Source organism: Myotis nattereri (genome assembly GCF_964212035.1).
Source record: "Myotis nattereri genome assembly, chromosome: 7".
NCBI lineage: Eukaryota > Metazoa > Chordata > Mammalia > Chiroptera > Vespertilionidae > Myotis > Myotis nattereri.
Window position 1 is genome coordinate 50981483 of NC_138082.1, and position 144179 is coordinate 51125661.

At 38.0% G+C, this 144179-nt stretch overlaps 1 protein-coding gene across 1 annotated transcript; it reads left to right on the top strand.

The window, feature by feature from the left end:
• Positions 1-4329: 4329 nt before the first annotated feature.
• On the top strand, positions 4330-114405 carry LOC308522727 (sodium channel protein type 3 subunit alpha-like; the record flags this gene model as incomplete). The annotated part of the gene is given in 29 exon segments (XM_081096285.1): positions 4330-4542; positions 23339-23513; positions 35385-35698; positions 40181-40300; positions 40302-40312; positions 42168-42248; positions 46811-46939; positions 47434-47525; positions 48827-49099; positions 49302-49365; positions 51360-51501; positions 52208-52414; positions 61415-61705; positions 68383-68679; positions 69738-69870; positions 71248-71486; positions 77272-77445; positions 78413-78769; positions 80769-81236; positions 91488-91608; positions 92964-93118; positions 94100-94273; positions 103253-103375; positions 105950-106222; positions 107086-107139; positions 109594-109735; positions 110763-110860; positions 112428-112698; positions 113210-114405. Coding segments are annotated over 27 exon segments (5949 nt in total). The 5' UTR covers positions 4330-4542; positions 23339-23513; positions 35385-35434.
• Between the last annotated feature and the right edge of the window lie 29774 nt (positions 114406-144179).

The following is a 144179-nucleotide window of genomic DNA, read 5'->3' on the forward strand; positions in this document are numbered from 1 at the left end:
CTGGAATATTCTAATGTAGCAGAGAGTGTGCCTCACTTGTCTGAAGTCCACAGAGCAGTGTGGAGTGCTTGTGACCTGGGACTTAGGTCAACAAATTACAGCCCAGAGTAGCCCTGGAAATGGGGTAGGCAGTTAGGCAGACATGGGCAGAGCAAGCATGAAGGTCTAGGTACAGAAGGTCACCAGAGCGGAAAACCCCGGTGCCTAGCAATGGACAATTAACTGTAGGGTGGGACCTTGTCCCCAGGGTGACCTTTCCTCCCCTAGCATATCATTGGTCAAGTGGTTTGGACTCCCCCCCCATCATCTTTCCTCCCTAGAGATAATCTGAAACGTGGGGTTCGGGGGGCAAACTTCTCTTCCCATGGGTTCTTGTCCTCACAAAGTTTGAAGAATAAACTCATGGACAAAAAGGCTTCCTTAATAAAAAATGTAGAAGTGTATTGGAAGCAGATACAAACTCCATCTGGGCAAGGGTGTCCCCAAAGGGTCCCCCAATGGGAAAAGCCTGCTCTCTCTCTCTCTAATGGGAAAATTTTAAAAATCCTACCTGGTGTCTCTTTGTCTCAAGTTTATACATGCTGCAGTTCTTTGCTTGAATCTGATCTTTTTTAAATTGGTCCCTTTCCTTAATTTGGGACCCCCCTCCCCCCGCCACCCTCCGCTTTCCTCATTGGTCATTCTGCTACATAAAATTAGTTTCAAAGCTCTAAGTCCACGTGGTGCCCCCCCCCCCCACCATTTTCTCTCCCCCTTATCTTGCTGGTTGGGGTCACTTTTGATTTATCTTATGGTTTTCTTCCAGTTTTGCTGGCAGAGAAAGCCCTATCTTATAGCTCTCCCAGCCACTCAGGTCAGGACTACTTTTGGTGTAACTTATGGTCACTTAAATTGCTCAGGCCAGAGATATCCCTGTCTGTCCTCAGTCTATGGATGTTTTAATTGCTTAGGCCAGAAACAGTTCCATCTGCCTGTGACATTGCTCTATCCTCTGTACAAGTAAGATAAACACCCTGGCATCTTCAAGTCTCCATCTATGTATTCCTCTCCCATGGACCCTCCTCATTCCCTAAACCTTCTTAAACCTGCCTATTTTGTCCCTAAAACTCATTTCAATAACATCTAGGCCTCAGTTGTATTTCGGCTCAGGCCCAAATAAGCAACAAAACCAGCCAACTCTGATGCCAGAACCAGCTGCATTGAATTATGACCCCTGCACTGCTGCCATCCAATAAATTAGTGGAGACCACAACCCTGAAAGGACACTGAATATTCTGTTAAGATCTTTCCCTGGGACTTCCCCTAAAACCCCTCCCCTTAAAACCCTCAGGAAGAGGATCCAGTATGCTCTCCCTCCTGGGAGCAAGTCCCGGCCTTTCCTTTTTCCTTTCCCTTCCGCACCCCTCCACCCCAGGCATGTTACCTTTGCTTCCTCACTCCCAAGCTCCAAAGGCCCTTTCTTCACCTCTATAGCTTGCTTCCTAAGGCCATTTCTTTTAGGAATTACTTCTTCCACCTCAGTGATTTACCAAATAAATGTTCTCTTTCAGTTTGGGTCTTGGCTCTGAATTCTTTCGTAGCCAGAACCCAAGTACCGAAGTTGCTGAACCCAGGTTTGGTCTGACCGCTTGGGGCCAGACACCTGGTACTGTTCCCGCCCCCTACAACAGAAAGATGCAACTTGTTTTTCCTTCCTACTCCCCCAAGGACAGGAACAGTAGTTACCTGCTGGGGTCCAACCCCAGCAGATCCAGGGGTCCCCAAAGGTGTGGACGGAGTTGGCGAAGAAGGAATGACACGGAGACAGTGTTCAGTTGGTCAGCAGCCTAGCCAGAATCTCCAGCCAGGATCTCCAGCCAAGTTCTGATCTGGATTTCCAGAGAGGTTCTGGTTAGGATCTCCAGCCAGGTTCTGTGTCCATGTTGTCTTGCTAGGTTCTCCAGCCAGGTACTCCAGGTTCTCCAGCCAGGTTCTGTAGCCATGTTCCCTCGCTAGGTTCTCCAGCCAGGTTCTGTCCAGGTTCTCCAGCCAGGTTCAGTCACCAGGTTCTAGTCAGGTTCTCTTGCCAATTTCTGTAGTCAGGTTTAGTCCAGGATCTTTTGCCATGTTCTCTCCAGCAAAGTTCTTCTGTCTCTAGAGAACGTTCTGTGTAGGTTCTGTGCCAATTTCTGTCTCTCTCTCTGTGTCTTGCTGTCTTGTTACATCTGTATTTATACCAGTTGATTCAATCCTATCAATCTCTATTACAAAGGTTAGGGCGTTTCTTATCTCCATTCCAGGGAGTAAAGATTATGTAGCTTAAGCATGATTGTTCGTAGTTAAAGTGATTAATTACCCGCCTGGCACTTAGTTGAGGGGTTTTATTCCCTCCCTAACTTCAGGGGAAAATCCCTACCTGGGGAAACAACCTTTCTCAGAGACCTTGGTTAAAACACATAGTGCCAAGAAGGTGAGCAAACATATTAAGAACAGTATGCCATATATGCCAGGTCCCTTGAAACAGCAAGCATGGACCGGCTCCCGGCAGTTACCTGAAAGAAAAAGCCAACAAAACCTGAGGTCATGAGGAGGACATACTGCCATGAAAAGCTAAATGGATGGGGTGTTTGGGGCTGAACAGGAATGTGGGCACACTGGCAGATGTTTGTGTGGAGGAATGATGATGCCTGAGATCACACAGGATTTTACACCTCATTGGACGCCCACATACAAAAGTCCGGCTATGTAAATGTTCCTGGACTTACCTGTAGATGAGTCCACATGAGAAGAGATGAAAGAGGAAAACCACGCATGAGTTTAAGTGTAAACCCAAAATCACGGGGAAAAGCCTCAAGCGACTCCATCTACCCAGAACTGACTACATTTATTTTTCTGCATTAGGCAAAATGGGGATGGGCATGGAAAACCAAGTAAGTAACACTCCTTGAGGACATGGCTTCAAAATAGCATTATATGTGTCTCTCTTCTTTATACAGCCCCTTGATGATAGGAACTGTGTGTTTTCATCTTTGTCTCTTTGAAGCTAATACAGTGCCTGACATCAATTAAGGTGCTCCATCAATATGAATGCATTTCATTAATCTATATATATAAAAGGCTAATATGCAAATTGTCCCTTCAAGAATTCAATCAGGAGACCAGGAGTTTGATCGCTCACTCTGACATGTGCTGACCACCAGGGGGCAGCGTGGAATGAAGAAAGGCTCTGGCCGGCAGCCGGAAGGCCCCGATAGGGCCTGATTGCCCACCAGGCCTAGGGAACCTACCTGTGCATGAATTTCATGCACCAGGCCTCTAGTTACCAATAAGCTAATAAATTATAGTTGTTTGCTAAGTAAATATGAAAAGTCAAATGAAAGGAAAGCACTTGATTAGCTGAGGAATGTCTTTTAATAAACTGACAAAAAATCATTTCCATTTTGCTTATGTATTGTGTGGTTCAATATTCTCATATTTTCTGAAGTATTTTAAAGTTAAAGATATATTACATAACTGCTGAGTAGTCTCATTTAACATAAATTTCAACTGTTCCTTGTATCAATATACACACCAAGGTAATCCACAGATCTAAAGCATCTAGGCCTCACTGAAGTTTACAACACTTTTCTACATTCAGATGTTGTTTCTTGTAAATGTTTTACTAAAAAGGAATTCAAAAAGACTACCAGTGAAAGTGCATGATACTGTTCTTTTTTTTTTTTTAATCCTCACTCAAGGATATGGTTTTATTGATTTTTAGAGAGAGGGGGGAACAGTGATGTGAGAAACATATGCGCCTTGACTGAGAATCGAACCCACAGCCTACATATGTGCCCTGACCAGGAATTGAACTCACAACCTTTTGGTGCACAGGACTATGCTTCAACCAACTGAGACACCTGGCCAGGGCTACGCTGTTCTTTATGGAGTCAGATTACTTACTTAGAATTCATTCTATGACAAGCAAAAGTTTTCAGGCCACAAGAGTCATGATTTTGCAAAACTTTACATGTAGAGTATATGGAAATCTAAAAAAACTAATTTTCAAACAGATATTTGTAGGGCCTTTTGTTATTGTTTATTGTGCTACTTTATAGCTAAATCAACTTTTTAAATTTATGAATATTTGAAAACATATTATGAGGTTCAAATAGTATGCAAAAGAGTCTCTTTGTACATACTCATATGTTGTTTCACTTTATGATAAAGAATAATGGGGTTGTTTTTCCTTTTATTCAATTCTATGTGTCTACCAGTAGATGGCGGTACCACGTTGGTTTCTGTCAGCCTTTTTTTTTTTTCCCTCAAAGCTGTTTTCTGATATATGTTGGGTACCATAGAGTGAATCTCAGAACAGGAAGCGGAGGCATAGCAGAGAGGATTCTGGAAAGGTCCCTTTGTGTCCTTGTCCACAGAGAGAGCAAAGAAAAAAAACATTGTAATTAATTTGTAAACCTCTGTGGCCAAAAATGTGAACAACTGCAGAAGAAGGCACACTGCACTCTAACCATCTTGGATGCGGGGCTTTGTTATGCTGTGATCCCTAAGGCTCTCTTCCATCAGGTAAGCTGGCAAAACCTTTCATTATCTACACCATAGCATCTGCTACCACATCATTTTTCTTATTTTAAAATCATCTTCATACTGCTATTTTACCCTAATGTTGTTTGAATGTACATTACAGAAACCAAAGACATCATTTGATGTGTAAACTGCTTACTATTCCTTTCTCTCTCAATAGAAACAGAGCCTCTGTCTAGAAATGGTGACTTATGGTACAGAGTAGGCATTACTGGTCCTATGGTTCAGAAACATGCAGATGTTTGATTCATTGTATTCAGAGACAGTATTTTTTATTACACGAAGCTAACCTAATGGATTTTCTGGCTGTACATCTCTGTTTAAATGTCCAGTGTGTCTAGTATTTTTAAACATAAGTGTACAGTGAAACTGGAACTATCACTGTGCCTTAGTCTTTCATTTAACAGCGTTAAAGGGGCCGTGAGTATAGGGAGTGACAATAAGATAGAGGTGTTTGGCTGTTTGAAACACATTCTCTTTTTTTCTAAAAATCTATTCTCACTGATGGAAGAAGATCACCAACGCTAACCGTTAAAAAAGATATTTAACTTTGTAATAATAAAATCATCTCTCTATGCTCCATAATGTGCCATTTCTTTTATATTTTGATATGTTCATTTCTATATTAAATAGTTACCTTTTAAATGTATTGACTTAACGGGTATTATATCTTCTTGATGCATTGTCTCATAAGCTTGAAACATTTCTGGGTTTTTTTCTTATAGACTTAATAATTGGTTATTATTATTACTACTACTACTACTACTGTTATTAATTACCAGGGAGAGCTGCATGAGCCAAAAAATAATTATTTACTTAATCTATATTTTTTTATAGTTTTCTCTAAAATATTGTATAGAGTAACTACAAATGCATCATTCAATTAGCTATCACATACTTAGAATAAGAAATTATTGGCAGAAAATCTATAGGAAGTAATTGAAAGAAGGGGTTTAGATATCAGAAAGTTGTTGTTTTTTAAAACAGCAGGTGGTATAGCGTAGCATATGAGGACAAAGATGAAACATAAGTGACTGTAGGGATTTGCATGGAAATATTTCATCACTGTCACTTGAGTAGTAAGTGCCCTGTGTGAAATAAAGACCTCTGATTTCAACCTGGCTTCCCAGTCAGTACTGGTCAAGAGGGCCTAAAAATAGAACTCAAGGCCTCTGCCCTAAAAGCGACGGTAATTTTTAATGATGTAGCAAAAACACTGATTTTTCACTTAGTGTTTTAAAATGAGTAACAATAATACTCCTCCCTAAAAAATTGCAAACTAGTGGATGCCTCTGAGAAAGGCCCGGGTCTTGTATATTTCAGAACTTCTACCACAGGGTATGAACAAAACTGCCCTACGAAAAGGCTTCCCAGAAACGGATGTGAATGGACTTGTGTGTACTGTACGTGCAGTGCCTCCCTACAGGTGACCAGATGTAACTTTGTTCTGTGTAAACACAAGCGCTGGTCTTGATGGAACTGTTTTACATTTATGAATGGGTGTTTACATTTGGCCCTGAATGTTAGCAGTTTGGGGGGTATAATTTCAATTATCTCTTAGTTATTTGTCAATCTATGAAGTCACAATGTAAAGAGGTGACGTAGACAAAGTTAATCACAAAATGTTTTGATTAAATGTATATCACATAAGCTTGTATATCTTATTCTTTAGAAAAAGCTAATAGTAAATGCATAATACTGTAATTTATTGACGCAGTAGAGAAAATAGGTTGAGTACTGAGATGGAAGTCTTAGGTTTTGGTTCAAGTTCTGCCACTAGGGAGGTTTGTCACCTCAGAAAATTTGACACCAAGTATCACTGAAGCATGTTTTTCTTGCCCGTAGAAGATGGGAATTTGAATCAAGGATATATAAGATATATAAGGACACTTTTCAGTTTTAAAATTCTATGATTCTAATTTATCTGGATTTTCACCAATTAATTTCTCAGCTTAACTGGCACATCTGTGACTCTTACTGTGTTGTATATTACCACTAATGGTGCGCTGAACATGGGGATAGAGAAGTCGAGGGAGAGAGATGTTTTAAAGGTCCTTGGCCTGTTCCTTCTGTGGTGCTAACAACTAGGAAGCAATGTGGAGAAGTGGGTAAGAGCTAGGGCTGGCAGATTGAATCCTAGCTCCACTATTACTTGACAAAGTATTTAAACTTTCTGAATCTTCATTACATCTTCTATCAAATAGGCATGACCATGCCTCTGATGCAGGAATGTGTAAATAAAATAATGTCTGTTCAGTGCTTATTCTGTATCCTGAGACATGATTAAGTGCCCACTCTCTTGCCATCCAACCCCCACCAAACAGAACAGGTTTTCTTGTTATTATCGGTGATGATGGTATAATATCTTCTACCACAACAGGAAGATATTATACCATCTGCCAAGGAATTCTGCAGTTGAAAAGTGAATAATTCTTATCTTGGAAGAATGCCCTTGCTAAAACAACAGCAAAATATGTTCCCTGTAATGATGTCAATTAGTGCTAACATTGTGGACATTTCCTGGAGAGTTTACAGAACTCTCATGCTATCTTCTAGAAGAATGTTTTTGCCCAATGGAATACATGGACTCCACTTAAAAGGGTTTATTTTTTCTTCTTTTTAACAAAATGGGGGCAAGGGACTTTATTTCACTTGTGCCTTAATAGTATAGACCGATTAGGCAAAAGTCTGAAGATTCACAAAGAAAATCTAGGTTTCACTAAGAATCACATCTAAATGCCAAATAGTTTCTACTATGATCATCAAATTATAGAGCCTAAATCCCCCAAATAAGTGCATGTGTTGGCTGTGCGATCAACTCACACGCTCTCTACTGCTTAAATCCTATTAATGGTAAAATAAAAGGTGGAAGGGCCCACTGTGCCTGATGAAATTGTTGACATATTGCAAATTCCTGTTTTCCTCCCAAGGTTTTCTCTGTGTGCAGCTTTGTGCTCTTGACAGCTGTGTGCTCCTGGGATCTTCGGGAGCTAGAGCTGGGATGTCCTCTTAGCACCCCAGGCCTCCCAGTTCTTCCCTTCAACCACCCTGGGCCTCTTTAAACTGACTCAAGTAATGGCGCTGTCAGTTTCATCTTCATGGCAGCCACGATGACTTAATGTGCTCATGATTAGACAGATCTGAGGTGGAGGAAAGTTTGGAAGGCTTAAAGAATGAGGGTGAGGTTTCTCAATTAGACAGTGCTTTGCTTGGAATTTGTTGCTAGTTCATTTTTCCTGATACTAGGTCACTCCTAGCCCTTGTGATTCCTTAATTTTAGGGTTGCAGTTAACGGAAAGCACTCATAACTATAAGCATATTAAGACAAATGTGTTTTTTCCCCACCAAAGAAGGAACATGTGACAAGATGGTGAAATTTCTTTGCATGGGTAACTGGGGTTACTTTTTTCTCACTACCATTCATGTATAGAAACATTGTGAACTACCTGAAGGTTGGAAAGTAATGTTTCATTTGTCATCTAAAAATATATTATTCAGTCTACCTAATATTGATGGATGTTTCACCAGTTTTTCCAAATGATGAGAATGAATTACCCACCTACTCCTGAAATATAATTCAGGATATTAACGGTATACTTCTGTACTTTAAAGACCTAGTTTTTAAAGTTAGATTCATTTTAATTGTAAATCATCTTTGCTTCCACTTGAACTTTGCCCGTTAACAATTTTAATGGCAATCGTTATAGAACATGTATCTGAACTTCTACTTTGTGAGGTAGATTGTTCTTGGGAATAGTTATAAAATTTGGGAAGGATAAAAGCCAAATCTATTGTTGCTTTGGGTTGCAAGTTCACACATTTATCTTTGATTGGAAAACTGCTTTTTAGTTCGACTTTACCTAATATTTTTCTCTCTGGGATAAAGTTAACCCATTCTTTGGATACATTGTAATAGGACATATCAAGTGCACTAGTAGATACACATTTCAGAGCAGAATATTATTAGTTGTGGTTTACTTGATAAAACAGTAATAAATAAAATCTTGCTCTCTTGCTAAGTAAGCAAAGACATGCATTGTCCTCTCAACTGCCTGAGTGGCACCAGCTCTTTAGGATCTGAAATCTGAATCTACACCCAGACACATAACTCTTTACAATTTATATAAATACCTACTCAACTGGCTACCACGTGTTTTAATGTGCAAGTGATTGATTTTTTTATAGTCTACCTCTTTTCTCCAGAATGTCAAGCGATAAAAGATCGATGGAAAGTATTTTAGAGAAGTTTCTGCCCAAGATAATATGAACAGAGAACAACTGCAAAGTAACTTATAAGCAGTTCACATAAACATATGCGAGGTGGTGGTTGTATAAGGGAATTCTCAGGGGTTGTTTTAGTTCAGAGGAATCTTTTGAAAGTCTGGAGTTATTTCTGTAATAAGTGAATTAGGTTTTCATCCTTTGGAGACTGCCTGTAGGGAGCTCTGCATGTGATTAAGCTCTGTGCCGGAGCAAAGTGAAGGAAGTGACGGGCCTTGAATTATTAAGCAGCGGTTTAATATTGTTTTATTCAATGGGTGAATTTAAAGATGGGAAGTCACTCTTTAAATAACTCTGGCCATTTTCTGCCAAGAAGCTCACTTTTGGGAATTTTAATATCCTGATATTCAGAATATACTTCATTCTTACTTGAGTTGTACAGAACACTTTGTCCGTTTCCTTTCCCAAGGATTCAGGCTGGAATAATTCACTGGCTCCCAGTTCTCATTGCTAAGTGGCATTGTGCTTCTGCGCAAGAACCTCACATATCCTTGCATAGGGTTAATGAGACACATTAAGGGTTTAAGCCTGTATTTGAGAACCTGTCACCTGTTGGCTAGTTTCTCGGTCTCCTTGGTGTGTTTGCTTGTGACATTTATTTTTGTTCTCTTTGTAAGTTATTTTTGTTCTACAAAGTATTCTGGGCATTTTCTTTTCAAGGAACTTACTATATTGTGATTGGAAATGACCCTAAGAATAAATTTTCCATGAAAACAACTCAAATTTCTACATGAGCAGAGAAAATAGAAAAAAATAAGTGAAGCCAGTCAAGGTGGGACTAAGGAACTCAACAGTCCTTGCTAAAGAGGAGGAGCTCCTTAGGGCCAGAGAGATGTCAAATCAAACCCTTTCTCCGAAGAAGCTTAAACTTCAGATTTTCATTAGGAATCTCCCTCTTGTTAAATGTTGTCATCTATTTCAAATTACTTACAACACTGGATAAATCCAACATTTCCAATCCAACCAGTACTTTTACCAATGAGGAAAAATAAACCTCATGAAGAGGAAATGGCTAAACAATTTTTAGAGGCATAGCCACTGGGACTCAAGATCTTTTTTCTATTACTCCAGGCTCACCCAGCTGCCCACCATTTGTCCATCTCTTTCATTTCAAATCCTTGAATATTCTACATACTTTTCCCCCCACACACACTTATATTTACATCTCCAAACTTCAGGGGATGTTCCCTAAAGGTATAGTTCCCCAAGCCTTTGATTGCTTTTAATGCTTCCCTTGCTGTGGGTATCTTGTTACTGATATGTTAGTTGGTGCAGTATATAATATTCTCACTTCTGCCCTATTCTGAAACCATTGAAAAATTTGTCTTTAAAGCTTAAAATTTAGAGCAAAAACATATGTCCTTTAGCTGTGAAATGGTATAACTTTTACTAATAGGATATTTATATGTCCTTGAGTCCCACAGGGTTTCCAAGTCCTAAAATATCTTTAATCATAGCCAATGATGATTACAACTCAAGTAAATCCATTCTTAAATATTAGTTTTCAACAACTGTATTGGGCTTTACTATCAATCTTTATATATTTATGGCAGTAACTGAATTATATTATTACATTAGCATTGGAAGAACAGACAAAAGTATAATTCACAATCACATTGCATTCTATTTCTTTTTTTAAATTCTATCTTCATTATTGAAAGTTTTACAGATGTCCTCTTTTACCCCGTATTAACCCCTCCAGTTTGCCCATGCCCCCTCCCCACCACCACCGCCCCTCCCGCCCCCCCGCCCCGGGCAAGGCCTTCATCGCACTATCATCTGTGCCCATGGGTTGTGTGTATATGCATATAAGTTCTTTGGTTAATATGTGCCCCCTCCACCTTTCCTCTGAGACTCCTGTCTGTTCCACGCTTCTATGCCTCTCTGCATTTTCTTTCATTGTATAAAAAATTGGTAGTATTAGATAAAATTATATATCAAATACATATATCTGCAATGAGAAATTCTTGAATAGTAAATGGAAAAACAATAAAAAGCAAAATGAGAATTGAAAAAAATTAGATTTTTAAAACCTCAATAAAAGTGACAGGAGGAACAAATAGACATGTAAACATTTGAGAGAAGAAGAAAGAGGTAAAACATAATAAGTTTATTCAGTGAGCGGCCCACAGCTCTGGCTGCATGCTGCTCTTGCCTGCAAAGCTAAAAAAGAGCAATGCTTGGCTCCACCTTTCACCAATTGAATTAGATCCTCTGGGCTGGTTTGTGTATCAGTGTTTGTTTAAAAGCTCTGCAAGTATAGTTCAAACATGCAGCCAGGTTTGAGAACCAATTGACTAGAGCAGTGGTTCTCAACCTGTGGGTCGCGACCCCTTTGGAGATCAAACGACCCTTTCACAGGGGTCGCCTAAGACCATCGGAAAACGCATTTATAATTACATATTGTTTTTGTGATTAATCACTATGCTTTAATTATGTTCAATTTGTAACAATGAAAATACATCCTGCATATTAGATATTTACATTATGATTCATAACAGTAGGAAAATTACAGTTATGAAGTAGCAACAAAAATAATTTTATGGTTGGAGGTCACCACAACATGAGGAATTGTATCAAAGGGTCGCGGCATTAGGAAGGTTGAGAACCACTGGACTAGAGGAAGGCAGAGAAAAATAAGAGAACCTAATGGGAGCTTATCTAGAGAAGTGAAAAGTAGCTGAGAAATGATGTCCAAAGTAATTGCTTTAAATGCTAATGAGTGAGCCCATGTTAACTAAAGAGACTATGCAAACACTTAAGAAAATAAAAAAATACATTCATGTCCATTTCTTTCTTGTTTGAACAAGCTGGTATTTATTCCATATTGTGTGAGCAGTTTTATATTTCAAATTGTTAATTCCCTACCCTTAAGTCTATCTGAAAGTTGATTCAGCTGCTTATGATATATTTTGCAAACTAACAGTACAAACAATAGTGCACACTTGGAAATAAGCATCCACAAACTTCAATTTGTAAAATCAGAGATACGCCCTTTTTTCATTCTGTGCCTTATGAATTGCTTCTTTGAAACTTGTTCTCAATAATAAAATAAGAGTGTCTATTGAAAAATAATCTTTGGCTGTCCAGGTCAGCCAGCTGGAAACAAAACATTGATTTCTAATTTTTGAAACTGCAATTGTGGAATATTCAGAGAAAAGGCAGCTCTGTAAACCAACACATTTGAAAAAGCCAAAATGCATTTAAAATGTATTTTCAGAAAGTGGTATTTCTCAAAAAAAAATAAAATAAAATGAATTAATCTAGAGGAATTAATAATTAATTTCATTTATTAAAAGGAATTCCTTTACCAAGGTGACTCAGCTTTTTCAACTCTTTAAGGAGACATTCACTGGGTTAACACCCCAGTTGTTTCCATGTTGGTTTCCCCACAGTCCTTCCCACAGCTGAGGATGACACAGTGGTAACCTTTAATAAAATAATCTTCTTTGTCCTTCAGAGCAGATTATATCCTAAAGTCTTTCCTCTAGAGAAATATCCTTCAATATTTCTACTTAACTATCCTTTCTTCATGACCTCTACCATTCTGTCCACCTGGTCAGTAAATGATCACTGTGTAAAAAGATCTATTAAATCTCAGGATGAGAATATCCACGTTCTGAAGCAGGAGGCTGGCACATCTGTGGTAAACATTAGCAATCCAATGGTATGTCTGAGGCTAGATTCATGATGGATGTCTGTGAAGCAGTGCTTGGATTCTCAAAGTGGGATTGCATTATTTACTTACATCTTACTTTTTTACACACAGCCCTTAGGTAGTCTGCAATGAGAATATAAGTAACAAACCAGTAAAATATTAATAAGAATGCTTTCTGACATTCTTCTGACAGAGAAGGTATGCTTTTTTGAAGAAGGGTCACCTTAAATTATTCAGTCAATGTAGAACAAAAATTTATTGTGCTATAACCATTCCCTCCACTAACATGGTGACAACTGTGAGAACTGACTTGATTCTTTGGGGAAAAGCATTCCAACTTGTTAGTCAAAGCATTTAGTACATTTGGAAAAGGAAAAGAGTGATGCCTGGGAGTAAATAAAAAGTGGCAGAGCACATCCGAACCATGATGCAGCTCTCTATGCAAATTAACACGAGAGTTAAGATGCACCACCAAAGCCACAATAATGACCTCTCTCTTAGACATTTGTTAGACATGTTGTTTACTTGGTGCCTTAAAATTACCCTGAGTCACTGTAAGACACATTTCTTTAAAATACCCATCAAATGCAGTCTAGTGGTGCCATGTGTCAGACAACAGTCTGTGAGATCAAATGAATCACAAAATAATACATGTTTTTCCCACCAATCCATATCCCTCAGAAAAGCTAAATTTAAGGAATTTTATGCATGACAACATACTTTCTACTTATTTACTTAATTTCTTCCTAAGTAAAAAATTTGAAGACTAAGTATTGAAGACAAAAAAGAGAACTTGATGTGGGAACTATTTGTACTTTCCAATTTAATTTTAGTTTTTGTAAGCCCAGAACTGCTCTAAAAAGAAAGTCTATTATTTGTATTTAAAGATGGGACACTTAGTCATAAAAACTTAACACACTTGTCAAATGGTACCAGGAATGTGAACAGAGCCAGCTTGCCCTGAGGAGACCCAACAGGGACAAGTCCAATACATCTTTGTCAATCCAGGCCTCGGCTTGAAGACCACCATTTGCAGAGCTCAACTCTGCATGAGGGTATGCTTGCTAATGCCAAACGAATGCAAGGCAGCCACTCCTGAGGGATTAGAGATGCTTTCAATCTTGGGATCTGCCCCAAAGCCTATACCTCACACCCATTTTTTTCTTTTTTTAGAGCACACCTATAAAAAGAGATCTCATTGAGTGCATAAAATTGCATACCAGAACCCTATCCATATGGACAAGAACATTTCTAGTAGAAAAAGGATAAACCAAAGCAACCAAAATAAATACATACATACATACATACATACATACATACATACATACATACATAGATACGTACATAAATAAGGGACACTTAAAGAATGAGTGGATCGAATGCCCTCGTGTTGGACAGGCAATTTTACCAAAATCCTGAGTTATCCATGTCCCTGAGGAGATAGTTGAGGTGGCACACCTGGAACACTGTAGGAACGTCAGAAGTTCCAGTTCCGTTTTCTGTAGCATCTCCTCCCTTCAGCTCTTCTTATGCTTCTCCTCATGACTGTGTCCTCCCCAGCAGGGTCTTACTTGCTAGTCCTCAGTCCTGGGAAGCACGGGAAAGACAAGCGCAGGTCTTGGCTCTCATTAGCAGTTTGGTTGCTGCCATCCCTGTCTGGGGGGAAATTACATCATGTAATTTCCTTTAACCTGTAGCATCCGGCCCTCCTTTAGCCTTCCAAGAACTGATCTCTGAACAGGGTCCCTCCTGCCTTTACATGCGGAAACCTCCCACCTTATATTCCTGCTGCAGTGAGTGTCATGCCGGGCGCCTAGATCAGGGCAATGCACACAGAGCCTTGCTCCAATGTTGGTGCCAATGACGTGCTCAGCCGCTAAAGGAAAACACAGACCCTCTGGGTACAGAATTCCAGTCACAGAAATAGATATTTTCATCTATTCTTTCCTTTAAAAGGTCCTATTTTGGGGGGGAATTAACCAACTGACTTGTCATCTTTCACTGAAAACGAGACAAAGTTTTGTCAGTGTTTTTGTTTTTAACTGCCATTTGGATAGAATTTCCCAGGTGAGAAGGTTTCTGATACTATAATTTCATGCAGAAATCGTGTATCAGACTTGAATATCTAGAGTTAGAAAGAATTCGAGGAATCGTTCTTTTCAGTAACCAACTTTCCAGCTTTGCTCTATTCAAGGCATTCCTATTGACTCATCATAAACACGGTTTACATTTAAAACTAGCAAGTCCCTAGTGCAGTAGAGGATTCTGCAGAGGAAGACAGCCTCTGGTAGGTATAGCACAGCCTGGCTCAGTCACATGATTAGTCAGCATTCAAGTACCCTTGTTGTTCAGAGCATGAGGTTATTGCCCTGCCTCAGGTAATTCCCATAAGGGATCAATGTTGGAGTCTACCTCATACAGAGAGCTAGAGCCTGGGCACTGGGCTCGAGTTTGAGAGATAAAGGACACACTACAAAAGAACTAGTCCATTTCCCTCCTCACTGTCTTTTACAAATGCAGACACTGATCATCAGAGGTGCTGAGTGTTCAATATGTCACAGCAAGTGTTGGCAAAGACAAGTCTAACATACATTTTACCTGAAGTGCAAGTCTCATTCCTTTTCTTCTGTTTTCCTTCCTTTCTTCCCTATATTTTCACTGAAACTTGTTTCTAAAAAAATGGGGCAGGGGATGTTACACTGTCACCGCCTCACAGTGATCCGATTCCCCAGCCCTATAACCATCTCTTGTGGGGCATGCTCGGTGGAGAAGGCCCCTCAGGGGCTGGGTTCTGGCTGGTGAAGAATCATGTGAGGGCTGAACATCTGCCCCACCTGAAGCCGGTGCGTTTACCACTAGCACTGATGTGAAGGCAGTGATTACAGCCACTCAACTCCGGGCTAGATCACACTCAATCCTTTGTATTTTAATCCCCAGAGGAGTGCAGGAAACTTGTCAAGTAAGCACCACCATCTTGAAGTAGCAAGTTTTACCTTAAGATCCCCATTCTCGAGTTCCTCAGGTTGCCAAGTGAAAAAGGCAATCGACTCAACACTCGGTTGTGTAAACAGTGCGCTGTCATTTTGATTACAGTCAGTAAACAGTCTGTGGTTGCCTGGAAAGAAATTGCCTAAAGCACAAGCACCAGCAAGCAGTAGGAGAAACATGGCCCAGGGCAACTCAGAGGGCTATTATGGCTGAAGCAAAACGGATGTGAGGGTAGGAATGCGGATCAAGGATTGATTATTGGGCTGCGAATGCTGTTTGCTTTCTATTTGTCATGATGCCAACTTATTTCAAAATAGAAAGCTTCCTATAAGTCTGTTGTATTCTAGTTTAAATGCCCTTTCTGCTCCACATGCTCATGCATTCACACACACAGATGTTTGCTCATGGACAAAGTAGCATTTTCACTGTAGTGTTTCTTTGTCCAAAATCCTATTACTTATGGACAAGAACAACAATCTGACCAAATAATACCGAGAATTAATCAATCTAGAGAGAGCTGCAGTGCTTTCTAGAGCATTTCAGACTAGGGGCTCACCTCCTTCCTTAATTCATGAATTTGTTTATGGGTTTGATCCCTTGGAGGAGGGTGAAGGAGTAGGAGAAAGGTGTAGAGTAGACCAGCACTCTTCAATAGAAATATGAGGCCAACATAGGTACTTAAAATTTCTAGATGCCAACTTGAAAAAAAGACAAAAGAAACGACATGCCCAAAACATTATCATTTCAAAATTTGGCACTAGCAAAATTTCAAGCCTTCAGCTACTGCACATGACGGTGGCTGCCAGGTTGAACTGCGCTGTTGTAGAATTAATTTTAAATAGTTGTATTCAACAGATACTTAATAATGCCTGTTTACTTCTAGGCTTATAGTCTACCCAGGAGAGACAGAAAATGAATAATCAACATAAATAAGCAAATTATCCTATATAATAAAGAGCTAATATGAAAGTGGCTGTCACACCCTTACTCCGTCAGGATGAAATGGATCAGACACTCAACACCAGGGAGAAAGGAATGGGGACCAGCCAGGCATAAATGAGCTTTCAAGAGAGGAACGGGGACCAGCCAGGCTGCGGCCTGGGGAGGGACAAGTCGCCCGCCCTGTGGTCCCGGGCGCCAGCGGCTGTGCCTACGCCTGCCACCCAGGAGAGGGACAAGCCACCCACCTCATGGTCCTGGGTGCCTGCAGCTGTGGCCCAGGCGAAGCCGCCCACCCACTGTCCCTTGTGGCTGCAGCTGTGGCCAGCCCACGTGAAGCCGGCCTGGGTCCTGGGTACCTGTGGCCAGCCTGAGGGAGGGAAGCCTGGGTCCCGGGTGTGGGGCGAGGCAGAGGCAGTTAGGGGCAATCAGGACAGCAGGGGAGCAGTTAGGGGCGATCTGGCAGGCAGGCAGGGAGTGGTTAGGAGCCAGTGGTCCTGGATTGCGAGAGGGAGTTGGACATCCTCCGAGAGGTTCTGGATCGGAGAGGGTGCAGGCCGGGCTGAGGGACCACCCCCCCCCCCCCCCGCACAAGTTTTGTGCACTTGGCCTCTAGTATACTACTTAATAAGGTGATAAGTGCTTTGGAAGCAATAGAGTGGGGTAAAAAGCTGAAAAAAAAGCACAGCAGGTGTCTTTTGAGAAGATAAACTCTTGCCAAGACTTGAAGGAGGTCAGGGAGTTAGGCATTCAGCTGTCTAGAAGAAGAGTGTTCCTGAGAGGTGGAACAGTGTATGTGTGCTTGGCTGGTGCAGAGTACAGCCAGAAGCCAACTGGGCTAGAGAGGAGTGAGAGAGGCAGGGAGCAGGAAGAGATGAATTTAGCTAGGGAACTGGAAGGCTGTATCATAAAGCCTTATAGGCAATTGGAAGGAGTTTGGCCTTTTCACTGGGTAGCCTCTGGGCTTCTGAGCAAGCAGCAAAAGAACATGATTTGATTTCTGTTTTCCCCAAATCACTCTGACTACTGGGTGAAATGAGGCTATATGGGAGTCAGGCTGGAAGGGAGACAGTGACGAAGCTGTCGCATGCTTCTGTGAAATCCTGCCATAAATCATTCCAAAGTTCCAGGTTTGGAGGAATTATACTACAGGACATTAAATGAATGAACAAATGAGGCAGGAGAAGCTATGATTGTCATCTTTGAGAATTCATAAAAATGAGAGCAATATACCCAGCTGGTGTGGCTGGGTGGTTGAGCCTCAGTCTCTGACCAAGAAGCTGAGGTTCAATTCCCAGTTGGGGCACAAGATGAGGCTGAGGGCTTGATCCTGAGTTGGGGTCATGTAGGAGGCAGCTGGTCAATGTTTCTATCTCCCTCTGCCTCCTCTCTGAAATCAATAAAATTATATATACACTAGAAGCCTGGTGCATGAAAATTCATGCACTGGAGGTGGGGGTCCCTCAGCCCGGCCTGCCCCCTCTCACACTCTGGGAGCCCTCAGAGGCAGGAAGCAACCTGGTGATCAAGAGAAGGTGATGCCCCCATTACACCTCTGCTGTTGCCAATGCCGGCAGTGCAAGCCTCGGCCGGCCCTGGTTACCTGAGCCTTGGGTGGCCCAGGGTGGCTGGGCAGCCACCATACAAGGTTTGCCTGTGCCTCAGTCCGGCCCTGGGCAGCTGGGGGGCTGAGGGGACTAGGGGACTCCGGAGGCAGGTGCTAAGGGGACTGGGCGCCGCCAACTGGTGGCTGTGGGTGCCACTATCTTTGAGGGCATGGCAGTCAATTAGCATATTCCCTCCTTATTGGCTGTGGGCGCCACCATCTTTGCAGTGGCGTGAGGGTCAATTAGCATATTCTCTCTTTATTAGATAGGAGATATATATATATATATGTATATATATATATACACACATATATATATATATATATATATATATATATATATATATATTTAAAACAAGAACAATATTACTAGCACATATGTTTCTAACTTCAGAAAACCTTTAATTCTGAACTCAATAAGCCAGTCATTGTCACAGTGTGGTCCTGGGCCAGTGGCAACAGCAGTATCTGTGTGCTTGTAGAAATGCAGAATTTGGGACCTCTCCCATATCTGCAGAATCAGCAACTCTGGGGTGAGACCTGACAAGCAGTGTTTTAACAAAAAGTCCTCCAGGTGATTCTGATGTTCAATTTTAGGGACCACTGCTTAAAAATGCGAATGGTGAAACTAGATGACCTGAAAGATTCATTTCAATGTTAAAACACTGGGCTTTCAAGTTCAAATTTTAACATTTATATTCTTTATAGCATTAAGTATAGGAGAAAAATGATTATGTATAAGAAGCATAGACTCATGCTTAAGAACAAATAAAATCTTTTAAATCACATATTTAGAGAAATTTGATTTTTAGTCATTATATCCCACCTTTTTATATAAAAAACTAGAGGCTCAGTGCACAAAATTCATGCACAGGTAGGGTCCCTAGTGGCTGCTGGCTGGGACCTTCCTTTATTCCACGCTGCCCCCTGGTAGTCAGCAGACATCATAGCAAGTGATCAAACTCCTGTTCGGTCGAACTCCTGAGGGGACACTTTGCATATTGGGCTTTTATATATATAGATCATATAAAGTGGTGCATTATTTAAAAAAAAAATTAATGCACAGTAGGAAGTTGAAGACAAAGAAAATGTAGAAAAGTGTAGATGATAACCCTTTAAAGACTGTGGGTTCATGAAGTTACTCTTCTAGAACGTACATTTTGCTCTGAGCCTCCTGGGTGCAACATTTTTAGAGTGAAGGCAGGAATGAATTTTATACAATGCAAAGAAAGGAATCTCAGATTTCCAGTTAACATGACCACCATGAAGCCTTTGATGCAAACTGATTTAGGAGAACATCTGGAGCACCCAGAGCAGTGGACAGATGGTTTGCTTCCTAGACAAACTTTCAGTATTCCACTGCATAACATCTTGGTGGTTTAGCCATTTGAAGTTATCTCCTTAATAAGGGCCTCAACCCAGATGAGCAGCTGGTAAGGTAAGACTATTTCAGACATTGCGACACCAACCGGCATTCCCACCCAGATGGAAGGCTGCCCCTTCCCCAGGGGCAACGCTGCGGGAACCTGCTGGGAAAGTCTGGGAGTTCCTCGGCCACAGCTGTGCGTCTGCTGCAGGCCTTGCACAGAGCCGAGTCCCCGGGGTTTTACAGCCGAGTGCATGACAGGATGGTTTTGAACTGGAAAATTCTGAAGCAGGTGCATCATGCTGTCAGCATAAAAGAAGATAAAATGGAATGAAAGGGCAAGAAAATAGCATAAATGGCCCCAAATAGTTAAAGGATAAATTAGAAAGACAAAATGATGGTTAAAAACAATGGAGCTGGAGTAAGACAAAAATGTAAGACCCTCTAGGGCAGTGGTTCTCAATCTCCTGGCCCTTTAAATACAATTCCTCATATTGTGACCAATCCATAAAATTATTTTCGTTGCAACTTAATAACTGTAATGTTGCTACTGTTATGAATCGTAATGTAAATATCTGATATGCAGGATGGTCTTAGGTGACCCCCGTGAAAGGGTCGTTCGACCCCCAAAGGGGTCGCGACCCACAGGTTGAGAACCTCTGGAACATTTGAAAGGATAAACTGTCAGGATAAAATAAAGTAACACAAAATAAACAGTTACATTCATCTCTTAAAAATTCAATTGTTGATATTAGTATTACAGTTAGCAGCATCAATAGTAAAAATAAAAATGGGTAAAGAAAAATAAAGTTAAAACATTTTGTCCAAGGTTCTCTAGTGACACCCACCCTTTTCAGAGTGGCCTCTGTCATGCTCTTTGAGCTGTCACTTCCTCACTTGTGGCATGAACTTCCCCTTGATTTCCGAATGCTGAAATTCCATGAAGGTAATTTCAGAGGCACCCTCTCCATTTGGGGAAATTCTCTAGTTCCAAAACTTGTATTAGATAATCTGAAAGTAAAGTTTCTGAACCATTTTATCTCACCACTTTTTAAATGGGATTGACTGAGTTTGATTTTAACCATCAGGAGAAGATTTATTAGATTAAACCTTGTATGGTCTTTTTTTTTTTTTTTTTTTTTTTTTTGGTAAAATCAAATTTAAGACATCTGTTAAGCAATGTTATGTAGTGTCCCTAATGCTATGTCCTAAGCAAAATTTCTTGCTTCAGTTTAGTTCTCAGAGAAAGTTTGTCTTTTTATATACAGCCTTTAGGAATTGTTTGTTTGTTTTAATTGTGATGCTTTTAAAAAACATGTTTTTATTGATTTTTAGAGAGAGAGGAAGAGAAAGGGATAGAGATATGGAAACATCAATGAGAGAATATGATCATTGCTTGGCTGCCTCCTGCATGCCCCTACTGGGGATTGAGCCCCCAACCCAGGCATGTGCCCTGACCAGGAATGGAACCTGTGGCTTCTTGGTTCCTGGGTCGCTGCTTAACCACTGAGCCACATAAGCAGGGCAGGAATTGTTTTTGTTTTGTTTTTCTAAAATAGAAAAGAAAATATAATAAAAATAAAAGCCTTGTGATCTGGCGCGCTTCCACTTGTTCTTACTGGGAACATTAGAGCTGAATCCCAGCCTCGACTGTGTAAAGCACCCATCTCATATTTCCAGGAACCTCTACTCTTTTCTTTCAGAGCAGTCTTCTCAAATTGTAACCCATGTGCCACCTGCACCAGATTCAATGAGGAAGTTTGTTTAAAATGCAAATTCTTGGGTCTTGTCCCACACCAACTTTCTCGGAGTCTCCAGAGATTGAACCCAAAAATCTGATTCTTTAACAAATAGCCCAAGTGTAGCTCAGAACTGCTTTTAAGAATCCCGATTGTTAACTCAAGACATGCAGTTTTATATGATGGTTAATCTGTAAGCCATGGGCTGCTTTTAAAGAGCTAGAAATCTTACTGAGACATATGCAACTTGAAATAAGAGGCCTAAAGTAGATCATGAGGCCATCCGCAGAACTCAGCTATTTCCCATGGATTCTTGGAATTGGAAAAAAAAATCTCTCCCATTTGGAGCCCAGGCCATAAGCTATATTTTTCTGATCTGCGAATCACTGATTTTCAATGAGCTCACCGATGCTCAGTTTTAGGGACCACCGCTTGAAAACGCGAATGGTGAAACCTGATGACCTGAAAGATTCATTTCAATGTCGAAACACTGGGCTTCCAAGTGTTTTCATCGTCGGAATAAGCACGAGGACACGGGCAGAGGAGAACCTTTGGGGATGCTTTCTCCAACTGTACTCTCCTGCTCTCCCTTCTCTCAGTCCCTCTTTGATGTTCAGCCTTCCTTACCTCCTCCCCCTCCATGTCCCCATACTTTGGTTATTTAGCATTATGCTCATTACATATGTCAGGCTGGAGACCAAGCTATGTAAAACCCAGTTACGGGTGTGCTGTGAAGAGAAGGGAAGTAACATTTACTAACCTGTGGCTGTGAAGGAGAGGGAACTAACATTTATTAAAAGGCTATACATTTATTTAATAATGTAATGCTTTATACTCTAATGCATGGGTCTGTTTGATGGGTATTATTAGAATTATTATCATTTTATAGAAAATGATAACTATAATACTGTTGTTACTATTATTTTCACCTCCAATACTATTAAAACCTCCAGCTTTTATGGAAAACCTACTTTATACCAGGTACTGTGCAAGTGTCTTTACATATGCGTGTATAATCTCATTTAATTCTAACACCAGCCCTATTTTTCTGGGTATTAAAATCCCCATTAACAGATGGGAAACTAAAAAGTAGATTGGTTAGGCAACATGTTCAGTGTCACACAGCTAGTGAATGGCAGAGCCAGGTCTGTGTTACTACAAAGTGAAAGGTAAGGGAGGAGAGGCAGGCCCAGATCATAAAGGCACTTGCACACTTTGTTACACTGACTATAAATCACTGATGGACAGATTTTTAATAGTGGTAGGATACATGTTTTAGAAAAATCACTCTGATGACAGATTCAAGAAATGATTGGTGGCTTAGGAGTGAGTTCTCATCAGGAGTCAAAGATTTTTTTTAAAAATATGTATAAAATAAAAAAAGTGAGATTTAATATTTTTTTGTCATAGTAAATTATAAAAGAAAATTTATTGGTGAGAATCCATAACCAGTTAGGGTTATGGGCATTGTATAAGTGAATTAAATAAATATTGTTTTACACATCAATTGCTGATTTTAAAATTACTTATATTCTCCTTTGAAATAGTCACCAGTTTAACTGGGCTAAGCCATTCCCAATGGTTATATCTGATAGGAATATAACATCAGATGGTTATACTGAAATGGATATTATGCCTCGGTTTAGTATGCTGGTTTTTTCACCTTTGCTTGTACAAAGCTTACTCTTAGAAGTCACTGAATATAGTTTATCGGTCTTACCTTACTCATATTATCATATAGGGTTTTAGGTAGAGAGGAAGAGGCGTTGAAAAGGAACTAAAACACTGTAACCGCATACTTCACTGGTCTGCTTCTTTGGTCTTTCTGGCATTTGAAGAAAAGAAACAAAGGGGAAGTAAAGAGGGGAGATGGGGGGGGGGGGGAGTAGGAGGTGACGAACAGGAGGATACTCTGGACTCCAGCGTGCCTTCAGGAAGAGTTCCTGCATCGGGGCCAGCGGAGGAAGGCGAGCCCACCCGACCCAGGACTCCGGCCTGGTCCCTGGCCCCAGCCCTCCTTGAGCAGCCCAGGGCGCACTGCTTACAAGCCTCAAGCAACCTGCTTGGCCTCAGTCCTACTTTCTCCATCTAGGGCTCTGCGTAAACCAAGTATGAAAACCCAGAGCCAGAGCCGGAGCACGCAGTCCAGTCAAATACCCAAGATGCTGGACTAACCTCACCTGTGCTCCCTTTCTACACAGATCCTGGAACAAGGAAGCTGACACCAAGCCTCATCAGCGTTCCTCGGAGACAAGATACCTGTCAAGGAGGACTGGCAGAGTGGCTTACTGGGGTACAAACACAGAATCTCTTCTAGGGATAGTGTACGACAAATGAGATAATTCCCAGAAGTGGCCTGGAGCTCTCCGGAAAAAGGTACTGTGAAGGTGCTTAAACTACTAGTGGGCATAGATTTGTGTTTGTGGAAAGCAAACTAAAGTCTCTATTAGCTAACAAGGACAGTCAGAGCAGAACAAAAAGGCAAGCGTAGCGAGGGACATGGCAGAGATGATCTCAGGGAATGGAACGAAGCCAAAGGCTCCTGATGGGAGAAAGAGACGAATCCAACTTTTTATTTTGTTTTCTTTTTAAGAAAGACATCATCCTGTATACTTAGTAAATAACCCAGGATTGTACTTGCATTTTATTATCTTTATTTGGCAACTGGATCCATAGCTCACCATTTTGCATGGAGTGAAAGATATCCAAATATGCGGTTAGTATTTGGTTGTAAGCTGGCTTCTGAACTGGCCAAGTTTTTGAACCAACAAGGAGTATTATTTGTTTGGTGTATCAGCTGTTGCTCACTCGAAAAGCTGTCTAAAATGGTCTTAGTCAAGAAGAATGTTTATTGAATGTAACAAGCAGTGCAGAGGTGGTTTGGGTCCAAGAGCTGAGTGTCCATCCAGAGCCCATGGGTAGAGCTGTCTCTGTGATCTGCCGCCCTCAGTGTGTCAGCTTTGCCCTCAGAATGTCATCCCTTCTGATTGTAAGTTGGAGTAATGCCACATATCATATCCCAGAGGATTCCGTCTCCATGGTCTCTTTCTTAGCAGTGAAGAAGCCTTTCACAGACACCCACATGGTGGACTTCTCACCTCTTGTTGGCCAGAATTGGACCACATGCCTATTCTTAACCAATGATTAGCACGGAGCTTGGAGGAGGTATCTGAAGTGGAATGAATATTGGGGAGTTGAACAGACAATTTCATTTTGCAAACATACAGGAGAAAAAAATCAGAACAAATAGTTCTGACTTGTCTATAATTATGTTGGCCTAATAGTTGCTATTAGTTAGCAGTTGTCTCTCTAAGCTTATAAGAACAAAGTCACAGGGAACTTCATCTCCTGGAAGCTAATTATTTCCGAGGTAAAAATTGAAGATGGAGATGAGTTCATGCTTTCATACAGCTATTTCTTTCCAGGGGCATGACACTGAGTCCAGGTAGAGAAAAGCAGATATAGATTCCCTTATTAAACACTGCTGCCACAGCTGCTCCCATGAGCTGCCAGCACCGGCCCTGCTCGCACCCGCTGCTGACCTGGAGCGACTGGGGCCAGCGCTGTCAGTGGGTAGGAGCAGTGGCTGATGCCCCAATCGCCCCTCAGGAGCAAGGGCAGGTGGAGAAGTCCTCAGGGGCGATCATAGTCAGCAGCTTCTGCTCGCAATGACAGCTCTGAGTGATCAGGACCTGCGTTGGGCGCCAGCAGTGGGAGCGAGTGCCAAGTGGGACCGCAACCCATGGGAGCAAAGAACTTTCAGTAAGCACCAGAGGCTCATTCCATGACAGCAACTGGCACCCTGCCTTGGTCTGGCGCCCCTGCTCACTTGCTCCATCATGCTGCTGCAGCCAATGCCCACCATGTTCCGTGCTCTGCCGCCCGCTGCTGACGCCCGCCATGTTCTGTGCATGTCCCCTAGTGGTCAGTGCACATCATAGCGACTGGTTGTTCGGTTGTTCTGTCATTCAGTCTATTTGCATATTAGGGTTTTATATAGAGAGATTAGCAAGTCAATAAATAATATTTATGTCTGGACAGTCATATGTTTAGCTAATAGGAAAGGAACAAGGGTAGTGAAAGTCTAGATTGAATTTGAATTTGGCCATGGAATTGTGCTTTCTTTGCTATACTTACTTTCTCAATAGTTTATTCAGACTAGGAGGAATGCTGAATTCTTTGACACCACACTGACAACAAGAGGTACATTATATAGGAGAAAGTGGCCTAGGCTTTTAATTTACTTCTAGACAACTCCAATGTGCTGAACATACATATGAACATGAATATATTAGAAGTGGATTTTATTTTTGTTATTAATTCATTCATGTTTGTTTTATCTTCTATATTAAAACAAAGGTGAGGATTATATTGCTATATTTCTTAGGTTGCACCACCCCATTCATAACATGGGGCTCTATACATAGCAACCACCCAATATAGCAGCTGACTTATCCTAATTCAATTTCAGAAAAGATAAACTAAACATATCATTTTGTAGGCTATTTCCTGAACCAACTGGGTTTAAATCCTGGCTCCTTGACTTATTACTTTTGTAACATTGATAAGTTATCTAACCTACCTGCATCTTAATTTTTTGATCTGTAAAATGAGAATAATAATACCAACCTCATAAGTTAATAAGGGTGATTAAGTAAGTTAATATTCATAAATTATATAACAGAATGTCTGATACATAGTAATTATTCAATGGTTTTTATATATTATTATTTAATCTTCAAAGCCACCTAGTTAGCTAGGTACACCAACCTGGCATTACTTCAAAACTTTTGAAATATTAAAAATAATATTAAATTTTGCTTTGGAAGAATGATCAATGGTTATCATAATGTGCTGAGTGCTCTCGGTATGCCTGCAATAATATATGATGCTCTTGGTCACATGCTTCCTGAGAACATATGCTAAATACTAATACCTGATAATCATAAACCAAAATGAAAATTCCTTTTGAAAAAATTAATAACTTTTTTCTATAGGAGGGTGATTAATTAGTTCATCCTTTTAGATTATGTCCTTCTTATAATAGTCTCTTTTGTTGATACCAAGAAAACACAGCATTCTTGCCCCAGTAATTGACCCAGACTTTTCCTGAAAACTCACCCTCTCTCCATCAAGAACACTAGATATTTTTCCCTAATCTTTCAAGTTGTATGACACAGAGCAACTTTCCATTCTTGAAGATGGCAAATTTACAGCCTGTGACATAAATTTGTTTCCATGGTAACAGACCAGAACTAATTGATTTTGTCTGTAACAAAATCATCAAAACTGAGAGAGAGAGAGAGAGAGAGAGAGAGAGAGAGAGAGAGAGAGAGAGAGACTGTTGATACTATCAGGTTATAGAATAATACAATTCATCAAACTGACATTATAGAAAATTCAACAAGATGTGAACTCATGGTCTATATAACCAATAATAAAAAATAAATAAACTTTCATTTTTGCCCCAGTAATGCCACAGCATATCCAAATGTTTACTGTGCCATTTTGTTTTGTTTTCCAGATTCTGATTCATTAACAAATATGACTTCATATAGTTTCAGAAGCTTATGTTAGCGTCATAGCATACAGATGTGTGAGCCTAGAAAACAGAATTGAACTATATATAACTATTTTTTCTGCAGTTATTTATATACAGCTTAGATCTTTACAATCAAATCACACAATTGTAAGATTCAAGAAAAAAGTGTCAAGTATAATAGGAAAAGTCAGTTAAGAATAGAACGTGTGGAAAATGTTTTGCCTCAGAGCAATAATTTTTATTTGTCAGTAGACATTTCAGTGAAGATGACTTAGCTTCTCTGTGCCTGCATCTCATTTACTTTAAAGTCAGGGAGTTGGACTAACTGTCAAATCCGATGTATGCCTCTTCATTAGCATCTTGGAAATTCCTCCTTTGGCATCCATATAACTGCTCTGACTTCTTTGTCTAATATCTTGGGTTCCCTCTCCTTAAAAATTGGTAGTCACAGGAGTCCTGCCTCTTCATCTTTCCAATTTTTATCCTAGACAATGTAATGCGTACTCTTAGCTTCAGTTTCAACCATTGATTCTTAATATTTTCCCAGCCCAGATGGCTTTCCTGAGTCTCAGACCCCTATTTTAATTAGACACCCAGTTGTCTCACAGGCATCTCAAGTTAAATAAATCCCAAACAGAATTTATTATCATGCCCTACAAACCTCCACTTCTCTGTTGGGTTAATGACAATCTGGGAATGAGCTTGTAGTTCTTCCTTCTCCCTCTCTCAGATCAAGTCATCACAAAATCTCAATAGTTTTCTCTCTCCTTCTTGTGCCTTGAAAACAGTTCCCTGGCTGTGGTTTGTTTTCTCTCTGACTTATTGATGACCTACTATCTTCTAGGCACCGTGCTCACCCTCTAGGTGCATTTTGTCAGTTATATACATTAACTCTAAAGTATGTGCTGTTAATATCTCCAGATAATGCAGATAGTGTGCAGACAGGTAACCTAAAGAGTAAAGGATAAAAACAGTTGCCTGAGACCACACCGCTAAAGCGCAGCAGAACCAGGGCTTGAATACCTTTCTGGTCGCCAAGGCTCTGTCCTTAGAGATTTGGTCAAAATTTCTTGCCCTATTCTTTAGACTACTGGTGTCCATCGACTTCCTTCCTGGGCAGCTGTTCTCAAAAGGTGGTTTGCAGGCAACTGGGGTGGGGGTGAGGGATGGTTCCTGAATCCCTTTTGGGGGGACTATGAGGTCCAAATTATTTTCTTAATAATACCAAGATGGCATGTGCCTTTTCCCACTGTTTTGGTATTTGCACTGATACTGCCAAAGTCCTGGTGTAAAACTGCTAAAGGCTTAGCAAGAATCAAGGCAGCAGCATTGAACTGAAGTAGTCCAGGTGCCAGTTCATGTAAGAACATCTTTGATGAAGCAGTATTACTAATTTTATTAATAATATCAAGCCTAAAGAACACATAGTTTTAATATTCTGTATAATGAAATGGGAAGAATACAGAAAGCATTTCTGCTGCATACAGAAGCACATGATTGCCTCAAGGAAAAGCACTTGTCTGATTGTGAGTCAGGAGCTGAATGAGCCACTCCTATCTTTTCATGGAACACCATTTTCCCTGAAAGAAGAGCTGACAAACTATGGTTATTCAGACTCAGGTATGAGGCAGCTATTTTCTCAGAAAGTGAACAAAGGATAAGCCTTTCACTTCAGGACAAGCAAATGACAGCATTTGTTGACAGTGAAAACTGGAACTTTCAAGTGGAAATTGGAATTTTGGAAAACTTTTACCTGCCCCCACGAGCTTGACAGCCTCCCGATGCGTTATCACTTTTCTCATGAGTTCAGTGATGATATTAACAAATGTGAGTTTTTGAATGTTATATAATGAAATTTGTCAAAATATAGAACATATGCATAATAATGTGCCAATATTTTCTAAATTACTCATGCATGATGGGATGAAATCCCTGCAAAGGGCAAGATCAATTAAAATTCATTAATATAGTTTCAGGTTCCATTTTTTATTAATTGTATTTTTTGTATTTTTTTCTTTAAGGTATTACATATGTGCCCTTATCCCCCTATTGCCCTCCACCCCACCCGCCCCCGCTTGTGCCCTCACCCCCGCCCCCTAGTGTCTGTGTCCTTTGGTTAGGCTTATATGAATGCATACAAGTCCTTTGGTTGATCTCTCCCCCTCCCCACCACCCTCCACTGCTTTACCTATGAGGTTTGATGGTCTGATCGATGCTTTTCTGTCTCTGGATCTGTTTTTGCTCATCAGTTTCTGTTGTTCATTATAGTCCACAAGTGAGTGATATTTACCTTTCTCCAACTGACTTATTTTGTTTAGCATAATGCTCTCCAGTTCCATCCATGCTGTTGCAGATGGTAGGAATTCCTTCTTTTTTTCACAGCAGCATAGTGTTCCATTGTGTAGATGTACCACTGTTTTTTAATCCATTCATCTGCTGATGGGCATTAGGCTGTTTCCAAATCTTAGCTATTGCAAATTGTGCTACTATGAACATAGGGATGCATATATCTTTTCTGACTGGTATTTCTAGTTTCTTGGGATATATTCCTAGAAGTGGGATCACTGGGTCAAATGGGAGTTCCATTTTTAGTTTTTTGAGGAAACTCCATACTGTCTTCCATAGTGGCTGCACCAGTCTGCATTCCCACCAGCAGTGCAGGAGTGTTCCTTTTTCTCCGCATCCTCTCCAGCACTTGTCATTTGCTGATTTGTTGATGATAGCCATTCTTACAGGTGTGAGATGGTACCTCATTGTCATTTTAATTTGCATCTCTCGGATGATTAGTGACTTTGAGCATGTTTTCATATGTCTCTTGGCCTTCCTTCTGTCCTCTTTCGAAAAGTATCTATTCAGGTCCGTTGCCCATTTTTTGATTGGATTGTTTATCTTCCTTTTGTTAAGTTGTATGAGTTCCCTGTAAATGTTGGAGATTAAACCCTTATTGGAGATAACATTGGCAAATATTTTCTCCCATGCAGTGGGCTTTCTTGTTTTGTTGATGGTTTCTTTTACTGTGCAGAAGCTTTTTAATATGATGTAGTCCCATGTATTTATCTTCTCTTTAGTTTCTATTGCCCTAGGAGCTGTATCGGTGAAGAAATTGCTTCGGCATATGTCTGAGATTTTGCTGCCTGTGGAATCCTCTAAGATTTTTATGGTTTCCCATCTTACATTTAAGTCCTTTATCCATTTTGAGTTTACTTTTGTATATGGTGTAAGTTGGTGGTCTAGTTTCATTTTTTTTTGCATGTATCTGTCCAGGTTTCATTTTGAAACTAATTTTTTTTTTTAAAAAAACCCTGCCATTTGTAGTTTTAGTGTTTATCCAAGAAGAATATCACAATTTTCTGAAAAGGCAATTAACTTAAAATTCTTAAAATTCTGATTTTTCCAGCCACGAATTTTCTTAATTTGCTTTGATAAAAACAGCATACCTCAACAGATTGAAGTCAGAAACAGATATAAGAATCCCAGGTTCCATTCCGGTCAAGGGCACATGCCTGGGCTGCAGGCTGGATCCCTAGTGCAGGGCCTGCAGGAGGCAGCTGATAAATGATCCTGTCTCATCACTGATGTTTCCATCTCTCTCTGCCTTCCTCTCTGAAATAAATAAGAATATATATTTTTTTAAAAAAAGAATCTAGCTGTATTTCATTAAGCCAGACAATGAGGAGATTTACCCAAATATAAAACAAATTCATTCTCACTCAATTCTTTTCATTTGGGTTAATATAGTTATTGTCACTAAACATTTGTTTTACTAGTATATGTAAACATACAATAGTTTACTATTAAGTTAATTAATAAAAGTTGTAACATTTTTCTTTTAATTTTGAATATGGTAAACATGGGGAGACAAGCCCCCCATAAACAAAAGCTCTTTGAGGTCACTGATGATTTTAAGAGTATAAAGGGATTCTGAAACCAAACTTTTGAAACCCGATGTTCTAAGGTTACTTCCTACTTGTCTACACTTCAAACTGCCACCATCTTTCTAATCTTTAAATTGATCATGTCACTCCCCACCCCTGGCTTACCTTAGTGTTCTGTACAAGACCTTTAGTAATCTATATCCTGCCTAACTTTCTAGTCCTTCCTCTTTCTACTCCCTTTTGGGCAGGTTAGTCTCCATGCATAATAAATTCCTTAGAGTACCGCCCAGACTCTCCATGCTCTTTGTTATTTCTAGATCCATGTACATGCTGTCTCCCTGCTTAGATGTCTCTACAAATAGGTCTTTCTACTAGCCCTCCCCCAAATACCACCACCACCACATCTATTTGGTCAAATCCCAAGTAGTCTACAAAACCTACCTCAGAGAAACTTGCATGAACCACACCCCTCCCTCCCTTCCCTCCCTTGGCAGAAGAAATTGTTCCCTTTTATGGAGGGCAGACAATAGCCAGCTACATATAATTGCATTAATGTCATTTGCATAAATATCTGTCTCTCCCAAGAGATGGCCAGCTCCCTAAAGGCAGGGACCACAGGTGTGTACTCCAAGAACAGTACTGATGCATGATAGTCTCCCAGTAAGTATTTCCTGAATTATCCTAATTCCCTTCCAGGTTTGAAATTCTGTGGTCCATCCCTATAACAGGATAATTTGAACCACAATCTTTTTATTGATTAATAGAGGGATGCTTTTGCTTGACTCACACACATTCACACATAGAGACACTAGTGTTAATCTAAGAGATCATCTCAGATCTTTTTTATTCTTATCTTTTTTTGTCCTTGCAAGGACAGTTCTGGAGAAAATTTGGCATATTAAATTTGATGTATTTTAATAAATTATAATGCACATATATTCATTAATAATATATATTCCACGCCAAGACATCGGCAGGAATTAATTTTTAAAAGTCTGCTCTATTAGAAATATAACATTATGTAAGAGTTTTGTATAATAAGATCACAAGGAACCAAAGAGAAGAAAAATTTTAAAGTAGAATTCAAATTAAAATAGAACTTCCAAAGAACTAGGAGAGGTTTCTAAACAGCAAAGCTGCAGGTGGGGCCACCGGAAACTCTACTCCTTGTAATCTTTAATGTCTCAGCCTATCCAAATAGTTCCCCTTGCAGAGGAAAAGCAGAGTTGGGGACTGGCCTGGCTTCTCAGGATGTAAGAGATAAGAGGATAGGAATTTTAAAAAGACTTCTTTACTATCTTTCGACCAAGACTCAGACTCTTTATTCTAGTCTTGATAAGTGAACATGAGGTATAGAACTATTTATTTTTAAATCAATATTCATGATTTTGTGATGGTCCTTGTTCTATGATATTTCAAAGAAATCAGGATCATCTCCAAAGATTATTGAAAGATTTCCACATTAAATGCTTTTAGCCTAATTTCATTTTAAAACTTAGCAACCAGGAGAGTCCAATTAAATGAGTATAATTAATTATTTCTTTGTGGCAAAGTGCTGCCACATATATGATAAGGCACTTCAATGGCACTGAGGTTGAGGAAGGTTAAATGACACAGGCAAACGGTTAGTGATAGACTCAGTGCTAACCCAGATCTCCCATTCTGATTGCTACATGTTTACCATTCCATTGTCAATAAAGAAACCAAAATCATTGCTCAAATACAAAAGCAACCTTTCTTTTCCCCTAAGAAAGCAACCATGTTTCATAGAAACTTCTTAAGACAGGTTTGCCATGCTGTTCCATTTTCATTGAACACTTGAGAAGAAACTTACCCACTCAGTTCATGACAGGCGATGAGAGAATCACGCATCTCTGGGTATTTAAGACTTGTAGTTAAGGGCAAACTCCTTCCATACTTGAAAGTATACAGGCTGTGATTATTCCACACAGCCTCGAGCTGGATCAATTATGTGCCCATCAAAACTGACATGATATAGAAGAAAACATTGATTCTGCTGTAAATTAATAGTTGACTGTTTTTGAGTAAAACAGAATAACTATTCTCAAACCTTCTGATTTACATTCACATCCCACTTAATGAAGTACAAAAAAAAAAAAAAAGCCTTACCGCGCCTCAAATCAGAAGGTCTTTTTCAGAACTAGTGGGGAAAATGACACAATTTTTTGTATAAAAATCTAATATTTTATAACTTATTTAGTATGCAGGGGATATAATAATGTCATATTATAAAAACAAATTCCATGAAAAAAAACTATTAAAATCATTTTTTGTCATTAGAACAGACTAGGGAACCAGTAATCCAGATTTAAACTCAAAAAATGATATAAACCTATACAACTTTTCTTACGTTACTATAAGATCCAGCGTTTCTCACTGTCTATAAGTTCAGTATGTGCAACAAACTGCTAAGAATTAGAAAGCCACTGAGGGATAAACGACTATGGAGACTGGACTAGTGCGGAGGCCAGGGCTGGGTGGGCGGATGGGGACAGGGAAAATGTGACAGACGACTTTGATGACTACTTTGAGGCCGTGGTTTTAGATCATTCTACAAGACGACTGATGCACTCATATTTTGTTATTGTTTCTGTTTTCTATCTTGACTGTTAAAATGTGATTTTTTTGGCACAATGCAAAATAACTATTAACTTACTTTTCAAAATTTATGTCGCTGATTTCCTGTATTTTGAACAGTTGTGTCACATTTCCAGCAGACACAATGCTTCCCCCTTCCCCAGGAAACTGAGCAAGGCGACTCCACATGTCTGCCTTCTCTCCTTTCCTCTCGCAGCCAGGTGGCAGGCATGTGTGAATGCACCCCCTCCACCCCGTGCTCTTCACTTTCCAGCCCATTCCTGGAGCTCTGTGGTCAGCTGTGGTTCCAGCAAATCAAGACCTTACTTAAACAAGAGTGACTTGAATCGTAAAAATGCTTGAAACCGCAACAGGAGTAATGGCTGGAGAGACTGGGGATAATTAGATTATGATCGCTGACACTAAAATAGTGTTTACTAATTCCAGAAACTATTCTAAACACTTCATGTAAATTCATTCATTTATTCCTTATAATAACCTGGGAGGTCAGTTCTCTTATTCCTTTTTATGGATGAAGGCTGATGCACTGAGGGGTTACATTTTACAAAGTCATGTAGCTCACAAGTGGTAGAGCCAGGATTTAGAACAAAAGGTTCTAGCTCCATATTCCATGCTTTTTAATTTTTTTTAATTTTTTAAATTGGTTTCAGAGAGGAAGGGAGAGGGAGAGAGAGGTGGAAACATCAATTATGAGAGAGAATCATTGATCGACTGCCTCCTGCATGCTCCACACTGGGGATCAAGCCCACAACCGAGCATGTGTCCAGACAGGGAATCAAATCATGACCTCCTGGTTCATAGGTCGATGCTCAACCATTGAGCCATGCCAGCCAGGCCATATTCCATGCTTTTAACCACTATACCAAATGAAAGATTCAGGAAGCATCTGAAAATTGTCTTAGAATAGTTAAAGAGCAGCAGATTAGAAAATGAAATAAACATGCAGGGTTGGACAAAAGTAGGATCACAGTTCTGAGTATGCAAAACGCAGTGTTATTAGTTATTAATTAGAGGCTCGGTGTACAAAAATTTGTGCACTCGGGGGGAGGAGCGGGGAGGAAGGGAGGTTGTCCCTCAGTCTGGCCTGTGTCCTCTTGCAGCCCAGGAGCCCTTGGGAGATGTCCACTTGCAAGCTTAGGCCTGTTCCCTGGAGGATAGGGCCTAAGCTGGCAGTCAGAAACCTTAGCGCTGCTGAGAAGGTGGGAGAGGCTCCTGCCACACTGCTGTGTTTGCAGCCTTCAGCCTGGCTTGTGGCTGAGCAGAGCTCCCCCTGTGGGAGCACACTGACCACCAGGGGGCAGCTCCTGCGTTGAGCATCTGCCCCCTGGTGGTCGTTCCAGGTTGTGCTGCCGTTAGGGTCAATTTGCATGTTACCCTTTTATTATATAGTATTACTAGAGGCCCAATGTATGAAATTTGTGCACTTAGGGGGGTCCCTCAACCCAGCCTGCACCCTCTTGCAGTCTGAGACCCCTCGGGGGATGTCTGCCTGCTGGCTTAGGTCTGATTCCCCCCAAGGCGCAGCTCCTGTGTTGAGCATCTGCCCCCTGATGGTCACATCATAGCGACCAGTCGTTCCACCGTTTGGTCAATTTGCATATTAGGGTTTTATTACATAGGATTGTATTCTTTTCCATAAGAACAACTGTAAACCTACCTTCCCCCCTTCTCCTGCCGTATTCTGCATTGCCTCAGAACATGCCCCAGAAGGATCCAAAAGGAAAAGCTAAAAGGAAACAAAGTCTTGACTTCCCTGTACTTGCTGCTGGTCAGACCTCCCCTGGAGAACCAGTGATGAAGGATGCTGATGACTAGAACAGGGGTTGGGTTACGCAAAACTTCTTTCCTATCCTGAGATTCTATGAGTCAACCTATAATATTGTCTTTTCTTCAATATGTCTTTATTTGGAGAGTAAGATGTGATAAAAGGAGAGGTGAGAGAAATATGAGTCCTTAAGCATTTTATTAACAAGCATTACTCTTTTTACCAAAAGTACACTATATTTTGGCTCAGAACAGAGTTTCGATAGACTTCTAAAGTTGGCTTATTAAAAATTTTAGATTGAATTATGATGTGTCCGAGTTAAAATTTGTAGTGCGGTACTTTTAAAAAATTACTAGAAGGAACATTAAATAACATCTTGGATGATTTTCTTAATCCCTCTCATTCATTTGCTTTCCTAACTCTCATTCATTTTTGTTTGTTTACAGGCAATTCTTATGCAAGAAGCTACACGTGATTAAATGTGCAGGATGAAAAGATGGCACAGGCACTGCTGGTACCCCCGGGACCTGAGAGCTTCCGCCTTTTCACTAGAGATTCCCTTGCTGCTATCGAAAAACGTGCTGCAGAAGAGAAAGCCAAGAACCCCAAGAGAGAACAAGACAATGATGATGAGAACAAACCAAAGCCAAATGGTGACTTGGAAGCTGGGAAAAACCTTCCATTTATTTATGGAGACATCCCTCCTGGGATGGTGTCAGAGCCCCTGGAGGACCTGGACCCGTACTACATCAGTAAGAAAGTGAGTGCTGATTCTGTGCTTCTGAAAGTTCAGTTATGCTTCCAAAGTTAAGTCTTTTATTAAACACTCAACATTAATGGGCTTTTCTCAGGCTCATATACATGCTGCACCACATACTGTTCAAATTTGATTCTGTAAGAAGCAGAAATGCTCATAAGAAATGAAGTCAAGATTTGGCTCCAGTGGAGAGAAGTGAAGAGATGGACCATGTCTGCAATGTCCCAGCAATTGAGATAGAATTAAACTGGCATTAGCAAAGCAAAGTATCTGTTATTGTCGACATACTTAAGCAGATGGCACACTAGCACCTATCACCCGAGGATCTTGTTAAATACAGATTCTGATTCTGTAGACCAGGGGTGGGGCCAGAGATCCCGCATTTCTAAGGTGCCACCGAGTGAGACTCATGCGGCTCGTACATGGGACACACTTTGAGCAGCAAGTTTTAGAATGCTTTATTTAAAGCCACCACACAAAATTAAATGCTTAAACAATTCTTTTCTTCTGCCTTTTAAACTAGTTTCATAGAAGGTGGCAATGAGAATATATTCCTAGATTCCTAAAAGTAATTTATTCCAGCACATTTCTATAAAAATTTTGAAATTTAGTTGCTGGATTATTACACACGATGATGAGAGTGAGACATCCCCCAAGGAACCAGAAGACAGTTCTCCTATGAAAAGAATATATTTGCAAAGATACCTTCAAGAGACGGGGTATCACTTACTTTGACATGATTCAATGCATTTGCAACTTAAAGACAGGAAGTATCTTTAAGCAAGGGAAATGGTAAGATTAATAAGGGAGGGGGGAGAATGCTAGAGATTAATATTAGCATTTTCTAAGGGAGACATATTTAGTAGTATCCTGAAGGCATTTTTCTCCTCAAATGAAGGCCATTTCAGTGGGCTACCTAACAGAGAGGTTAAGCATTCTGAATCATTTGATTAAGAAGGTTTTTTAAGGCTCCAACCTCAGCAAAAAAAACCTTCTTATAATTTGTCTTCCCATAGATCTGCTTAAAAGGAAAGATTGTGCTAGCTATGCTACTGCAATTATTTCAGTCCATGTGAAAGTAATAATCTCATTGTAAATAAATGGGTTGGCATTATGATTTCGTATAGTAGGCTTTAAAACATGGTCAATGTGAGTCTGCCGCTTGGAAACTGAATTGTTCTCTGTGTGCTAACAAAGTCAGCTTTATTGCCGCCTGTCTGAGAACCAGATTTGGACCTTGATTTGTTCATAGTGGCCATGACCCATCTTGAGAAACATCTAGACTGTTTTCTCATCACTGTTGGCTGCACTGCTTTCCTTTTGAAATATCTATAAAGATGAAGTTTGAGATGCTATTGAAGAAAAAGTAGTTTATGATCTCTTAAGGTGCAAGTAATGTAAGAAGTTAATGGAGAAGTTCTGGAATTTTAAGATATGCTATGAAACTTACGTTAATTAGGAAATAATGCAGGTGAAAGGCTTTTTAAAGTTGTAAAACATTATGTAACTTTGCTGCCATTAAAGACACATTTACACACCTAATCTAATCAGGTGAGCAACATCACAATGTCTTTTAATGGCATTTAAGTTGACCAGGGAATGACTTAAGGACAGTGACAGTGATAATAATAAAAGCTAACATTTGTTCTGCACATACTTTGTCAGGCACTGTGAGCAGAACTCAAACGTAACTCATTTGATATTGAAAGAGCCAGTGGGGTAGGTCCTACGTTAGTGTCATTTTACAGATGAAAAGAGAAGCGCAGAGCAGTTAAGTAGCTTACCCAAGATCTCACATTGTAAGTAGTGAATTCAAGATTTGAGCCCAGGCAGTGAGGCTCCAGGCCTGGAGCTCTTAACCATTAAGTAGAACTCTACATGGTGTTTATTAATGTAACACAAGAAAATGTTTGAAAATTGGTTGTGTAATTTTTTTAATTCCTTGATTGATGTGAACCTTCCTACTCAGATGTAAAGCTTATTCTTGTGCCAAGTAGCCAAAATGTTAGTAAAGCTACATAACATGTGTGTTTACCTGGAAAAAAAGAAGCAGGCAGCATTCCAGAGTGGACAAGGACCAGTTTAACATATGTCCACTTATAACAATCATCACCTAGTAGGAATGGGCTATTATTGTATCTTTAAAGTCACCTCATTGCCTATCATTACTTGAAGACCAGCTTTTGGAATTGACACTATTTACTCCTCCTCCAATTATCTGTCACCTTCTCAAGTCTTCTCAGTTTTCACATCTTTCAATAACATCGGGGCCCACATTTTAAATGTCTTTCTTGTCTCCTATACAGGATGTTAGTATCTCACTTCTCAGAAATCAAGGTTTATTTTGTGTTAGGTGTTGTTTTGCAGAAATAAACGGGCCTTTTTTACACATACTTTTTGTTCTAAAGGCCTGCTCTGTTCTAGAACCTGCAAATTCAGTGAAGACGCCCTTGGCATGTCTGCTTTAATCCCATTAGTGCCACTCAAGTTAATCTCGCAGGAGGAGTGTAGGAGTCCATGTGTAAATGAACAGTTTGCTTTCATTCGCTTTGCCTTTGGATATTTTTTCAAAATAAAATCTTCTAATGTTACAAGTGGCAATTGCTTTTCAGGGAAATTGTTTCAAAAAAGCGTAATCAAATGCATCTTGAATTATGGTGAACTTTATATGTTATTGCTGTCATCAACTGCTTAAATGGATCCAGACTGTTTGACTATAATATTAGATGATCTAATCCTGTGAATTCAAGAAAATCTTTTAATGCATTTGTGCTTCAAGGGCAGTCTTCCCATGTCCACAGTTCCTTCTGGATAATCTCAATGCTAATACAGAACAACTTACCTGCTCTCTTCATAGAATTGTTCACATTTATAGAATGCCGTTCAGAAAAAAAAAAAAAAATGGTTGGTTAGGTAATGGTTGGCTCCATGGTCTTAAATACAAAAGGGCAATGTATAGAGACATGGTGTTCTCTGCCCTTTATACTCACAATATGTTCCTGACTACCTATTCAAACAGGGCATGTTGTCAGTAACCATGACTATATAGGATATAGATGTTGGTTAAAGGGTAAAAACATATTATTAAGTAAATGCGTATATAGAGGTCTTAAGGGTAAACGGCATCTTAAAGGTACACCCACATTTAATTAAACAAGTATTTATTTACAAATAGCACTATTAAATACTGTGAAAATTGTGGAGGAAAAGAAGATTGCATACTCTTTATGCTTAGTGCTTTATAACTTCTGACCTAGCCTTCAGTGGAATGAACCCTACATGTAAATTACTACTTAACTATAATTACAAGCAACATGCCAAAGTGTGCATATTAACATGCAAAGACTTCACTGGTGAAGAAAACAATTAGGGAGTGATCAGAAGACATCACAATTTATTTGGAAAGACATGCTGGAAGAGGTGACTTTGATAACTGAGGACATTCCCAGAGATTTTCAACCCTGGCTGAATTTTAGAATCATCTGAGGAAATTTTTAAACATACCATGTCTGTGCCCATCCTTCAGAATATTGGCAATTTTAAAGTCACCCCAGGAGATTCTAATATGAGACAAGACTAAGAACTTTGATATAATAGTGGGGCATCGTAGGGATCTTATTGTCAAGTCTGCTATGGACATGAAATGGGAGGGAGTTTGCAGAGATGACGTCGCAGGGTCCTCTTTCCTCTAGGATCCTGTGACACCCTTTTTCAGAGCCAGAGGGAGAAGCTGACAGGTTGTGAGTGGGACTGACAAGTGAGTTGAATTGGCTGAAGCAGAGTTGCCTTGAAGGAAAAAAATAAAAGATGATCTTAGCGGTTCTCAACCTGTGGGTCGCCAGAGAGATGTGGTAGGTAATCTCTGGTAGCGTAGCTTCAATGCTAAATTGATGATTAGAGGTTTCAGATTATAGGCTTTTAGCTATAAAATTCCCTTCAAAATGATGTACGTCACCCTAATTTTCAATGTAGTTGTCTCTTCTGTTACCAGCAGATCTATAGAATCATCAAAACCAGGTTTTGACATTTTAAAGTAGGACAACTACCACAGGGAAAATAAAGAGTCCTCATAAACATTGGAGGTAGATGACTTGATGTAATTAAAATATTTATAAAAGATTATTTTAATAGCAACATGTACAGAATAAACTGAAAAGTTCCCAAAGCTGTGACAGATGGTAAGCTTTAAATAGAACTTGAGTCTGCTAAGTTACCTTATAACTTGGTAAACATTTTGTGTTGGATATTAATTTGTATCATAAAGTTAGAACCTTAGACACAGATTAGATAATGTTAAGTCATATTTTTATTTGTAGCTGTAAGTTATTTTAGGGGACAGACATTTACCATGTTTTTTTGTTATGCTATACCAACTGGTTTAAACAAGTTTGAACAAGAAATCAGGTAAAAAGTTCTCATGTGTGTAAGCTCTTCAAATAAGCCACATGTCTAATCTATTAATTTTTCTCACATTTTCTTTTTCAGACTTTTATAGTATTGAATAAAGGGAAGGCAATTTTCCGATTCAGTGCCACCTCTGCCTTGTATATTTTAACTCCACTAAATCCTGTTAGAAAAATTGCTATTAAGATTTTGGTACATTCATATCCTTTTCATGTGAATTGTCTAAATGATACTTCTAGTGGTTGATTTTTTACATTGTTCTTTAATCTGTTGTTCTCATTAATTTTCTGCTACTTAAAAAAGTATAGAATGACTGTTCTATTTATAGAATATTATATTATAGAATGACTACTGTATTGTATAATGATTATTGTATTATAGATGACTATTCTATTTATAGAATATTATATTATAGAATGACTAGTGGATTATAGAATGATAATAGAGATAAAATTGCAACTATCATAGCGAATGTGTAAATGAATTACATTGTGCAGTAGAAACAACAGCAAAACTTCTTCACACTTTTATTAACCTCAATTAGACCATATATAACCATTGCTAAAGAAACACAGTCTATTGTATTATAACCTATATTACTAAATGTTCAAACTTCTTTTGCCTTAATTGGCTCTGTATCTTTACCATCTGGGTCTGGCTGTTCCTTGCTCCTTCCTTTTTTTTAAAAAAATATATGTTTTGTATGGATTTTAGAGAGAGAGGGACAGAGAGAGGGGAAACATCGATGAGAGAGAAACATCTATCGGCTACCTCCTGCAAGCCCCCTACTGGGGATTGAGCCTGAAACCTGGAATATGCCCTGACCAGGAATTGAACCGGGGACAACACTGGTTTGGCTTACCTTCCCCTCCCCATCCCCTCCCCTCCCCTCCCCTCCCTTCCCCTTCCTTTCCCTTCCCTTCTGATTGATACATATTTTTAAATCATTGAACTTAGTTACAATGATAGTCAAAAAGTATGTGTAGCCCTAGCTGGTTTGGCTCAGGGGATAGAGCATCGGCCTGTGGATTGAGGGGTCCCAGGTTCGATTCCAGTCAAGGGCACATGCTGGGTTGTGGGCTCGATCCCCAGTGTAGGGGGCATGCAGGGGGCAGCCAATCAATGATTTTCTCTCATCATTGATGTTTCTATCTCTCTCTCCCTCTCCCTTCTTCTCTGAAATCAATAAAAATATATTTTTAAAAAAGTATGTGTAAAATGACAGAAAAGTGTGGATTTCAATAAAATTTTCAAACAAGTAATGATAAAATAGAAATGTGCTCTTCTGAGGCAGTTTCAAGAATAGGCATTTCATATAGGCAGATTCAAAGTAGATTTATATAAAATCAAAGAGACAAAAGACTGGCTACCCTAGAGATAGGACAAATAGAACTGATAACCTTTTGAGGTACATTTAAATCCTCTCATTCTATGATAAATATTGGAAAGTATTTATATTAAAAAATAAAAGATTCGCTTAAAAATAATCATAAGCTTCCTTAGAATAAAATCTGGATTGATATCTTAAGAGAAATTATCACACTAATTCCCAGGAAGCTCTCAAAATAGTGTTTATCTGTTTAGTCCCTATAAGACTACCAGAATATCTCATTACAGTAGAATTCTCAGTCAATGTAATCCTTGACTGTACTGGCCTATCCATTTTTAGGGTTTTTATATTGTATTTATTAACATTTTGTCTGTTGGTGGATATTTTTAATTATATCTGAACTACAACTTTTACACTTGTGTTATACTGTAAACTCACTAAATAACAGTCATTTCCTCTTACAGTGCAATTGCACATAACTGACTGGAATGCAGATTTCCCACTTACTTCAAATGGAGTTCTCTTTCTATAAAATTCAGTTTTGTGAGGAAATGATATAAAATTTACAAAAGGGTGGACCAAGTTTCTTATTATTTTTTTAATTGTTTTAAAACTAATAATAAGTAAGTTTAATTTCACAGGTAACTTGTGTTTGTGATAGTTGCGTGATTTGGATCATTTGTAAAGGCTCATGATAATATACTAGCATTGACTCCTTAACTGACCTACTTTATTCAGCATGCTTATCATGTGCACTATTTTGACCAACTGTGTATTTATGACCTTGAGTAACCCTCCAGACTGGACAAAGAATGTAGAGTAAGTAGGAATAACTTCTTGCAATTAGACATGCACACTCACATCCTCTAGCAATCTCCTTATGGTTATGGTCTGACTTATGGAAGTCAGGCTAAACACTTCTGAGAAAAAAAATTATTTCTGTAATATGAAAGAAGATAAGGGATGTTTTGGGGGGAGTTTTTCTTCAATTAGGTATTTTTTTCCAACAAACGAAGATAGTATCTGTTTAAGAAAGATTATAAATAGCATATAATAGCTAGTGAACAAAACCAATCATTTCATATAAGTTAATATTCAATCATATTTATGTATTTTAGATAAAATACAATGACCATTTGAAAGATTCGAGGGATAAAATAATTACATCCTAGTCTATTACTATAGGTGTTTAGCTCTATATTATTATATTGGGCATTTTGATTATCCTATCTAATAATAGACAAACATGGTAATTGACCATACCTTCACTACGCCTCCCATTGGCTAATCAGTGAGATATGCAAATTAAAAGCCAACAAAGATGGTGGCTAATTTGCATACTGCAGGCAGGGTGGGTCAGTGCCATCCCGCCTGCCCCACCACCATCCAGGTCTGCTATTTGCCACCCAGGGCAGTGGGGCGGGACACCGCCATCCTGCCTGCCCTGCCGCCATCTGGCCCTGCTATCTGTGACCTGGGACGGCGGGCATCCCATTTGCAACCTGACCCAGGGTGGCCGGGCGGGGCAGCAGCTATTGGCCAGCCCACCCAGGCATCCCATGTGCGACCCGACCCAGGGTGGTGGAGCTGGACAGTGTGGCACCTCTGTCACCCAGCTTCCTCATCACAGCTCCCTTGGGGGCCTAAGCCTTTTGTCAGACATCCCCCAAGGGCTCCCTGGCTGCCAAAAGGATGTCTGACTGCAAGCTTAGGCCTGATCCCCCGGGGAGTGGGCCTAAGTCGGCAGGTGGACATCCCCCAAGGAGTCCTGGACTGCAAATGGGCGCAGGCCGGAATGAGGGACCACCCCCGAGTGCACAGATTTTTGTGCACCGGGCCTCTAGTATGGTATATTTAGGAAAAATACATTTAGATAACTAAGTTACTTAGATATTCAGATATATTGTTTACTTTAGCATGTGTGCTAAAACATCAGAGATGTGTTTCATAAAAGAAATAAAATGCCTCTACAAAAGTATGCTCAAAAAATAAAAGGGCTTAAGGGGAAAAGATGATAAAGGAAAGGTTACTCAGACTTATGAAACTGTAATTATTACACTAATGAAAACAGTAACAATCCCAATGAAAAGATACTGGCCCAGTTAACTCTCTATGTACCTAAAATCACAGCCAGCAACTACTTTTCAGACTCAGACCTTGGTTCCCGTCCTTTTTCCCTTGAGATGGAGACCCTGGGGACATTTGAAAGATATTATCAAAATAAAACATTTGATTCAATATTGTAGGAGGCACGGTAGCTCTTGGGCATGTTAAATGAGACCCTGCTTGCACTAAATAAGGCGCTTCTGACAATTTTCCGCTTTAGTATTAAGTTCTTTCATTGCTCAGGATGTTCTATTTAAAGTGTGGGGAAAAGATGCCCCTGATTGTTTCAAAACATCAATAGGCTAGGGAACATTGTGCATTAAATAACACAATTTCTGCACTGGAACAACATTATCTCCACAGGCGAGGTTATAAATCACATATGAGGTTATTCATGATAAAGAAACATGTTTTGTTTTTCAGTGATGCATAAGGTGTTTAGGTTATATAAGCTATTTATGTATGGTGTAATACAATAATTAGGTATTTGGTTTAGTAAAGAAAAATTAGTATAATATTTTTATTGTTATAGTTTTTAAAATAATTTTCAATAGGAGATGGGTTACTATGATGAAAACTGTAGTTTTATTTCTAACCATTTTTATAGATTTCCATGAAGATTTATTGTACCATCCCAAGCCATCATTTGCCAGTGGCTTAACACATTAAAGATTTTTTGTAGTAGCTTGGAAATGCTCCCTAGAAATTATTTTAGTAAGTAGAAAATCCAGTTTTTATATTTGAAGCAAGCCATTTAACAACATTCTCAGTTATCACTTGTGATCTGGAGATTAACAAATGAACATATATCTATACAACTATTCTGTATGTACTTTTTCCACCAGAAGTTATTCAAGCATTTAAACATGCTTACATGACACCTGAATATTATCACCTGAATATGCAGGTCTCTCTTTTAAAGTCATTTTTAGAGTTGACTATATCCATTATGAAAATAAACTTAGCCTTACAATTGTTTTTGAATTACATCTTTCATTTGGAAAAGTTTACACAGGTTTCCTGATCAATTATCTCTAGCAAAAAAAAAAAAAAAAGCAAAATATTAGCGGTTAGAGAAAAAAACCACCTCCAAACCCCAGAATCCAATGAAAAGAGAAGACAACTCAGTTCTGACATGAAAACAGAAGTCTTCAGAGCAGAAACAGTCCCTGTACAAAGAGGACAAAGAGTTGGCATGCACAGATATGGCCTGAGGACCACACTGTATAGTGAGGGTCATATGATGTAAGACAAGGCACTTTTATAGACATATAGACATAATTACTGGGGGAGGGGGGCAGAGGGGGAAGCAACCTGGACAGAATCAACAGGATGAGTAGGAGCCTAGTGGGCACACAGCCAAGAAAGATCAAGGTTTCCTTGATTCTCACTTACCTGTTCAATCTACTCTGGTAATAGGTACTTCTCAACACCTGTTCTGTGCAATCTGTCTCCTATGTTAAGCTCTAGGACTCTTCCTTCCATAGCTATCAGCACTCACCATATACTCCAAGTATCCCAACAAAATTTTTACTTAACTATTCTCTTTTTAAAATATGTTTTTATTGATTTCAGAGAGGAAGGGAGAGGGAGAGAAACATCAATGATGAGAGAGAATCATTGATTGGCTGCCTCCTGAACGCCCCACACTGGGGATGCGCCCTGACTGGGAATTAAACTGTGACCTCCTGGTTCATAGGTCAATGCTCAACCACTAAGCCATGCCAGTTGGGCAAAATTTTTTACTTAAAAAAAAAAAAAGGAATAGAAGTAGGGAATTTAATCTTACTCCTAGTAACTGTAGATTACTCAGAATTGTGTAAGCATAGACCATAAGGCACTAACCATTAGTATGATAAATAGAACATACACGTGAACTGTCTCTTACGGCCTTTTACAAGGCCGGCTTTCTCTCCAAACAGTAATTAATATCTTGATGATTATGTGTAATACATAAATAATCAAACTAAAACACAAGTAAACATAATCTTGACATTGCAAATTATATCTCTTCCTAATAAAGTCAGCTACTTCATAATAAGTAAAGGTAGCAATTAAATATATTCCTTTCAAATCAACTGAATTGGCTAAAAAAGGAGGAAAAATTTTAGATGTGGAGATTTCTGCACACATTTTCTTCTGATCTCTTTGTTTCTCATATAAGAAAATTTCAAGAGGAAACAGTGTAAAATAACGCTCATTTTTTCACATATAAAATTCTAGTAGGCTTGAAAATATAATGATTTTTAATAAGAGTAAATCAAATATTTGTGGCTTGGGTGAAATAATCTGAGGAATAAACTTAAATTGCACTTTAAAAAAGAACACAATGTTGACAAGCAAGCATTTCAATTATTTTTGGAAGAAATAGAAATAAGTTATATTGTCAACACTCAAAGAGGAGAGGGCTAGACATTCACTATGTAAACAGGAAATGGAAAAGTATTTCACCATTTTAGGAGCTGAAATTTGAATCTGAGCATGTTTACGTGATTTGGACCAATTGCATAGAGATAGTAGCTGGTGCAAGGTTAGATTCAGGAATTTTATCTCTGAAATTTGGTAATTGTATACACTTACATACTAATGAATTAAAAAGTTTCTTATGATAATATTTCTACAAAACATATGTGAAGAGAGAGGGAAGCAGTTGTATAACTCTATGCCTGACTCTTAAGTCTATTTTTTAGATTCAAGATGTAAAATATTCCCCAAAATAATTCTAATCATTATGAAATTTGAATGAAATATTTTATTATAAATATACCAACCCAAGAAATATTACCTCTAGAGCTGCCCAATGAGGGAAACACCGGCATCTGAGGCCATTGAAACTTGAAATTTGGCTAGTCTTAATGATTAAAATGATAATAATTTAGGTGTATTGGTTTAAATAAAATATAATATAAAAATTAGACTCACTGGTTCCTTCTTTATTATTTGGCTACAAGAAAATTGGAAACTACAGATATAGCTTATTTTATATTTTAATCAGATAATGTTGCTTGAATCAAGTTTGATTATTCATAACACAGGAAACTTATTCTAAAACTTAAGTAGTAAATAAGATAATATTCTTTGGGGAAAATATTATCTCTTCAGTTTAACCCTTTACTCAAAGATTAATTAAACTAGATTTTTTTTTGGTAAGTGAAAATAGGAACAAAATTTTAGTCAATTAAAACCCAAAGAAGGAAAAGATTTGCTATATTTGAAAACATCTATTTCAACAGTTCAAACAAAATTGTTAATTTTTATTTGGATGGTTTTCCTAGGTACACATTCACTGGGATCTACACCTTTGAGTCTCTAATAAAAATCTTGGCAAGAGGATTTTGCCTAGAAAATTTTACATTCCTTCGTGATCCATGGAACTGGTTGGATTTCAGTGTCATTGTGATGGCGTGAGTATTTCTGAAAAATTGATAAACTCAAAGGAATGAAAATAGTTGCAGCATAAATCATGTTGTAGCATATTTTAAATATAGAGTATGCTTATTAATCAAATTAACTATATGCTCCATATATTTTGAGAATACATATTAGAATACATATTACAAGGTATATTTATCTGGTAAATGAGCTAAAAATGGTATTACTTTCATATCATACAGTCTTCCACTTCATCAAAATGAAGTTATTCATTGACTATAATTTAATACCACCAACTGTACTTTGATTCATTTTGCAAACATCTTTGTTTACATTAGTGAAAATTATACTGAAATAAAGCAACACAATTTTAATCCATAGAAGCAGCTTTTATCATATAGCACCTTGAACTCTATAACAATTCTACTTGTTTAACTCAAGGACTTAATATGTCAAACCTAGCTTGCATTCTTTATTTAATATAAACTTTGCCAAAACTATCAGTAACTCGGATTTTATTCTACAGGTATATAACAGAATTTGTAAACCTAGGCAATGTTTCAGCTCTTCGAACTTTCAGAGTCTTGAGAGCTTTGAAAACGATTTCTGTAATTCCAGGTAAGAAGAAACTGGTGTATGGTGATAGGACCCTTATATCTTCAACTATTCTTGTGCATTGCTGTGTTTTGTGTGAACTCCCTATTGCAGATATGTGACAGAGCTTGTGGACCTGGGTAATGTCTCAGCGTTGAGAACATTCAGATTTCTCCAAGTGTTAAAAACAATTTCAGTCATTCCAGGTGAGAGCTGGGTTAAACACTGAGGCTGTCTGAATATACGGTAATAATAGTGAAGTTGAAATCACACTTATAGCATTAGCCCAGTTGCTTATTATTCTTGTTACCTCTGAGAATGCTAACTGATTTTTCAATGCATCCCAGTTCCGAGAATTTTAAAAATCATATGCTTATTTATGAAATCAGCCTTTGAGTTTAATAGAAAATTGCACGAGATGTCTATTAAAATACTACTTTTGCTCTCTGCCTTTATTTTTTTCTTTGCATTTATAATGTAAAGTTTTCTCTTTTACAGTCTTTAAATAGCTTTGCTACCATGGCTTTACTAACTGATTTGGATTTTACCATTCACTGCAGATCTATTTCAATAAGATATCTTTTTTAAGAGAAATATTATTAAACAGTGTGCACATGGCTGTTTTTATCATTTTAAAATTCTTTTCCCCTCTAAATCATTACTACTTGGAAGCTAGTATAAAGATTGGCTTGGAGGGAAATAGCCTCATGAAACACAAAATGAGAAATGAAAAATAATTGGACCTTTGTCTTTTCATGTTGGTGGCAGCATGTAAAGACACAGACACACACACACACACACACAGACACAGACACACACAGAGACACACACACAGACACACACACAGACACACACATACACACACAGAGAGAGACACACAGACACACACACACAGACACACACACACACAGAGAGAGACACACAGACACACACACACACAGACACACAGACACACACACAGAGACACACACACAGACACAGACACACACACACACAGACACACACACAGAGACACACACATACACACACAGAGAGAGACACACAGACACACATACACACACAGACACACACAGACACACACAGAGAGAGACACACAGACACACACACACACACACACACACACACACGCAACTTCCTGCCTAGACATTTACACTTTCATTTTTAACCTCCAGAAAGTACATTGTTCCCAAATGAAATCTGCTCGTCATCCATTTCTCAAACCATCTGGCTGTCCACAAAGCTGGGATTGAGAATGTGTGTGACTATTAAGGGGACATGTGGGTATGGCACTCTTCCTCAGGTGACCTAGCACTCTCTCTTCTCAGGCCTGAAGACCATCGTGGGGGCCCTGATCCAGTCGGTGAAGAAGCTCTCTGATGTCATGATCCTGACTGTCTTCTGTCTGAGCGTGTTTGCGCTGATCGGGCTGCAGCTGTTCATGGGCAACCTGCGGAATAAATGCTTGCAGTGGCCCCCAAGCGATTCTGCTTTTGAAAGCAACACCACTTCCTTCTTTAATGGCACGATGGATTCAAACGGGACATTTGTTAATGTAACAATGAGCACATTTAACTGGAAGGATTACATTGAAGATGACAGTAAGAAACTGCTACGTTGCTAACCTTTGCTCTTGCTGAACGAATTTTCAATAAATAGTTGAGGCTGTGGGTGTGAAGCTATCTTTGTAAATATACTTTATCGGTGTCCATTTTGGAAATAACTGAGCTAGTCAAACTCTCATTTTTCTTAATGTCAATAGGACTGACATGAACTAAACTAGTTTATTTTTCATATTAACAGGTCACTTTTATGTTTTGGATGAACATGAAGATCCTTTACTCTGTGGAAATGGCTCAGATGCAGGGTAAGGAACAATATTTTTTAAAGATATAGAGCACTTGGGGAAAAAGCAGGTAAGAAAAAACATAAGGATAGCATCACATGCATACAATAAAGGGTAGCGCTGCCTACCCAGGAAGTACCTTCTCTGTCTTACTGGATTGCTATCAGTTCTAAACTCATAGGCACTAACGCCATCCCTTTGGGCGAAGATCTCTGCAAAGTTTCACAATTAAGATGCACTTGTACTATTGCTCCAAAGTGCGAATGTCCATAGTCTGTCCTTCTTGTAAATGCTTCAGAGCCATTTAGGAAATACAGGGAAGGAAACACAAGATGGGAGGCTGTGGGTGAAGATGTGCAGTTGGATAAGTTTTGATGTGGCAGGAAAGGATCCAGAATAGAGCATGGTCTTCAGGGTGCAAGCCCAGTTGGGAAACAGCTTTGAGAGAATTCATAATCTTGAAATAACATGAAGCCCTGTGTGTAATGAAGCCAAGAGGCAGATGAACGTCAAGGGCATGTTCAAGTCTGTTTGTATATTAACAGTTCTTTTTGGTCACATTCTACATAACAGATGCTGCAATACCTTAGCCATCCTGCTAGTCTCTCACACCCAACATATTTTTGAAAGAATATTGTAAATTAATTTTAAATCAGGATAGAGAGTAAATTTTTTAGAATCCAAGAGATAGCAATAGTAAGTGACTCTTAGATCACAGAACTTACAGAACATATTTTGAGTCATCCTAGAAAACTGAAAACTGGTTTAGCCATGAAAGTCTAAGTGAGCTAGTAAAAACATATACCAATCTTAGAGATGGAGTTTAGGGGAGATTTTTTTTTCCTGATAGTTTTCCCAACCTTTGCTGTTAGACTGTAGTAAATAAGAGCATAACTTCTACAGTTCATATATGCCTACATTCAAATTCTAACTCCACCATTTATAAACTCTTTGCCCTTGAAAAAGTGTCCTAAGCTCTTTCTAGCTGAGTTTACTTATTTCTAAAATGGGGAGAGTGATATAACCTCTCTCTTATGATGGTTATGGTGATTAATTACTAGCATCTGGTCCATCATAAGCATTTATTGCATGTTACCTATTATTTTTTATTATTATTTTTAATGTAAAAGATTAGATAAGTGTTTGGATAAGGTTGGTTAATGCCTACTTTATTGTTATTAAATAATAGCAATCACTTCCTTTTATTGAGTACATACTATGGGTTGGTTCATTTATTTACTAAAATTAATAACTGCTATATTGTTAAATGTCAAAATTCTTAATGAAGTATGGACTTTGGTTAATAATAATGTATCAATATTTATTGAAATGTACCAGAAGATGTTAATAATATGCCAAAGCTGGGTATGGGACATATGGGAAGTTTCTTACACTCTGCAAATTTTCTATAAATCTAAAATTGTTCTAAAATATAAATGTTATCTTAGAAAATTCTACCAAAGTGGTTGACAAATAAGCTCATTAAGTTGAGCTTAATTAACCTTTGGTTGTTTTCTGACTTTTTATTGTTTTATTATTTATTTATTTAAAAATATTTTTATTGATTTCAGAGAGGAAGTGAGAGGGAGAGAGAGATAAAAACATCAATGATGACAGAGAAGCATTGATTGGCTGCCTCCTGCACACCCCCTACTGGGATTGAGCCCACAACCAGGGCATGTTCCTGACCTGAAATTGAACCATGACCTTCTGGTTCATAGGTCAATGCTCAACCACTGTGACCCTTCTCACTTTGTAAAGAGCAGGATATTGATGGTGACAGAGACAAAAGTGTGTGATTGTTGCCCCTCTGCCATTCTGTCTATAAACCTGACTTTTTGAACCTAAATTTTCTATTGGTTTCCCTAATAAATTTCATCTGATAAGAGTTTCACTGTGAGCAATTATCTGAAAGGTTCTAGAAATGAAAGGCAAGAAAATTAATCACAGACAACAATGTTGATTGAGATTGCAGTAATTGCCATGCTGACCTTAGTGCCATTTCTCTCTTACAGCCAGTGCCCAGAGGGATACATCTGTGTGAAGGCTGGTCGAAACCCCAACTATGGCTACACAAGCTTTGATACCTTTAGCTGGGCTTTCCTGTCTCTATTTCGACTGATGACTCAAGATTACTGGGAAAACCTTTACCAATTGGTAAGTGTTTTCGTCCGTTTGGCCTGTCATAACAAAATACCACACCTGGGTAGCTTACAAATAATAGAAATTTATTGCTTACAGTTCTAGAGTCTAGGAAGTGCAAAATCAAGACACCAGCATGGTCTCACCTTGGCCAGAGCCTTCTTTCTGGTTCAGAACTTATCACCTTATCACTGTGTCATCACCTGGTGTAAGGAGCGAGGGAGCTCTCTGGAAGCTCTTTTTATAAGGCACTAATCTCATTCATGAGGGCTCCAACTCAGGATCTAAGCACCTCCCAAATGTCCCACCTTCTAATACCATCATATTGGGCATTAGGATTTCAACATATGAATTCTGGGGGCATTTAGGCCATCACAGTGATGTTAAATTAACATGCCTAGAATTTAATTTTATGAACATACATGAAATGAAAAATATGGATACTTATTTATAACACTCTGGAATACAGAGGAAGGTCCTGTTTAAAGTCAGGGTGTTGAGGACCTCAATTGTTCATTCAGTTAGTACATATATATTGCGAGTTTCTTGCATGAAAGGCATTAAGGGTGACTTTCATGGAGGGTGCCTTTCAGATGTGGTTAAAATACATTGGATGCTAAAAAGCATTCACCTTCTGGTTATCTAAGTATGGTAATCAGGTATTTATTGACATGATATGAAATACTCATGAAATTATTCCTCCCCCTTCCCCCCTTCTTAGACATTACGTGCTGCTGGAAAAACATATATGATATTTTTTGTCCTGGTGATTTTTCTGGGCTCTTTTTACTTGGTGAATTTGATCCTGGCTGTGGTGGCCATGGCCTATGAAGAACAGAATCAGGCCACCTTGGAAGAAGCAGAGCAGAAAGAGGCTGAATTTCAGCAGATGCTCGAACAGCTTAAAAAGCAACAGGAAGAAGCTCAGGTACTGAGGGATGAACAAAGCTTTATTATTATTATTAAAATTTTAAGTAGAAATATTTCTGCCAAATGGGAACTGGGTTTTCATTTGGTATACAGGCATTCTCATTCGAAAAGAGAAATACAAAATTGTTGCTGAAGTTGGGAAGTGAAAGAAACTTTTTAGATATATATAAGAAAATTAGCTAGTGGTAGAAAATACATTTGGGATGAGGTTAACTACTATACAATTGTCTCAAGAAAGCCGAGAGGGAATCTGTCAGTTTAATATGAAAAAGAGACATCACTGATATTTCCAATCACTGTATTTTACTACTTATCATATTTGAGGTTTTATTCTGAAGTTAAGTCGTCTAAAATGTTAAGAAGAAAACTTTAGGTATACCTACTCCTAACCATTCTTTTGGGTTTCTGTAGCACAAAAGGTGTTTCCTGCGGCTCCTCTCATGATATCAGCAAGGCATCTTCTATTAGATTCTAACTTTAAATTCTCATTAATATTATGGCCTATTTGGGCTAGAGGCATGTTAAATGGGCACTTAAGTCTTGAGGAGAAGAGAAAGGATAACAGCGTTTTATTAAAAGGAAAATGTTAGTTGAAAGGTAAATATCATGGAAAGCTATAGTGAGATCTAATTCATGTCAGTTAGAGTGCCTCAAATACATCTGCCAACATTGGGTATGGTAAGGCTTATTATCCATTATATGAAGTATCTCATTGCTGTTTTGTTTTGCATTTTCTTAATGACTAATGATGTTGAGTGTCTTTTCATGTCCTAGCTCTCTATATGTACAGCTTCTATTGAGAAATGGATGTTCAGATCTTTTGCCATTATATTAACTGAGCGGTTTGTTTTCTTATTAAGTTTCGAGTAGTTTTTATATATTCTAGGAATAAGTCAGTCCTTTATAACATGTATGCTTTGCAAATATTTTTCCCAGTCTGTAACTTGTCTTTTCATTCTCCTAATAGTATTTATTTAAATAAAAGTTTTTAATTTTTATAAATTAATTTATCAAACTTTTTTGTTTGTGCTTTTGGTGTTAAATCTAATTCGTGGGGTTTTTTTTGGTCAAACTAGCATTACGAAGATTTTCTCCTATTTTTTTCTTCTACAAGTTTTATATTTAGATCAATGTTATTTTTTGTGTGTGTAAAATGTGTTTTATTGGTTGATATTGTTTTATATATAGACTAGAGGCCCAGTGGATGATTCATGTGCCAGTGGGGTCCCTCGGCCTGGCCTGCACCCTCTTGCAATCCAGGACCCCTTGAGGAATGTGGACTGCTGGTTTTGATTGGATCAAAACCAGCAGTCCGACATCCCTTGAGGGATGTAGTAGTGAGAGAAGTAGCAGGCAGTCAGGGAGAAGCCGAACTTGGGTCGAGCACTGCACTGCTCTTGCTCATCCTGGCCCTGCTACGCCTGCCACAGCCACTCGGTAATGCTGCCATAGAGGCTTGCGCCGCTGAAGCTGCGCTTGCCAGGTGAGCCCTGAGTCTGGTGTCTGTTGGTCAGCTGAGCAGTGCTCCTGCTGTGGAATTGCACTGACCATCAGGGGGCAGCTCCTGCATTGAGCGCCTTCCCCCTGGTGGTCAGTGCAGGTCATAGCTACTGGCCAGTCCTCCGGTTGCTTAGGCTTTTATATATATACTAGAGGCCTGGTGCACAAAAATTTGTGCACTTGGGGGGAAGGGAGGGTCTCTCAGCCCAGCCTGTGCCCTCTCGCAGTCTGGGACCCCTCGGGAGATAACGACCTGCTGGCTTAGGCCCGCTCCCGGGTGGCAGAGGGCAGGCCCAATCCCTAGGTGCAGCCCCTGGTCGGGCTCAGAGCAAGGCTGATTGGAGAGTTGGGGCGCTGCCCCCTGTCATGCACAGAGCAGGGTGGATTGGGAGGTTGCGATGCCACCCTCAGTCACGCTCAGGGTAGGGCCGATAAGGGGATTGGGGCACCGCCCCCTGTCACACTTAAGGCAGGGTCAATGGGCAGGTTGCGGCGCCACCCCCTGTCACGCACAGAGCAGGGCCAATCAGGGGGTTGGAGAGCTCCCCCCTGTCACTCACAGAGCAGGACCCATCAGGGGGGTTGGGGCTCCATACCCTGTCACTCACAGAGCAGGGCTCATCAGGGGGTTGCGGAGCTCCCCCCTTTCACGCACAGAGCAGGGCTGATCAGGGGGTTGGGGAGCTCCCCCCCTGTCACTCACAGAGTAGGGCCGATAGGGGTGTTGAGGCACTGCCCCCTATCACACTCAAGGCAGGGCCGATGGGGAGGTTATGGCTCTACCCTGTCACACACAGAGCAGGACCCGTTGGGGGGGGGGGGGAGTTGGGGTGCCGCACCCTGTCACACACAGAGCAGGGCCAATCAGGGGGTTGGGGCACCGCAGCCTGTCACACACAGAGCCGCAGGGCAATCAGGGGGTTGGGGAGCTCCCCCCTATCAGGCACAGAGCAGGGCTGATCAGGGGGTTGGGGCGCCTTCCCCTGTCATGAACAGAGCAGGGCCGATAGGGAGTTTGTGGCCCCGCCCCCTGTCACACACAGAGCCGCAGGGCAATCAGGGGGTTTGGGCGCTGCCCCCTGTCATGCTGATTCTGGTGCCGGGAGGCCTCGCGGCTCCGCTGATCCTGGTGCTGGGAGGCATATTACCCTTTTACTATATAGGACAGAGGTCTGGTGCATGGGTGGGGGCTGGCTGGTTTGCCCTGAAGGGTGTCCTGGATCAGGGTGGGGGTTCCCACTGGGGTGCCTGGCCAGTCTGGGTGAGGGGCTGAGGTCTGTTTTCAGGCTGGTGGGTGACTGAAGCTCCCAACTGCTCCTTTTTATCTTTTTCTTTTTTTAATTCTGGGCCAGCTTTAGCTCTGGCTCCAGCTCTGAGGCCTCTGCTGCTGAAAGCAGGTATCTGGTTTGTTTGAGTTCTATAATTGAGACACTATATCAACTCCAGCTCTGAGATCCCGGCCGGCCGGCTGAAAGCGGGTTTCTGGGGTTTTGTTTAGCTTCTATATTTGTAACAATGTTTCAAACTGCAAGCTCAGAGGCCGGCAAGGCAGGCGGGGAATGTTGGAGTCCTCCGTCACTGAAGCAAGCAAGCCTCATGTTTGCTTCAAGCTGCCTGGCTGCTGGTTGCCATCTTGGCTGGCAGTTAATTTGCATATCGCCCTGATTAGCCAATGGGAAGGGTAGCGGAGGTATGGCTAATTACCATGTTTCTCTTTTATTAGATAGGACTAGGAGCCCGGTGCACGAAATTCGTGCACTGGGGGGGGGAGGGGGAAAGGGGCCCCTCAGTCTGGCCTTCACCCTCTCCAATCTGAGACCCCACAGGGAATGTCCAACTACCTGTTTGTGACCACACTTTTAACAGATAACAGCTCCATTGTTGTTTCTTTCTTATGCTTAAAACCATTGGAATTAGTAGGTATTCAAAGTGTGTATACATTTTGGGGGGACACCTTGTATATCTCTAGTCAGCGGTGAAAGAAACCAACAGCATATTTGGAACCCCCAGACAAGGAACCTTGCTCACTCCCCACATGTCTCCCCACCTCACTTTCCACCTTTGTGGGCAGCAAGAGAATCAACGTTTTCTCTCATCAATTTGGAAAAGCACGTCCTGTCACCCGCTGGCCGGCAGGAGTGCACTAGGCCCCAAGCAAGCGAGGCTAGGTCAGGGCAGCCTTCACTCATGGGTGCTGGCACCCAAAGTGCACATTCCTCCTCTACAGTTGCCCCGACTATCCCACTGTTTCACTGAGAGGACAGAATTCCTCTCCGCCTCTGGGTTCTTGATCTTGAACGCTGACAGGAAGCACCTCAGAGAGGGCCACCTGCGCCCACCAGGTGTGTCTGCCTGCACCTGCTCCTGCCTCAGCACCTACATTAACCCTCCAGAGGTGATCTCATAGCTGCACTGGCCTCCGTGGGAACAGGGCATCAAAACTCCGCCCTCTCACTGTCATCTCACAGGCGCCCACCCTCAGCACTCAGAACACCCAGACACTCTCCAAAGGACATGAGCGCATCAGAGGGGATGTGTGCACATCCTGTGGGGGTGTTAGCCATGCTGGGTTGATGGAAGTGCGGTGGAGAGGCGGGGGGAACTTGTGCACGCCTTGGTTTGCAACTGTTGCAGGCGCGGGAGTGTGACAGTGTGCTGGGGGATGTTCGCATGCCAGGGGGGGATGTGCACACCAGAGTCCTCTAGCTTTGCAGATTCACAAACCCCCGTGGTGCGGCCAGGAGGATGTCAGTCTGGCCTGCCACAGTGGCTGTCCCTGCAATCCTGTACCTTCTGGGCCAGGAGGCCGATCTTGCACAGCCACTGCTGCGCGCTGATGGCCTGCAGGCGCTACTTGCCTGCTGCAGCCCACCTTCAGTATGCAAATTAGCTGCCATCTTGTTGCTTCAGGGTGGGGGTCCCCACTGGGGTGCCTTGCCAGCCTGGATGAGGGGCTGAGGGCCGTTTTCAGGCTGGCGGGCGACTGAAGCTCCCCTCTCCTTTTTTACTTTTTTTTTTATTCTGGGATTTATTTACCTTCTATGGCTGTCACTGGAGCCGAGAGCCAACTGTAGCTCTTAGGCTCAGCTCCAGCTTGAGGCCTCAGCTGCTGAAAAGCAGGAATCTAGAGTTTGTTTGGGTTCTATAATTGCAACATTGTTTCAGTCCTGCTTGCTCCAGCTGTGACGGCTGAAAGCAGGTTTCTGGGGTTTGTTTAGGTTCTATAATTGCAACATAGTTGCTTAGAGTGCAGTTCAGAGGCCCGCAGCGGCAGGCGGGGAACCTTGCCTTCCTCCTTCACTGGAGCAAGGAAGCCTCTTGTTTGCTTCAGCTGCCTGGCTGCCGGCCGCCATCTTGGTTGGCAGTTAATTTGCATATTGCCCTGATTAGCCAATGGGAAGCGTTTTGGAGGTACGGTTAATTACCATGTTTGTCTATTATTAGATAGGATAGATATCTAATTATTCCAGCACTATTTACTGAACAAAATATTCTTCCTCCTCTAATTGCCTTTGAACCTTTGTCAAAAATCAGTTCTCCATATGTGAGTGAGTCTATTTCTGAATTCTATTCTGTTAAATTGATTTATTTGTCTGTCTTTGCACCAATACCACACTATTAATTACTGTAGCTGGTTAATAAGTCTTACAATCAGATAGAGATAATTCTCCAACTTTATTTTTATCTTTTTCAAAGCTGTTTTGACTATTCTAGGTCCTTTGTAGTTTCATTTGAGCTTTAGAATCATCTTGTTTATTTTGGCTTGGATAGTTTCTATTGCTATGTCTTGATCATCTTTTCCCCTTCAGTATCATGTCTTCTATTAATCCCATTCAGGGTATTTTCCATCTCAGACATTACAGTTTTCATCTCTGAAAACTCAATCTGCATCTCTTTTATGTCTCCCTTGTTTCTAATATTTTGAACATATATAATACAGTTGTAATAACTGTTTAAAGTCCTTATCTAGTAATTCTAACATCTATGACGTATATGGTTTTAATTAATCATTTTCTTCATGAATGGCCATTTACTCCTGTGCGTGTTTTGTTTTGTTGGTTGTTGTTTTTTGTGTGTTTTTTTACGTTGCCGAAAATCTTCAGTTGAATTACAGGCACTGTTCATTTTACCTTTTTCTTGCTCAATATTTTTGTATTTCTATAAAAATTATTGATCCTTTTTGGGAGTCGTAGTTACATTACTTATAAACAATTTGATCCTTTTACATCTTCAAAACTTTGAGATTCGTTAGGTAGAATTAGGGCAGCACTTAGTTTAGGGTTAATTATTCCCTACTGTTAATTATTCCCTACTGTTTAGTGAAAATCCTTCTGAATACTCTACCCAATGTCTCATTCATTCAGTCTTCAAAACCATTATTACATGTATTCTGTCCATTTTATTGATTATTTCAGGAAGGAGAGTAAATCTGATCCCTGTTACTATTTCTTGGACAGAAATAGAAGTGCAAAAAATCTTTTGTACAGTGACTTTTTGATATATAGGGATTCTTTTTTTTTTTTTTTTTCAGATAGATGGCTCCAGATATTTGAAACTTTATTTGACAGTATATCCTTGGAATTTGTAGTTTCAAAATTGAAGTTTTTAATAATACTTAGTTACTTTGAAGATGCACAGCATATAATATTAGGTCTTTATTTTAGGCTTTGTGTGTGTGTGTGTGAGAGAGAGAGAGAGAGAGAGAGAGAGAGAGAGAGAGAGAGAGAGATGGGGATTTAACAATGAATTGGTTAGTTTGTTACCCAGTTCAACCATATATTTAGAACTTGCTGATCATGGGGATCAAGCCCACAACCTGGGCATGTGCCCTGACCAGGAATCAAACCGGCGACTTCTTGATGCATGGGACAACGCTCGGCCAACTGAGCACACTGGCCAGGACGGTGTCCTGTAGTTTTGAGAAGGGTTTTAAAACTGGATTTTATGTTTAAAATGCAGTATAATCACTGGCAGTCATGTGGTTTTATATTTTAAAGACACAGATACTGAGTTACAGAGCCTATTCTGAATCACACAGATATTTTAAAAGAAGAAAACGTTACACTCTTGTAATTATTAAGGACTTATTAATTATTTGCTATAAGAGAAATTCAGCAAGCCATTTTCAAATAAACAGGACATTGGCCATGTCACAGAGCTAGGTATAAACAGGTACACAGACATGAGAGGTGACAGGAAACATCTGCCTTTGAGGGATCATCAAATCACTGGAAGTGGAACAAATGACAGATTTGAGTTGGTGAGTGACACAGAAAATGTGTTGTGTCGGGAGGTTACCATTGTTGCCTTAGAAATCTGTTTTGGTTTTGAGTTATTTGCCAACTGTTACCCAGAATAGGTAGGGAAATCATGTCTTATGCAAAACAAATTACGGAAGTGATTTAAATGAACACGAGTTTCAGGATTATGGCAAAGGAATATTACCACCACTTCCTTTGTTTCTAACAACAAGTGAGACAATAAGTGATTAGCACTGTGTGTTGCATGTTTCTGTCTATTCAAAGTGGAAAGGTGCATTAAGGACTTTATTTGGATAAAGAGGAATACATGTATATTCTATTCTTTCAATGGTATGTATTATGTATATTCTGCGTATCAGGCATAATCAACTATATTTAACTTGCTACAGAAATGTGCTCCTTTTTTTCATTTATTTTACAAATATTTATATTTAACATATTCCTATTTTAAAATATCTCATAATATTTCTCATCTTTCATCATTGATGATGTTAGAAGTAATACTGATGACCAAGAATTCAATAAAAGTCCGGCTATCTGACTATATGCAATTCTATAAATACCCAAATTCTGAATTAATGTTTCATCTGAATGCTAGGCATTGTCTTATACCAAATTTTAGACCTGGGTTTCCATAATAATATAGTATTCAATATTAACAAATATCTGTCTTACATTTTATCTGTTGCTTAGCTCAACACAAGTATTTAGTACCATACATAGTACCAGGGATTCCAACACTGGAATCATGTTAGTCCTAGAGAATTTGTGTTTCTCTATATATGGTATATTTTAAGTTGAGATGAGACTCAGAATGGAAGCTACTTTGGAGAGTTTGTTTCTCCCTGGGAAGGAGGAAACATAAAGCACAACATGATGTCAAAGCATTATAACTTTTATCTTCATTCTTTCCTAAAATACATTTCTGTTATACATTCTGACAGTCTTCTATGAGATCTGGAAAAGTCAAAGCTAAGTATGCCTTATTCTTCTCCCAACCCCACATCAGTGTCCAAAAAAAACTGACAACATTATGCCTTTTTTCATCTTTATTTACTAAGTAGTAACTGAGCCCCCGTTTTTTTATGTCAGGTGACATACTAGGCAATGCACACCAAAACATGGGAAAAGTCCTGTCTAACTTATAGTCTAGTGGAAAAGATAGAACAAAATGGTAGATAAGTTAGAGATATTTATACTTAGGAATGACATATGTACAGAGTTGAACCAGTATCCTCATAATGTAATCATTTCCACTTCCTTGATGATGTTTAAAAACAGGAATATACTTAATGAGAACTCAGCTTTGATATGCACTATATTGCTGTTTCATATCCTCTCTAGTCATGTTTATATCACTTCCAGTCTAAAAATACTATTCATATAAATAAAATTACAAAATGTTTGCCATACTTTATCTCAGAGCTGGCTGTGTTTCTTTAGCATGTACAGAAATTTGAAATGCTTAACTATGTACTTAGTGCTAAAATATGGAAAAATACTGAAAAATTATCATAAACCCTTGAATGATAATTTTAGGTGCTTATTGACTGATATGTTAGCATGTGTTATTATTCATTATAATAATTTATAACACTGAAGAATTTAAAATTAAAAGTGCTATGCAGTAAATTAATCATTGATCTCTGGGATTAACATGACCCTAAAGATGTGAACTATAGTAATAAATGTAATTCAAATGAAGTAAGAGGATAAACTAGCCAATACATTCCCACAACTTCTATCCAGAAGTAAATAGTAAACACTTTAAATGCTTTGAGTTCACACAAACACACAAATATTTTGTCCTAGATTCAGAAAGAAAAAAAAAACTGCCACGCAATTGTTTACAATCACATGTTTCAGAAGAAACACGCTTATGAATGGAGTTGGAATAGTAACCAGACCAGCAATCAGGAAAAGAAACATTTGCTTTTAAAATGTAGAAGATATTTTTTAAGAGAATAACTGTCTCCTGAAATGAAGCTCATCTCCACCAAGTTGCCACATCTTTTCAGGAGATGTGCCAAACAGGACTTTTCTTGCCCTAATGCATATTGCTTTATGGTATGTAAAACTGTGTCATTAGTAATGGAACTCTTGTAGTGAAAGCCAATGAAATGACCAGAAGACATCATGTTCACATATAGTTAATAGCCATAAGTGGCAACATTTGTACCACTGAACTGTTTTCAAAGTCGTATGTTCTAACCAGTGCCTCGCTCCGTTTTAAACAGGCAGTTGCAGCAGCATCAGCTGCTTCAAGAGATTTTAGTGGAATAGGTGGCCTGGGAGAGCTCTTGGAAAGTTCCTCAGAAGCCTCAAAGTTAAGCTCCAAAAGTGCTAAGGAGTGGAGGAACAGAAGGAAGAAGAGAAGACAGAGGGAGCGTCTTGAAGGAAACAACAAAGGCGAGGGAGACAGGTTTCCCAAATCTGAATCTGAAGACAGTGTCAAGAGAAGAAGCTTCCTTTATTCCATGGACGGAAACCGCCTGACTAGTGACAAGAAATTCTACTCCCCTCATCAGGTATGGCTTGGCTTTCTACCAAGTGCTCCAATTTACTTTGTCATTGCGGTTGCTTGTTAATTGCTGTGTTTTGTTTTGTATATCTGATTTAAATGAAAGGCGGGTCACTAGTATTTACTATAGTTATTTATATTTGTATTATAAATTACTTTTAAACAAGACTTTTATTAAACCACTAGTGGCCCAGTGCATGAATTAGAAGAAATATTTTAATATTGGTATTCGCCCTTTCCCTATAATGATAGATCAAAACACATGCGTGCGATTGGCGCCAGTGAGAGCTTTATATGTATTGTGCCTGCGTGAGTCAACGTAGCCTTTTATAGATATAGAATGAACTTGCTTAATTAGACCTGCTTTCTGATTTAGCTAAACTTTTTCCAGCCCAGTGAAGCACCCCAACTTCTCTTTCAGGTAATTGTCAGCAACACAGCAGTAAATATCAACATGAAGCAGATTATTATAGATCACGCAGGGAGAACAAAGGGTAAAATATTTAATTGTAGCAGTGTTTGACTATATTCTGTGCAGTGAGAAAACCTGAAGTTGTTTTCAAGGTCCACCATTTCTTACTTCTTTTCAATTGGATCAAGTTTCTAAACTTTCTAAATCTCTGTTTTCCGGCTAATGAAAAGAAAATAGGATTCTACTGAGTCTCTTATTTACCTGCTCCAGGACTTCTGTGAGGATCAAATGAGATGAGGCATGGGAAAACATTCGGTTACAGTGTGAAATGTTGCCACCTAGCTATGAAGCAAGTCATGTTCCTGGGCTGAAGAAACTGTAAGGAGGCTAGTCACTAGGGAGAGGAAGCTGGGCATTACTATGTGATGTCATTATCCAGTGCCCACAGACACCGTTTCTGGGCTGGGCTGGGCTGTGGGCCGCATTTTGCACCATGGGGTCTTGGCAGTGTCAGCTGCGGTTTGGTGGGCTGTCGCTCTGGGGTGGTGGCAGGACCTGTGTCTTACTTGGGGGAAGCCGAGTGTTGCTTTGTGGGCACCAGGTCCACGGTGCCATTTCTCTATAAATAGCAAGTGCATATCATGGCAGCTCCTGTGTTGAGCATCTGCCACCTGGTGGTCAGTGTGCATCATAGCGACTGGTCAGACAGTGGGAGGGACACTTCACACATTAGCCTTTTATATAGATTAACTTTTAACTTAAGGTAATCAGCTTTAAATGTTGCATTATTTTGAGACCATGTTTCTTCATCTGCTTTTTTTTTTGAGGGGAGTTGCTGTGGGGAATAAAACCTCTCTATCATACTTTTCAGGGAGATAGTTTTGCAATCCTTTGCTTACCTTTTCCTTTCTGAGACCTCAGATGAATTTATCTTCTTTACATCTGGGTTTCTGCCTTTATTATCTGTGGTTCTGATTGCAACATATGTTATGAATCTTGAAAAAAAATGTCTCTGGACTTGGCCTTTATCTTCTGACTAGAGGCCCAGTACATAAAAATTCATGCACTGGAGGGGGTGTCCCTCAGCCCGGCCTGCCCCCTCTCACAGACTGGGAGCCCTCAGGGGTGGGAGGTGACCCGGCGATCAGGGGAAGGCGATGCCCCCATCACACCTTTGCTGCTGCCACTGCTGGCAGCGCAAGCCTCAGCCGGCCCTCATTACCTGAGCCTTGGGCGGCCCTGGGAGGCTGGGCATCTGACAACCGAGGCTTGCCTGTGCCTCAGGCTGGCCCTGGGCAGCTGGGCTGCAGCCATCTAAGGCTTGCCTGTGCCTTGGGCCGACCCTGTGAAGCTGGGGGGCTGAGGGAACTGGGGGACTCCAAAGGCAGGTGTGTGGCAAGGCCGGGCCCCAGCGGGGCTAAGGGGACTGGGCACCACCATCTTGTGGCTGTGGACTCTGCCATCTTTGAGTGGCACCCACAGCCAATAAGGAGGGAATATGCTAATTGAATTCAATTAGCATATTCCCTCCTTATTGGCTGTGGGTGCCACTCTCTTTGTAATAGCATGAGGGTCAATTAGCATATTTCCTCTTTATAAGATAGGATAGGAGAACTGTACTGCTGTGAGTCTCCATTATCCTGATCTGGTGTCATGCTATAATTCATTAGAATGAAATTATGACCTAATTGCTCTTGAAGAGAACTAAATTGAAGATGGTCTATTTTTGTTCTGATTTAATGCCATCTAATCAATTCTTTAGCATATGTCAAGTCAGAGAGAAAAATCGTTTTAACTTTCTGTCAATAAGTTTTATCTGTTACATAATGTAAAGAGTAAATAGTTATGAAATTGGTGATTAAGTACTTATGACTTTGAACACTGGTTCCATTAAATGCTCATGTACAATGAATTATTAACTCTTCTAATCATATTAATCTGGGTCATAATTATACCCTAAAGGTAATATTTTGAGGAACACTCTACATAATTAAAATTAAGTTAGAGCAAAATATATATATATATATATCAACTGAGGGCTATATGTCCTTCTTATAAAGAACAAACTTCTTATAAAACTTCTTTAAAAAGTGGAATAAGTACAAAATTCATTGTTTAGTTATTGGTTGGGAGCAAAAGGCATATACAAGTTATCAATGGGTATTTAATTTATAATTTACATTTAATGTGTAAATGAAAATTAACTCTGTTAATAATTTATAGCTTGACTTTTCATATTCGGACAAAATAGTTATGTACACAGAAAAAGTTATAAGATGAACACTGTTTCCTACAGATAATGCTGGTATCAAGAGATCCAACAACTATCTGGCATAATACAAATATAAAGTATGACAGTACATCAGTATAACACTTTTGAGTTTAACTTGAACCTCTATAGAACCAAATTCTTTTTTGGCTTAAACTATCATCTCTGATATAGTTTAGCATTATTAAGATTAGTAGAAATTGTTAGGATTAGTATTATTTGACACCACAGCTTAATGATTGATGTTACAAAGCCTGTGTTCATATTTCAACTCCAAATTAGTTCTGTGACCATGGTCGAGTCACTTTTACTTTGTAAAATGGGGTGATAATGTCTACCTTAAACAGTTGTGTGGAATTAAACAATATGGAATACCTATGTGACAAATAGTAAAGCTCTTATTAAGTTAAAATAGGTAAAATGAATTCTAAATGAGAAACTAGAAATTTGAGTATAGCAACATTTACATGAACATATCTATGTGTTTTTGAAAATCAGCATTTGTCCACCATTGTTTCATCGTGGTGCTCAAAAAAAACTTGTGGATTAGTTCATTTGTCCAATCAACAAATATTTATTAATAACCTACTGTGTGGCAGAAACACTTCTAGATGCTGAAAATATCTCACTGAACAAAAGCAATACAATTTGCTGACCTCAGGGAACTTTATATTAAAGGAAGAGACAGACAATAAGTCTTAGAAGGTGTATAGGAATAAATAAAGTTGAAAAGAGGAATCAGGATCACTAACTGGAGATAAACATTTTAAATAGGGTTGGTCTGGAAAACCTCACTGTAAAAGAGACACTTAGCAAACATTTAGAGATGCCAAGCGAAGAAGCTACCTCACGGAAGAGCAAGTGTAAGTCGGCTCTTCCAGAAAGTGTAAGTCGGTCCCCGGTGCAGTAGTGTGCCTGGGATGCCCAACAGGCAGCCGGGAGGCCCGTGCTGAGGAGCCATGGAGGGGCCTAGCAGAGGGAAATTAGCTGACAGCCAGAGGTAAATTCCCTGCATCGTCTTCCACCTTGACTTTTACAAAACCACTTGAGTCCAGCCCTGCATTGTGTTTTACAGACCTGACTTCTTCTATTCTCCCTTCTGTTGTTGAAAATTAAGAAAAAGAGTTCAGATTTACCTTCTGGGCCAAGGTAACATAAAACCCTGGGATGGACGTGTGGGCATGCCTGAGGCAAAGAAAGAGGATCTTTCGCTCCTAGAGCACAAAAGCTTGTTTTCCCTGGAGAAAGGCCTGGCGCAGCTGTGGGCATTCCCTGCACTCTGCTGCATCTTTTAGTGTGTTATTTTTGGTTCCTTTTCTCTGAATACTATTTTTGTCATCGCCTTTTTCAGTCTCCATTGCCTTGAAAGCTGTGCTCACACCCATTATTATACTTTCTGAAGAGTGAATAGAAGTTTCAAATAAACTCAAAGATCTGGACCGCCTTTGAAAACACCCTGACATGAAAACATGCAAATTAAAGGCATGTACAGGATACATTATGAATGTTCCACATACTCCCAACCTTTGCATACAGAATTTCAGTTTCCAAAGATAGCCTCTGAACAGGAGTATATGAAGATGATTACACTGACCCGTGCTAGGGATTAATGTAAGAGTGTAGAGTGAGGACCCCCTGCACAGAACCACCTGGTGAATATTCAGATTCCAGAGTCTGACCCTCTCTCACTGAATCCAAATTCCAGAAGGCAAGGACCTAAAAATCCACACTAAAGTTTCAAAAACCAGTCTGGACATCACCAAGGTACTGATCATTTAAATTGAATCTGAGGAGATTTAAAACATTAACATTCTTTATAATGAGGGGCTCAATTACTTTCTCCTTAATGTCTAATTTCTTGATCAGTTTGAAGAGTGGAAATCCGCCTAAGTGCTGTCCATAGTGAGTAGACAAACCTGCTGCACAAACGTGTGTCATGCAGGCACAGCCGCAGGTTGGACAAATAGGCAGTCAGTATTTCCTGTGGCGATCCTAACCAAATCCAAAGCAACGGCACCTTTTTTATTTTATTTATCTTATTTTAATATATTTCTATTTATTCAGAGAGGAAGGGAGAGGGAGAGAGAAATAGAAACATCACTGATGAGAGAGAACCATTGATTGGATGCCTCCTGCACTCTCACACTTGGGACTGAGCTCGCAACCCGGGCACGTGCCCTGACCAGGAATTGAACTGTGACCTCTTGGTTCAACAATCGATGCTCAATCACTGATCTATGCCGGCCGGGCCAATGGCATCTTTTTAAATGCATAGTATCTTCTCAGAGCATCCCCGCTATAAAGGGCAACAAAGATTATCCTAGTGCTTTGTAGTCTGGGAAAAGTCATAAAAATAAAGCTATGAATGAGGCCTAAGAAAATCAGCATTACCTAATTAGGCAGAGGGACCAAAATAAATTTGATGGAGTTTGCCTTTCCAATGTTTTTCCCCACTAAAATTTTATTTGGTTTTACACTGAAGCTTGGGGAAAGAAAGGGAGGATCCGGGCATATTTATGCTGACATATGACTATGTATGCACATGTGTCTGTATGCACAAATACATTATTACCCTGGCTATGCAGAGAGATAGGAGAGGTCATGAGAGATGAACTGGAGAGTCGGGGGAGGGGGAGCAACAGGGAGTGTCACAGTCAGTGAGAAAGGGAGTAAACCAAGGTTCTGCAGACTGAATAAAGATGTCTTTGAAAACTACCATCAAGGCTAGAATAAACGTAGAAGTATTCGGTGCTGCGAGTTTAAAATCTATCCAAAAAGTGAAAGAAGAGACTTCATACTAAATCCTCATTTTCCTGTACCAGGAACTATTAACTTGATTTATTTGCGAACATCTGTAATGTTCAAAATGGTTTTGAATCATCCAGTTCCTTTTAATAAAATTAAAGTGAGATCAGAAGGATAAGCTGTGTTTTATATCACCCTCTTTAGCAAAGTCAAGTATATATATCTTGCTTTTTAAAGCACTTAGTGTTAAATGTTAAATAAGAAAATGATTTATAAAGCAGTTTAGAAATACTCTCTGTTGTCATTACTCTGATATATATTCTCCCAAATAGCGTGAATCATGATTAGCCATTTGGGAAACTGCTAGCAAATTTGGCAGACAGCGTCATAGATTAACTTGATGACTTTCATTCCCAGGGGGATAGAGACAAACAGGTCTGGAAAAAGAATAATTTCCTGTCAGAATCCAAAAGAAGTGAATGAAGAGAAAATAGTTTTGTTTTTTAAACCATTATATCCAGAAGTAAAATATTTTCTACAAATATTTGAAATCTGAGCCAACAGTCTCACTTGAGCCATAACTTATTTTCCAAGTTGTAGGTCCTTTCAGATCATAGTATTTGGCAGAGAAAGCAACCTACTACTTGTTTAACTATCACTCCCACCAAAACAGACAAAAAACCCACTTGTCCTCTTCAACATGAAGTTCCAGCCTTATAACATTGTGAGTAAAAAATACACCTCACGCCGAAACCGGTTTGGCTCAGTGGATAGAGGGTCAGCCTGCGGACTGAGAGGTCCCGGGTTCGATTCCGGTCAAGGACATGTACCTGGGTTGCGGGCACATCCCCAGTGGGGGATGTGCAAGAGGCAGCTGATCGATGTTTCTCTCTCATCGATGTTTCTAACTCTCTCTATCTCTCTCCCTTCCTCTCTGTGAAAAATCAATAAAATATATTAAAAAAAAAATACACCTCACAGTACTAGATGAAGATTAAATGAAATGGTCGTGGACTTAATAACTTGCAAATCAAGATTCTCAGTAAAGAAATGAACACTTTATACTTAAATTTGCATTGTGATCTATCATAAAAATATCAAAACATGTGTGTTCTCCATAAATTTGATTACCTGTGTTTAAGAGCGAGACTATTCTACACCCAAAAGAAAATAGATTGTGCAATATTAGGACTTTTATTAAATAATTGTGTGTGTGCCCCCCCCCCCCCCATCCCTTTCTTCCTTGCTCTCTCCTCAGTCTCTGCTAAGTATCCGTGGCTCCCTGTTTTCCCCACGACGCAACAGCAAAACAAGTATTTTCAGCTTCAGAGGTCGGGCCAAGGATGTCGGTTCTGAAAATGACTTTGCTGATGATGAGCACAGTACATTTGAAGACAGCGAGAGCAGGAGAGACTCACTGTTTGTGCCCCACAGACATGGAGAGCGACGCAACAGTAACGTTAGTCAGGCCAGTATGTCATCCAGGATGGTGCCAGGGCTTCCAGCAAATGGGAAGATGCACAGCACTGTGGATTGCAATGGTGTGGTTTCCTTGGTGGGTGGACCATCAGCTTTAACCTCACCTACTGGACAACTGCCAGAGGTGATAATAGATAATAAGTTAGCTCCTACTGACATTATATACCAATTTGAAATAGTCAAGGCCTAGTAATGAAATAATACATTATTTTTATGGACTGCCATTTTGGAAGCAGTCCTTAAATATTATGTATTATTCACTGAATGCAAAACAACAAACTTTTTAGAATCAGTTGAATTGTATGGGACCATAGCTTTCAAATGCTTGAAGTTAAAAGAGACCAGTTTTTAGAATCTGGGATGAAATAATATCTGCAAATTCAGTAGACCTGCCAACACAAAATAATGTGCACTTTAACAACCAAATCATTATTATAGATATATGATCACCCAGAATTTTTCATATTCTGGAAATTTCATATATTTAAAATTAAATATTATAGTGAGCAATATAGATAATGGGCAGTTTTTACACAACTGTCAATATCACAGTGACTCAAATATTTTTGAATCTATTAAAATGGCTCTAAAATATTATTTCTTATAAAATGGCATATAGAAATAATTAAGAAAATCTCAGGAAAGCACACACATTTCATTGTACATCTGTGTTTGTGCATGAAAAAATTGGCCCATATATGTCAATATTGTCAATATAGCCTCAAGTAAAATAACTTACCCTTGGGACTATCTAATCCTATTATTTATTGGGAGGGAAGATTGATCTGATTATAAGTTATTGAAATAAGCAGAAAAACAATTTGAATGTGAACAAGATGAAACAATATTTGACATTAGCATGCTTATGAAAATTTCCCTGAAAAATCCAGCAGGTTCTGCAATATAATTGCCCTATACAATTGCATTCTAACTGGTGAATTCTTGGTAAAGGCTACCACCTAAGGTAATTTTTAAAAAAACTGTTTATAACTTAAGAACAAATTTAATATTTTATTACTTGAAAATTGTGACTTGGAAAAATTGCATGTAGCACGGTTTTCCAAAAAAAATACTATGTGGTGTTGTATTAGTCATTGAAAAGGGTGGTTTGAGCCATCAGTATTTGGTTTGCAGGGCACCACCACCGAAACAGAAGTCAGAAAGAGAAGGCTAAGTTCTTACCAGATTTCGATGGAAATGCTAGAGGATTCCTCTGGAAGGCAGAGAGCCATGAGCATAGCCAGCATCCTGACCAACACAATGGAGGGTAAGAAGCAGGCCATGAGGCAGGCCGCTTTCTATAATCAGATGCTTTGTGGAACCCAGGTCTTCTCTTTAAATTACCACAGTTAATTACCCAGGATCAGAACTACATATTAGACCTAAGTAGATGATATATGAACATATTACGTTCTCATTGGTTATAGAAACTAATACTGTTCTTATTTCTTTTTTACTTTGGTCCTTAACATCTCTGCAGAGTGGCATTTCCCCACTTGATACTATATCAGTGATTATTTACCCTGATATTACATTATCCTTAAGCAATTAGAGTAAACCCTTCCCCTTTTAAGTGTTGGTATGAAGAAGCACAAAGAAACGTCTCTTTCAACCTTTAACCTGTTTTCCAGGCAAGGAGGTGGTAATGGGGTTCAGAGAAGCATATGAGTGAGTTGAACAAATCAAAACGTGTGCTCCACTTCAGCAAGGGCCCTAAAGATCTCCCCCATCTTCCACATTCCCAGAAACCATTACATCCTCTCAAAGGAGAGCTGACACAATGCTTACTAATTTTGACACAGGGGAATGGGCAGTAATTATTAATCCTTTATTCATTCATTAAATGAGTCATCACTTCTTGAAGTTTAGAAGGCTATTTAATTAGCACTGCAGTGTATGTTGTTACATAAGTCATACCTAACATATGTTCTTTAGAAAGCATCAGTTACATTTTGTATCTTCTTCTACTAGTGTATTGGATATCTAAGCAGTCACATCATTATTTTTTAACAGGCTTCACCCATTAAAATTACTAGTAATTTTTATATAGGAGGCTAAACTTCTGAAACATATAAAGAAATATGAATAACAGAAGTAGATTTGGGTTTCAATCTATACTAAATATATATATATATATATACTATATTCTCATTGTGTGCAAGATCAGTGCTGTTGTGGAAATAATCAGAGGAAAGAATAAGTCACATGTATTGATAAAGATCCCATCTTTAAACGGTGTTTTTAAAAAGGTACTTTTAAATTAAACAATAATTCTTTGATACATTTAATATACCTACAAAGCTGATACAAAAACTTGTTTTGATGAGAGAATAGAGCAATTTAATCAACTATTACCTAAGTTATTAGGTAATGAAGTTAGTTTGAAGCAAAATATTAAATTCAAAGTGTTTATTTTTTTGTATTTAATTAAAGGATAAATAAAGTCTATTTCATGACATTCTTAATGAACATTTTATGAAAATATTTAATGGGATTGTCTTCTCAAGTATGTTAAGCTGTTGTATCAACTTCTATTCCCCAAGTAGAAATGTCCATTTTATAAAATAATGTATAATCTAGAGCAGCAATTCATTTTCAATGTTTTTTTTTTTTTTTTACTAACTCTTCTTTATTCTTCTTCTAGAACTTGAAGAATCTAGGCAGAAATGTCCACCTTGCTGGTATAGATTTGCCAATGTGTTTTTGATCTGGGACTGCTGTGATGTATGGTTAAAAGTGAAGCATCTTGTGAATTTAATTGTGATGGACCCATTTGTTGATCTTGCCATCACTATTTGCATTGTCTTAAACACCCTCTTTATGGCCATGGAGCACTATCCAATGACTGGTCAATTCAGTAGTGTGTTGACTATAGGAAACCTGGTAAGTTTATTTGAAGTTTACTTAATTCCTTGGGCAGGAGTGGGGGATATAGATCAAAAAAGAAACCCATTTGTGCTGCATTGAAACAAAAAATATAGTCTTTTTTTCCACAGGAAAAAAACCTAAAGAAATATTATAAAGACTCTCAGTGATAAGGTCTAAAATTCAACTACTTTGACTACTGATTGTTTATCAGGGGTGAGCAAACTTTTTGACTCGAGGGCCACAATGGGTTCTTAAACTGGACCGGAGGGCCGGAACAAAAGCATGAATGGAGTGTTTGTGTGAACTAAAATAAATTCAAAGTAAACATCATTCCATAAAAGGGTACGGTCTTTTTTTTTTTTTTTTAGTTTTATTCATTTCAAACGGGCCGGATCCAGCCCGCTGGCCGTAGTTTGCCCATAGCTGGTTTAGATCAACGTCAGTCTGGTAGATAATGGTCTCACCAGTTGTAAACTTGTTAAAATTTTTACTGTCATTCTTGTTGAAGATATCGGTCTAGCGAAACCATCAGATCTAAATCTAGCTCCATAAGCATGAATTTTAGCACATATAGCCTCTTAAGAAATCATGTCCAATTAAAGGAACACACAGGTTAATTTCTGTATAATAGAGGGCATAGTTATTTCAAATTGAATTACCTAAAACAGCAATTTTCAACCCTTTTCATCTCATGACACACAAACTAATTACAAAAATTCTGTGGCACACCAAAAAAATTATTTTTGATGATCTGACAAGAAAATAAGTGTAATTTTGATTCATTCACACTGATGGCTATTGTTGAGTTGGCTCCTGATATTTTTTAATTTGGCAATCTAAGGAAAAAGGGGCAGTATCCTGACTAAATAGTCAGGTATTGCATGTTTACAAAATTCTTGCCACACACCAGTGTGCTTCTGGCAGAACACCAGTTGAAAATTGCTGATCTAATGAAATGTTTCAGTAGTATTCACAAAGAGAAGAAATAGTTGGTAAAATGCATTTGTAATTTAGCCAGTTTTGATTCAAATTACTAGAGCAGTCACCTATGTATGTGTGTTGACACGTACGTTTCCTCCTAAATTACATAAAGAAATTGGAATGAATAAACAAGTAAGAAAAGTATTTTATTTAGTTTGTTAATCAAGATCTTCCTTTTGGCACAAAACAGAAAAAAACCCTCAAACTAGCTTAAAGTGGGAAGGGGGATGACTTGTGGAATGGAAAGGAAAGATAGACTACCAAACCACAGAAAGGGTAATTTTGTAGTTGGGCTCCAAGAAATTGCTTTAACCAAGGACTTTGATGTAGCCCAAATAATCATTGCATCTTTTATCTCTAGTTCAGGAAATATGCTTATCATAGATCACTGGTTTGACCTCTTGTAACCTCTGCACTGAGAAAAGACTGGCTCTCTTTTCAGTTTCAGTCCAAATACTCTCATGACAGGGGAACTCTGGCATAGCATGGGTTAGATGCTCACTTCTGGTTTAATCAGCCTGGCAGAGGGTGGAGCCGTATGAAAACATGGCAGACTAATATAATCACACACGTAGAGGGGCAATCTCTAACAGAAGGTAGAAAGTACTGGGCAGTTACATAAAATTGCATAAACATCTATCCCCCAAAGTGGTTTCAATTTCACTGCCTTATTTGTTTCAATAGACCCCCACCAGATTCTTGGGCAATTCTCCATCTTTGGCACCTGTAATATTGATTTTTTTCTCTGATTGTTCTTTGATTTTTCTAATCAGTCCAACCCTACTTCTTTGCTTATGCTTATTACGGCTATGTCTTTCACTCAAGATTTGTATATACTCAATAACTCTAGTAATTATTTACTCTTGTAATATAAGCTGTGTTCAAGTAAGTGCTATATTTCCAACTGCTACAGACCATTGGTCAAGGACAACTTTAAATATAATAGATGACAGCTGAAAAATAATCTTTCTCTCAGTTTATTGAGAGTCCTAACAATATCACTTCACTTTTGTGTTACCTCTAGTAGTGGCCAACCTCAAAGATAGGAATCTTATAGCCATTCTAACTTCCTTTCCCCTATTTCTTAGTTGAAATGAAGACCCATTTCTTCTTCATTCAAGGTATGTCTTTTTTAATCTTATAACTATTATTAAAATAACATTTTTAGTACTCGGTACTCAAGTGCTATTACCTTGCTAAAGTATCTATTATCTGTAGTTGTGGGCCAACGCTCTTTTCTGGTTTTTAAGACTCCCCCAATCCCACTGAGCCCATCCTTCCTATACCATCTTGTTCTGCAGTGTTTCCTGATCAATCACCATCAGTCCCATCAGTATAGCCTTTCCACTCTACCACACAAACACCACACACATTTTTATACAGTGACATAGAGGAAAATATCTCACTGCTGTCTACATTCACATTTAGAGTATTCTGACTCAAATCACCTCATCTTAATTCTGCATATTTTTTAATGTTCAATTCCAGTCTTATCTCCTCTAATGATACTCAGGGCAATTAAACACTCTTTTCTTAACTCCAAATGCATTTGCAAATAAAACATGGTTGAATATTAAACACTTTCTTGCGGTATCATAATTCTTGATTTTCAAACCTATTATAAATTAGCTCAATGGCTAAAGTCATGCTCCACTTTTCTTTTGTATCTCCAACAGTGTTTACATGATTGTTGCTCAATAAACAACCAACTCATTGTTTCCTATCCAAAAGTGCTGATTCACATAGCTAGTTTTTGTGGAATAATGTGGGCTTAACAGTCTGGTGGAACTGGGTTTGACCTCATTGCCAGTGCTTACTAATAATGTAGCATCTGGACACACATGATAAAACATCTGAGTTTTTGTTTTCTATTATTGAAACGGATATAATACCCATCTTCCAGAGCTGTTGTGAAGGTCAAGTGAGGTACTGTGAAAACATTTAGCACTATGCCTGGCATCTAGCATATGCTCAATAAACAATTTCCTTCCTCTAATATCTGCTATTAACCTTTCTTTGAAATACTGATGGAAATTAGCTCTTGTATTTTCCCCAGGATATCGGGATGTTAGGGAAATTGAACAAATGAAGGAAGAAATTTGTCAGAGTGAGGCAGGAAGTTGAGATTTTATAGAATTCCAATGTTGAAGCAATTGAATATGGAAGCAAATGATAAGAGAGGCTTTATTACAGTATTAGCAAATGGGAAAGCACTAGACTAAAGCACCAAATCTGAGTCCAAGTCCAAGTGGTCATGCTAAATATCTGGGAGTTCCTGGAAAAGTTGCGTAGATCTTTGGGCCTATTTTTCTCATGAGTACAATGTTTTGGCTAGATAACTGTTCGTGCCCCACTTAGTTCTAAATTCTATGACTTTAGGAGTAACAATGAGGATAATGAGGCAGGGAAGTGAGGCAGAAGACTGATGACTGGTAAAACCATTGATAAGCTGATGTTAATGATGGGGAAACAAGGCTCATCAAGATGGAGAGTGCGGATGACAGGAAACAGACCTGAATTAACTATTCAAGAACAGGGGAATGTGTAAACTGACAGTTTCTTCTGGTTGGTAGTTCCTTATTATTATTAATAACATATACTATTCATAAAGAAGTTTATAGTTTAATTCCTCATATATCTTATTTTATTCCAAGAATTTTATACTAAATTTTTATATATGAAAACTACTATGTATTTCACACACATATGTAATATAAATATATATTTAATATGTAAGTAGATAAATAAAATATTTCTTATATCATTGGTGCTTAGCTGGCTTTTGATGACATTATATAGCTTGGATGGTTGCATTTCACATTTTGTGGGGTTTATAGTTTGCTCATTAAAATAAATTTAGAATTCCTATGGACTAGTTTATTACTGTTCAAATGACTGCACACTGCCTTTTAAATAACAGCATAGAAGTTTAGGTTGAATTGGTTAACACAAGAATGTCTCATAAAATAACTGTACAACTTTCAGTCTTTACTTAGAAAGTAAGTAAAGTTTACTTAGAAAGTAAAGTTTTTTCATCCTATTTTTGGAGCATATAAAAATTATATCATTTCTCTGCTGGTTGGGTTGATTAGATTTGAGTATCAAGAGACCTCAAGTTTCTATTGAGTTTCTCTAGGATGTTCTATTTTGGTTTTGGTTTTTATTGTGTTTTGATCATTACTCTAAGAAATCCTCCAATCATTCATAGTAGGTTAGACAACCTCTTCATCACACAAACATTTCCAACTAACTTGTAACTATTTTTTTCCAGGGAATATAGACAAAGTTTTGTAGTTCCTAAGATTTCCAACTAACTTGTAACTATTTTCCCATGGAATAGAGGCAAAGATTTGTAGTTCCTAAAGATTTGTGATTACTTTTCTTGCTATAACTCTCATTGTAACCCGTGATTAAGGGTCTATGATATATCCTTATTCTGCTAAACCCGGAAGGGAATTCAGATCATGGCACTTGCTCTAAGGATTTCACAGGTTGTTTAAAAATATAAAAGCCTAAAGAAACACAATTAGCTAAAAAGATCCCCTTATGATTTCCTGTAGGTAGAGATATTTGTAGTTCATTTACCTGGATAGCTTCTAACTCTTTCCTGGGTAGTTCAATATATTTCTATTAGTAAGCTGCCTATTTCAAATAGTAGCTGCGTCTGAAGCTTTACATAAGAAATGCTATATGTATAAATCAGAACTTATTTTAGATTCACCAGGGGGAAAATAATCATGGTGAGTCATTCCATAAAATGAAAAAATAATCACATTTCAATGGACACTCCACAATGTATCTGAATTTTCATGTACCAAGCTTGCTTGAAATACATTTGAGTGAATAAATGATGAAATGGAGATTTTTTTTTTCTGGATGGGTATTTTCTTTAGGTCATACTGTGACTGGGAAAATGTGATATTTGCTCCACTGACATATTAGTAAGAGTAGATAAAGATTTTTAATTAATATGATGTTTTAGGAAATAATTTTAGGAAATAATTAATATGATGTTTTAGGAAATAATTATGACTACTATTTTGACAGAGTTTCTCCAAGGTAAAGGCTGACTTACCTTGGTAAATAGTAAGTTTTACTTTGAAGTCCTAAAATACAGCTTTTACTTATAGTTGTTTAAGAGAATTGCCTTAAAAGGTTTCTTATTTTACAAGAGAAATTTCATAACTCTTTGTGTCCTTGGGCCTCTTTGCCTATGGTTTTGAGTTAAGAAACAAATTTTGAGTTTGTTTTATTGTTTTTCTTTCTATTGTCAAATAGACATTCATGCAACCACTCAGATAATTTATTAATCTTAATTATGGATGTGTGCATACTGAGGATGTTCTCCTACTGCTTTAATGAAATCTGCAGTTCCTTGTTCTATGAATCATTAACCTCAATTCTGAGGCATGCACCCAGAGATCCTTATTATAAAACATTTGTGGCACACTCTTTCAGGAATTTTTATAAAATCATAGAAATAAGACATTGTCTCTTAAAAAACAAAAATCATGAACAAGTTACTGTTTTTACTAAATTTAAGATATTTATGTGTAACTTCCAATAACATATAGATTTTTTCTTAATGTAAAAATACTAAAAAAAAAATTGTGATTTTAGAAGCATAGTGTACTAAAAATAGCGACAACTCCATAGCTGTTATTTAGTATCAAATTTAAAATGTGAACGATGAAATGTTTTAAAATCAGCATTTTCCTGAAAATCTATCAGATTTGTTAAATAAAACAAATCTACTTAAAATACTCCCCTGAAATAAAATGCTAAGCTTGTATCAAGTTGTCACATTTCTTTACTCTAGGTCTTCACTGGGATCTTCACAGCAGAAATGGTTCTCAAGATCATTGCCATGGATCCCTATTATTATTTCCAGGAGGGCTGGAATATCTTCGATGGCATTATTGTCAGCCTCAGTTTGATGGAGCTTGGCCTGTCCAATGTGGAGGGATTGTCTGTACTGAGATCATTCAGACTGGTATCTGCACATAGACTGTTTATATTTTCTTTTTCATTAACAGAACATTTCTTCTGCAAGTGAATCAAAATGTATTTATAAAATATTTACTTTGAATTTTAAATTTATACCAATATGTGTGGTAGTCTATGAAAATATATAAATGTTCTCTTTAAAATTAAGTGTGACTGTTTTCTAAGAATGATAAAAATGGTTGAAACACTTCATAATGATTAACTATGTAGGGCACATTTGAAAACATTTATGTGCTTCTAAAATTATGTTTTAAATTCCTTAACTTGTTTTTGCTTTAAAGTCTATACATAAATGCAAATAAAAACTCCAGGTCCCAATTAATCTTTGCTTTTTATCAACCTTATATGAGTGGGAGCTACATTAAAGGTACATGTAGGAAAATATTTGATAGCATCAGCACTTTAAACAATAGTAAAGCAAACTTTCTGAGGTCAGCTAACATTTTTTTGAAAAATATGTAAAATTTTGTTGGAAAATAAGTAAAATGTGTATTTTTTTCAAATGGAAAGAGAGCTTTCTATAAGTTTTTTTATCAAAGTAGTTTATTTTACTTTTACTTTATAAATGTGCAATAAGATATGTATTTCTTTTTACTCTCAGAAATATAGTATGAGGATGACATTAATTTGCTAAATTCATGTCTCTAATCAAAATATTAATTTGTTTTCATAGATGTATCTGTTGATGAATCAGAAATGTTTTATTTATCACATCTGAAATATTATATCTTTTTTTACTTTTGCATTTAAATAATATTATGATTTGATTTGCAATTCCAATATTATTAACACCTTTTTCTGGATTTGAATTTGTTTCGTATGTTTTGAGATTTTTATATCCAAATTTGTATCCCACAGAGTTGGTCTACAATATAGTACACTAATTAAATGATGTTTAACTTCAAAATCTATATTGTGATTGCTGCTAAGAGTAGCTTTTCACTTGATTGCAGCTTCGAGTTTTCAAGTTGGCAAAATCCTGGCCCACCCTGAACATGCTCATTAAGATCATTGGCAATTCAGTGGGGGCTCTGGGTAACCTCACCTTGGTGTTGGCCATCATCGTCTTCATTTTTGCCGTAGTCGGCATGCAGCTCTTTGGTAAGAGCTACAAAGAATGTGTCTGCAAGATCTCCAGTGACTGTAAGCTCCCACGCTGGCACATGAATGACTTCTTCCACTCCTTCCTGATTGTGTTCCGCGTGCTGTGTGGAGAGTGGATAGAGACCATGTGGGACTGCATGGAGGTCGCTGGCCAAACCATGTGCCTTATTGTTTTCATGTTGGTCATGGTCATTGGAAACCTCGTGGTACGTATACATTGCAAATATTCATAATAAGAACAGACCAGCTGGTGTGGCTCAGTGGTTGAGCATCAACCTATGAACCAGGAGATCATGATTCGATTCCCAGTCAGGGCACATACCTGGGTTGCAGGCTCAAACCCCAGTGTGGAGCATGCAGGAGGCAGCCAATCACTGATTCTTTTCTCATCATTGATGTTTCTATCTCTCTCTCCCTCACCCTTCCTCTCTGAAATCAATAAAAATATATTATTTTTTTAAAAAGAACAAGATCAGACAGTAGCTAGGAAGGTAGGCTGACACAATAGACAGATCTTTGGTTTTTCATCAATGACTTAGACTCAGATCCCAGTGCTGACACTCTAAGCATGGGCCAGTTACTTAAATTCTCAAGTTTCCAAACCATGAAACTGGAATAACAAAACTGAAATATTGTGGTTGCTATGATGATGAGATCTATCTGAAGTTTTTTTGGGGGGGAAATATTAGTGTTTTTCTTCAAGTAAATGTTTTTATAATCAAGATTAACTTTATCATAATATTTTATAACCTGAATTATTTTTATCCTAATATTATTTTGATAAAATAATAATCTCCAATATATCTTAAAATACAACTATCTACTCTATATTGAAATCACTCTTTATAAGTTCAGAGTTCATATTGTTCACTTACTCAAGGGCGTAAGTTACACAGTACCAAATTTTGAAGACAAATTTCAATGAAATAGAGCATTATACTAGTATTTTTAGCTATGTATTGTAATTATCCAAATGGCTTGGAAGGAACTAAATATATTCTTCCCTGTATATGCTTTCTAAAAGGAAAATAAAATTATTATAGTTTAAGTTACTCATACGACTGGACATTGACTAGATATAAAAGACCTACTTTTGGCTCTGGCTTAAAAGTATGGATGTGAAAACACAATTTGTATATTTAGTTTTAATGATTAAATTTCTCAATCATGTGTAGACAAAGCATTTCTTCATACTATCATACTGGACTATGCCTTGAGAGGTACATTTCAAATGAGAATGCTTAAAATAATGTTGTGGAATACCTTTGAATAAGCAATTTTTTCAGAATAATAAATTAAGAAGCTCTATATTCTGAACAAAATTTGATAAAGAAATAAGGAAACAAACTGGGATTTTTTATTTTCATGTGTTTTCCTACCATGTAACTTTTTTTTAACTCAGTAACTACATTTCAAGCTAAAAATATTCCTATAAATAAATTTCCTTTTGCATCAGTTATAATTAATTATTCTGTATTAGTCATATTTTATCTGATAATTAGATAATTTTCTCCATGTATCCCAGAGATACCCTCAGAGATAAGATTTCCTCATATTTTCTGTACAAAAAGAGGAAAGAGAAAAGTAATTTATGGGTCTAGCCTATGCCTTGGGATAATTTTAGATTTTTCTCCATCTGTTGAACTATTTGGACACAAATTTCAAAGCATATTTATGGGAAATGTATTATATAATTTGCAATTAGAAATTTCTGCTGTTATAAAAGTTTGTGGCTATTGGACAAAGGAATGTACATTTCAAGTATATTGTTTTAACATGTTGCTAGGCTATTAAACAAATAAATTCATTATTTAAACACAAAACTAGACATTCCCTATACAAACTGATAACATGAAGTAAAAATGACTAAGATGAAAATATCTACTTTTTTCTCATAGAGCTAAAACATAAAAATGGGATTTATTTTTCATTGACCACTCTGAGTAGACACAATTTAAATCTTAGAAGCTCTGCTTCCCCATTGTCCTCAGTAGGAAATAGATGGAGTTTGTTTTCCCATTCTGCCCTTACAGCAGACAGATGTCAGGTTCTTTTAAGTAGTATGTAATTAAGACATGGTGTCTAAAATACAGTAAGCAATGTAGAAGCAATCGATGAATTAATTTTAGCAAAGATCTATGAGTGTCTTAAGTTATTATAATAATGCATATTTCAATATTAATGTAACAATTTTTTTTCTTTTAGGTTCTGAACCTCTTTCTGGCCTTATTGTTGAGTTCATTTAGCTCTGACAACCTTGCTGCTACTGATGATGATAACGAAATGAACAATCTCCAGATTGCAGTAGGAAGGATGCAAAAGGGAATTGATTATGTGAAAAGTAAGATACGGGACTGTTTCCGAAAAACCTTTATTAGAAGGCCAAAAGTCCTAGAAATCCAGGAAGGCAACAAAATAGACAGCTGCATATCCAATAATACTGGAATTGAAATAAGCAAAGAGCTTAATTATCTAAAAGATGGGAATGGAACCACCAGTGGTGTAGGTACTGGAAGCAGTGTTGAAAAATATGTAATCGATGAAAATGATATGTCCTTCATCAACAACCCCAGCCTCACTGTGACAGTGCCAATTGCTGTTGGAGAGTCTGACTTTGAAAACTTAAATACTGAAGAGTTCAGCAGTGAGTCTGAACTAGAAGAAAGCAAAGAGGTAAGAATGCTTTTAAACTTTGTGTTGTATTTCTTTGAATAACCAGGCAATAAGATTACTTAGTATTCTTATGTGTTTATGTTATTTAAAAGTATATTGGACATTATCTATGGTAATATTCAAAAAGTATAAAATATTCTTGATTGGGAAATTCAATCATAGGAATTCCAACTTTCTATAGAACATGTTCATTTTGAATAATTAATATTCATTTTCCTGATAGTTTGAAAGTCTAATTTAAAAATATGGCCTTCCAAAAAAGAGATGTTAACTAATACTTTCTATTCTGTACTAATTATGCTCTTTAGAAAAATCAAGGAACCATATTTTATTGATCATTGTGAAAGTGTCATCTCCTTACTTTCTATAATATATTAGGGTTTGCTACAGTTTGTTTTAATGTGAAAGTTTATGTAGTTTTTCTTCACCTCTGAAAGTTTTATTGCCTATGATACTGTGTTATTCATTTATGAAAGGTTGTACATATTAGAAAGCTACATATAGCACTGATTATATTTTGCCCAGTCGGTGATGAGCAAATCTTCCAGATGAACTTGAAAATACTAAGAACTACTTACAAAAGCTCTACTTGAAGATTACAGTTAAATTATAGATTCAAAAGCTACTTTTATTGTCATAGACTAGTTATTTAAAAGAAAAGAAAGTAGGGAATTTTTCCCACTTTATGATAAGAATTCAAAGGATACCATATTAGTAGCTTAATGGTATTAATTCTGCAATATTGTGTTGTGGAGAACAGTATTAAAATTTTTACTATTACTTATTTGTGAACTTCTAATATACCAGTAAGAAATAAGTCTACCATGGAGTTATAAAAGAAAGTTTTAGTTTGAGGGCATAATATTGACGCCCCAGGAATCAGATCAGTGTTGTCTGATTTTGTGAGCATATTTTTTAACTTTCTTTTTTAAATAACAGTAGCAACAGAATTTGTATAAGTAATAAGTAGTTGACAATATTACAAGTGAGAGCTTTTTAATCTTTTTTAGGCATTTCATAACTGCTGATATATAATAGTAAGTTTGAAAATATTTTGGAAAGAGTAAAAATAGACATTAAATGATGCATAAGATTTTTTTCTCTGAATTCCACTCAAAGTCTACTTAGTGAATTCAATCCTAATCTACATGTTGCTCATTCTAGTAAAATAAGAAGTTAATTCTAATTTTTCATCTGTTATTGATTTATTTAAGAGGAGACGCCAATTAATTAACAAACATTTATTGAATACTTTGATCAACTTAGCATTCTGCTGGATACCAAGAGTAAGAAAGAATTAAAAGAGCGCTCCATAACATAACCCCCTTCAGGGAAACCTCAACATCTTTGAGGAAGCTAACACTAACTCACAAAATAATCAAAGACATTAAAAAGATTAATCCTATAGCATTGAATAGAAGGGTGTGGGTATTAAGAACAGCAAGAACATAGTAAGTTGCTAAATGGAAGAGATAAAATTAAAACAGACCTCAAAGTCTGGGTCAAATATACAAAGAGAAAGCAAAAAAGCAAAAACCTACTAAACTAAAGACAGAATTGAGAGTGAGCTTAATATTAAGGTGAGCCAGTGAAACAATCACCATGAATAAAGAATTGGTTGAGAAGATAGTGGGAAATATTTTGAATGAGTTAGTTTCAGATTGCTCAGTCTTTGAAGTAAGTTGATGAGTTTGGAATTGGTTGCATAGTCAATAAGAAGCTGTCTATATTGAAGCAGGGGAAAACCAACAGAAAAATGATGTTTTAGGAAATTTTATTTTGTATCAATGAGTTAAACAGTTTAGAGTGAGGGATACGTGGGGTTGTGGTGGGGAATGTAGTAGCAATCATTTGATAGCAATGAGGTGAGGAAATCCTGGAGTAAGGGAGTAAGTGTGAGGGTTTGATAAACCCAATAAAAAATCTGGGAAATTGGAAAAATGGTAATGCCAATGTCTAAAAATCTTTGTAGAAAAGATCACCAGGCTTATATGGGAAGAGAAGGAATTTCATTATGATATGCTGAAGCAGAAGTGACAATGTTTGGAACCAGAGACTGGGTGAAAGGTCAGGCTTTAAAAATAGCTTCAAAAATGCAGATTCATAATTATCTGATCCCTTGAAATTACAGGAGCTTACCGAAGAGGTAAGTACAAAGAAAAAATGAGGGAAGACAGGGACCAGACGAGGTTGGGTCCAAAAAGAGCTAGAAAAGCCAAAGAGCTGGAGAAATGTTTGCTACATTAATATCACAGGTTTCATCACCTTGGCACCGTGAAAACTAAATATCTTGAAACAGTTGCTTTCCATAATACTTCCAAAAACTCTGTAATGTCTGTAGATATCTCAAATGATTGCTTTGTAGAATACTACCTCACTGTCATGTCTTTTTAGTGGCTAAAAAATCATAAATTTGGAATAATGGGATACAATGTCTTCATTATCAAGTCCTAGAAAACATTTTGTTATCAGAACAAAAATTCCTTTATTGGGTGACTTTTTCAATAAGCATTCTCTCTTCTTTCAAGCTAATTTTGGATACATGGAATCTACTTACAGAATGTAATGAAATTGTTTAAAGTGTACAGAAAATAAGGTGGGAAAATGAATCAAAGTAAATATACAATTAAATACTTTTACAAAGTTAGGATAAAATGGCAAAGTATTTTGTGCAGTAAAATTAAATTCAACAGTAAATTTTATGTCAATGATTTTTAAAACTAGTACCAAAAAAATCCCTGGAAAGGTAACAGGGCAATCAATTTTCATATATGCTCACACAAAAATTAAAAGTACACTTTTTAAAAACAAAAATCAGCATGTTCTAACATTATAGAGAAGATTTAAATAAATTTCAGCAAAGTTCAGTTTTGATTTTCTGAAAACTGCTGACATTGAACATATTTCAGGAGCACATTAATGTTAGCTGTGTTCTTTTTTTAGTAATTATTGTGCACATGCATGCAAGCATGTGTGCATGCGTGCACACACACACACATATTCTTAAAGTGACATTTTGGCTCAAGTTTCTTAGTTATTGTTGTTGTTGTTGTTTTTTACCACAAGTAGCAAAAAAACATTGAGCTGTGCTTTGGAGAGCACAGTATCGTATCTCTTTGCCGACAAAGTGAGAAAACAAGCTAAACCCAGCAGAGTGATACATTTATCACAGGAAAAAAAAAAAGGAAGAGAAAAAATTTTGCATTTCATTTCTGCTTTAGGAAGAGGCAGTAAATTAATCATTAATGTAGATGGTGTATAAAACCTATCTAATCAACTCCTTTTATTGATTTTCATAATAAAATCTATCCAGCTGTAACACAGTTGGGGAGAAATTTTTAGATAAAAGTTTTTAGAGATAAAAAATGAATTGCTGTTATTATATAGTATATGATATATGATATATATGGACCACTAACAAACAGTCTGGTATGAAAATAAATATAAAGCTTTGCATGAAAAAAAATGTAAGAAAATTTAAGGTACAGATTTCAAAATAGCGATCTTTTTCTTTTTGAATAGTCTGGAATTACACAAATATTGTGACAAGATATAACATATAATTCTGTTCATTTTTATCTTTTTTAAAGTTTCCGTAAGCATGATTTCTTTGAATTTTTTTATAATTATCAATTTTGACAATTTAGTCCTTAAAAGGTTTCATTGTCTTCTTAGGTAAAGGATATAGAATAAATGCTCTTAAGAATCATATTTGAAGTTGAATTCCAAAGCACAATCTAGCATTATCCTGCTGTGACCTTCACTGCTTACCATTCTTACTTCTCACAGGGGTAAAATCGAGCGGGAGCCATCAAGAATGCAGCTCTGGGGGTTTTTAACCAGCCAGAAACTCGTGCCACCACTTTTACCCAGGTTACCCAAGCAAGTGTACAAGTACAATTACTTACTAAATGAATCTTGACTGGCCTGCATGCTACTCAGCTATGTTCCTTCCCCTGCCGTGGCAAGGAACTGCTAGACATGCTCAGCTGCTCTCTGCTGAATCGTGTGACACATCACAGCATGGTCAGCTACACGGGCAGCCCCAACATCATATCTGGTTCTGCTAATGAATTTTCCAGTTTAGTCCCTGTACACTTTTAAAAGCAATAATTGCATGATCATAGGATTTATATCTATTTTAAAACATGATAGGAATGTTTAAAGTTCAAGATAGTCAAGAACTTGAGGGCATGCATTTTTATTTATTTATCTGCTTTTATTTCGTTAAAGTAAGACCACAACTTTTTGTTGTTGATTCAGCCCTTATAAGTCAATTGTATTACCAAAATGAGACTCACATAGATGTTTAATTAGTGCTTCCATATTCAGATCTGTAAATATAATTTTCAATCCATCCAACCCATGTGCTCCAAATGGAAATGTTTGTTTTCATGTGTTTTGGGATAAGCTCTTTTAAAAGAAGAGTAGGGTGATCATAAATTTTTGGATATGAAGGGCCATAGTCTGTATGCATTTGGGCACTACATATCTTGGATTTCATGTAGTTTAGAAAAGTTGTTAAATCATATGTCTGCAAAACCCTAAGTGATCACTGTAAAGTAATTAAAAGGAGGAAAGCATCATTATATGGGGAAGAAAAAGTTCCTTGTGTCTTGATCATTAAGTAATTGGTCCAGTGTACCCATTTTTTAAAAATTTCCCTGATCTACATTAATTTCTCCCTAAAATGTTCTACCCAAAACTGAGCAGGCAAAAAAAAGAGTTGGAAAATTTCCTACTTTTGAATATTAATTATAGTTTTATGAAGAGTAAAGGGCATCTCCCAAAATTACTGTAGGTTTGTGGATTAACTAAATGTCTAGCTTATTCTCTTGACTCAACTTTTTCCTGTTAATATCATTGCTTATTGGAGCCTGAGTGAGGGTTTTGGGAAAGAAATTATAAAGCAAAAGTGAGAGGTTTATGAATATTGGCAATTTTCAAGGCTCTTGGTGAAAAATGATATTTAAGTAGAGTTTAGAGTTGTTTCTAGGTTTAATTTATAAATACTTTCTTATTCTTTAGAGATAACTGATAATTAGCTGTAGACTGGAACAAATTCAGAAATAAGATTATTAGTGAAAAATAGGAAAAAAAAATGCAGTCCCAGGTGATTTATGCATTTTTTTAATTTAAAATGACCGAATGTGAGGTGTCTCTTACAGAAGCACAGATGGGTGTGTGAATAGCCATTTTAGAGAACTGTTCTGGTGCTTTAGTATATTTCTGCTGAAATTACTCAATGAAGACTGGTTTAGATGACAATTTTTTGTGGATCTTCTCAAGATAAACCAGCCTTTTCTTCTGCCCTCTTGATGCCCCTTTACTTTATCCTTCAATTACCACATAATTATTTTTAGTTTCATATATTCTGTCCTTATTAAGTCTACTTTAAAAGGAGTATAGGGGGGATTGCACATTTTAAATGTTGAGGCCAAACCAAATACAGGTGATTTATATTTTTAACCATTCAAAAAGTGGTCCATCAAAGAGAACTATTGGTTCTAGTTGTGTACTTCCTGCCTTGGATAAGCAACCCAGTGGTCTCAACTATGTGACTACCTGTTCGTCAAGTGAAATGTCTTCATTCAAGATATGGATATGCATATCCAAAAGATCAGACTAAGGCCCGATAGTATGTCTGACCAAAAAATTTTCCTCTTCTACTTACAAGACAAAACCCAAAGGGGTTTTGAGGTCAATGGCTAGATTTTAAAGGCAATCTGTAATGGCTGAATCTTTTATTTTCGCCTCTTGATTCATACAGCAGTTTGTGAGAGTCAAACATTTGATAGCTGATTGAAAACAAACGAAATGTGAGCGCATTTCAGTGGAAGTAGGCCAGTTGCTAACATTCTCTTCTATCTCTGAAAGTTAAATTTCATTATTTAATTGGATAAAAATCAAGAGGAACATTCATCATAAGGGGAGGATTTCTATATAAGTTCATGCTCTCAAGGGAAAACATGGTCTCATGGCTTTCCTGGGCGCTGATTCTGGTATTTCTGATGAGTGGTACTTGTAATTAATCTTCTTGAAAACTTCATGTTCAGGTACCATGTCTTTGAGCGCATGGTTCTTGGATCAGCGTGCAGCTTCCACAGCATTGCGCCAGGCTTCTGCTACAGCCAGGCATGTGTTCTGCGGCTGAATTAGGCCTGGAGAATGTTGCATCTTAAAACCTGCTTTCCAGTGTGCATTTGTACAGCATAAGCCATCATCCCTCTGTAGACTCAGTAATTTCTACAAGGGATGGGAGAGTCTAATCTTAAGTGCCATACAATTTGGGAGGAGCAGGAAGAAAATAGTACAAGAAAACAAGTCTCGGCTTGTACTATGTGGCTTTATATGAAAGCATAAGCATTGCATCGTTATGCCTATAGAGCTAATCATGTTTTTCAAACTACTTCAGAACAAATATTAATTTTAGTTATTTAGTACAGTCATTAAGCTCCTTAATATGAAAAAAATTCATTTCAGGTTTTCTTTGCTTTTTTTTATATCGTTGTAGTATCACAGCTATGGCAATATAGAGAAAGTAAGTTCTTTTTTGTATTTATCACCATTCACTTGCTTTTAAATCAGTTACATGTGTTTAAATAGCCATCCTAGAAGTCATTTGGGTTTGGCCAAGATAAAATGTATTACAAACTACCCTCTACCAGAGTATGAATGTCAAAGTGTTGAACTTAGAAAATGTTTAGATTATGTAGATAGTATTTTCTCAATGTATAGAATTTTAAATGCTTAACTAGTTACCTGGGGTATAAAATCATGATTTAAAACCACAGCAATAAAATTCTTTATGGATCCAGTGAATAGAGCCTATAAGGAAGTACCTCATAATCGGTAAGTTGTTATAATGTAATGACAGTCTAAGCTTTAATTATAAATGCAGGTAAATTTACAACTTTTATGTAGTTGATCTAATATTTTGATAACTTTCCTATGAAAAATTTTGGCCTATGAAGATTATAATATGAAAAAGCCTGATTCTTTAATTTAAGAAGAATTAATCTTATATCAACCTCAATAGGGAAAGGAGCTTCCCACAGAACACTTTTTAGTGAAACGAACACTAACCTACCAACTATGTTTGAAGCTTTGGTGCAGGAGGGTCTACAGATCTCTGAACATTCCTTAAGGAGCTTTAAAGATTGTAAGTTTAAAGAACTTATCCTTAGAATCAGCAAATTCCTGGATAACAGTGAAGCGATTCTCATTGTAAAATAGGTTTGAGAAGAGAAGGCATGTAGAATTTTTTCCTTTTCTGTTTTCAAAAAACATGTTATGTCTCACAATACCAAGTGGATAGAGGTGAACTAACTCACTACTGAACCTCTTTACATTATGATTTTGAATGCATAGTCTCTAGAGCCATTTAGAAAATTAAAATTATGTGTATCCAAATATGTTAATCACATTCACCAACGTTTATAATCCAAAGACAGTACCATAACAAAAATATGTATTGAGGTCAAAACTTAGTAAACAGTAGATCCAGTTGTCATTCAGATTAGCAGTTACTATTACTGGTGCTGTGAAGAGTTTGCTTTAAATAAGTATTTGTATTTAAATATAAGACATAATATAGAGCAGACAAATATTATGAAAAACAATAAACATCTTAGAGTCATATGAACAGTGCTAAAATGAGAAGTGAAGGGTGAGTATATTTTCAAAAGTTTTCAAATAGGAAAGTACACGTGTATTTATGTGGGTATATACATATATACTATTAATTTCTTCTCTCAGATTTATTTATTGAGTGATTGAGTGTTTGCCAATATTTTAGAGAAACATTTTTGAAATATGTTTTTATCACTAAATATTAATTAAATAATTCCTATTTATGCAGAAAAATGTGTTTCCTAATACAATTAAATAAGCTCTGTTAAGACAATAATTACTTATCAAAATGGAGAGATGAAATTATCTAAATACTATAATTCTGTCTGTAAGAGAAACACAGCCCAGCTGGTGCCGCTCAGTGGTTGAGTGTTAAACTGTGATCCAGGAGGTCACAGTTTGGTTCCTAATCAGGTCACATGCCCAATTGTGGGCTTGATCCCTAGTAATGGGTGTGCAGGGGGCAGCCAATTGATGATTCTCTCTCATCACTGTTGTTTCTATCTCTCTCTCTCTCCCTTCCTCTCTGAAATCAATAAAAATATATTTCCAAAAAAAAAAGAGTAACATAGAAATATAATTATTCATTTATTCACTCTTCATAAACTCAACAACGGTATTGTCTATTTTGTGCTTGGATTGTCTGGTATGTGTGTGTGTGTACATTTTGGTATATATGTTTTTGTATATGTACATAAATTATGATTTTATCTGTGGTAATTTAGATATATAGATATATAGATATATAGGTATCTATATCTATATCTATATCTATATGAACATATTTGGTGAAAACAAACAAGTAAAATGGACTAAGCATTCTATGAAATTTAGTGTGGAGAAATAATGCAAGAAATAAAGGCTTCATGGGAGATGGACCATGACCAGGCTCAAAATAAATCATTGAGCTTGGACTGGCCAAGAGGAAGAAGCATGAAATTTTTTATAAGTAAACTCAAAAAATATTTGTTTTTTTACTGGTTTTTGTATGCAGTTGTGATGTTATCATATTATGCAACTATGATATTCTTGCTAACACTCATTAAACATTATAGTGTCCAACCCATAAAACAGTGAAATTAGAAGGGGAGAGTTGTTGCCAAGTCTAAATAATTATCCAGCATTTTCTTCATAATACCAGAATCGGCTACAATTCTATCCAGCAATAGCTTTCCTGGGATTTTCTTAAAAAGAATAATGATATTAAAAGAAAAGAAAAGTCCTCGAAGAAAATATGTCCACCTCTCCAAAAAATAGAGAATTTTAATGGTAAAATTCTTGTACTATAATGATCCTATGAACCATCAGCCCAAAAGGATGGCTTCGCTTCTCTTTGTAGCATAATCCAGGATAGGAGGTATTTCATTATAGAATTATATTTTGACTTAATTTTCATAATCTATTTAGTTGCACCTGGTTAACTTCACCCTCAAAGTAACATCACAAGAAGTATCATCTGGATACTACTCTTCAGTTAGGTCGCATTATAACATATCAAACTATATTTGCATTATGATTTCAGTAAATCAAGAATTTTGAATCAAATTTTCTCCTGCGCTTAGGAAGACATTTAGGCATATTTTAGTAACACATTAACTCTTTCAGAAGGCTAGGGCAGAGTGACCCTTCCATTCAGCTGCTAAAGCTAATGGAGGCTTTGAAACCATTAAGATGACCATGCACCGTTCTTTCATTCTGAAAGCTTTACATTGCCTAGGTTTTGATGTATGTCATGTCTTTGCATCAGTTTTCATAAAATGTTGCACATCCATAATGTCTTCCTAAGTGACCTCAGAGTACTTATTAGATATTTATTATTGTAACCTTAAAGTGGTTCTTGCTAGCCACGTAGCATGTCACAGTGATTTATTTAATGGAAAGATCCATAGCCTGATCACATGTTGAACTAAGAATGTGCTCCTAATAAGTCAAAACAAATTCTGAACAATGTCATTGATGAAGAAATTCCCATTTAGAAATCTTTAGCAAATATTAAACAGGAGAGAGAGAAAGAGAGATCATTTTTCTGCTAGTAAAGAAGTAAAGTAAGAAGAAGATTATGTAAGTCAGAGAAAAATATAGCTCGAAATTGAAGTATAATGACTTTGACTAATGTTAATGAGCCATTCTTCCTTTCTAAAATTACAGAAACATGGACAGTAGTACAGGCAACTGGTAATGTTCTTTGCCCTCTGAAAATTTCCATTGGAAGAGGTGGAAATTAGAATTTGACTTGATACATTTTAATTAATATAATCAGTAGTGGATGCCAGCATGCCAAACTTATATCAAACTATTCTTGAGTTGGCCTGAGTATTGATGAATTAAATGCTTTTCATGTGGCATTCATATGTAGAGATCATAAAACTAGTTAACCGGTATAACCCATCTTTCCCAGTCACCCACATTGAATGCTGTCTAAACTTTATTTTCTCTGAAGTAAGTCAGTAGTTACATTGCTTTGAATAGGACTTTAATTATGTTAAATTATTAGTACATAATCATCAGTAATGTTAATGGAGTCAAATACCATTTTTTTCACACTATGACAGAGCATTTCCAAATTAACTAATAAAAGGGGAGAGAAATCACATCTTTGCAATGGGGTTTTGTTTCCAGAAATTAAATGGAACCAGCTCCTCTGAAGGAAGCACTGTTGATGTTGCTCCTCCCCGAGAAGGTGAACAAGCTGAGGTTGAACCTGAAGAAGACCTTAAACCAGAAGCTTGTTTTACTGAAGGTAAACTAGCTCTAATGCGATTAAATGTAATCTCCCTTCTTTCCTTACAGAGACCAAATATACCTCATTTGACAGAAATATTTCAAAGAAATGAAGGCATGTTTATCCTTGCTTTCCTCTTTTCTTCCAAAAAGTTAATTTATCTATATTTCCGGATTGTATTATAGCAGTGGCCACGCCTGTGCAATTAAGATGATTTGACATGTCTTTTTTTTTCTTCCCTCCAGAATATGGAAAAGTTAACCTTATGAGATAAATGGCATTCTGGAATGTCATCTCACTGATACAGCAATGCCTTCAGACTCCATTGTTAGTGTGGTGATTTGATTTATAGCTGCTGTAATTACACCCCATTCCGCCCTGGCCGGGTTGCTCAGTGGATAGAGCAACCCTGGTTTGATTCCAGTCAAGGGCATGTATCTTGGTTGCAGGCTCCTCCCCGGCCTGGGCCCTGGTAGGGGCTCATGCAAGAGGCAACCAATTGATGTGTTTCTCTCACATCGATGTTTCCCTCTCTCTCCCACTCTCCCTAAAAATCAATGGAAAAATGTCCTTGGGTGAGGATTAACAAAAGAAAGAAAGAAATTTAATTACACCCCATCCCTTACAGTTTCAAATGTGCTTAATTTGTGCTGTGACCAGAGCTGTTAGGGGCTGTAGCTGTGTTGTAGAGCTTTGTCAGGAAGAAGAGCAGTTGTTCTCACAGCAACCACTACAGCATCTTGCTTATAAATCCATAGAGATTTGCTGATTCAGTGTGATTGCATTAAATCTGATGAGGGGAAGCCCAGAGAGTTAGAGCAGAAGAGTAGATGGAAGTTAGAAATACAGTAACATGAAAGCAAAGAGGGGGAAGACAAAGGAATAGAGATACTGACTGACGAGATGAGTCATAGGTGTGACTAAGAAAAGCAGTGAGGCTGGAATAAATTAGCTTGGAGAAACTGACAGTGGCCAATACTGGGGAACACACAGGGATTCTCTGTGCATGAAAAAATGGGAAATGAAAATCCAGGATCGCATCAAAAAAGGAATAAGCAATTTGAACATGTAGTTTTTCCCTAATCCTGACAAGTGCTATTTTCATCAATGGCCTTGAGGCAGAGAGATCCTAACTAGCGTTAAAGAACGAACCCATTTATATTTACGCAACTTTTGGTAAAGTAATTCCTTGAATTCTAGAAATTGATGATTCATTATACTGGAGGGGTGCTGAAGATAACTAGGTAGTGAAGTAACCAGTTACCCTATAAAATGATGATTTAAGACTGAGATGGGAGTAACAAAATTTATTTTTTCCTAATTAAGAGTAAAATTTATTTTCCTAACTTATTTCATTTACTCTTATCTTTTAGGATGTATTAAAAAGTTTCCATTCTGTCAAGTAAGTACAGAAGAAGGCAAAGGAAAGGTCTGGTGGAATCTTCGGAAAACCTGCTACAGCATTGTTGAACACAACTGGTTTGAGACTTTCATTGTCTTCATGATCCTCCTTAGTAGTGGTGCTTTGGTAAGTCAAATGCATGTTGACAAGAATCAGGTCTTAGTAAAATAGCTTATTCTCCGAAAATACCAAAAGCATACACTGAGTTTAAAAAACAAATGAGCCCTAGCCGGAGTGGCTCAATGATTGAGAGTCTACCAATGAACCAGGAAGTCACTATTCAATTCCTTATCAGGGCACGTGACTGGGTTACGAACTCAGTCCCCCAATGGGGGGCATGCAGGAGGTAGTCAATCTATGCTTCTCTCTCATCATTGATGTTTCTATCTCTCTCTCCCTCTCCCTTTCTCTCTGAAGTCAATAAAAATTTTAAAAATTTTTCAAAAAGCAAGTGAGATATACCTGTGCCTTGCAGAGCTTGGCATCTAGGGTTTAACTCTGCAAAATTCAGTACAGAATAAATCAGGACCATGACGAGCCAGATGGACTTTCTCATCTGGTGTTTATCTAACAGATGTTCTCCTCACTGAGAAAACCATTTCCAGAGACATTCTGTAACTATGCTACCTTCCATATCAAATACCATCCACTTGTCCCTAAAAATCATATTAACACTTAGGGAATAAAAAATGTATCTTGATTTATTTATGTCTAGTCAATTTATTCTTTCAAAATAAACCAGGTCCTTCAGGGAAACATTCAAGGTCATGTTGGAATAAGTCAAGTCTTCCCTTCATTAACAAAACTTCTAATTATTTTTCTCAGTGTATATTACTTCTCTAAAAGCATGTCTTTGTAGCAGTAATTGAAATAGAGATTTGGTATGAAATCAAGGAAGAAAGCACATACTAAATCAGTAAAAATACTGACATTTATTTGACTACATTTTCCATTAGTTTTAGTTTTTAAATTTTGCCTGATATCCAATGTTTGTCTGATATTAGCTAATACTTATCAAATTATTGCTGTGTGACCAGTATTATACTAAGTGATTTTATCAAATATATGGGGAAGGCAAGCCATTCAAATAAAATTCTTCATTCACAGGCTTTTGAGGATATATACATTGAACAACGAAAGACTATCAAAACCATGCTCGAATATGCTGACAAAGTCTTCACTTATATATTCATCCTGGAGATGCTTCTCAAATGGGTAGCTTATGGATTTCAAACATATTTCACAAATGCCTGGTGCTGGCTAGATTTCTTAATTGTTGATGTAAGTATACTGATTAATTTTTAGAAAATGATTTCTTAAATAGCAAGTTTGACATTTCATATATATCTATAACTAAAACCTTGACTTTTGAGAACTTAGTTTCACTAATCCTGACACAATTATGCCGTTACCTTTTAAAATATGTATAATAGATACAAAAATTAGAAAAGTCTCATGGAAAACAGAAGTCCTAGAAATGTGGACAGTGGTAACAGAAAATACAGAAATATGTTCCATGCCACAAGAAGACAGCTCTTCTTTTTCTGAAAGGTTAGGACCTCAAATTCAGGAATAGCTAAAAAAATTTCTGCTAATTGACAGATCTAAGCATTTATCTTATTAACAGTTAAATTAAAGTAAGTTCAAGAAAGTAAAATCAAGACAAGCTTTGGGCCCAGGCATTGTGAGAACTACCTCTTACACTTACTAGGGAACATGTTATTAAATAATGTTAAAATAAATTATACTGTATTCATTCAGTCACATACCCACAGAGACAGTGAAATGCATTTCTAGTCTTAAACCAGTAGTTATATAGCCCAGTAGTAATCAAATATTTAGCACGCAAAGAGTTAGGTGTAGGAGTACTGCTCTAAACTGATTGTCCTGGGGTGAGTAGTCATAGGAATGTTGGCAGTAGTGGAATCTGTTTAACTTGCAGTCTATTTTTTTTTATTATTATTATTTTAAGCAATGTAGTGGCACTGGGACAAAACGATAGTTACCTGGTGTTTTGTAGTCTGTGATATTCCATTGCACAAGGCTTCACAGCCTCCCAGCAAGTACCTCTAGCTGTTTCATAGCAATCATAAAGCACTTTATTTTTAGCTCTAACACTTGGCACTATAAATCAATGATTGTCATATGTGTGCATTCATTCTTTTTATCATTTTTGACAAGTATGGGCTTATCTAAATTCTACTTTCCTTTCTCTCACACATACATACTCATAATTCTATAACCAAAATGTGTTTAACCCTTTGAGTTGAAAAGAAATCTGCTGCTGAGTCACTTTTAATAGACCAGAAATAACTTCCAATTTCCATGGCTGGTCTTTAATGATTAATAGAGATGAGTCTCAATACTGTCCTGAAAAGTTATCCATCAAAGTTAAGTTTAATATTCTCATATTCCGCAGCTGGAATGGACCTTAAAGAATATCCAGCCTTTATTCTAGATAGTTTTCTGAAGAGTTTATTCTAAACTGAAGCCTCAGTTTAAAGAATTTTTCTAAAATAACACAACTTAGTAACAAAGTTGAGATTAGTGTCCAAATTTCCTAATTCTAAATTCAGTGTTCCTTACCCATCCCCACTCCCAGATTTCATATCTAACTGGTACAAATGTAATATTTTTTTCAGACTGGGCTTGGGATTTAGCATCTATAATCTCTAGCTTCTCCCTGAAATGATGAAACACTAAATATATTTAAGAATCTTCTCTGGTTTGAAAAGATTTTGCCATGTATTAAGAAAATCCACAAATGTGATAGAACTCCAGAAAACTCTGAAGTTTACTGAATATTTACATTTACTGAAAAAAATGTACATTCACTGAAATACTTATTACATTGCATTTTTAGTATTTCCATGTATTTTCCTCATGCAGAAGACATGAATACCATGCAAAAATCTCACAAGAGCAGGGATATTGTACCATCTTAGTATCCTTAACCACTTTATGTAAATGGTTATTCAGGTCTCTATTAAATAATGTCAAAAATGAATAAATTAATGAAAAAGAATGGTTCCCAAAAAATTACTTTCCTTTTGGTGGGACTGAATTAGTAGATTAGAACTGGGTACTTAAAGCCTTCTGTCGCTGGGTAAATTATATTATCTTAAATGGGTCTATTTTCTTCTTTCGCCTAAAGCAGGAACTGAAATATATGAATTACTGTAATCTCAGATAACTATTTTTTCTCAGACCACTAGGCTAATGTAAATGTAGAGTTAAAACAGTTTTTGAAAGTATAAGTAAAATATATGTAAAAGGGGTTCACAATCCATCGGGTATTTTTGCAGTAACAAAACTAAACAGCTATAGAATTGTTTTTAAAAAAAATCTGAGGTATAAATGAAGTATGTCATACCTGAAGGAATATACTTTCAAATGTTGAAAAATTTACTTATGTAAAAAATGTACTCTATTTTATTCCTTACCTAAAAGTAAATTTTAGTGAGCTACCTGTCCAGCCTCAAAACATTCATTCAAATATTCTGAGCACTTTGTTATTGTAGATAAGGGAGAGATAAATAAGACAGATTAAACTTGAGCTTTCACTCTGATATCTTTTTTGCTGATCTGACAGGTGTAATTTTGATTCATTCATAATGGATGGCTATTGTTGTGTTGGCTGTTGTCATTATTTTGACAACTTGTGGGAAAAGAGGTCAGTGCCCATAAATAGTCAGGTATTGTTTTTAAAAAATTCTTGTGGCATCTTGGTTGAAAGTCACTGTTCTATGGGAGTATAGAACAGGTAGTAGAGCTATAAACAAATAAACTCTAAAAATAAGTTAATAGATTGTGATTGCCGCTATTAAATAACGCAGGATAATAGGATAGAGAATTACTACAAAGTGAGGAACAGGAGGAGAGTATTAGCTAGACTGCCTAGGGAAGGTGTCTTTGCAAAGGTAAATGATGAGGTAGGGTATCTTAGGCCACTTGGGCTGCTGTAACAGAATGCGATAGGCTAAGTGACTTATGAACAACATAAACTTCTCAGTCCCAGATCCAGGCACTGGCAGATTCAGTCACTGGGGTGAGTCTGCTTCATGGCTCCTAGAAGGCTTTCTTCTTGCTGTGACCTCACATGGCTGAAGGAACAAAGGAGATCTCTGAGGTCTTCTTTGTACGGGCACTAATCCCCTTCATGAGGGCTCTGCCCTTACGACCTGATCACTTTCCAAGGGTTCCCACCTCCAAATTTTATTATTAGGTTTCAACATATCAATTTGGGAGTAGACACAAACATTCAGTCTGTAATAACGGGCCAGTCATTCACAGGCCAATCTGAAGGTCCTGGAATGAGTGTGAGCAGAGGACACTCAAGAAACAGAAAGAAAACTACTGTGCTTGTGTGTGAGGGAACATGGGTAAGAATGATAGAAACTGACTTAAGGAAGGTACCTAAAGGCCATGCAGGAAGTTGTGTGTTTTTATTGTAATTTATTATATATTGTGTATATTAAGTAATTTCATATGTATTAGTTATAGTTACAATAGGAAGCTCAGGGAGGGGTGTGTGCAGGGATCTGACCTATAGTTTCAAAATGATCATATCTTTTTTTTTTCACTTTTTATTTTGTCACATTTTTTATTTTTTATTTTATTTATTTATTTATTTTTTAAATTTATTGCTTAAGGTATTACAAAGGGTATTACATATGTGTCCATTTTATCCCCCTGCCCTAGACAGTCCCCTAGCCTCCCCTATCCCCCAATGTCTTATGTCCACTGGTTATGCTTATATGCATGCATACAAGTCCTTTAGTTGATCTCTTACCCGCCTCCCTCCTGCCCCCCAACCCTCCCCGGCCTTCCCGCTGCAGTTTGACAATCTGTTTGAGGCAGCTCTGCCTCTGTATCTATTATTGTTCAAAAGTTTATAATGGTCTCTATTATCCATGAATGAGTGAGATCATGTGGTATTTTTCCTTCATTGACTGGCTTATTTCACTTAGCATAATGCTCTCCAGTTCCATCCATGACGTTGCAGATGGTAAGAGTTCCTTCCTTTTTAGAGCAGCATAGTATTCCATCGTGTAGATGTACCACAGTTTTCTAATCCATTCAAAATGATCATATCTTGATGGGGAAAGAATGGCAGAGTCAAAACAGGGAGACCAACTAGAGAATTGTATTGATAATCTAGGAAAGAGAAGATTGTGTCAGACTGAGGTGATGAGACTGAATGATGGACTAGATGTGTGGTGTGAAGAAAAGGGAGGCTTCCACAAGTAGATTTTCTTTCAACCCGGGGTTGAACAAACGGGTAGAAAATGAAGCCATTAACTGGAATGGGGAAGATCAAAACACATTTGACCAGGCAAGCAGATAGTAGGTGGCAGAGGAATGTACTAAGTTTGAGATGCCAATTAGACATTTAAGAATATATGTGGGCTTTTCTATAAGTCTTGAACTCTAGAGAGAAGCCAGGACCTGGTTATGAATGTAGGAGTCATTAGGTTATAAATGGTATTTGAAGCCCTGAACCTGGATTAGACAGAGAATGTACTAATTAAGAGCCTTTCCTAATAGTAATTAAAACTAATAACCCCAATTTAATGTTTACTGTGTACAGTTGCTACTAAAAGCACTATATATATATATATATACTCATTTAATCTTAAACACTGTATGAGTTAGAAACCATAATCACTCTCGTTTTGCAGATGGGGAAACGGAGACAAAGAAAAGTTGTTACTTGCCTAAGTAAATATAGCTAATAAGAGGCTAAGATGAATTGTGTACTCAAACAGTCTGACTGTGCTCCCAACCCCTACATTATAAAACTTATTATCAGTATCTCTTGAGTTATAAATTATTTGTTAATCCTCTTAACATTCATGCGATGTAAGCCTTATTATCACTATTTTGCTACTGAGAAAATGAGGTTTGGAGAGGTCATACATCCAGTAAGTGGCAGAGCAACCTCTCTCTAGCACTGTGCTCTTTGCCCCATATTTGCCGTAGAGCACACACCTATTTGAAATGTTGTGTTGCGCTAGTCCAAGAGTTCCTACACTGAACTCCATGGTGGAATGGCAACAATTGCTAATATGAACACACCTGCCTTGTTCAGCTGGGGCTTTTGTGACGAGAATTACGTTAAATTAAAAGAACTTCCAAAGGAACTGAATAACATAAGTTATTGTCATTTCATGTCAATTTCTGATCTCTCTGCAGACATACTTTCATGTAAACAGTTTAGTATGTGCTTTAGCTTTTGCTATAAATGTCTCCTAGTAGGGATGATTCGCTTTGTTCCTTTTTGGGGAAGGATGCAATTCTCTTTTAGCATCATCGATTTGTTAATAAGAAAACTTTCTCACTGCCCATGGTTAATCAATTATCCTATTAACAGTATAAAATTCTGTATTTCATTCTTTAAAATGTCATGACTTTTAGCACAAAGAGAGTTTAAGTCTTTAATTCTAGTCTTTCCTGAAACCACAACACACCTTTCTAAATGCTTCCTAGATAATACCTACTTTTACTCCTTCTGTATGAGTACATTCATTTTCTTTTCCCTCTATTCATGCATTTCTTCCTGACTTCCATGTGTAGTCTGATGGTGGTATATCTATAAAACCATACCCAATGTCATCTTCAACCTACCCTTCCCTATCACTCCTCACAGCCAGACGATCAGCAAATTTTTCACGTTACCAAATAAAAAGTAAATTGGGGGCCTGGGTCCCCCCCTTTAGCACTAACACCATATGACTGACTGGACCAAGAAATGGCTTACTAAATGTTTTCTGAACCTCCAGTCATAACCTCATAAAGTCTCTCTCCTAGAAAGGTCCCTCTTTCTAAGGGATATGATATCAGCTCATCATCTAGGATTCTAAATAGTGGCAGGAAAGGCAGATAAAGGTTCCCTTATATAATATTAATAACAGCTAATCTTTGCCATAATTCATTTAATCTTCACAACAACCACTGAGGCAGCTACTGTTATGATCCCAATTTTGTAGATGAGGAAAATCATTATGTAAAATGTCAAAAACAATTCCTATTTTCCCAGAAAAAAAAGGATTAAACCCAAGGATAGATAGTTACATACCCCATAAACAGAAGTATTTTTCCAGTATTGTACTGATTAAGGATAATGTATCCGTAAATAAAAATACTGTGATTTATCTTTCAGCATGAATACAGTATTATTTTGCTTTAACCATCTTGAAATTATTGAATTATAGAATTTCAGACAAGGAAGTAAACTTAGAAATGACCTGGTTCAAGGTGCTTGTTTTCTTTGTGTTTTTTTTTTTTTTAAAGGTGTTAGTAATATTTGAATGAAATCCCCGTGGAACCCATGGGTCTGTGTGCCATACAGCAGCCTATAGTAAAGCACCACCAGAATTTGCTCATCTGTTCCCCAGGCATGAACACTTACAGATTAACTCCAGCTTCCCACCGCCAAAAAAAAAAAAATTGTAATTAAAAATAAATGGTATAATGACCAAAATATTTGCTTTTTATAGCTTGTGAGCATTGTGGATTTTCTAATCATGTACAAAGTTAAAGACAAATAAATAAACTGTAAAATCCTAAGATAGAAGTAGAGGGATGTCAAAGGCAAAGAGGCAACTCCTGGCTTATAAACTCCCCTTACATAAGAATGAGCTCTCATTCCTGACTGATATTGCATAGGAACTTGTGCTTTACTTCTCACAGACACTGGATATCCTTCCCCCCATTCCTGCCGTAAACCTTACCCATCCCCGTTGATCAAACCCCACCAGCTCCAGCATCCCTCACCTCCCTTCTTCATCAACAACCCTTTGCCAGCACCCCCATGGCAGCTTTGCACCTGGCCCTCACCAGTATCTGAGCCCCGTTTCAGCAGCTGCCTAGCATAAAGGACAAAATGACTGTCCTGGGGCGGAAGAGAGGAGGTGTACACTAAGTGTCCTGAAGCTCCAGGTGCCCTTGCTGTAAGAAACATTGATTCAGTCCGCATGCAAGTTGAGCCCGATGGCGCTATTCATGAAAAACCCTCCATTTCATGATGTGGTAAAGAGGCCTTTTGTGGTCTCACGGGTCTCACAGTGTAGATTATTGTTTCTATGTTCTGACTTCTACTGCAGATACAGACTTTACTCTGTAAATTGTGAAGGTGCATTATCCCCGTCTGTTCTCCTGCAGAGCTGTAGAGAGGTGGATGAAGGGACTCGCTTTCCTGTGGAGACTTTCAACCAGTTCTGTTTTCAGCGCCATCCATTACCTCCCTATTTGAGAGGAACTTGGTGCCTCCAGGTTCAGCTCCTTTTGAGAGGCCATTGAAACAACTTGACTTCTGCAGGCACTTGGGTTTCTGCCTGGCTGAGAAAGTAATCATTCTTGTGCTCTCCAGAGTCCAGAATTTATTTGTATTGTATTAAATTTATTGTGGTGACATTGGTTAATAAGATTATATAGGTTTCAAGTGCAAATATCTATGATACATAATCTGTATATTGCATTGTGTGCCCACCATCCAGAGTCACATCTTCTGTCACCATATATTTGGTCCCCTTTGCCCTTTATTACTTCCCCAGCCCCCTTCCCTCTGTTAACCACTATTTTGGTGTCTGTGTCTGAGTTTCAGTTTTATATCCCACATATGAGTGAAATCATATGGTTCTTAGCTTTTTCTGAATGACTTACTTAGCATGATATTCTCAAGGTCCATCGATGTTGCAAATGGCAGTACTTCGTTTTTTTCTTATCCAATTATTTATTGATGGATATATATTAAAATTGTATAGTTCAAGCCCGGCTGGTGTGGCTCAGTGGTTGAGCATTGACCTATGAACCAGGAGGTCACAGTTGAATTACCAGTCAGGACACATGCCTGGGATGTCGGCTCCATCTCCAGTAGGGGGCATGCAGGGGGCAGCCGATTGGTGATTCTCTCTCATCATTGATGTTTTTATCTCTCTCTCCCTCTCCCTTCCTCTCTGAAATCAATCAAAATTACATACACTTTTAAAAATTATATATTTCAAAATTACCTTAAAGAATATTAAGGTTTTCACAATAGTTAACTCAATAAAGTGAGTTTTTGCATTACACAAAATGACATGAGGCCCATTAAATTAAAGGCAATTCAATAATTCCCAGCTTCCCCAGCAACACACCCAGCCACTCAGTCCAGTGTCGGGTGGTTATATGTCAGTGGCGCCTCCTAGCCTTTGAACCCACAACTTCCTAACCTGTCAGTACCTTTGGGTTCTGGCTATTACCATTTTCTTTTCCATTCAAAGCACAAACCTCCTTACTTTAGGGTTTTGAAAATTCTGCAGCCATTTACCTTTAAATAAAAGACTAAGTTGGGAGGGTGGAGGAAGTCTTCAGTAAGAAGCTCCAGAAATAAAAAGAGGTTGTTAAAGCCTCCTGAGGCAAAGGAACCCAGAATATAGAAGGCTGTGTGTTCTCTAATAACTTTCCCATCTTTCCAGTCTTCTGCGGCAGCAAACACTAGACAGAAATGAATAGCTCAATAAATTATCCTGCCACTAGTCAATTTTAATTTCAAGTCATTTATTTTTCTGTTCAATTTTGTGAGATGTATGCTAAATTAAACAATGAGGGGGACAGTGGCTCCAATTGTATCTGCCCTCAAAAGATTGTTGGTAGGTTCACTTATTATCCATTTCCAATAGCATCTTTCACAAGAAATTAAACCCTAACTCCCTTAAGCCATCCAATGGATGCATTGACTTGATTACATGGCAAATGCCTCCACTATGCATAACGAAGATACTACATAAATTCAGGAGAGAAACATGGTTCCTAATCAATGATATTAAGCACAGATCTATGGAGGATATGGCTTTTATACCAAAGCCTGAATTATTAATGGTATACAGGGTGTCCTAAAAATGTATAGCTCAATTTTGAAAATGAAATATATTTTAATAAACACTACCTTTAATATGTATTCAAAGTGTGTGTATACATTTTAGAAGAATACCCTATATATATGCAGAAGTAAAACAAGGGCTCTATGGGCGAAATATCTAATCAGAGGAGTTTCCAAATGTTTATAAAAATGAGCAAGGACTCCGGTTTCACTGGTAAGGAAAGCAATAGTATGAGATGAGGCTGGCCATGTAAGATGATCCCACTATGTGGAAGATGAAAGCTGCCAAGATATGTCTGAAGTTTTATATGGTTGCCATTGAAGATTAGGCCATATTCGATGCCTTCAGCCAGCAGTTTATTTCTTGGCGGACTGATGAATAATTTTTCCTTTTGTAGGTTTCTTTGGTTAGCTTGGTCGCTACTGCACTCGGCTACTCAGAACTTGGTGCCATCAAATCCCTCCGGACACTAAGAGCTTTAAGACCTCTAAGAGCTTTATCCCGGTTTGAAGGCATGAGGGTAAGAAGGCCAAGAGCTCTCTGATGATTCATGTCAGAATTAAATGTAGGTTATGATTTAGATACAGAGTGGGGTCATAGTGTCTTGAAATTTATTTAATGGAATTACAAAGTTTCAGAGCAGGAATACTAGAGATCACTGAGCCGAGCCTGAAACTGAAACAAGCCTTCAGAAAATTGTGGCAGAAGGACGACTAGAGTCCGGGTCTTCTGACAAAAGTTCAAGGATGTTTCCAAAAACCATTTATTTCTTTTCTTTGCTTATACACATGGAAACGACTATTTACTACTGACATTCATCCTAGGAGGGTTTTGTGGGGTTTTTTTCCCTTCAATAGGTAGTTTGATTCCTCAAAAATTACGGGTGATGAATGAAAGGTAAAATGGTTTTTGTGTGCTTTTACTTTTTCAATTAACATCAGTAATAAAAATAGTTGTTAAACAAGAAAACAACACTAAATTGTAGCCTCTGACAAAATCTATATATCCAAAGAAAACAAAGTGGGGGGTTAGGATAATTAAAGATTGCAGGCAACCCCTGGGGTGTGCTTTATAGATCTCCCTTTGAAGTGAGCATTCTGAATGAGGTTCACTTTTTCTATAGCACTAGTATTTTCCTCTCCTGCTCTCCTCCTTAGTGTATATTTTATGCATCTAAACATACAGTACACACTTGTATACACACCCACTTGCAACAAACTCAAAATACTACTTAGCGCAGAGGCCAGCTTTGTTTAATCCAACTTATAAAAGCACATGGATATTGAATTTCTTCTAGGCCATAGGGCTTTTATGTTAGGAGGAAGTGTGGATACTAAAAGCACCTCAGCCTTGACTTTGAGATTCACTCTTGAGGGTGAATTAAACCACTCTCCAGACTTTTCAGATCCTTGCAAGGAAAGAAATACTTGGTTTGTACATTAAAATTTTATTATACTGAGAGTTGATAATGGAAGTCACAAGATAATATTAATAAAATTACACAATTTCAGGTTCTTTTCACACCAATTTTTTACCATTACTGACCTTACGTAAGCCCTCATCTGGTTGTATGGCTTCATATTAATAATTCATTTTTGAGGGGACATAGCAATTAAATGAAACAAAAAATATATATTTGCTTTAATCTGAGAAAAATACCCTGTCATTTTTAACTCAGTCATATGGCAAAATTAACATTCCAGCTATAAAATATGGTAAAATATATAATGCATTTATTTGATGACAAGAGAATTTGTGGAGGCAATTTTACACAAATTTTAGTAACATAAAACCAGATTTCAGTATAATATATTTGACTTAATTTCTAAAGGAAATCAAATTCAAGTAGCATATGACAGTTTTGGATTCCAGGTTTTGATGTCAATTTAAAATTCTTTGGTGTTGATTTCTAAGATAATATTTATAATATCCTATATAATAAAAGACTAATATGCAAATCAACCAAACAGCAGAATGACTACTCACTATGACACGCACTGACCACCAGGGGGAAGATTCTCAACGCAGAAGCTGCCCCCTGGTGGTCAGTGTGATCCTACAGGGGGAGCGCTGCTCAGCCAGAAGCCTTGCTCATGGCTGGCCACCACAGTGGCGATGGTGGGAGCCTCTCCCACATCCGCAGCAGCGCTAAGGATGTCCCACTGACAGCTTAGGGGGATCCCGGACTGTGAGAGGGCACAGACTGGATGAGGGGACTCCCTCCCCCCAGTGCATGAATTTTGTGTACTAGGCCTCTAGTTTTTAAATAAAACAATAGTTTCACTTAGTGTAAATGCTTAAAAAAGAGTCCATTATAAACCAGATTGTATAAGAAAAGATACTGTTGATAGCCCTAGAGATTTCAAAATACATCGGAATCTCTTCTGAATTTAGTTAGAGGAAAGATGACTATGACTGAATTTCTCCTTAATGAAATAGGTCAGCCTGGTGAAGTGACATGTGCCACAAAGTGAACATTTAAGAGAGTTGGAATAATAATGATGGGGACAGATTCAGTACTTTCATGTCCAGAGATAAATTTCATCTCATCTCCTAATATATTTTTTAAATTGAATTTATCAATAGGAGAAGAAAAAAAAAGACTTTGCAAATTCCTAATCCTGTTTTTACATCCATGACAAGTTAACTTGTGCTGTGGATACAGATTTAATGCATCATTAATATTTGCTTATTTGTAAAAGGTTTAATCACATTTTCCAGTAATCAATCATCTATTAACACTCTTGAAAATTAAAATGTATTGCTGAATGATGATTATTTATTTTGTTGGTACTTAATGTATCTTTTTTTCCTCTTTTTCCCCAGCATGCAAACATTTTCTGACTTCATCTGACTATATTAGGTTTTGTTTGTTTCTTTTCATGCTTTGACATATTGTTTTCCTTAAATCCTTTAGCTCTTTAGTTATGTTTGTTTTCCTTCATCAAATATGTCCTAGAAAATACTAGAAGAAACAACTTGTCCATGTAGCTTTTTATTTTATTTCCACACCCATTTCAGTATTAAATAAATGAAAGGAATGGTTTCCATTTTAACGGTTCGTAAGCTGCCTTATCCTCATTTCTTCCTCTAGGTGGTTGTGAACGCTCTCATTGGAGCAATTCCCTCCATCATGAACGTGCTCTTGGTTTGTCTCATCTTCTGGCTGATCTTTAGCATCATGGGTGTGAATCTGTTTGCTGGCAAGTTCTACCACTGTGTTAACACAACAACGGGCATCATGTTTGAAGTTAGTGAAGTCAACAACTTTAGCGATTGTCAGGCTCTTGGCAAGCAAGCTCGGTGGAAAAACGTGAAAGTAAACTTTGACAATGTTGGTGCTGGGTATCTCGCATTGCTGCAAGTGGTAAGTGGCTGCTGTGTGAGTTTTGAAAACATTTTCAAATGTTTCAGTTAAGATCATTTCTCTGATGCTCTTTGTTTGAATGATTAATATCTAACAGTACAAAAACAGTTGATGATAACACCTATACTACAAGCTTGACTTGATTATAAAGATGTTTTGCAATTATTTTATCATGTATATTCCCCAGAGTTCAGCTTTTAGTGTGTTTTAATGTGATTTTATATTTCTGCTTCCTGTATTTCCTTATAATATTATGGAGCACTACTGTGCCATTAGCATTTCTAAGTTTTTGTAGCAATCATTACCAAAGGAACAATCTTATGCATTAAAATAACAATGTATACTAGTATATTGAGTAATGAATTAAATGGATGGATTATTAGCCATATAGTTAATTATTCCAACATATAAAGAGTATGGTTCTAATATATGTGAAAATGCAAACTTATGGAGTGAATTTAAAAATGAGTAATGTTTAATAATTTTGACTTAATTGACAGTATATTAACTAATCGATAATTACTTAATGAAAATGACTGACTTGTGTTTAAACATGTCACAGGTTTGGAATCACAGAGCACACCTTAAGTATGAAAAAGATTTGAGATGGAGATGGGCTTTTATGAATCAAGCATCTAGTTAAATTTTAGCTAAAAAAAAAAAAAAAACCTTCCAAGAGAAACAAAGAAAACAAGTCCCAGACTCAAAATGAAATCTTGTTCTACTTCAGTTTCATTTCTTCATTCAGCTCCATAATATTGTACAAAAATTTATTTGTAATAACACTATCATGTTTTCATAAGGTAAAATGCATATTCTTGGATTAGGTTTTTATGCAGAATTTAAATATATGTTGTTTACAGGCCACATTTAAAGGCTGGATGGACATAATGTATGCAGCTATTGATTCACGAGATGTAAGTGTCGCTTAAAAACTATTTATAGCTACTAGATATTTCATAGTGAACATCTGTGATAATTTAACTGAAAGGCCCAGAATTTTATATTAGACTAGAGGCCTGCTACATGAATTCATGCATGGGTGGGGTCCGGCTGGCCCTCATCGGGGCCCATTGGGCTGGGGTGGCAGGGCGGGGGGGACTGTGGGCAGCTGGCCAGTAGCCCTGCCCCCTGGTCGAACTCCTGGTCGATGGGACAATTTGCATATTAGCCTTTTATTATATAGGACTAGGGGCCTGGTGCATGAAATTCGTGCACTGGGTGTCTGTGGGGGGGGAGTGTCCCTCAGCCCAGCCTGCCCCCTCTCACATACTGGGAGCCCTCAGGCGTTGACCCCCATCACCCTCCAATCGCAGGATCGGTGGTGTCAGGCCTGGGCAGGGGACCCTCATTTCCCCCCATCACTGGTTCTGCCCCTTGCCCAGGCCTGATGCCTCAGCCAGAGGCGTAGACCCCCATCACCCTCCAATCACCTGATCTGCCCCTTACCCAGGCCTGACGCCTCCGCCAGAGGTGTCAGGCTTGGACAGGGGACCCCCATCTCCCCCCGATCACTGGCTCTGGCCCCCGCCCAGGCCTGAGGCCTCTGGCCCAGGAATCATGCCTGGGCAGGGGACCCCCATCTTCCTCGATTGCTTGCTCCACCCCACACCCAAGCCTGACGCCTCTGACCCAGGCTTCAGGCCTGGGCAAGGGGGCCATCATATCCCTCCAATCCCCGGCTCCGCCCCCCACCCAGGCCTGATGCCTCGGCCAGAAGAGTTGACCCTCATCACCCTCCGATCACCAATCACCGGATCGGCCCCTTGACCAGGCCTGAGGCCTCCGGCAGAGGTGTCAGGCCTGGGCAGGGGACCCCCAGCTCCCCGCGGTTGCAGGCTCCGCCCCTGCCCAGGCCTAACGCCTCTGGCCGAGGCGTCCGGCCCGGGCAGCAGGGACCCGCAGCGGCAGCAGCGCTGCGATCTCCTGCTCTGCCCCTGCCCAGGCCTAACGCCTCTGGCCGAAGCATTAGGCCTGGGCAGGGGACCCCCAGGTCCCCGCAGTTGCAGGCTCCGCCCCTGCTCAGGCCTAACGCCTCTGGCCTAGGCGTCCGGCCAGGGCAGCAGGGACCCGCAGTGGCAGCGGGGGGCGCCGCGATCGCGCGGGCTCCGCCCCTGCCCCTGCAGGACGCCTCTGGCTGAGGCGTCCTGCTCGGGCAGCGGGGACCCACAGCTCCAGCAGCCCCGCGATCGTGGGCTCCGCTTTAGGCCCAGGCAAGGGACCCCTAGCTCCCGGGACTGCCAGCTTCGACCGTGCCCAGCTCCCATTGCTGGCTCCACCCCTACTTCCTGCTATCACTGGCCAGGGCGGCAAAGGCACCTGATTCTCCGATCATGGCTGTGGGACAGGGCAAAGGCGGCTCCAGGCCCTGGAGCCGCCTTTGCCCTGCCCCCCAGCTCTTAGCTCCCCCCTGGGTTTCCAATCACTGTCAGTGGCAGGGGGCTTCTTCCTGCTTTCCCTTTCGCCTCCCTGCATTGTGCCTACATATGCAAATTAGCCACCATCTTTGTTGGCAGTTAACTGCCATCTTAGTTGGCAGTTAATTTGCATATAGCCCTGATTAGCCAATGAAAAGGGTAGCGCTGTACGCCAATTACCATTTTTCTCTTTTATTAGTGTAGATATTATCAGATCATTTACAATCGTATGTAGAAATGACCTTTTTACGACCATATGCTTCAATGTAGATAATTTTTGGTTAATACATGTCTATTTTATGTATCTAAAATGAAAAGACATCTAACTTCCTAGAAAAAAAAAAGATATCTAACTTCTTGGATCAAAAGGTGTAAAATTGATCCAGCAAATGAAACTGTTAAGATTAGAAAAGGTCTCTCCCTCTCCCTGGTAAGTATGATAAACAACCCGGGTCTGGGAAACAACTTCCAAAAATACCATGATAAAAGCAAGCAAGTTTCAAGGAAATTCAATTTTAAAAATAGGAATAAAAATAATTCCTCAGAGCATATCATTTATGCTGAATTTTCCTCTGAGAGGTTGATGTTCTGTTATTAAAGCCGTATCTCCAAGAGCCAGCATTTCCATTTCCAAACCCAAATTGAAAATACTGCAAAAATATATATGACTAATAATAGGCTCAAAATATTTGCCCTGTTTTTACCACTGTTACTTACTCTAAATAATATGTACAGATATGCCACAATGGGAAAACAGATGCAAGAACACTCATAAAAATTACAAACTTTCCTTATCCTTCATCACAACAATTTGAAAAAGAATTGTTTTTGCAAACTACTGTTTCAGAGCAAGGCAAAAGTAGCTCTATATTAAGTAACAACACTCATCAAATTGTTATTCAGTTTAAGTATTTACTGTGTTTTTAAATATTTTATATTTTTAATATTATTTAGGTTAAACTGCAGCCTGTGTATGAAGAAAATCTGTACATGTACTTATACTTTGTCATCTTTATCATCTTCGGGTCATTCTTCACTCTGAATCTGTTCATTGGTGTCATCATAGATAACTTCAACCAACAGAAAAAGAAGATAAGTATTCCTCAGCTCTCACCTCTCTCCATTCTGAGCTTTTCTCTGTTATATATGAACACTCACAGTTATGACAGACTTAGATCATTTTTATGTTCTTTTCCATTCACTATATGGTCAGTTCAGGTGCAGAGGAATCCAGCTCTAGTCAGTGGATCCTCTCCAGGTGCATCCTCTGCAGATCTGCTAATAGGGTCTTCCTGACCCAAAAATATGGCCACTGCCTCAAAACATCCAGTGGGCCTCCAGTGTTTTATCCTTGCTTACGAAGCATTTCAGGGATGATCTCCACCCAGTTTTCCAGCCTCATTTTCTCCATAACATATTTTCTATATCCACTTCCCTAGTCCTCAGTCACTGCCCACCCACCATCAACACTACTATCATTTTCTACACTCACGGCTACATGGATTTTCTGCCCTTTTCCAAACAAGCCATGTTCTTCTACCTTTATGACTTTATGTAGACTATGTTCTCAGCCTGGACTTCTTTGCTTAGCAAACACTGAACCGCCTTTTAAGATCTAGCTTAAAGGTACTCTCCTATACAAAGCCCATTTCCGAGTCTTGGAATTTATTGTTATCCCTGCAGTGCCCTGCAGTGCTTATTTGTTGACAGTGTATCTTATATCTATGAAATTCTGATACCAGATACATTGTTCAGCACACAGGAGGTGCTCAAAAATTGTTGAATAAAGAAGTAAAACTGTCAACAGTGAAATGGTTTAAGAAAACGTTTTTTTCTTTCACGAAAATATATGAGACCTCTGATCCTCCTTCTAAACATACTATAATCAAATTAAGATCCTGTACTAATCAGAATTTTATGTGATTACAGGGTCTGCATAATATTTAAGTACTCAGAATTTCACATAAATGGGAAAAGCAGAAAAATCTGTATGAAGCAGGGTAATAATCTATTTAAAAACGAAGAGAGGATTAAAGGAAAGACCCAGACATATTTTTGTAAAAGTGCTATTGTAACACATGTTGGGATTGTAACCAATTTTATTCTGTGTCTTTACTTTGGAGGTCAGGACATCTTTATGACAGAGGAACAAAAGAAATATTACAATGCAATGAAGAAACTTGGGTCCAAGAAACCTCAGAAACCCATACCTCGGCCTGCAGTAAGAATGACTCATCTTCTTTAAAATTCCAAAGCCTGGTTTCCATAGGATGAAACTGAGCAGTGCTCTGGATCAGAGCATATTGTGTGATATCACCAATACATAATTTGACCTGATTGTAAGGTCCATGTTGTGTAACACAATTCACAACTGCTACACTCGATAAGACACTCAATAAGAATTACTAAGTTCTTTAAAAAGGGGAAATGTTCTTTACAGTCTGTCAATTGAAAGTCTTCAACTAAAGGGTTCCAGGTAACTGCTTCCCACACAGGCTCAATGCTCCCACTGCTGCCAGGAATGCACTGGGATCCTGCACCTGTGATCATGTTAAGGGTACCCTCTTGGCGTTTTAAGTAGATGGAGTTTTTCAGATTTCCCATCCCACACCCATGGCCTCCCTCTATGCTGCTTGTTCTCTTTATTCTTATGACTAAAAATATTCTTAAAATTTTTAGCAAGGAAAAGGTTATCATCAAAATAGTTTGTTTCACAAAATACCCACAACAAAAACATATTTGGAATGCATACTCTGTAGAGCTCCCTAATACAGGAAGGCATGATAATGAGGCATCATGCTCACCGAGCTGTACTCTAACTCATCTATCCTCTCAGATGTGTAAGTAATAAGGAAACTGAGGCCCACAGAAGGTAAATATCACACCCCAAGTCATAAAGCCTGTAATTGCTAGAACTGGGACTAGACAGGATCTCCTGAATCCTATAAATGGCTTCACTTCACCATATGTTTAAGAGTAGTTAGAGCTGGGTAGGAGATGGGAGGAGGAGGTGCAGGGTACACAAAAGGGCATGACCTGCTTTACTGAAGTTCATTTAAATATTTCAGTTAGAAGAGGTAGAATTAAATAGAAAATGACTGACATATTTTGTGGGAGAGAGAGATAGAAAAAAGATACTATCGGTCCTAAAGTATTGATAAATGAATTGGAGTATTGTACAAGTCTGTCTACATTAACCTCCTTTGTAAATATTTATTACTAGTTGCCATTATTTTTTTATAAAAATAATCATAGTTATTAAAGTCAAGCAAAGCCCATACATATTATCAGCCAACCACCACCAATTTATGCCTTATTCAGCTTTACCTTTCCATAGAACCTAAATAAACCAATTATGTTTAGCTCTTGTCAAATGACTTTTTCTTTTTTAATATGCTTTATTGATTTCAGAGAGGAAGGGAGAGGGAGAGAGAGAGATAGAAACATCAATGATGACAGAGAATCATTGATCGGCTGCCTCCTGCATGCCCCAGACTGAGGATTGACCCCACAACCTGGGCAGGTGCCCTGACCAGGAATTGAACCATGACCTCTTGGTTCATGGGTCAATGCTCAACCACTGAGCCATACTGGCTGGGCACAAATCACTTTTTTCATTTCTTTCTCTTTTTTTTAACATAAGAGAAATGAAGCATACATAATTGTGTGGGGTTATGTGAGAAGGGTGTACATCTCATGGCCACTGGTGGAACTTTGACTGTAATTTTATTGGATCATTATTTATGAAATATGCATATTAACTTTCTCTATCCTCTCTCCTCTTCTAGAACAAATTCCAAGGAATGGTCTTTGATTTTGTAACCAGACAAGTCTTTGATATCAGCATCATGATCCTCATCTGCCTGAACATGGTCACCATGATGGTGGAAACCGATGACCAGAGCAAATACATGACTACAGTTTTATACCGGATCAACGTTGTGTTCATTATCCTGTTCACTGGAGAGTTTGTGCTAAAGCTTATCTCCCTCAGATACTACTACTTCACCATAGGCTGGAATATTTTTGACTTTGTGGTGGTGATTCTCTCCATTGTAGGTAAGGATGCTTTCATTACAGAGAAGTCTATTGTAGGAAGGTCCCTCAAGGCCTGACAGCTGTGTAACATGGAAATAAGGTCTGAGAATTATAATGTGTGTAGATCTGAAGTTTAACAGTCTTGTTCATTTCCCTCTAACTGAAAAATGTTGATATTAAAAAATAAAAAATAATATATTTGTAAATTTTGGAAAAAAATCTTTGTAATTAGCACATTTCATATATGAGGATACCTGTTCATAGAAAATGGTGTGTATAAATTTAAATTGCTATATCACTATGAGATTATTTACTTTGTTGGATTCTGCAGAAATCCATATAGGTTTATGACATTACATAATAATTGTATAAAACTGTAATCTTTAATTGCTAAATTGGGAAGTGGATCTAAATATTTAGCAAAGGTTTATATTCATAATGAATTTGTTGTTTTCATAGAACTTGCAAAGATAAAGTATTCATGTAAGCATAAGATATTCACTATTAGTGGTTTTCTGTATTGTTTCCATAGGCATGTTTCTGGCTGAGATGATAGAAAAATATTTTGTGTCCCCTACCCTGTTCCGAGTGATCCGTCTTGCCAGGATTGGACGAATCCTACGTCTGATCAAAGGGGCGAAGGGGATCCGCACGCTGCTCTTTGCTCTGATGATGTCCCTCCCTGCGTTGTTTAACATCGGCCTCCTGCTCTTCCTGGTCATGTTCATCTACGCCATCTTTGGCATGTCCAACTTTGCCTATGTTAAAAAGGAAGCTGGAATTGATGACATGTTCAACTTTGAAACCTTTGGCAACAGCATGATCTGCCTGTTCCAGATTACCACCTCTGCTGGCTGGGATGGGTTGCTAGCACCTATTCTCAACAGTGCACCACCTGACTGTGACCCTGATGCAATTCACCCTGGAAGCTCAGTTAAGGGAGACTGTGGGAACCCATCTGTGGGGATTTTCTTTTTCGTCAGTTACATCATCATATCCTTTCTGGTTGTGGTGAACATGTACATCGCTGTCATCCTGGAGAACTTCAGTGTTGCTACTGAAGAAAGTGCAGAGCCCTTGAGTGAGGATGACTTTGAGATGTTCTACGAGGTTTGGGAGAAGTTTGACCCCGATGCTACCCAGTTTATAGAGTTCTCCAAGCTCTCAGATTTTGCAGCTGCCCTGGATCCTCCTCTTCTGGTAGCAAAACCAAACAAAGTTCAACTCATTGCCATGGACCTGCCCATGGTCAGTGGGGACCGGATCCACTGCCTCGACATTTTATTTGCCTTTACAAAGCGTGTTTTGGGTGAGAGTGGAGAGATGGATGCCCTTCGAATACAGATGGAAGACCGGTTCATGGCATCGAACCCATCCAAAGTCTCCTATGAACCCATCACCACCACTTTGAAACGCAAACAAGAGGAGGTGTCTGCTGCTATTATTCAGCGTAATTTCAGATGTTATCTTTTAAAGCAAAGGTTAAAAAAGGTATCAAGTAAATATAATAAAGAGGCAATCAAAGGGAGGGTTGACTTACCTATAAAAGAAGACATGATTATTGACAAATTAAATGGGAACTCCACCCCAGAAAAAACAGATGCAAGTTCCTCTACCACCTCTCCTCCTTCCTATGATAGTGTAACAAAGCCAGACAAAGAAAAGTTTGAGAAAGACAAACCAGAAAAAGAAAGCAAAGGGAAAGAGGTCAGGGAAAATCAGAAGTAAAAACAAAGAATTATCTCTGTAATCAATTGTTTACAGCCTATGAAGGTAAAGTCTATGTGTCAACAGGACTCCCAGAGGAGGTCTATGCCAAACTGACTGTTTTAACAAATACTCATGGTCAGTGCCTATAACAAGACAGTGGCCTCTCCGTCACTACAACTCTGTGAGTCAGGGTATCAACAATGACAAAAGGTTGCTGTTCTCATTACCAGCTGACACTGCTGAGGAGAAACCCAACAGCTACCTAGACCGTAGGGATAGTTGTGCAGTGATCCTTGTAACTACACCAAACACCTTTAGTACAGTACTAGCATCCACTCTATTTTTAACTTCCATATCTGCCATATTTTTACAAAATCTGTTCTAGTGGATTCCCTGGTCCCTAATTCATAGTTTATTCATAATACTATGTCACTATTTTTGTAAATGAGGTTTAAGTTGAGAAAAAAGTATATGATCCCTGTGTTCCTACTCCAAAAGTTTCTCAAATAATCAGACAAAAGTGTTTTGTCTGAGAGATGAAATTCTAGCTCAAAACCAGAAACAAAATTGTAATATCAACAATTTCAGGTACTTCCATTTTCTAGATGATTTTAATTTTGAAAGTGTTTGTCTATGTTTGTTTATATCTGAACAGTTATGTGCCTGTAAAGTCTCCTCTAATTTTAAAGGATTATTTTTATGCAAAGTGTTCTGTTTCAGCAAGTGCAAATTTTATTCCAAGTTCCAGAGTTCTATATTTAATTTTGGTTAAATGCTTTTAAAAAAAAGTAATTTAATAATCTGTTCTAGAAAAGTATAGTCTATCTAAAGTATCACTTTAGAATAGTTGTTCCACTTTCTGCTGCAGTATTGTTTTGCCATCTTTTGCTCTTAGCAAAGCTGACATTTTATTAAACACCCTGTTATGTAAATAGTTATTTTTTCCTGTGGTGCATGTTTGGGCAAATATATATATATATATAAGTATATATACAGCCTGATAAACAAGTTCTATTAAATCAAATATGTACCACAGTGTATGTGTCTTTTGCGAGCTTCCAACAGGGATATATCCTGTACCATTCATTAAACATAAATAGTTCGAAGACTATCACTAATGCATGTTAATATTGCCTATGCTGCTCTATTTTCCTCAACCTATTCTTTATAAGTCTTGGTTAGAAGAAGTGACATGTTGGTGGTAGAGTGAATTCAACCAGCTCTCTGTCTAGTACGTCAAGCAGAATAGCTTGCAGTTATTTAAAAGCACTTTTACTTTTGCATTTTTAATTTAACTTGAGTGTTGTGTGATGCCTCTCTAGATCTCAAGGAAACACACTGCATACTGCCTGTTGTCAAAACCTGTATACTTCATATTTTGCTATAAATATGTCCAACACTTGTTGAAATATAATGTAAAAATATGATCAATTTTATTTGTCGCATTTGTACATAAGAAAGTTATTTTCAGGTTGATGACATGGCAACTTATTTTGCTTTCTGCTTTTGCTTCTTATTTTTAATCACAACTCCAAACTTTTGAATTCATAAGACTTTTCAAAGGATAATCTCCTAAAATAAAAGTTAGACACTGGGTTTTGTGAATTTCTTTGTTATATTTTCTACCATACCAATAGTAGATACATTGGTCAAAAACTCAAACCTAGATCATTTTTACAAATTCTGGTTGCCTCAATATAACCCTTTATTCATGGAAGTTTTTTTTAACTCAACTTTTGTAGTATTTGCTTATGCAGACTAGTATTATTTTTTTAATTCCTGCTACACTAAAGCTACTAGAGATATAACTTGGGCTGTGTCCTTTCCAGCCATGAACAAAGTGGCAAAGTTGTGCAATGATCTGAAATGATATAATTTTTTGCACAAACCAAAAATTTAATGTTAATTCATTTTACAAAACTATTTACTTGTAGTGTATTGATGAACTGCATGCAGGGAATTGCTATTACTAAAAGAGAATGGTGAGCTACGTCATTATTGAGCCAAAAGAATAAATATTTCATTTTTTATTGTATTTAATTTCTTGGCCTCTGTTTTTTTTTTATTGTTCGAAGTTTAAAATATATATAATTAGTAAAAGCTATACTTGATCTGACATCTGTATACATAAAAGTTCACATTAATTACATAACAACCTAGTGCATGATCCACCAAGCAGTACTACAGAATAAAGCACTTTTGTGAACTTTTGTGTGTGCAAAGGATCAAACCCACATGCTCCAGTTTGTAGGTATCCTAACAATAACAGTAGCTCTCTACAATGATCATTAACTCAAAATTAATTCCTTTGGCTATAATCATTTCAATCTCAACCCCTCTCAGTATAACTGTTACCATCTCCAAATTTCTAAGTAGTTAATAAATCTTATATACTTCATATTTAAATGGATTTCATGAACTCCTATTTACAGATAAAATATTAATAATGTAGTGATTGAGGATTTATATTTACTTTTTTCAGTGTTCCTTGGATTGATGTCATGTCAAAACCAAATATTTATTATCAGTGGTAAACTCCAGTTATAATGCATGTGTTTTGAAGATGAATTGGGTCTAAATATGCATTTCAGATTTAACCCTAACCCCAACATAAATGATATAAGGTGACTTAATTGAAATTCATTGACTTCTTTCTGCTCAAATAAATTTTCATATCTTGCCAATATCACAGAGAAGTATTGCTTTGCAAAATCCTTAACCTTTTTATGTATCCTACTATGTAATTACTAGAGGCCCAATGCATGAAATTTGTGCAAGAGTAGGCCTGCCTTTCCCTGGCTGCCAGCACCGGCTTTCCTCTGGCTCCCGGGACCTGGGCTTCCCTTGCAGCCCCGGCTTCATCTGGAAGGTCGTCCTTCTGGCTTCATCTGGAAGGTCGTCCAGAAGGACCTCTGGTCTAATTAGCATATTATGCTTTTATTATTATTATAGATTAGCCAAGCAATCTATTAATTGATATGAATTGTATCTAAATAACCATCCTCTAAAATAGTCAGAAGAGTCAATATACCTTTTAAAAAATTACTCAGATAACTTTAAACAGACAGAAACACATTTGGCCTTGACTTTAATCCCATTAAAAGTCTTCGTGACCTCAAAGATTTTATACTACAAGGTTGAAGGATGTTTAAAATAATTGAAAAAAATAGCTATTTTTTCTTCTTTGTGATATTACAGATTTCTAAAAGATAACATCTGACATATAACCAAAGAGATTAAAGCAAATAAATAATTAGTCATTTGTGAAATTGTCTGAAAACAAAAATTACTTATTTCTTGATCATTAACATTTGCCACAAAACATGAAAAAGTTGGGCTTAAGTTTTGCATTCCCTAGAGTACTGGTTTTAATCACAAAAGAAAGAAGCACATGATCCTCTTACCTTATAACATCAAAAATGTTTTATTCTTTTTACAGAGAAAAGAATTAATGATTTGATGTATCCAAACATTTGTTGTTACTCACTCCTAGAGATCCTTTTGTTGGCAGCAACTGTCCCCCCTCCCCTCCTCTCCTCTTCAGAATCTCTCTGTCCTCTGGAATTCTGCCAGTTGACATACAGAAATGTATATCGGAAACCTTCTAAACTAGATAGCACCCCATTACTGAGAGATCAATTTTATCTTAGTATGGAGTAAAACAAAAAAAAATACTCTGGATAACCTGCCCTTCACATATCCCACTACTATCATCTGTCATGGCCACCACTCCACAACCCTGCTCTCTCCGCCATAGAATCACATTACACAATGTTTTGATATCTCTCCTGTCTCTGCACATGCTATTCTCTTTGCCTGAAGTGTCCTTCCCTCTCCTTTTCCCCCCTGGTAAAGCACTGCTCATCTTTTAAGAACTGGCTCAAATAGCATCATATTTTAGGAACCGTCCTCAGATTTCCCCCAGTAGAATATATCATTTCTTCCTAGACTTCTTAAGTGTATCAATGATGGTGTGTATCATAATGTGCTGTATTACCTCCTTTTCATTTATCTCTTCTAGTAGATTGTAAATATCTAAAGTATGGGGCACATCTCATTAATTTTTTTTTACCCTTCTTTCCTATCAGCGGTGATTACCACAGCATCAGTGACTATTAGTATTCAGATATATTACTAGTACAATTGATTCTTGCAGGAGTACAAAAAATATTTAAGTGCCAAACAATAATACTAGTACTATACATTTTTTTCAGTCCCAATTGAGAATGACTCTCAAATTTATTAGCATCTAAATTCACCACCTTTATAATCAGTTAAAAATATACACATATCTTGGAAATACTGTATACCTTTTAGCTGTGGCTTTCAAGTAATATATATTACCTAACAGAAACTACTAAAACAAAACTTCATTTCATTAATTGTACCAATGAAAGAATAGTTTTACTTAGTTGTCTTCAATCAGACATATGTTGCATGGATAAAAACATAGGTTTTATTTTGGTACCTTAATCATGAAAATATTTTTCACATTTGATAATTCATGAGTACACTTTAGTATGATGTTAGGATTTTGCTTAACGAATATATATTTCCATCATATAATGAGACTACTATCCTAAAATCTTCCTATCATAAAATACCGAACAGAATAATGTATTTTTAAAGACCATTTTACTGTACGATTGGGCTTACAGGAAAGCAAGGGAAATTCCATAGGGCTGATAGAGAAAGGTAAGCAAGCGCTGAACTCAGAGGCTGCTCTGGGGGCTTCTGTGGATCCCAGCAACCTATAGCTTGGTCTTAATGACTCGGGTATAGGGAATAAAAGACAAATATTTTGATCCAATTTGAGTGAGAGATCCTGAATAAATTCAAGACCACAAAAAGATACTCACTTAATGAAAACATGTTTTTAAAACCAACCTAGCAAAGGCAGATAGAAAGGCAATTTTTGATAAGCAAACTTGTGTCTTGTCTTAGTTCTGGGTTTATGGGGGAAAATCTCTCTTGAAATTCATTCACCCAGATTTGACCCATATTTATACTACCTGCCTAGTACAAAATACTGCCAGGCAAAAATTCAATTTAAAGCAGACACAAGTTGCCAGTGGTTCCAGGCTCCTGGTAGAAATGAACAGAAATCCTTTCTGAAAGACCACAGCTCAGCCCAGGCTTCAAAGATACCCCACAAATAAAGTTCAAGAAACATGAATTCATAATTAAAGAAATGACAAAGTAAGCAATGAGAAAACAAAACTGCAGAGTGGGAGCAGGAGAACACATCCACTGTCTTCAGATATAGGGTAGAAGTATGCTTAATGGTATTAAAAAATAAAAAAGGATTTAAAATATGAATAGTGAGGGAGAGATAAAAAATTATGAGGCACATTTGAAGAGTATTATGCCATTTCTGGAAACAAAGCATACAATAAGTGAAATTAAAACAAAATGGAAGGCTTATATAGCAACTTACATGAAAGAGAGAAATCATGAGTTAAAATCTGAAAAAAATTACAAACTAAACAGCAGAGGCAAAGACAGAAAATATATGAAAAACCTTAAGAGAAATTAAGGGAGTTGTGTGAAGATATAACATAATTGGAATTCCAAAAGAGAAATTATAATATAAGGGAATCCAATATGTGATTATAGAATGACTAAGAATTTTTCATTATTGATGATGAACAAAAATTCTAACATTCAGGAATCACAAAAATCCTAATCAAGATAAACAAAAGAGAGCCATAATCAGGCACATCTTAATAAGTTTCACAACAAAGCAAATGACAAAATCTTAGAAGTAAAAAGAAAGACAAAGTAAACAGAACAATTTTAATATAACAGCAAGAAATGTTACAAGAAAATGTCTGTTAAACAGGTATTTTATACATAGGAAAACTATCCTTAAGAATAGAGAGGAGCCCTAACCGGTTTGGCTTAGTGGATAGAGCGTCAGCCTGCAGACTCAAGGGTCCTGGGTTCGATTCCAGTCAAGGGCATGTACCTGGGTTGCGGGCACATACCCAGTAGGGGGTGTGCAGGAGGCAGCTGATCGATGTTTCTCTCTCATCGATGTTTCTAACTCTCTGTCCCTCTCCCTTCCTCTCTGTGAAAAATCAATAAAATATATTAAAAAAAAAAGAATAGAGAGGAAATTCAAACATTTTCAGATAAACAAAAATGGAGATATTTTATTACCAATATATTCTCACAAAGAAATGTCTAAAAGATATACTTCAAGTAGAAGAAAAATTATTTCATCAGAAAGTTCTAAGATGCAGAAAGGAATGTTGAGACAAAAACAAAACAAAACTGTAAATGTATGATTAACACATAAAATTAAAAAACAGTGATGGCAAGAAGCAATAATAATTTTTACTTCAGTGGTTAAAACAAACAAAAAATAGAACTAAAAGAGTAAAATATTTTCATGCAAGCTGGGAGAGATGTTGGAGTTCAAAAATTCTAAGTCTGTGTATTATTCAGGAGGATGATAAAAATATTAACTTTATTATTTTTTACTAAATTTATTGGGGTGACAACTGGTCAACATGATCATCTGGTTTCAGGTGTGGGCTTCTATGTTACAAGACCTGTATATTACAGTGTTCCCACCATCCAAGTCACATCTTCTCCTGTCACCATAAGGTAGGACTATGAACTTTAAACTTTGCTTAAAACTCTTACTAAAATTTCAAAGATATACAAAGAAAAACGAATGTTAAGATCAGTGCAGGAATAAAGTGAAATAACTTGATATTCAATGAATTTAAAAGCACAAGAATGAAAAGAAAAATAAAATATAAGATTAATAAAAAGTAAAAAATAATCTGGTAGAAATTAACAATAGTCAAAATGTAATGAGTGGATGAAAAACCAAAAAGCACACGTATTCTTTGATGATAAATAAAAGCTTCACATACTAGACACACAAAGAACTCTTCAGTAGCATTTGAAAAAGTATCATGATTTTTTCAATTATATAGTCACATTTATTAAAACACATTAAATGACAAACCAAAAAGCAAGTGTCAAAAAATTTCAAAGAACTGATACATGGACCACACCAGGTTTAAATATAATTAAATTAGAAATCTAACTTTTGGGAATGTATTTGGAGTCTCAGCTCAAATTGTGGTTAAGGACAAAGAGCTTTGGAGCAGTTCCTGAGGGACTGACTTTATATGGAATAGAGAGTAAAGAACTCCATGTCTAAGGGTGTTATCTAAAACAACAAGATCTTGGTGGACATTATGAGGCTAGTAGCCCCATGATTCAAGCAAAACAATAGAGCAGCCAGAGGTTTAATGGAGTGAACCAAGGAAAAAGAAAGCTAAAAAGAACTGTGTTAAGGTCACAGCCAATTATGTGGGTCAAAAAGACTGTACACAGACTAGGCTTCATTCACTTGGGAGAAATCAAAACAAGATATGGGCATACATGAAAGCACTCCCCAAAATTCACACAAAGCCATCATATAAGATGGCATGAGGCTCAGTTGTATAAGAGGCTTAAATATAACCTCTGCCCAAACACTGACTGAACAACACACGATTCTAATCCAGGGGTGACTCTTAGGAGGCAGGATTAATAATAAATTCAGGCTCTTGTCTGGCAATGTGAAAGATTGTGTGCATGTCCAAGGTTGTACCCGCTAAGGAGCAGAGAGAAGAATTCAAAGCTACTAGTCCCTGAATGACATAGGGCCCCAAACCCAAACACCCTGAACCATGAAATCAACCTCCAAGCCACACATACATCCAATGGCAAAAAGTAAAACTCTAACTGGATAAGGGGGCTTAAGCACAACCTTTGACCAATAAATGGCTAATGCCAACCTGAGGGCAACACCTAAGATAAAAAAATAAAGAAAGGCAATCTGAGCAGGAAAATTAGTGGTTACACACTTTAGAGTAACTAGACTTTATAAAATTAGTTCAGTCAAATCACTAAACAATTAAAAAATAAAAAGAAGCACGCAAACAATAACAACAGTCTTAGAGGGTAGGTGGGATCAGAAACTGTAGGGTTGAAAAACACAATAACTTCACCAGAGGGATTCAACAGTGAATTTGAGCTGGCAGAACAAAAAATCAGCAAAATTGAGAAGAGACTGATAGAGTTTACATAATCTGAAGAAGAGAGAGGGAAAAAAAAAAGACAAACAGCCTTAGAAAAAAATATGAGACACCATTAAGCACTCCAACATACATAATATGGCAATGCCAAAACAAGAGAACAGAAAGAAAAATGAAGAACATCTGAAGAAATAAAAGTTGAAAACTTCCTGAATTTAATGAAATAAATTAATCTGCATATCCAAGAAGACAAGTGCTGGCGAGCATATGGAGACAATTGAAATTCCTGCACATTGTTGGTGTGAGTGCAAAATAATGTAGCTGCTACAGAAAACTATATGAAGATTACTCTAAAAAAAATTTTAAAATAACTAAAATAAGATCTATCAATCTCACTTCTGGTTATTTATCCAAAAGACTGAAATCAAGATTTGAAAGAGGCCTTAACCGGTTTGGCTCAGTGGATAGAGTGTCGGCCTGCAGACTGTAAAGTCCCAGGTTCGATTCTGGTCAAGGGCATGTACCTTGGTTGCGGGCACATACCCAGTTGGGGGTGTGCAGGAGGCAACTGATCGATGTTTCTAACTCTCTATCCCTCTCCCTTTCTCTCTGTAAAAAATCAATAAAATATATATATTTTTTAAAAAAAGATCTGAAAGAGGTATTATCACTTGCATTTTTATCACAGCACTATTCAAAATAATCAAGATGTGGAAACAACCTAAATGTCCATCTATGATGAATGGGTAAAAAAAAAAAAAAAAAAAAAAAAATGTAGCATATACATACTAAGGAATACTATTTAGGAAGGAAGTTCTGCAGCTTGAGACAACATGGATTAACCCCAAGGACACTATGCTAAGTGGAATCAGCCAATCACAGGAAGACGTATAATTCCATTTATACCAGATATCTAAAATAGTCAAAATCATAGATTCAAAGATTGAAATGGTGGTTGTCAGGGGCTGGGGGAAGAAGGAGAGGGTGGTTATTAATCAACAAGCATAAAGTTTCCTTAAGCAAGATAAATAAACTCTAAAGAGCTGCTTTGCAGCATTATATCCATGGGCAACAATATTGTATTACACACTTAAAATTTTAAGAGAGTAAATCTCATGTTAAGTGTTCTTACTACAATAAAACAAAAATTTTAAAATAAATACAATAAAAACTTGTTGGGATGTACTTCATAGATGACATGTTTTGGGGGGGGGGGTTATTTTTAGTAAATGTTCTGTATATCAAAATGTCTATTCTGCAATTGTGAGATACAGTGATCCACATATTTACCGCTTCATCATCTCTGCACTTACTGAGTTTTTGTCTGCTTATTCTATTAGTCACTGAGAAAAGTATGTTAAAATCTCTTATATAATTGTGAATTTGTCTATGTCTCCTTTAAATTTAGTCAAGTTTCGGCTACAAACGCACCTGGCCCAGGATTCAGAGAAACCCAAAGAGAAGATCAAGAGGGTGGGTGACCTGCCTTAGAAGCTGTCGCCGGGCAATGCAGAGCTGCACACAGACTGGTCCAGGACCCAGAGAAGGTGAAGGAGATGAACTATGGCGCCAGAGGAGTTGCTGGCCCAATGCTGCCCAGGCTGCTCCCACAAGATGAAAAGCAGCAGGCATAATTTAGCATATTGCTGGGGGCCAAGTGCATCCCTCAGAGCATAAATAGCATGGCGGCTGCTTCTGGTGTGCCTATTGGCAACTCTAAACCAAAGCCATGGGGAAAGGGAATTCTGGGAAATGTAGTTCCAGCTTATCTAAATTCATTCCACATGGGCCACCATCCCAGGCTGAGCATGGTTCCGGGGCCCAAGACAACCTTGACACAAATTGTAATTGATTTGATTCAGGATGCTAGTTGAAACCGCAAGTCTGGAAGAAATGGCCTTGAGATAAAGAATAACGGGAAAATTATTGTACCAACCCACTACCATTACCAGGCATAGCCACAAGGCAAAAATATACCTATTTTCTAATAAAAGTTTACTTACTTAAAGGGGTAAATATATATATATATAAAATATTGCTAAGAATTTGTGACAAAGGTTAAGTCAGATGCTCATCCTCCAAAAAATAAATGAACTTGGGAAATTTAGGTTTGTATAAAGTATATGACACACATCTGTGGAGCCTAATGATAAAACAGTGATTTCTTTTGGGTTTTGTTTTTTTGGTAGGGGGGTACAACTTTAAATTATAATAATAAAGATACTATTGTAACTAACCTAATTATGAAAAACAGGAAAGGAGCAAAGGGAAGGGCAAACAGTATGTCTTTTGAACTGCTTCACCAGGAAGCTAACGCTTACACTGCCTGGGGAGCCACCTGTCTCTTCCCTGAAGATTGCTGGGGGAGGGACTGGACACAGAGAAGAATAGCCACATGCCCAGCTAAATTGGGGGGGATCAGCAAAGGTACTTGCATGTTAGTCACACCTGGGAACAGGTCATTGACCAGAATGGGTGTGGTCACTGCAAAGGCTCCACAATTGGGGTATTTAATCCCCTAAACAAAGGAGTGTGCCCTCTTGTGCTCTTGGTTTCCCGTGTGCTCTTGGCTCTTGGTTCTTGGAGTGTTGCTCTTGACTCCTGGCTGGTGGGGCTGCTTGCTCCTGCTTCCTGTATTTGCCCACATTGGCCCACGGCCATGTGGATTCACACACACAATGGACTAATGGACTGCACCTAGCCTGATGCTGAACGGGACCCAGCTGCAACATGAAACCGAAAGTCTAGACACTGCCTTTGCTTTTAGCTCTACTGAAACCCCAACTATACTTTTTCTATAACTGGACTAAGGGAAATGGGACTTTGGAAACCCAGGGATGTAATTCCACACAAATAAAAGTCACTCATCGGCCTGTGTGAGTATGAGAAAATTATTTTTCTTGAGATATCATCAGGACTCCATCCCAGCACTCAGTAGGGAAAGGAATACCTCCATTTCCCCAATAACAGTAAGTCTGATTAAACAAAAAGCAAAGGGAATAATTTTTATTCCTTTCAAATATTCATAATGTACAGCAACAATATTCCCAGGCTAAGGCAGGGTTCAGCTTTCCAGTGATCATTAATATTTAAATCATTTCATGAATTGGAGAACTAGAGACAAAGTGAAAATTAACATAAAAGGAAAGTGAATGAGAAACTGTACCAGCTGCTGGGAAAACCCTTGTGATGTGGATTTTTTGTATACAAAATAAGGTTGTGAGCGAGCGGATTTTGGGTAACACCATCATGTACAAACAATAAGAGAGAGATACAATTAAGCAAATTTCTCCGGAAAGGGGAAATGAGGTGAGATTTTCCTCAGAAACGGCCCCTCCCCCTGCTCTCAGAAGGTCTTTAGCGACAAGCAGGTTCCCAGAGGACACGAGGTTGTCATGGAGACGGGAGAGGCCTCCTCCTCTGCCCTGAGCAGAAGCAGCAGGGCTGGTTGGAGCCAGCATGAGAAAACAGCGGTGAAGCCTTTTGCTGTGACATGAAGCAATGACTAGGACGTTGAAAGAGAAAAGGAAAAGCATACAAACAATCTCCCCTCATTCCCTCCCCACACACAATACAATATTAAGGACAATAAGGAATACTCTGATCATTAGCTAAAATTTAAATAAATCAAAGAGTTGTTTTTTAAAAATATATTTTTATTGATTTCAGAGAGGAAAGGAAAGGGAGAGATAGAAACATCAATGGTGAGAGAGAATCATTGATCAGCTGCCTCCTGAAAGCCTCCATTGAGGATCAAGCCCCCAGCCCAGGCATGTGCCCTGACAGGGAATCCCATCATGACCTCCTGGTTCATAGGTAGCTGTTCAACCACTGAGCCACACGGACTGGGTTCAAAGAGCTGTTTTTAAGAAAGCCATTTATTTCTTCTAGGGTTCAATAAAGACAAAGCTCTTACTGTTCCAATATAATTGTCTTCCTATGTAATAGTAAAAAGAACAAATAATATTATAACAAGAATATATACATTCCTTAAGAAAGCTATATATCAGTTTAGTAATTGTCATCTTTCATTAAAGGCCAGTAATATGTACAAAAAGATAAGCACAAACTACCAAATTTCCTCAAATTAAAAGTGGCTAAAACAAGCATAAGTAGAAATATGGAATCTATTACCACTTATAAAGAACCTCTCCTCTTAGTTTATAAAAATGCCTTATTTATATTATAAAACAGAGCAAATTAATTCAACTGGAATTTAAAATAGAAAAAAGTGAATCAGTGATATTTAATAGTATTCTTTATATTTCAATTGTATGGACAAACATAAATAGCATTTCTTCCTTTATTCTGTAGTCTTATTAAATTCAAAGCACAGCTAGTTTGTCTAGAAAATCTATGGTCACATCTTTAATTTATGTTGACATCCTGTATCCTTTAGGAGAAAATGCAAACAGGAAAAAGCAGTATGTAAATGAAAAAAGTTATAAATTAAATAATAAATTTACATGCAAACTATTTTTATTATTTAATTACTGCAAGCTACTTCCCTTGAAAAAATAATTCCAAAAGAAAATTATCACAAATACATTCTTGGATTTTTTTATGACCTTATGTAAAAATGCTGTGAAGGTCTTGGTTTATACATTATTCATGAACTGTATATCAACACTAAAGTTCCTAATGTGTGTGGTGTGTTATTTTTAATTTAGATGATGGATAATATGGATGGAATTTTTGACCTTCAAATAAGGAACCATATTTATTCATGAAGACTTTATCCTTCTGGATTCTGAGAGCACAATCAAACAAATGAATACAGGAATTTATAACACAATGCCACTCCAATCCTTTTGGGATAAAACTTGGAAAACAAACCACAAATGAAGAAATGTTACATAAAAATGGATATTAAGCTAAATGAAAAGGCAAAATGCACTTCTTAAGGGATACCTACACTTACCTAACATACTAAAAAGTGATGTCATGATCAATATTTAAGTTCTTAATGACTTTGGGGACATAACGTATTATGACAGTAATGTTAACTATAATAATAAAAGAACAAAGATTAGAAATGGTGATGGCAGTTTATCTTCAGTAAGTTAGGTGGTGTTCCTGGACTTTTATAACTACTCTGACTTTTCATTTTGAAACAAAACAATTGAAAAATTTCCTTCTACTTCCTGATTATTCTCTTTCTCCCCCTTTTTCTCTCTCTCTCATAAGGAGTGGGAGGGGGAGTGTATAATACATATCCTATATAATAAAAGAGAAACATGGTAATTAGCCATACGTCCGATACCCTTCCCATTGGCTAATCAGGGTGAAATGCAAATTAACTGCCAGCCAAGATGGCGGCCGGCAGCCAGGCAGCTTGAAGCGAACATGAGGCTTGCTTGCTTCAGTGACGGAGGAAACCAACATTCCCCGCCTGCCTTGCCGGCCTCTGAGCTTGCAGTTTGAAACATTGTTACACATATAGAAGCTAAACAAAACCCCAGAAACCTGCTTTCAGCCAGCCGGGATCTCAGAGCTGGAGTTGAAACAGTGTTTTGATTGTAGAACCCAAACAAACCAGATACCTGCTTTCAGCAGCAGAGGCCTCAGAGCTGGAGCCAGAGATAAAGTGGCCCAGAATGAAAAAAGAAAGAAAAAAAGGAGCGGTTGGGAGCTTCAGTCACCTACCAGCCTGAAAACAGCGCTCAGCCCCTCACCCAGACTGGCCAGGCACCCCAGTGGGGACCCCCACCCTGAAGGTTGTGTGACCAGCTGTAAACAGCCATCATCCCCTCATCCAGGCTGGCCAGGCACCCCAGTGGGGAACCCCACCCTGATCCAGGACACCTTTCAGGGCAAACCAGCTGGCCCCCACCCATGCACCAGGCCTCTATCCTATATAGTAAAAGAGTAATATGCCTACCAGCACTGGGATCAGTGGAGCCGCGAGGCCTCCCGGCACCAGGATCATCATGACAGGGGCAGCACCCAAACCCCCTGATCGCCCTGTGGCTCTGTGTGTGACAGGGGGCGGGGCCACAACCTCCCTATTGGCCCTGCTCTGTTCGTGACAGGGGAAGGCACCCCAACACCCTGATCAGCCCTGCTCTGTGCCTGATAGGGGGGAGCTCCCCAACCCCCTGATCGGCCCTGCTCTGTGTGTGACAGGGTGCAGCGCCCCAACCCCCCCACGGGCCCTGCTCTGTGTGTGACAGGGTAGAGCATAACTTCCCCATCGGCCCTGCCCTGAGTGTAAGAGTGGCAGCGCCCCAACCCCCTGATCGGCCCTGCTCTGTGGGTGATAGAAGGCAGCGCCCCCCCCCCCTCCCGCCCGGGCCCTGCTCTGTGTGTGATGGAGTAAAGCCATAACCTCCCCATTGGCCCTGCCCTGAATGTGACAGTGGCGGTGCCCCAACCCCCTGATCCGCTCTGCTCTGTATGTGACAGGGGGCGGTGCCCCAACTCCCCAATCGGTCCTGCTCTGAGCCCAACCAGGGGCTGCACCTAGGGATTGGGCCTGCCCTCTGCCACCCGGGAGCAGGCCTAAGCCAGCAGAGCATTATCTCCCGAGGGGCCCCAGACTGCGAGAGGGCAGAGGCCGGGCTGAGGGACCCCCCCCAAATGCACAAATTTTTGTGCACTGGGCCTCTAGTACATATATATTTATACAAACATTAAAGAGAAAATACATGTGTATATGTACACACCACACATACACACAGAGAGACACATATGCATCTCATGTTTTCATAGAGGAAATTTCCAACTCAATCTCCCAGAGGGAAAAGTGTGGAAAGAAAATTTCTAGGCTCTGTTCACCTTAATCCTCCCAGGGATTTAGTAGAAGAAACCAGGAAAACTTGGCTTTCACCTTCTGAGTTCTATTTTGGGGTCTTCCTGCCTGCAGAAAGACATAGTAACCCTTGTGGGCTAGCTTTACTCTAGTCAAGAAGACACAATGTCTAGCTTGGTTTGAGATTGAGGGGAGTATATTTGGCCTCTCCCAAACCTTAAATATATACATATGTGTATGCGTAGTTTTCCTTCTCTTAATTTTCAAATTTTACTTCAAGAAGTTAGTCCAGCTTCAATTATTTAATTTCTCAATTTGTATCTATCATACAGGGAATAAAACAGCAGAATTCAAACTTTAAAGTGAATTCAAGGGCCAAATGTTAATGTCAATCATTTCTAAGTCTAGTCTCCAAACAATATGATTTCAAAACTGCTTCTAAAAAACAAAAATACATATTTTATAAGGTTTAATTTTCCATTTTAATAATGTATTCTTAAAAGCATACTATAGGAGCAATCATTTCATTTAAAATAATAACACTAGAGGTCCAGTGCATTAATTTGTGCACAGGTGGGGTCCAACCAGCCCGGCCCCAATCGGGGCAGATCAGGGCTGGACCTGTCAGGAGAAGGAGATGGCAGGAGGTTGGGGTTGGAGGGCCGATTGGGAGAGGGGCCAGCCATGGGGTGGGGCTGTGGGCAGTGGGCTGGCTGGCTACACTCCCTGATCGGGTTGGTTCGCTGGCCAAAGTGGGCATCATAGTGACCAGTCGTTCCAGTTGTTACAGCGTTCTGGTTGCTGGCTTTTTATATATATACTAGGGGCCCGGTGCACGAAATTCATGCACTGGGTGTGTGTGTGGGGGGGAGGTTCCCTCAGCCCAGTCTGCCCCCTCTCACATACTGGGAGCCCTCAGGCGTTGACCCCCATCACCCTCCAATTGCAGGATTGGCCCCTTGCCCAGGCCTGACAGAGGTGTCAGGCCTGGGCAGGGGACCCTCATTTCCCCCGATAACTGGCTCTGACCCCCGCCCAGGCCTGAGGCCTCTGGCCCAGGAATCATGCCTGGGCAGGGGACCCCCATCTCCCTTTGATCGCTTGCTCCACCCCCCGCCCAAGCCTGATGCCTCTGACCCAGGCTTCAGGCCTGGGCAAGGGGACCATCATATCCCCCCAATCCCCGGCTCCACCCCCCACCCAGGCCTGATGCCTCGGCCAGAGGAGTTGACCCTCATCACCCTCCAATCACCAATCACCGGATCGGCCCCTTGACCAGGCCTGAGGCCTCCGGCAGAGGTGTCAGGCCTGGGCAGGGGACCCCCAGCTCCCCGCAGTTGCAGGCTCCGCCCCTGCCCAGGCCTAACGCCTCTGGCCTAGGCGTCCGGCCCGGGCAGTGGGGACCCGCAGCGGCAGCGGCCCCGCGATCATGGGCTCTGCTTTAGGCCCAGGCAAGGGACCCCTAGCTCCCGGGACTGCCAGCTTCGACCTTGCCCAGCTCCCATCGCTGGCTCCACCCCTACTTCCTGCTATCACTGGCCAGGGCGGCAAAGGCGCCTGATTCTCCAATCATGGCTGGGGGGCAGGGCAAAGGCGGCCCCAGGGCCGCCTTTGCCCTGCCCCCCAGCTCTTAGCTCCCCCCTGGGTTTCCGATCACTGTCAGTGGCAGGGGGCTTCTTCCTGCTTTCCCTTTCGCCTCCCTGCATTGTGCCTACAGATGCAAATTAGCCGCCATCTTGTTGGCAGTTAACTGCCAATCTTAGTTGGCAGTTAATTTGCACATAGCCCTGATTAGCCAATGAAAAGGGTAGCACCATACGCCAATTACCATTTTTCTCTTTTATTAGTGTAGACTAGTACGTGCCTTGCATTCCATTTCACAGTGGCCAACTCTTCTTAACCTGAGTAGTACTTTCCACATCTCATTATAAAATTGGAACTTCTTAGTGGCCAGCTTATTGAAAGCCAATTATATGAGGACTTGTACTCTCCTACCACTCTGGTGTATGTGTGATATGTGTATATATGTATGCAAACATTAAAGAGAAAAATACATCTAGAGATTTCTCCATCTCTAGAAGCTACTACACAACATTCTTTTGTTTACTGCATGCATTCCTATGTGCCCAGAATTATAAAGACCCAGAGGTCTTTAAATTTATTTTAAAAGATCTTTTTTTTTTTTTGTAGAAGAAAATAATGCAATACATATGTATTTATAAATAAATGTAAAGAATTTATAAATAAATGTAAAGGCATTATATATAAATGTAAAGAATCTCCTATTGGTCAGAAAGAAAATAGCAAAATGATAATTACAGACCACTGTACTATGTATCCAGTGTTTATAAAATTTTATCCTGTTTATACCTCATAAGATCCTAATGAGGTAAATTTTACTAATTCTATTTTAAAGATAAGGAAACTGAGGCTCAAGGACCACTAAGTCAGTGGCAGAGCCAACATTATAACCTGGATCTAGCTGGTACCAAACCTGCTGAAATGCAATCCCTATGTAGCATACTGACTCTCTATATAATAGCTATTTCACTGTTGTCTTTAGTCAATATTTTCCCTGAAACCACATTTGATATTACTTTATACTTATTGATTATCACTTTATGTGGAGAATCAGAAGGTGTGAGAGAATAGAAAAGAAAACTGAATTCCTGCCCTTGAGCTTAAAATAATTTAATTTCAGAACAAGTTGTTCTGAGTTTAAAGCCTTGATCATATAAACTATTTTGTTCTGGATGTGGAAAAAATTTGGTTAAATAGATAGTGTCTCACCCAATTAGGGTCAGGCAGCACTGACATAAACACAGAGAAGAAGTAATTAAACACAGGCACTAAGAAATGAAGCAAAGGATATAAACAGAGATAGTGGAGAGGTCAAAGCAAAATTCATGCAAGATGATCATTGATCCAGTTAACATATTAATTGAGCACCTACTGTGCCTGGCACTGTACTAAATGCTGAGGAAACAGTGTTGGCCAAGAATATACAATACACTCCCTGCTCTCACGGAATTTACCAACTAATAAGGGGCACTGAGAAGCTGTGGATAAGGCTAAAAGGCGGGGGCACATACAGAAAAGTGGGTACTTAATCCAGTCCTCACTAGTTCGTTCTACAAAGGGATGTCTAAGTGAACCTGAGGGGTCAAAAGGAGTTAACTAGCTGGCAAGGCTATAATCCACTTGAGGGAACAGAGCATATAATACCATGAGGCCTGGCACGAATTCCTGGCAAAGAGTGTACAATAAATATTTTGTGACTCACCAAACTGTCCAAATAAATGGATTAAGAGGAAGACAAGCTTGAATCCAACCAAGGGAAGAATGATATGCCAGTGTAAGAGCTTATTTTGAGGAGAGGCTGCTATAAGATTTTTTAAATTTTTATTTAATTTATTGGGGTGACATTGGTTAATGAAATTATATAGGTGTACAATTCTATATAATACATCATCTGTATATTTATTGAGTATTTTTAACTCTACTTTTGATATTGCCAGTTGGCAAGAATTCAAACATCTTAGCCTTGGGAGTGAGTATTTAATGAGACCTGAAGAGGATGGTGCATGTTAAGCCACACTAGTCTCTGCCATTTAAACAAAGGTTCAATGAAGCATATTTTTTAAAGGGTAGCAATATACTTCTACACGGTTCTTAAGTGCTTATGAATTACAAATTTTATTTTAAACATTTTGTCAGCATTTGCATCCACCTCTGTCTTTTTATGAAAGAAAATGTAAGTTTACTATACTTAGAAATGAAGTATTCAAATCTACCAGCTAAAGTTATAAAAATGACTTCTCTAGGGAGGAAATGTAAATGGGTTGTTTCCAATGTTTGTCAGTTTTGGAAAGAAGTTTTATCAGTCTGACTGTCACTGACATATGGTGCAAGACTTTTTTCACATTTGATTTTGGAGCTCTGTAGTAAATTTAAAGAGCAGAAAGGGGCCGCTGAAGGTCATATGTTAACAAAATATTGTGAAATGACATACTAATAAGTGAAGTAAAAATTAGGGTTAAAAAATATATATATATGATAAGGGCATGTTTGTGAAAGTTATCCCAGGAGAGCAAAGGGCATCGTACATAAGCTTTAGCCATCTAGTCTACCAACATACACAGATTTTGTTATTTGAGACCTGATGCAAGCATCACATCCAGATCTATGAGCAGCTTCTATTAGTAGCAAGTAGAAACTCACTTGCTACTAAATATTGATACAAGGTCACCAACAGTGAAGTGCAGCCAAGATCACACTGTTTGTGCAGATTAAAGATAGTGACAAATTCTTTTCACTTCTCCCATGGAGAAGTGGGTCTGTATTCTGTCCCCTTGAATCTGGATGGGTTCTATGACTGCCTTGACCAATAGATTACAGCAGAAGTAATATGCCAATTTTTGAACCGGGGGTCTCATTTCTGTCCCTTAGAAAACTCTGTGTGGAGAAAACTAGCTGCATTGTAAGAAAACAAACTACCCTAAGACCATCATGCTATGAAGCAGCTCTAAGCTAGCCAAGTGGAAAGGCCACAATGAAAGTGAGACGCTGCCTCATCCCCTCAGCTCTGTCAGTCCTATCATCCCAGGCAGGTATATGAGGCAGTGTGGTGGTTAATTTTATGTGTCAGCTTGAGTGGGCTATGGGATGCCTAAATAGCTGGTAAAACATTATTTCTCAATGTCTCTGTGCTTTGCGTGTCTCTGGAAGAGATTAGCATTTGAAGCAGTATATTGAGTACAGTAATGAAGACCCCCTCACCAATCTGAGTGGGCATCATCCAATCCATTCAGGGCTTGAACAGAGCAAAGGGTACAGGAAAGGTGCATTCTCTCTCTTTGCTTGAGCTGAGTCATCCATCTACTCCTGCCCTCAGACACCCATGCTCTAGGTTCTCAGCCTATCAGACTCAGACCAGGACTTATATCATCCCGCCCTCACACACCCACTCACCTCCTTTGATTTTCATGCATTCCAACTGAATTATGATACTGGTTTCCTGGTTTTCCAGTTTGCAGATGGCAGATCATGGGACTTCTCAGCCTCCATAACCATGGGAGCCAATTCCTATAATAAATATATTATTTAAATCTATATATATGCCATTGGTTTCTCTGGAGAACCCTAATACAGGGAGGAAGCCTTTAGATGACTCTGTCTCAGTTGACCTCAACTACATTAGAAACCTTAAGTAAAATGCTGAACTGAACCAATTCACAGAATTATGAGAGGAAATAATAATTTGTTTAATTTTAGATCGGGTTTGTCACGTGGCAGCACATGGCAGCAGATAAGGAAAAGAATGTTATGAAGTGGTAGAGTCAGGATTTAGACAGTAGGACATGATCTCTGCAGGAGGTCTCTATTTTCATAATAATACTAAGTCGCACCTAATGCAAGATGATATTTGTTTTCTTCGCTGTGTTAACATTTATACCGATTGGTAGATAAAATTAGGAATGTCTTCGACTGATTCAAGGCAGTGATATGAATAGGCTCTATATTCTCACTGCCACACACACAATTAAGGGAAAAAAAACCAGCAACAACATTTTACTTTAAAATGTGCTAGATGAAGCAGTAAAAAAAATAATGACTTTATAAGATTTTGACCATGTATTCTCATATTTTGAGGATTGTATAACAAAAAGGGAATACACAATGAACCCTTCTGCTTTATACCTGTCATTTTGAGGAAAAGCAATTGGTTGTTGAACTTGGAGGTAAGCTAGCTGCATTTTTCATGGAACACCATTTTTATTTGAAAGAACCACTGACAGACAAGTTATGGTTATTCAGACTTGGGTATTTGACAGGCATTTTCTTGGAAATAAATGAAATGAGCCTGTCACTTCAAGGTAAAAAACACACTATTTTTGCCAGTGATAAAATTCAAACTTCCAAGCAAAAATAAAAAATTTGGAAAACTTGTAACTGCCTCAGTGAACTTGACAGCTTCCCAATACATAAAAACTTTTCTGATGATATTAACAAATCCGAAAATAATTTTTGTATTGTATAATGAAATGTGTTAACATTGGGAAGATCTGCATAACTTAATGAAGCAATATTTTCCAATTGTCCAATCCATGATAGTAAAAAAATCACATCAGAGTTAAGATCCATTCAAAGTGTAAGATAGGTCAATACATTGTAAATGTCACAGAGTATCCAAAGTTTACTTCTTTGATGTCAGATTCCACATTGCCACTAACTTTTAAGAAATACCCACTTGTTGAGTTTCAGTGTGGTACAAAAGAACAATATCCACAATGATCTGAAAAGCTATTAAAATGCTTCTCTTTTCCCCAATTGCATAGCTAGGTGAGGCCATATCCTCTTCGTACACTTTATCCAAAACAACATATTGCTATCGATTGAGTGCAGAAATAGGAACGGCAATCTACTTGTCTTCTATTAATCAGCCATTAAAGAGATTTGCAAAAACTTAAAACAGTACCATTCTTTTCACTAAATTTCCTTCATTTTGGAAATTAGAGTTGTTTTCATGTGTAAATATATTATTTCACCATGTAATTGTTTTATTACTGTTATTTTAAAATAAATCAATAAATACGTATTTTTAAAAAATTGTTAGTTTTAATTTCAATACAGTAAATAGCAATCATATAACCCACATAAACAAAATAAACAATGGGGTTCTTAATAATTTTTAAAATATAAGGTGTCCTGAGATCAGAAAGTGTGAGAGCCACGGTACTAAAATAAAATATCACTTCACGCACCATACACACAAACAGTGATCTGATTATACATTTATTATCAGGTAAGAGATCATATAGCCCAGGGAGCAAAGAAGTAGGCCCAGAATCAGAAACAGGCCTATCAGAAATGATCTGCAGATGCATCAGAAGATGAATTACAAGTATATTCAGTGTTGAAGTTCAACAGTCACACATCAGAGGCACATGTGTAGTAGTGCTTTTTATTGTTGCATTTAAAAAAATATTTTTATTGATTTCAGAGAGGAAGAAAGTGTGAGAGATAGAAACATCAATGATGAGAGAGAATCATTGATTGGCTGCCTCCGGTATGCCCCTACTGGGGCTCGAGCCAGCAACCTGGACATGTGCCCTGACCAGGAATTGAACTGTGACCTCCTGGTTCATAGGTTGATGTTCAACCACTGAGCCACACTCGTCGGGCTATTGTTGCATTTAACAATACTATTTATGGATGACATTCTCTTAATACTAATTATACACAAGAACTTCACAATTAAATTTATACACAGAAATACAGTCTTATGTCTTGGATTTATCAGATGTTAACATGCAAATTTTATCTGTTGTGTTGCCCTATTGTTACTAAGCAAGAAAGCTAGATAATCAAAATTTATTTCACATTTACACTGAAGTCATTCTTGGGTTGACAGCATGTCTCCTAAAAAAAAAAGTGTCAGTTAGTTCCTGGCTGGAGAGTGGATTTACTGTTCCCTGAGTTCAGACACTTAATGTTCCGTAACAACGTCCTTAGGACATTTTTACAATCTTCTTATTAAATGAAAGGCAAGAATAAGTCTATCAGTGTAGCCTGAATGGAATTAAAAAAAAAAAAACTCAAGTAATTAGAGAAAGATATTAGAAAAGGTGCTCTTCTGTGTTATGCTTAGATTTTTCTTTAACAATTTTTCAAACACAAATTTTCATCTGAAGCTTTTCTGGAGCAGAGCCCTTGGTGAGAATGTTGTTGCTAACTCTGCGATTTATTTTTAGTCTGAATTACAGATAACCCTTTTGTTCTGTTTACAACCCACACACTCATGAAACATTCCCTCTTCCTACCACAGAAATCAGTTGCTTCAGCTCTGGGAAGAGAGTCATATTGTCACAACATGACTCATTTCGATAAGGACCCTGAAGCATTTCATCAAGATGGTGCTGCCATGGCAAACAGATATAGTAGCTAGTCTGTGTACGTCAGGGGGAACAGTATTTGCAGTTATATTAATATAGATGCATACATGCATGCTAATTCAAATGCTACTACAGTTGTCTTCCTTCTCTAAGGAGCTTATAGAAAATACTTTAAAATTATTTTTTTTCCTGGTTAAATAAAGAGTATCAACTGGTTTCCAAAAAATATAAAATACAATATTTTAAATATGTGTTTTCCTAACTCCTTCTGGCAAGTAAATGATATTTCTCACTAATGGCACTTTCACAGATATGGGGACTAACATACCTTTACATATTTCATGTTTCTTAAAATTCCCATGACTACATTATCAACTGGGTTTCAAATGTGTATGTGTATTTACATAAAGAACATAAGGCTTTAGGCAAAGAGCTATACTAATTTAAAAAGTGTTTTCCATTTTTTCATGGAAGAATGTGGTTTGTGAGTAAGTACTGAGTAGATTTGTGCTCAATAAGAGCTGGATATTAATTTCTTTAAAGTTACCGTAAACATTAATGTTTCTCTGAGTCCATGGTGTTAGTCTCTCCTCCCTTCACATCTACTCTCCCTACACACATATACATGGACACTAGAAATTAAATTTGTCTCCCTAAGCACTTTAAGTAACTCCAACAGTGACATGACTCAGATTATATAAGGAGGTAACACCTGAAATTATAAAGCCCCAAAGAGTACCTTTCCTCATTAAAAATATTAATTTTAATATAAGTAAAATTTATATACATTTAACTTTATCAAAAACTAGAAAAGTAACATAACTTTTGATTCACTGGGGCAATGCATGTGAGAGAAAGGTTGGATAAGAAAATGTATATAAGAGCTAAAATTAAGATGGATTTGATGTAAATATATTTGGTGAAAATGACATATAACATTTAAGAATGCTTTCACAGCTCTATAACCATAACACCAAAAAGTAAAAATGCCATAATAGTTTAAGAACACTGAATATTATATAAGTTACTTCAAAAATTACATGGCCCAAAACTTAATAGCTGTTGAAAATATTCTGTCACTGTGTGGCTGTTTTTTGTGGTTTTTTTAAAATATATTTTATTGACTTTTACAGAGAGGAAGGGAGAGGGATAGAGAGTTAGAAACATCAATGAGAGAGAAACATCGATCAGCTGCCTCCTGCATACTCCCTACTGGAGTAGGTAGATGCCCTTGACCGGACTCGAACCTAGGACCCTTGAGTCCGCAGGCTGACGCTCTATCCACTGAGCCAAACCGGTTAGGGCTGTGTGGTTGTTTTTATTTTTAATTCATGAGTCCCACTTTAGTCCCAAGTAAACTATCTTTCACAAATTCTTTCTCCAGAGCCTAAACCCTCTGCCTAACTTTGCAGTGTTTGCATTCACAATAGCACAAGCCCACCTTTGCCTTCACCATGCAGTCAGTCCAAGGCCCACTCAAAGAGAATCCTGGTGGGGCGCAGGAGTTACTGAGGTGCTACTCATTTGACCTGCCAGAAACTGACAAGTCTGTGTTGCAACAGACATAATATGGCAGCCGTTGACGACTTGTAGTTTCAAGTAATAAATACATTTTAATCCACTGATGATTTTTGTTTTAATTTTAAATTGCATATCCCTAAATACCTGGAGTTGAGCCAAAAATAGTCCATTCCAGTTCATCTAGCATTTACTGAGGGCCTATTACATGCCAATCACCGGCTTCAGTAAATTCATAGGTAACTAAGGGACCCATACAAGAAAATCAATGATTTCAGGTAGTGTAGTTTGTGTCATAGTTAAGTGTTTTATTTTTGGTTGTGAAAAATGGCAACCAAATTCAGATAGGTTAAGCAGAAAAAAAAGGATATTGATTAGGAGTATGGTGAAATACCTTATACTAGTAAAATTCAAAAGTGTTGAACAAGCAAACTTCAGAAAGTAGAGAAACCAAGACATCAGAATAACCTCCTCAGCAGAAATTTGCAGATCTCCCTTTCAATTGGCTGCCTCTTAGTCAACACTATGCCATTTCCAAAAGAGAGATGCTGTTTATCTTATTTGAGTGGACAGAGTCAAGTTGTATAAGCACAGCTCTTGAAGGATCATTTGGAGGACCTGTTTGTATCTGGGCACAATACCCAAAGTAATGTAGCTTCTTTAAGATCATAAGAGCTAGTTCTAGGACAAAAAGTAAAATACAGAGAGGAAACACAAATAACTCATTCTGGGAGTAGGGGTGCGGGGGGGGGGGCAAAGTGGTAAAACAACTAAGTTTAAAAATATCACTGGTTGAGTAGTCATTAGCTAGGTGGTTCATGATATAGGAAAAGAACATTGAGAATATGGAAAATAGAGCATGTCAGAAAAAACCTAGTTCATTCTGTTCACATGCAAGAGTAAATATTGAATAAGGAGATCATTAAAAGCAAGAATTTGGAATGCTGGGAAGGGAGTCTAAATTTTGTTTGAACATCCTGGTGCATTGCCTGGCATATATTTGAGGCCCCTGACTCCATCCTTTTGGCGAACTCTACCTATTCTTTGAAGACCTAGCTCAAAATCCACCCACAGTATAATGTCTTCAAAGATAAGAAATATGCTACCTTGGTATATTATTTATACTGCTGATTGCACTTATCATATTACATTGTTATAATTTTGCTTATGTTTCTATCATAGTACATTCTGGATATGTGAATGGATCAGTACCTAACTCAATCTGGGACACAGAGGACCTTACTTAAAGTTTTAATAAATGAATAGAAGGCAAAGGGGAAACTAAAAAATTTTGAGCTAAGTCTTGAGTCTGACATAAATACATTTATGGATGGTTCTATAGTCATAGACTGGAGTTGGACAAGACTGAAGACAAGGGACAAGGTTAGTGGAAGCACCCACATAAAAGTGCTACAAGCTGCAATGAATGCAATGGGGGGCGGGGAAGGAAACGGGATTGATTGTGAATAAATAGTATTAAAGATTGGGAGATACAGAAACAGAGGCTTAAAGATGAATTGCAGATTGCAGAGTTGTTGACTGGATAAAAATGAAAGTACCAATCTCTAATAGAGCAATATGAATAATGGGACATGTTGTGGGCAAAAACAATAGATTCCATTTAGGAAATGTTGTATATGGGATATTACTGGAATATCTTGTTAGATTCAAATACAGACTAACTAGCTCCACAGGGTATACCCATAACACCTAAACTCTGCCACACATCCTAGGGGTGTGTGGGTCATAAATGTGCTACTGAATTTAGTATAGGGTTAGGAAGAGCTTGTTGAAAGTTTGCTGTAATTGTCCTCAAAAGTAAGAGTCTATGCAGTGGTTGAACATTGACCTACGAACTAGGAGGTCATGGTTCAATTCTTGCTTGGGGCATATGCCTGGGTTGTGGACTCGATCCCCAGTGTGGGGCATGCAGGAGGCAGCCGATCAATGATTCTCTTTCATCACTGATGTTTCTATCTCTCTCTCCCTCTTCCTTCCTCTCTTAAATCAATAAAAATATATTTTTTTTAAAAAAGTAAGAGGCTATGAATCTTCAAAACATCAAGGTTGTTGTTGCCTTTTGCTCAAAGCCAGCTCTTTATGACTGTGATCAACAGAGGTATAATGGGCTTTCTTTAACATCTGGCCCCAGCATACTGCTCAAAAATACTTTTCTCTTTTACCTTAAGGTAGGTCCACCTTCAAGAACAACGAAAAGCTTATCAGGACAGAAGGTGTAACAAAGGAAAAAAAAAAGTCTAGAAATTATGTTTTTTTTACAAAACTTTTTCCTTACAGGATGTATTTCTATTATCTAGAAATGGAAGTATTAGGTAGCTAAGCATTCAAATATAAAATATAGGAATGTGGCTCAACAGAAAGTTTCAAACTTTCATAATCACTAGTTTTTAGAGAGCTCATATTTCACATTTATAAAATTCAATAACTAAAAATAAAATTAATGACTCAATCTTTCCTTGGAAACAAAGCATATGTGTTATTCATATTAGTAAGCTCAGTGTTGGCACATGGCTGTCACATAGTAAGTGCTCAATATATTATTTTTGAATTAAATTACCAGTATAAATTAGAAAGATTTCTAAAAAATTATTTAAAAAATATATTTAGCTAGCCAATTATGCCCTGATCTTTACTGAAATTCACTATGAGAGAAAGTATAAAAGTTCAAATTATTTAAATAAATGAGAGTGCAACTTGTCTAGCTACCTGCTAAAAAGTTAACTCAGGCTAATTCACACCTGCCTACCATTATTGTGGCATTCACATGAAATTAAATAAAAACAAGTAAAGAAATATTAGAAACTAATAAATAATAAAAATATAGGCCATGCCAGTTTAGTTTAACACAGATCACAAAAAAAATAAAGAAACTAGCCCAGCTGGTGTGGCTCAGTGTTTGAGCATCAACCTATGAACCAGGAGGTTGTGGTTTGATTCCTGGTCAGGGCACATGCCTAGGTTGCAGCTTGATCCCCTGTAGGGACATGCAGAAAGCAGCTGATCAATGATTCTCTCTCACCATTGATGTTTCTATTTCTCTTTCTCTATGAAATTATATATATATTGGTGTGTTTTTTAAAGAAACCTTGATTTTTTTCTCTCTTCTTGCCCCATAGATATTTATAAAATATGATGGTCAATCAAGTTGGGTTGGCTTGATATAAAGCAGGAAGCTGGAAACTATAGCCTTCTGCAGGGTAATATTAAGAAATGATTCCAAAGTCCACATTTTCAATTAATAGTTGTAGCAATTATTCATGAAACCAGCTTTTTAAATCACCTAGACCAAAGCAGACACCAAAAAGACATACTTCATAGAATATGATGAACAGGATGAATCCATTTTATCTAGCATAATGATTATCTGAAATATTTTTATTGACTTGGCAAGCAATAGGAAAAAATTATTTAAATTATTTCTGTAAACAGTGTTGCACAGTCCCAGAAGTAGAGTTTGACCTAGATTCTGATGACCTAGACTCTCATCGCTGCAAATCTTGGCTACAGGCTTTTGGGTTTTTTCAAAATGCAATTAAAATTTAAACAAATATGTGGAAATGTGCCCTTTTGCTTTTCTCTTTCTGCACAAGACTGTGGCATGAACAGTCTAATATTCAATGCGCATTCCTTTTACAATCTAAAATAGCTAAATGCAATTACCTCTAGTATGCTTGGTGAAGTGTTCTCCCAGGAGAAGCAAAGCTCATCCTACAGATCAAGGGATGTAAAATGAACCACCAAGCTTTCACAGAAATATGCTGACTTGAGATTTTAAAAAAGTTTAATGGCATTTTATTGCAATAATAACCCTTGCTCCTTTTATTACCGTTAAATATTTAACTGTCTCCCATCATGATCATTCTGAGTTTTTTGAGGTTGGCCGCAGCACAGCTGGGCCACTTGATCTGTTAGCTCCCAGCTGTATAGCTGCTGAATAAAGACCATGGAAACAATGATCTGGGGAGTATGTTGGGTGCTAAATAACCAACGTGCAATCAGGAGGCAGTCTCAGCCTCTCTAAGTGCCTATTTCATTCTGATAACACTTTCTGAGCTATTATATAAAAAAGAAATTTGGGTTTAGAACACAGAGTTAAGTAGGAGCAATCCAAGCCAGGTACTGTCTTCAAAAACCCTGCACTTCATATGTATTTCTGCATGTATATCTATCATCATGTCATCATCTATCTACCCATATAACTACCACCAGAGCATCAATATTTAACACATTCTGGTACAATTCCTATTCTACGAAAAATATTGGGCAGATACTAAGGTAAATAAGATAGGTTCTGACATACATGGCCAGTGTCTAATGTGGAAAACTCATGTAAAAAAAAGTCATAATACAATGAAGTATTTTAGAAGATGTAAATTTAGCCTTTATTATGTCCAGAAGGCATCCATCTTTCTTCCCACCCAAAACAAACAAATGAACAAACAAACACACAAAAGCATAATTTATGGCAATAACAGTGAATATACAATGTGATCTTTATCTACATGTTTATGATATTGTTAATAATTGTAATGATTTAACCTTATTTCCTCTTGTTCCTTAGTAATGACAACTGCTGGATTGATATTCTATCCATAATAATTTATTTAAATCAAAGAAGGATTACATCTTTTCTCAACATTCTTCTAATAAGTCTTTTATTCATCTCTACGCCAATTATTTCTCTTCTGCCATTTGAAGGTAGAGAGGAGCCTTAGAACATATGCATTATGCATTATGGTAATGGTGATTATGAGAAGTAGTTACATAATATCTTCCTACATCTTTTCTCAACATTCTTCTAATAAGTTCAGTTCTCACACTATTTATTTATTTTATTCATCTCTACACGAATTATTTCTCTTCTGCCATTTGAAGGTAGAGAGGAGCTTAGAACAGATGCATTATGGTGATGGTGATTATGAGAAGCAGTTACATACTATCCTCCTATTTGTTGGGGGCCAGATGTAAGCTGGCAAGGTCCTTGCACCTGAAGGGGCTAGCAAGGCTGGGACCCTTACCCACACAGTTTTCCAAGACTTGTTTGGATGGTGATTATCAGTAGAATGGGAGTAACATTTGTAGAATGAGAACAGCCTTTCATAGCTTACCAAGAAGTCTGTAACTATTTACTGAGATATGCTGTACTGAGAACTTGTCCTTCTGCTGTATCTCTCCCTTAGAGATTAAGAGGAACAAAGAATACGTTCCTCTTGACAGACCTCCGATTCAGTGTGTTGTGTATAAATAAGATTGTGTGGCTGATAAACTCGCTTCAGTTCATCGAGAGAACTGGGGTCCTCCCGACCCCGCTTTCCTGTCTTTCTTTTCTCAATTCCCACCTCCCTGCCTCAGCCCGGCTCAACCCTGTCAGGCTGGCCCTGACACCTATTAACATATTTCCGTTACTGAAATTTCAAATGGCAGCATTATGCTATTGATTCACAGCTAGTCATTGCATAGGATGCAAATAATTTTGAGCCTATATTTTTGCCTGGTCAGTCATTTTCCACCTGTATAGTTCACTTTTTGTTCTTAGATGTCCTCTATGTGACTTTCTATGAGTTT